The sequence below is a fragment of the Coregonus lavaretus genome, assembly GCF_964263955.1.
Source record: "Coregonus lavaretus genome assembly, chromosome: 1".
In the NCBI taxonomy this organism is placed as follows: domain Eukaryota; kingdom Metazoa; phylum Chordata; class Actinopteri; order Salmoniformes; family Salmonidae; genus Coregonus; species Coregonus lavaretus.
The window spans coordinates 8,774,429-8,913,167 of NC_139988.1; the positions used below are offsets into that span (position 1 = coordinate 8,774,429).

The window sequence follows — 138,739 nt, forward strand, 5'->3', positions numbered from 1 at the left end:
TCCTTGAAAGCGGCAGCTCTACCCTTCCACTCAGTGCAGATGTTGCCTGTAATCCATGGCTTCTGGTTGGGGTATGTACATACGGTCACTGTGGGGATGACGTCATCGATGCACTAACTGATGAAGCCAGTGAATGATTTGGTGTACTCCTCAATGTCGTCAGAAGAATCCCGGAACATATTCCTGTCTGTGCTAGCAAAACAGTCCTGTAGCTTAGCATCTGAGTCATCTGACCACTTCCTTATTAACCAAGTCACTGGTGCTTCCTGCTTTAGTTTTTGCTTATAAGCAGGAATCAGGAGGATAGAATTATGGTCAGAGTTGCCAAATGGAGGGCGAGGGAGAGCTTTGTACGTGTCTCTGTGTGTGCTGTAAAGGTGGTCTAGAGTATATTTTCCTCTGGTTGCACATTTAACATGCTGGTAGAAATGAGGTAGAACGGATTTAAGTTTCCCTGCATTAAAGTCCCTGGCCACTAGGAGCGCTGCCTCTGGATGAGCGTTTTCCTGATTGCTTATGGCCTTATACAGTCTGTTGATGTTTAGAGGAAGAACGGCAGCACATACTGTCTTTAAAGTAATGGGACTATCTGTGCAGAGCCATGGTGTAGTGGTAACACTCCCTGGGAACCAGTTGCATAAAAGACTGGACACCAGGGTTCAATCCCCGTGTCCATCCTCACTGTTTCTTCCACTTGGCTGTCTCCCTGTCTGATTTCCTTACTGTGAAAATAACAAGAAGTGATGGCATTGTGCTGTGCAAATCAAACCTGTGAAACTGTGAAAATACACTGTGTGTAATGATTGAATCCTGACCTTATTATATTGAAATGACCACAAGGAGAAACATTCTGTTTGGTCAACAGTGATTATGATTGCAGACATGGGTAGTGGTACATTGGCAATGTTAGCAGAGAAAAAAGGAATCTGCATAAGTATATTTAAGTCACAAATATACAGGAATTATCTGGTTGCTTGACTTTAGACAACAAGAGATCTGGGAAAGGAGGATTCATTGCTGTCTATATTGGTTTGAACGGTACAGGCCTTCACATTGGATTCTCCCAGCAGCACTGAGCTGTGGATGATCCCTATTCTGGCCTCGCACCCACGTCCCTCCCCAGTATGATGTCATGTGTCTGTCCAGACCGCCACAAGGTGTACGACACAGTCAGCCTCTGCAGATGCTGTACTGTGAAAGAGTCCAAGGAGGCTGGCTGGCTTCCCACAGACTTGCACTTGATCAGTGTGAGATGCCACACCTCCGAGTTGTTCAGCAGGAGGGCCACGTTGACTGGGCACGTGTACCAGACGGTCAGGAGTCTTACAGCAATAAGCTGGAGCTGTCTGCCCGGTGCAGCACAGAGAACGGGTGGTTCTTACAGGTACCCTCTCTGGGGTTGATGACGCCACAGGCCACCAGCTCATGGACACAAGCACAGTGATCAGTCACATAGGCCAGTTTGAACTCTGGCCTGAGGAGGCCGGACACCACCATCCATATCAAGCAGCACAATAGAGCCTGACTAAGGTGCCTAAGGGCAGACACCTCCAACGAGGCCCTCACACAGGAAGCGTGATTAGTACTCATCTGTGTGTGTGTGTGTGTATATATGTGGGGGGGGGGGGGGGAAACAGACCACACAGTCCATTTAGACGGAGGCACACCTCACTGAAGTCAGGCCAAGATGGTGCCTCTGATCCCTTTATGAAATGGATCCTGTTCCCCAGCCAGAGACTGAGGGAATCTTAGGACCTAACTAAGCAGCTTTTGGATTATGATGAGAGAACGTCCAATCACGGACTGTCTTTGTTCTAAGCTGAGCTGCTCCATTGGCTGTTTGAGGCTGTCCTGACCAGATGGAAGGGAGTATATTGGCTCAGGAGCCTTGTTAGCACAGGGTCACATCTGTCAACAACAGAATGAACAGTAAATACAAACAGTTCATCCTGGACCTCAAAGACGACTCCCACAGTACATCTATCAAGACATTAAACGTCTAACATTTTATTCAATGTACTTGTAGCATTTCTGTGTCTCTTCACATAGGCTTGTTTTTTTCAGGCCACCAGGTGACATATTGGCAGATATTACCCTCATACCTGCTGTAATTACCTGATTGTTTGAAGGTGTTGTTTTGAGGGATGACAGATTATTAATTTAGCAAAATAACTGAAAACCACAAGAGGGCCTTGGATTGAAAGACAGAGTAAGCCGAACATTTAAAGACAAGCTATGGCTTAGCAGTTTATTTCTAATAGTATGTTCCAGGGATTCTGAGAACATCGATTAAAGATTTCATTTGTGTGCTAGGAACTAGAGTTTGAATGTTTGTTGGTTGTGATCACTGATCAAGAACAGTATTAACTCCCTCCCTGAGAGATGGGTGTGTCCCTTTTCTTCAACTCAGGAGGGTCATTGGACACTATGTGCAGCTCTGAGCATGCAGGCAGACACACACCAGAGGCGGTCGGTGCAGCCTATTGGATGACTGTCATTCATGTTCTATTCACCCAGCTCAATGTAACATCGATATGTTTAGGCTACTACATGATACTCACATTTTCCCTATACACATCATAAGGTTGCTACAACCTAGCCTATGAATGGAAGTTTACAATGTAGGTGCACAGGTCGAGAGAATTTTGAGTAATCAAGGTGACAGACAGTGACATATTCAATAGTGCATTGCACACTCTTGCCTGCATCTAGCTGATCTAGGGTGTAATAATTAGTCCAACAGTTGCAAACAAGAGTTTCTAGTGAACAAATTCAGGTATGTTTATCCACGTTTCGTTCTGTTTGCTTCCGTTTAAGAAACATTTTTCAACAGAATTGGCAGAATGAATACACCCCTGATCACACGCAAACAGATCACTTTCATAGCAGCTACATACAAACAGCATGATCACTTTGCTCGTTGTATTTCTTCTCGCATCTATGCGCTTTCCTCCTCTCACCTTTTCCCTTCACTCGTGGACTTCACTGCACAACACATCAGCTGTCTGTGACCAGGTGACAAAACCTCTCCAAGCCAAACCTTCATACCATAAACGCTAACCGTTACACACAGCCTACATCGTTGTCACCATATTAGCTAACGTCATAATCAACATAGCTAATAGAACTAACGCGTTAGTAAACCCGCTACAATCATGCAGTACAGTGTAGTCAGTCAGCAAGCAGTTTAGCAGTTACACCGGCGGGCCCCGGTGGTAATAAATTACTCAAACGAAAAACTTACCTTGAGTTCCAGTGTTGGATAGCCATAGCCAGCTAGCTAACATAGCATCCCTCTCTGTTTGAGCCGGGTGTCTGAGTAGGATAAACTAGCTATCTGCATTCTCTAGCTAAGAAAGTGAACGTGAAAAAAAAATACTATGAAATCTCTCTCTCTCTCTTTCTCTCTCTCTTGCTTCTCTTTCATTTTTGAAGAAATCAATTTGTTCAAAACTGTTCAGCTATTGTCTTTCTCTGTCTGAGTCAACTACTCACCACATTTTATGCACTGCAGTGCTAGCTAGCTGTAGCTTATGCTTTCAGTACTAGATTAATTAATGTCAGTTCATGCTGCAAGACCTCTGATAGGCTGGAGGACGTCCTCCGGAAATTGTCATAATTACTGTGTAAGTCTATGGAAGAGGGTGAGAACCATGAGCCTCCTAGGTTATGTATTGAAGTCAATGTACCCAGAAGAGGACGGAAGCTAGCTGTCCTCCGGCTAAACCATTGTGTTACCCTACAGAGTGCTGTTGAGACTACTGTAGACCTTCTTTGCAAAATAGTGTGTTTTAATCAGTTATTTGGTGACGTGATTATATTTAGTATAGTTTTATTTTAAAAAAGGATAAAGGATGTTTTACAATTTTAATTTTTATGAAATTCACTGAGGAGGATGGTCCTCCCCTTCCTCCTCTGAGGAGCCTCCACTGGTTGAGGGCAGCACCAGCACTCTCTCTAGACCCTGTGGTGACAGACAGATCTTAGTCTAACCCTCAACACTTATGTCACACAGACACCAACCTTCTTTGGACTGTAGTAGACTTTGATTTGTAGAAGAAAGTGAAACATAAAGGCTTAGTTTCTGTCACAGCAGTGTTCGTACAGATGATCAGATCAAATCAAAGTTTATTGGGTGAACACAGTTTAGCAGATGTAATAGCGGGTGCAGTATCCATGGTTGTGACTATTGAGACTGATCAATGGCCTGTTATGTTTTGAAATTAATACTGTTTGTCTTGTCTTCCCAGTTGTAGGCCTATACGGTGCTTCTGTTGTTGAGGTGAAGGCGTTGCAAATGTATCAGTGGAATTAATGTCAACTAGAATCAACTGCAAAGACAAAATGTCAGGAGAAATTCAGAAAAGGACTGCCTACACTGGAGTGAAATGTAGTATACATCATTTAGCCTAGCCGTTTTTGTACACCTGTGAACTCTGCAGGACATTTCTATGTTTATCTTGGAGATGTACTGGTCTAGATCCTGCTTTATTCCTATGATTCAGAGGACTGGACACTGAACAAATTGGCCATTTAAATGTATAGAATCATCTAATATTCAATAAACATAGTATTCAAAACATGAAAATGGTCAGAAACAGAGAACTGATACTATATACACTCGTTGTTGGGGTGGGATTGTTGTGTGGTGTGGAGGGTCCGTGGGTGGCTTTTGCCCAATCCTTTGGGTTCTTCATGTCTAACTCATTGTTAGATAAAAGTTTGGTCCAAATCGGATGTTAGGTATTATATTTATTGAATATTATATGAATCCTATAAATGAAAATGGCAAATGTGGATGCAATCAATTAGCTTAATTTCTAAAATATAATTTTATATTTCAACAAAATAATGTTGCAGGAATCCTAATCTTATGTTTCTAACAGAAACAGTTTCAGAACAATCTGAGATGGTGGGTGGAACGACCCCGCAGTGTGTGTGAAACGCCGTCAATGGAGTATACTGGATATGCAATTATTTGGAAGAACTGAAAAATATGATATTATTACTATCACAAACTATGCAACTCATATTTGGTGCCAAGGTCCCTTCCTCATCTCAAAATGCCCAGAGCAGCTGTATTTTATGTCTTAAAATATGACAGAATAGTTATAGATGTCAGAAATGATAAAATAGTGTTGTTTGTTAGAATGCTCATGGTAGGCCTGAAGGCCAATCTAGCTTGTTATAAAAAATAAAAAAAATAAACTCACTCATATCCAAGGAATCTTTGAAAGAAGGAACTTGGCCCTTATATTGCGCAATAAGCTGTGTCCGTCAAGGGCTCAATTCAACCAAAATGCTTTCCGTTTTCAGAATAATGCATTTATGTGCAGGCAGTAGTTGTGTAAATAATGATATTGTAAATATTAACCCTACATTGCTATGGCTGGTTTAAAAAATAGTTTACTTAACTAAAGTTACTTTAAAAGTAGTTCACTACATCCAAACTACTTTGTGAAAACATATGTAAATCTGAAACGTCATAGACGACAAATTGCAAGAACAGATCACTTTGGGGTCATATTTTTTATTTTAACAGAATGTGTACTTTAGCTTATTAAACACACAAATGATTTTCAAGTGAGATTTAGGCAGGTCTGATGCCTGAAATTATTTCCTACTTCACCCATATTCTATTTCTGCCAAAGGAGTAGTGTGTAGTTCCAGTAGTTCGCTTCACCGCTACTTGGCAAATAAAAGTAATTTACTACTGAAAACACTACCTAGATTTCAATTTAGTTAAACTACCACCAAGCTACTGCAAAATGTAGTTAAATTACTAGTTGAACTACATTTAGTCCACAACACAATTTTAGCACAGTTTTAGAAACAGTCATATGGTAACTGTAGATCTTGGTCTTCACTGAGCTTTTTGAGTCGGACTGACTTTGTACTATCCTCCAGTTTCTCCTCCTGTCAACGTGAGTCTCAACTGAAACAGCTTCATAATGTAATCTATTGGAACAACAGTAAACCATCTCTGAAGCCACAGTTTAACGCGGAAATGACAAGAATGTATTATTGGTAATTGATGCTTAACCTCTCCCATTAATATGTTTAAGCAAAAAGGCTATCCAGTAGCGAATAGCTAGTGAATATGAAATGTTTGTTGCCACAACACCACTTCAGGTAATTATTGGTGTTCGGTTCTAATTTCTGGTACAATAACCCAGACGGACTCAGAGAAAAACTAAAACTAGATTTATTCGCCACTGGGTGTTGCAGCTGCGCAGCACCCCTACAGGACACACAAGCACAATATATATATTTATATCTTCTGACTAGGCGGAGTCGCCTTGTATTTCTAGGATAAACAATCAAACTCTGTTGCTGGGCAACAACTGAGTCTGTTCCTCCTGTTGGTGTTGTCATGGCCCAGCTTGAGTCCAGTACCGTTATACTCCTCCTCCTTTCACAGGACTTATCAGTCAGAAGAGGCCTTGAGTTATTGAGAGTACACATTCCTACAGTCTACTGCAGTCCACTAGATAATTACACTTTCAATCTCTAACAATGTATAAAACTGTATATTCATACTAAGAGTAGATAATGTTATAAAACAGTTGATATTAGATGGTGTTATAGAACAGTAACTATGATCTATTAGCTCTAGACACATGGCTCCCATTCAACTCTTATGGAATCATTCTGGCCCTCAGACAGGCCCCCTTTGTACTTTCCCTCTGCCCAAATACAATGCACATAGATTGTTACATCTAACCCATAACACAATTACTGCTAGACTAATTATACAATTAAAACAGATTAAAATGGGCTCAAGTCAGTCTCCAACATCGGGAAACATCATACCTCCTGCAAACACTGTCAATACAATAGCACATTAAAAACATATTTCACCCACAGACTGAATGTCTTGTCATTCTCTGGTAGGCTTCCATGCTGTCACATGGTTCAGGTGGGTCCCCCATGCACCCTGAGAGAGACATGCTGAGTGAGGTGCAAACTGATGGCTTCCACCTGATGCAGATCCCTGTGGAATCTGTGCCAGACGAGACCCTCAGTCATCACTACCCCTCAGAAAGAGGTCCTCCACCTCCACATTGGACTGAAGGACCAGGAGAGGAGCGGTGGGGAGGTCATGTCACCCAACGTGGGGTCAGGCTCTTCACTGGAGGTAACGAGAGGGTGGGAACCAGAGAGGGACTTCGCTGAGCTGTCAGACTACGACTGCCCCATAGACCTGTGACAGAGGAAATTAGTCCTGGGGACAAGATCTGAGTCTCTCAATAACCTAGTCTCAGAGCAAAACGTATTATGTTACTGTAATGATGGCATGTCATAGTATCGTGGGGAACAGAGGTAGAGTTATGAGATAAGTAGTTTGGGATCATGAAGTCTACATTCCTTATGTCAAGGTAGATTAGTGATTTTTAGGATAGCATGAGTGATGGGCAGGATAGTGACTTGGGGTAAAGAGTGATGAACATCAAAGACAGGGAGTGCCCATGGAGACTTACCAGATGTATGCCAGGAAGAGGGTAACAGAAGGTACAGTGGGGAAAAAAAGTATTTAGTCAGCCACCAATTGTGCAAGTTCTCCCACTTAAAAAGATGAGAGAGGCTTGTAATTTTCATCATAGGTACACGTCAACTATGACAGACAAATTGAGAAAAAAAAATCCAGAAAATCACATTGTAGGATTTTTAATGAATTTATTTGCAAATTATGGTGGAAAATAAGTATTTGGTCACCTACAAACAAGCAAGATTTCTGTCTCTCAAAGACCTGTAATGTCTTCTTTAAGAGGCTCCTCTGTCCTCCACTCGTTACCTGTATTAATGGCACCTGTTTTAACTTGTTATCAGTATAAAAGACACCTGTCCACAACCTCAAACAGTCACACTCCAAACTCCACTATGGCCAAGACCAAAGAGCTGTCAAAGGACACCAGAAACAAAATTGTAGACCTGCACCAGGCTGGGAAGACTGAATCTGCAATAGGTAAACATCTTGGTTTGAAGAAATCAACTGTGGGAGCAATTATTAGGAAATGGAAGACATACAAGACCACTGATAATCTCCCTCGATCTGGGGCTCCACGCAAGATCTCACCCCGTGGGGTCAAAATGATCACAAGAACAGTGAGCAAAAATCCCAGAACCACACGGGGGGACCTAGTGAATGACCTGCATAGAGCTGGGACCAAAGTAACAAAGCCTACCATCAGTAGCACACTACGCCGCCAGGGACTCAAATCCTGCAGTGCCAGACGTGTCCCCCTGCTTAAGCCAGTACATGTCCAGGCCCGTCTGAAGTTTGCTAGAGTGCATTTGGGTGATCCAGAAGAGGATTGGGAGAATGTCATATGGTCAGATGAAACCAAAATATAACTTTTTGGTAAAAACTCAACTCGTCGTGTTTGGAGGACAAAGAATGCTGAGTTGCATCCAAAGAACACCATACCTACTGTGAAGAATGGGGGTGGAAACATCATGCTTTGGGGCTGTTTTTCTGCAAAGGGACCAGGACGACTGATCCGTGTAAAGGAAAGAATGAATGGGGCCATGTATCGTGAGATTTTGAGTGAAAACCTCCTTCCATCAGCAAGGGCATTGAAGATGAAACGTGGCTGGGTCTTTCAGCATGACAATGATCCCAAACACACCACCCGGGCAACGAAGGAGTGGATTCGTAAGAAGCATTTCAAGGTCCTGGAGTTGAAAGTCCATGTTGCCCAGCGACAGCCCCAAAACATCACTGCTCTAGAGAAGATCTGCATGGAGGAATGGGCCAAAATACCAGCAACAGTGTGTGAAAACCTTGTGAAGACTTACAGAAAACTGTTGACCTGTGTCATTGCCAACAAAGGGTATATAACAAAGTATTGAGAAAGTTTTGTTATTGACCAAATACTTATTTTCCACCATAATTTGCAAATAAATTCATTAAAAATCCTACAATGTGATTTTCTGGATGATTTTTTCTCATTTTGTCTGTCATAGTTGACGTGTACCTATGATGAAAATTACAGGCCTCTCTCATCTTTTTTCCCCCACTGTATATAAGGTAGAGTGTCTTCTTTGTTCAAGTTAGTTCGTAACACCAAGGGCAAAGCTCTGGTCATTGTTGTAACGAACCCGGTACCGATCATTAAACATTTGCATTAACTGTCTACAAAGTGTCTAAGTATATCCTTGCATCCTTGATTCTTTGATACCCGAGAAACTCATCATAACAGTTACTAAAATCTGTACCATTCTATTTGGTATGATATGTTACATTACATTGGCCTACCAATGTAATAGCGGTCGTACAATATAATACAAATGTAGTACGTATAGTATGTTACAAATTACAATTAGGATATGTTACAAATTGCAATTCATACAATGTTACGAATTTGCAATACGTATGATATGTTACCAATTACAATTTGTTGTTACTAACGTTAGCTAGATGGCTAATGCTAACGTTAGCTAGGCCGTTAACGTTAGCTAGGCATTAGGGTTAGCTAATATGCTAAGTAGTTGCAAAGTTGTTAATTAGCTCAAATTGTCCATGGATGAGATTTGAACGCACAACCTTTGGGTTGCTGGATGTTCGCATTATACACCGACCCATAACACCACCCTACTTTCATTTTTGTAACCTACTCTTATTGAACGTAATAAACTCAGCAAAAAAAAAAACGTCCTCTCACTGTCAACTGCGTTTATTTTCAGCAAACTTAACATGTGTAAATATTTGTATGAACATAACAAGATTCAACAACAGACAAACTGAACAAGTTCCACAGACATGTGACTAACAGAAATTGAATAATGTGTCCCTGAACAAAGGGGTGGGAGGGGGGAGGGGGGTCAAAATCAAAAGTAACAGTCAGTATCTGGTGTGGCCACCAGCTGCATTAAGTACTGCAGTGCATCTCCTCATCATGGACTGCACCAGACTTGCCAGTTCTTGCTGTGAGAGGTTACCCCACTCTTCCACCAAGGCACCTGCAAGTTCCCGGACATTTCTGGGGGGAATGACCCTAGCCCTCACCATCCGATCCAACTGGTCCAAGACGTGCTCGTCGCTGGCCATGGCAGAACACTGGTGAGACAAAACCGCGTCTCGTCAGTGAAGAGCACTTTTTGACAGTCCTGTCTGGTCCAGCGACAGTGGGTTTGTGCCCATAGGCAACGTTGTTGCCGGTGATGCCTGGTGAGGACCTGCCTTACAACAGGCCTACAAGCCCTCAGTCCAGCCGCTCTCAGCCTATTGTGGACAGTCTGAGCACTGATGGAGGGATTGTGCATTCCTGGTGTAACTCGGGCAGTTGTTGCTGCCATCCTGTACCTGTCCCGCAGATCTGATGTTCAGATATACCGATCCTGTGCAGGTGTTGTTACACGTGTTCTGCCACTGCGAGGACAAACAGCTGTCCATCCTGTAGCGCAGTCTTAGGCGCCTCACAGTATAATGTAATGCATCTCAATAGGAAAATAGCGCTTTTACACAATGTAGAAACCTAATATTCCACAAATGACTTTGTAATTTCATTGACATCTATTCGTATCAACATTTTAGCTTTTATAATAAACAAATATATTTACAGTGTTACATATTCGTTTCTGGGGCACACCATGTGCTTCAAAAGTAGCTAGAATTAAAATCAAATCAAATTACATTTTATTGGTCACATACACATATTTAGCAGATGTTATTGTGGGTGTAGCGAAATGACCCCTGTCTGTGCCTACTTGAGTGACATGAATGTTTTTGTAAGGTAGCAAGGGAATATAATTATGTTTTTGAGAGCTCCTCCCACCAGCCTCCTCTGGTGAGATATTCATCAGTTTATTGTCTGTTTATTGTCTGTCCTCCTATATCTCCTCCCACCAGCCTCCTCTGGTGAGATATTAATTAATCTATTGTCTGTTTATTGTCTGTCCTCCTATATCTCCTTCCACCAGCCTCCTCTGGTAAGATATTCAGTTTATTGTCTGTTTATTGTCTGTCCTCCTATAGCTCCTCCCACCAGCCTCTTCTGGTGAGATATCCAGTTTATTGTCTGTCCTCCTATAGATCCTCCCACCAGCCTCCTCTGGTGAGATATTACGTTTATTGTCTGTCCTCCTATATCTCCTCCCACCAGCCTCCTCTGGTGAGATATTCATTAGTCTATTGCCTGTGTATTGTCTGTCCTCCTATATCTCCTCCCACCAGCCTCCTCTGGTGAAATATTCAGTTTATTGTCTGTCCTCCTATAGCTCCTCCCACCAGTCTCCTCTGGTGAGATATTACGTTTATTGTCTGTCCTCCTATATCTCCTCCCACCAGCCTCCTCTGGTGAGATATTCATTAGTCTATTGCCTGTGTATTGTCTGTCCTCCTATATCTCCTCCCACCAGCCTCCTCTGGTGAAATATTCAGTTTATTGTCTGTCCTCCTATAGCTCCTCCCACCAGCCTCCTCTGGTGAGATATTCATTAGTTTATTGTCTATTTAATGTCTGTCGTCCTATATCTCCTCCCACCAGCCTCCTCTGGTGAGATATTCCGTTTATTGTCTGTCCTCCTATAGCTCCTCCCACCAGCCTCCTCTGGTGAGTTATTCCGTTTATTGTCTGTCCTCCTATAGCTCCTCCCACAATCCTCCTCTGGTGAGTTATTCCGTTATTGTCAGTTGTCTTGTGCTGTGTATATTTGTTATATTTGGACTGTTTACACGACTGATAGTATTAGGAGTATGTCCTATCATATTCAGATAACAAAGTTATACCAATGTAAGGGGATTGCTGTGGTGATCATTTCTGTTGTTGCTATAATTTCTGGTACCTTGCTATTGTGAACGATCTTTATATTGTACTTTTCATGTAGCTAAAATCATATATATTTTTTATAAATGATAAGGCAAATGTTGCGTGCAAACAAATTCTGTTGTTTTTAATATCTTTTTTTAATCTGTTCCCCTATCATTTCCCTCATCTTAGCTTTTTTGTATTTTCTTCGCATAATATACAATAAAAGCAAATTAAATGTATTATTATAATTACAATGTTGTTAAATACAGGTTTGAAACTTCAAACAAATTGTTATGCTTGCAGGGAAGGCTGAATTACATTTTCATGTCAATTAATTTAATTAATTTAACTTATTAGTATCCCCATTAGCCGATGCCAATGGCAACAGCTAGTCTTACTGGGGTCCGACATATAACATCCTGATCCCTGTGCTACTGCTGTGTTTCCTCAGTCGCTGCTCAGAGGAAGTACTGTCTTAATATTCAACATGACGCATGTTGCATGAATATAAAATTATTTAAATGTGTATCTCTTCCAGTTAGGTGAAAAAGTATTGCTTTATGACACTGGTGTCCATTTCAGGCAAAGGGACTCCTCTAGACGTCTTCGCCCCACAGGAGGTGAAATTCCACTCCCTGGACTACAGAAGTGTCTTGCACTGGAAGCAACATGCCAACTCTACTAAACTTTGTCCAATGCAGAGAAGTGCCAGCCGGCTTCTCTGTGACCTGAGCCAGGAGACATCCGACCCCAGAGAATGGAACTACGCCAGGGTCAGACGCAGGCCACTCAGGAACCCAGTCTTCATGGGTCTTAACCGCCAGATTCAACCCCAAGTGGGAGATTAAGTGCTTCTCATTACTATCCATGGGATATGAGTAATCACAAGCATTTTATTGAAATGAGGAATAGATATTTCAGAACTGCTGTTATTTGACATCTTCATGTGACGGAGAAAGGCAGTGTGGTCCGGCTCAAGCCTCCACACTCTCCCCACAGGAGACCTAATGGCAGCTGGATCAGTGTGAGGAAGCTGCAGAGAATGTCATATCCAATACACCTCATGCACAATGACGTCGAGGAGGTAACTAGCTACTGTTATTTATAATTCGTTAATTATCCTAAACAATAGTATTTTCCACCTTTTACTCTAAAGCCCCGTTTACACCTTGCGCTAACATGTTTTTTGTGATCTGATCAAGATGATCTAATCACTATCTGATCAAGGTTAGTCATGTCTACACTTAGTATTAAAATGTGTCTCTTATCCGTCCACTGTGCCCGAATTGTGACCACATTTCCTAGTCCCTCCGTGTATGCAAATTATTTGACAGATATTCTTTCAAAGTAATATGAATTTATTTATGTTAAGACAATTATTTGTGCCATAAGTCAATGGTGCCATCTGTCAATTATTTTACAGGGTGGTATAATGATGATTTAAATAGTTTGACCATCCAGATCTGTTTACACTCTTAAGATATCCAGGCACAAATGACTTCCTCCGGAGGTGGTCAGGAAGATCTGATCACAATGAGTCTTTTAATCGTCTACACCTGTCAAAAAATGTGGGCACCATCAGAATGTGGACAAGATCAGGACAAAGGACACATGTTAACATCAGTTTTAATTGGATCTTAAGACTAGAGCCAAAATGGTCACAGAATAGTTATACATCAAATAATTTAAATAGTTCACAGAATACTTCAAGCTTTTTACTTGACGAGTGCTGCCAAGTGATTCAGAAGTCTTCAGAGTTCTAACAACTCAAATATTGTAAATTTTTACATTTTAGTCATTTAGCAGACGCTCTTATCCAGAGCGACTTACAGCTAGTGAGTGCATACATTTTTCATAAATATCGCACCTCTGACTAACCCTATTCTCTGACTAATCCTTGTGAAGGAAACGTTTGAAATGGAGGGCTGTGTCAAACAGCTCCTGATCTCAGGCCTGAGACCCTGGACCACCTACTGCCTGCAGGCAGAGAGCCAATTGCACCTGCTGGACCGCAGAAGCACCCGCAGCCCCAGGGCCCGCGTCACCTCACTGTGAGGGCCAGGGTCGTGTCTTCCCCCAGGTATGCCTTACGTAACCCAGCGCTTTGTGTCTCAGGAGCAGGCAAGACATGAGACAACCAGCCAAGACTAGCAACTGAGTCTGGCCTTAGTGTGTAGACCGGTTGTACAGTCAGTGTTGACCCCAGGGAGTCAGGGGAGAAAGGCTGTTAAAAAAAGGCTGTCGGCCAGGACAAAATATGATAAATTGAGGGGAGAAGTATTAACCGTCATCAGGGAGAGAGAAATCTCTCCCCAGAGAGATATTCATATGGGGTGAGTCGTGAGTTGTGCCCTGCGACTAAAATTAGCTTTGTCAAATCTTCCCTTTGAATAAAGAACTGCCTTGTTTGGTATTTTTAGATCATTTACATGTGTAAAGCCACCCAGATTTGTTTTCGGTTTTAGCTTCAAGACATTTTAAAGTTTCTCTCCTCTGTGTTATTTCCTCCTGCAGGGGAAAATGGAGCCCTGGACTTCTCTGTCAAACAGGAAACTCAACATGATACTGTGACAACCTAACCGGTCCGGAAGTATACACTGATGTATCTACTATTACCTCAGGTACTGCACAGGGATGCACTTTAGGATACTTCACATTTCTTTCACTGATTGCTTTGGTGCCAAATGTTGTACAAAAAAACATGAGTAGACACCAAACAATGACAGCACAGTATGAGACTAGGCTAGTATATATATATATATATATATATATATATATATATATATATATATATATATATATATAGATATATAGATATAGATATTCAGACTTCCCATGCACTAAGTGCTTGTGTAGTTGGAGTGGGGTTGCACTCAACAAGCTGCAAGATAGACGGGAAGGAGCTCTGCTGTTGATCTGCAGACGGTCTCTGTGTTGAGGGACAAAACAACCTACGGTCTCCCATTGAATTAAATAGAATGACGTGGTTGTTTTACCTACCTTAGTTGACTGGCATGTGGTTGTTTTATCTACCTTAGTTGACTGATATGTGGTTGTTTTACCTACCTTAGTTGACTGATTTGTGGTTGTTTTACCTACCTTAGTTGACTGGCATGTGGTTGTTTTACCTACCTTAGTTGACTGATTTGTGGTTGTTTTACCTACCATAGTTGACTGATATGTGGTTGTTTTACCTACCATAGTTGACTGATATGTGGTTGTTTTACCTACCATAGTTGACTGATATGTGGTTGTTTTACCTATCTAGGTTGAATGACGGGTGGTTGTTTTACCTACCTTAGTTGACTGACGTGGTTCTTTTACCTACCTTAGTTGACTGATATGTGGTTGTTTTACCTACCTTAGTTGACTGACGGGTGGTTGTTTTACCTACCTTAGTTGACTGACGGGTGGTTGTTTTACCTACCTTAGTTGACTGACGGGTGGTTGTTTTACCTACCTTAGTTGACTGACGGGTGGTTGTTTTACCTACCTTAGTTGACTGATATGTGGTTGTTTTACCTACCTTAGTTGACTGATATGTGGTTGTTTTACCTACCTTAGTTGACTGACGGGTGGTTGTTTTACCTACCTTAGTTGACTGACGGGTGGTTGTTTTACCTACCTTAGTTGACTGACGGGTGGTTGTTTTACCTACCTTAGTTGACTGACGTGGTTCTTTTACCTACCTTAGTTGACTGATATGCGGTTGTTTTACCTACCTTAGTTGACTGACGGGTGGTTGTTTTACCTACCTTAGTTGACTGACGGGTGGTTGTTTTACCTACCTTAGTTGACTGATATGTGGTTGTTTTACCTACCTTAGTTGACTGATATGTGGTTGTTTTACCTACCTTAGTTGACTGACGGGTGGTTGTTTTACCTACCTTAGTTGACTGACGGGTGGTTGTTTTACCTACCTTAGTTGACTGACGGGTGGTTGTTTTACCTACCTTAGTTGACTGACGGGTGGTTGTTTTACCTACCTTAGTTGACTGATATGTGGTTGTTTTACCTACCTTAGTTGACTGATATGTGGTTGTTTTACCTACCTTAGTTGACTGACGGGTGGTTGTTTTACCTACCTTAGTTGACTGACGGGTGGTTGTTTTACCTACCTTAGTTGACTGACGGGTGGTTGTTTTACCTACCTTAGTTGACTGATATGTGGTTGTTTTACCTACCTTAGTTGACTGATATGTGGTTGTTTTACCTACCTTAGTTGACTGATATGCGGTTGTTTTACCTACCTTAGTTGACTGATATGTGGTTGTTTTACCTACCTTAGTTGAATGCACTGATATGTGGTTGTTTTACCTACCTTAGTTGAACGCACTGTTGTTGTGGAACTGTTAGATATTACTTGCTAGATATTGCTGCACTGTCAGAACTAGAAGCACAAGCATTTCGCTACACTCACAATAACATCTGCTAACCATGTGTATGTGACCAATACCTTTAATTTGAGTGTCTGCTAAATGTCTTAAATGATAAAAAATACGCAAATAGAGGCTACTCATTTTGCTTTGGCAAACATATTGTTGAGGAGATCTTTATTTAGGTTGATTCACACAAGGGACGTGTCAAGAAAAACCTCAGGAAACTAATAATTCCAAACAAATATGAACAATAACTTTATCTTTTACAAGAGTCATCTCAGGCAACAATTCCAATCTACAATTCATAAATTGCAATATTAGATCTTACAATAAATAATTTTGTGTAAGATCGAGAATTTGACCCCTTTATGAATACATTCTACCTCATACTGTATCTTAAACATCACTATACCGTCTTAGAACAAAAGGTTCTGGATAGAACCAAAAAGGGTTGTATGCTTGCTTCATATATGGCACCCCTTAAGGTTCTATATAGAACCAAAATTGGTTCCCTATATGGAACCCTAGAGTTCTATATGGTACCAGTTGTGGTTCAGTGAAGAACCACTGGGGTTCTGATCAAACAACCCTACAAGAGGGTTCTTTATAGAACCTTTAGGGGTGCCATTTTTAAGCAAGCATAGAACCCTTTTTGGTTCTATCCAGAACCTTTTTTTCTAAGAGTGTAGATTTGGTTCTGTTTTCACCAACCTATATGGAGCATGACATGGGATAGACTCATACAATTATACAGTATATTTCATTATTATAGAGTTCAATGTGTCAAATCGGAGGGCCTCAATGATGTCGCTCTTGCTGCTGGTGACTCTCAGATCCACCTCTATGCAGACGACACCATTTTGTATACATCTGGCCCTTCATTGGACACTGTGTTAACAAACCTCCAAACGAGCTTCAATGCCATACAACACTCCTTCAGTAGCCTCCAACTGCTCTTAAACACTAGTAAAACTAAATGCATGCTCTTCAATCGAACGCTGCTGGCACCCGTCCGCCCGACTAGAATCACTACTCTCGACGGGTCTGACCTAGAGTATGTGGACAACTACAAATACCTAGGTGTCTGGTTAGACTGTAAACTCTCCTTCCAGACTCACATTAAGAATCTCCAATCCAAAGTAAAATCTAGAATCGGTTTCCTATTTCGCAAAAAAGCCTCCTTCACTCATGCTGCCAAACATGCCCTCGTAAAACTGACTATCCTACCGATCCTTGACTTTGGCGATGTCATTTACAAAATAGCCTCCAACACTCTACTCAGCAAATTGGATGTAGTCTATCACAGTGCCATCCGTTTTGTCTCCAAAGCCCCATATACTACCCACCACTGTGACCTGTACGCTCTTGTTGGCTGGTCCTCACTATACTCGTCGCCAAACCCACTGGCTCCAGGCCATCTATAAATCACTGCTAGGCAAATCCCCGCCTTATCTTAGCTCATTGGTCACCATAGCAACACCCACCCGTAGTATGCGCTCCAGCAGGTATATCTCTGTCACGATCGTCTAGGAGTGAAGGAGACCAAAGCGCAGCGCGTTGAACGAACATGACTTTAATTGAAAAAGCACCGAAATACAAAACAAAAGACGACTCGTGAAGTCCACAGTACAACGACTGAAACACGGAACAATAACCCACAATGCCCACAGGAAAACATGCAGTATAAATATGGCTCCCAATCAGAGATAACGAGCCGACAGCTGACACTCGTTACCTCCGATTGGGAGTCAATGACCAAACCTAGAAACACACACAACAGAACTACCAACATAGAAAATACCCAAAACCCAACAAAACACAATACACCCTGGCTCAAATACAAAAGTCCCGGAGCCAGAGTGTTACAGTACCCCCCCCTAAAGGTGCGCACTCCGGGCGCACCAGCATACAGTCTCGGGGAGGGTCTGGGTGGGCGTCTGTCCACGGTGGCGGTTCTGGCCCTGGTCGTGGTCCCCACCCCACCTTAGTCACCACCCGCTTCCCTAGCCTCCTCCACATGACCACCCTCCAACTTACTCCACCTGGATTTAGGGGCAGCACCGGGCTAAGGGACAGCACCTGGCTAAGGGGCGGATCCTGGCTGGCTGGCTCTGGCGGATCCTGGCTGGACGGCTCATGGCAGGCTGAAGGATCTGGCTGCTCATGGCTGGCTGACGGATCTGGCTGCTCATGGCTGGCTGACGGATCTGGCTGCTCATGGCTGGCCGACGGATCTGGCTGCTCATGGCTGGCCGACGGATCTGGCTGCTCATGGCTGGCCGACGGATCTGGCTGCTCATGGCTGGTGGAAGGCTCTGGCTGATCCTGTCTGGCGGAAGGCTCTGGCTGATCCTGTCTGGCAGAAGGCTCTGGCTGATCCTGTCTGGCAGAAGGCTCTGGCTGATCCTGTCTGGCAGAAGGCTCTGGCTGATCCTGTCTGGCAGAAGGCTCTGGCTGATCCTGTCTGGCAGAAGGCTCTGGCTGATCCTGTCTGGCAGAAGGCTCTGGCTGATCCTGTCTGGCGGAAGGCTCTAGCGGCTCTGGTCTGGCGGACGGCTCTGATGGCTCATGGCAGACGGGCGGCTTTGCAGGCTTTAGGCAGACGGGCAGTTCAGGCGGCGTTGGGCAGACGGACAGTTCAGGCCCCGTTGGGCAGACGGCAGACTCTGGCCGTCTGAGGCGCACCGTAGGCCTGGGGCGTGGTGCCGGAACTGGAGGTACCGGGCTGAGGACACGCATCTCAGGGCTAGTGCGGGGAGAAGCAACAGGGCATGCTTGGCCCTGGGGACGCACCGTAGGCCTGATGCGTGGTGCCGGAACTGGAGGTACCGGGCTGAGGACACGCATCTCAGGGCTAGTGCGGGGAGAAGCAACAGGGCATGCTTGGCCCTGGGGACGCACATAAGGCCTAGTGCGGAGAGCAGCAACAGGGCATGCTGGACCCTGGGGACGCACATAAGGCCTAGTGCGGAGAGCAGGAACAGGCCGGGCTGGGCTGGCGACGCGCACCGTATCTCTGGTGCGAGAGGCCGGAACAGGCCGGGCCGGGCTGGCGAAGCGCACCGTATCCCTGGTGCGTGGAGTAGGAACAGGCCGGGCTGGGCTGGCGACGCGCACCGTATCCCTGGTGCGAGTGGCCGGAACAGGCCGGGCCGGGCTGGCGAAGCGCACCGTATCCCTGGTGCGTGGAGTAGGAACAGGCCGGGCTGGGCTGGCGACGCGCACCGTATCCCTGGTGCGAGTGGCCGGAACAGGCCGGGCTGGGCTGGCGACGCGCACCGTAGGCTTCGTATGAGGCTCAGGAACAGGCCGGGCTGGGCTGGCGACGCGCACCGTACACTTAGTGCGAGGGGCCGGAACAGGCCATACCGTACTGGGGACACACACTACTGGCTGTACCTCGGGATTAGGAACGGGCCGGACCGGACTGGTTACACACCCCAGTACCTCTCGCCGTGCCTCTACACCTTCCTTCCCTGCCTTTCCCAGTCGCCCCCTTAACCTGGTAGCCTCCTGAATCCGTCCCTTCTCTGCCTCCGTCAGCCCCCTTAACCTGGTAGCCTTCTGAATCTGCCTTGTGGCAGCCTCCTGCTGCTCAGTCGCCCAAGCCATGTGCCCCCCCCCAAAAACTTTTTGGGGTTGCCTCTCGTCCTTCCGACGATGGCCCTGCCGATGCCGTTGCTCCTCTCGCCGTCGCCTCTCCACCGTCTCGTTCCATGGTCGGCGATCCATACCATCCAGGATCTCCTCCCAAGTCCAGGACCCTTTACCGTCCAACAGTTCCATCCATGTCCAGACCCTTTGCTCCTGGACGCGCTGCTTGGTCCTTTTATGGTGGGTTATTCTGTCTCGATCGTCTAGGAGTGAAGGAGACCAAAGCGCAGCGCGTTGAACGAACATGACTTTAATTGAAAAAGCACCGAAATACAAAACAAAAGACGACTCGTGAAGTCCACAGTACAACGACTGAAACACGGAACAATAACCCACAATGCCCACAGGAAAACATGCAGTATAAATATGGCTCCCAATCAGAGATAACGAGCCGACAGCTGACACTCGTTACCTCCGATTGGGAGTCAATGACCAAACCTAGAAACACACACAACAGAACTACCAACATAGAAAATACCCAAAACCCAACAAAACACAATACACCCTGGCTCAAATACAAAAGTCCCGGAGCCAGAGTGTTACAATCTCACTGGTCTTCCCCAAAGCCAACACCTCCTTTGGCTGCCATTCCATCCAGTTCTCTGCTGCCAATGACTGGAACAAATTGCAAAAATCTCTGAAGCTGGAGACTCTTATCTCCCTCACTAACTTTAAGCATCAGTTGTCAGAGCACCTTACCGATCACTGCACCTGTACACAGCCCATCTGAAATTAGCCCACCCAACTACCTCATCCCTATATTGTTATTTATTTTGCTCATTTGCACCCCAGTATCTCTATTTGCACATCATCTCTTGCACATCTATCATTCCAGTGTTAATACTAATTGTAATTGTTTTGCACTATAGCCTATTTATTGCCTTACCTCCATAACTTTCTACATTTGCACACACTGTATATATATTTTCTGTTGTATTTTTGACTTTATGTTTTGTTCTACCCCATATGTAACTCTGTGTTGTTGTTTTTATCACACTGCTTTGCTTTATCTTGGCCAGGTCGCAGTTGTAAATGAGAACTTGTTCTCAACTGGCTTACCTGGTTAAATAAAGGTGAAATAAATTGTAAAAAAATAAAAATAATAATATTTAGTGTCACGCACTACGTCAGTAGTTTTAACCCGCACAATTTAGGGAAATTAAACGTTATATTATGCTCAGACTTAGATTGTTTTGAATTGATTTGTAACAGAATGTTCTCAGAACATCAAATATGTGTTTAATACATGTATAATAGGATGTTTTGGTTGAAAAATCATACATTTACATGTTCTTTACTGATTTAACCTCGTCTAAGTAGTAGGAGAAAAATATATTTAGAATGTATTTAACTTCATGGGGTAAACTTTGTTCCTTAAAACACCATACAGGTGATTTATTCTGAGACAAAAAAAACTGGAATACACACACTAGGTCACAAATACAAGTATGTACATGGGTACTATGTAATAAATCAACTTTCTTAAAAAAACAAAAAAACATTTATGTCATTTTGACTTAAATATTTTCACAAACCAAACGGCTGGTTAAAAATACAGTATAAAAAATCTGTCTCATGGACTTTGAGCTTTGGCAAAAGTTTTGGGAACAGAAGACGTTAGGTTGTTTTTTCCCTCAACACAGAGACTGTCTGCAGATCAACAGCAGAGCTCCTTCCCGTCTATCTTGCAGCTTGTTGAGTGCAACACCACTCCAACTACACAAGCACTTAGTGCACGGGAAGTCTGAATATCTCACACGAGAGGAAAGATTGTGCTTTATTAATCGCCCTACAAGCCTAGTCTCATACTATATGTGCTGTAGCAAACTCTTCTATCATAACCATGAGCCATACTGTACGAGACTAAACTATCGGCTTACATGGTCCTCGATAGAGGCTGAATATCGTCATCACCTAGTCATCCTACTACAGGTTATTACACTCAGAGAGGAGTCAGACAAGTGGTCACAATAACCAGCATTTCTTTGATCTTGTCCTGATAACATCTACACAGCACTATTGCAGCTGTTGGTCCACGCAGGTTATTGAGAAGACTTGACATACTGCATGTCTGCAAAATAATATTTGCTTCCTTCAGTGAGACTACTTGCAGCATAATTAATTAATTGATTTGAGACCCAACATGAAACATTTCAGAGAATACTATTTCAATATATTTTCATTCCAAGATCCTAAGACAACAAAAATAGGCATTTTGGTCTTGATTTCCAGGCATTGACACTACACAAGGTAATGAGGGAATGGATTCACATTTGTTTGGTATGGTCATCTTGAGTTGATTTACATCTCCAGAAAGAACACGGAGGGTTTCTGAGGATTCACACTGGTTCAAAGACCTATCATCCTAATCAGACAGCCATTCTTGAAGTGGTTTAAGAACGCTTGATAAGTTCCTTTCCTGAAGATGGCTCACCCCTCACAGTTCTGGGTGACTTTAACCTCCCTACGTCTACCTTTGACTCATTTCTCTCTGCCTCCTTCTTTCCACTCCTCTCCTCTTTTGACCTCACCCTCTCACCATCCCCCTCTACTCACAAGGCAGGCAATACGCTTGACCTCATCTTTACTAGATGCTGTTCTTCTACTAATCTCACTGCAACTCCCCTCCAAGTCTCCGACCACTACTTTGTATCCTTTTCTCTCTCGCTCTCCTCCAACACTACTCACTCTGCCCCTACTCAGATGGTAATGCGCCGTCGCAACCTTCGCTCTCTCTCTCCCGCTACTCTCTCCTCTTCCATCCTATCATCTCTTCCCTCTGCTCAATCCTCTGCTCTCGTCCTTCTAGACCTATCTGCTGCCTTTATTACTGTGAACCATCAGATCCTCCTCTCCACCCTCTCCGAGTTGGGCATCTCCGGCACAGCTCACTCTTGGATTGCGTCCTACCTGACAGGTCGCTCCTACCAGGTGGCGTGGCGAGAATCTGTCTTCGCACCACGTGCTCTCACCACTGGTGTCCCCCAGGGCTCAGTTCTAGGCCCTCTCCTATTCTCGCTATACACCAAGTCACTTGGCTCTGTCATATCCTCACATGGCCTCTCCTATCATTGCTACGCAGACAACACACAATTAATCTTCTCCTTTCCCCCTTCTGATAACCAGGTGGCGAATCGAATCTCTGCATGTCTGGCAGACAAATCAGTGTGGATGACGGATCACCACCTCAAGCTGACCCTCGGCAAGACGGAGCTGCTCTTCCTCCCGGGGAAGGACTGCCCGTTCCATGATATTGCCATCACGGTTGACAACTCCGTTGTGTCCTCCTCCCAGAGTGCAAAGAGCCTTGGCGTGACCCTGGACAACACCCTGTCGTTCTCAGCTAACATCAAGGCGGTGACCCGATCCTGTAGGTTCATGCTCTACAACATTCGCAGAGTACGACCCTGCCTTACACAGGAAGCGGCACAGGTCCTAATCCAGGCACTTGTCATCTCCCATCTGGATTACTGCAACTCGCTGTTGGCTGGGCCCCCTGCCTGTGCCATTAAACCCCTACAACTCATCCAGAATGCCGCAGCCCGTCTGGTGTTCAACCTTCCCAAGTTCTCTCACGTCACCCTGCTCCTGCTTGCCTACGGAGCTGTGAGGGGAACGGCACCTCCGTACCTTCAGGCTCTGATCAGTCCCTACACCCAAACGAGGGCATTGCGTTCATCCACCTCTGGCCTGCTGGCCCCCCTACCTCTGCGGAAGCACAGTTCCCGCTCAGCCCAGGCAAAACTGTTCGCTGCTCTGGCACCCCAATGGTGGAACAAGCTCCCTCGCGATGCCAGGACAGCGGAGTCACTGACCACCTTCCGGAGACACTTGAAACCCCACCTCTTTAAGGAATACCTGGGATAGGATAAAGTAATCCTTCTACCCCCCCTTACCCCACCCCAAAAACAAAAACAAAATTGTAAAGTGGTTGTCCCACTGGCTATCATAAGGTGAATGCACCAATTTGTAAGTCACTCTGGATAAGAGAGTCTGCTAAATGACGAAAATGTAAACGTAAAAGTAAGAAGGTTGAGGTGAATACTGATGTATTACACTGAAAGCCTGTTAACATGGGTATACATGAAGATAAAACAATGCTGGGATTCTGTGGTGTGAACAAAAACACTGATAAAAAAAAAGGTTTGATCTGTATGTATGTTGTCGTCGTCTCAATCTCTTGAACCATTTTATCTCCCACACACAGCAAACACAATGCTAATAAAAAGGAATATTAGGCCAAAACAAAACTTACCTAAGTTGTTGTTCAATTAATGGAAGAAATAACATGTCAGGATATAGCAAGGACTCCACCTTTGACAGTGATGAGATTTGATATCAAAGGCAGTGTTAAAAAAATTAACATTTAATGTTCATTAAACCCCTACAACTTATCCAGAACGCTGTAGCCCGTCTGGTGTTCAACCTTCCCAAGTTCTTTCATGTAACCCCGCTCCTCCGCACACTCCACTGGCTTCCAGTTGAGGCTCGCATCTACTACAAGACCATGGTGCTTGCCTACGGAGCTGTGAGGGGAACGGCACCTCCTTACCTTCAGGCTCTGATCAGACCCTACACCCAAACGAGGGCACTACATTCCTCCACCTCTGGCCTGCTAGCCCCCTGCCTCAACGGAAGCACAGTTCCAGTTCAGCCCAGTCAAAGCTATTCGCTGCTCTGGCACCCCAATGGTGGAACAAGCTCCCCCACGACACCAGGACAGCGGAGTCACTGACCACCTTCCAGAGACACTTGAAACCCAACCTCTTTAAGGAATACCTGGAATAGTATAAAGGTAATCCTTCAATATGGAATGTCAAATAAGATTTGTTGATCCAACTCATAAACGTTACTTAAAGATTGTACCCTGGTAATAAGGCAGCTTATTTATTCTATGACAATAACTTATTCTCTAGTTGGAAGACGGCGGGCGACTGGGGCCACTCTGACGGCGGGGCGACTGGGGCCGCTCTGCATTCGGCAGAGGGGCACGGTGCAGTCACGTTTCTGCCCCTCCGTGTCCATGTCCAGCAGAGAGCAGTCAATCTTGACCTCGGCGGAGGAGAGGACGATGTTGAGGCTCCTGGCGCTCTTCTCTCCAGAGAATAGGCCCAGTGAGTAGCTTTTGTTGCGGCCCCTCAGGAGACCCCAGGAGTGAGGTTTGCCCCGGAGGGACAGAGGCCGGGGCCTGGAGGTCACAGTCTCCCCACTGGCTGCTCTCTTAGGGGTGTCCACCCTGTCAGACTTCTTCTTCTGAGAGGTAGTGGTGGAAGACTGTCCCGATGAGGTCGTGAGAGAGCCAGATGTACCGTTAGCTGGGGACAGAAAGGAGAAACAGAGGCTGTTTCATCGTTCAGTGGTGTCAACTCACAATTAAACACTACTGCATCAAATATATACAGCCTCTATGTGTCACCCACGGTCCTGATGTCACGTTCACTCACTGTCCTGAACGACGGCCGACTTCTTCCTCCAGAGGCGAAAGCCCATACTCTGACGGCAGTCTGCTCTGGGGCAGCAGGCTGGGGAGGGGGAGGCTGGAGTCCTGCAGCCAGGCACCTCTGGACCCTGGGGCTGGGAGCCGCTGCTGGGCTGTGGCCTGGGGTCTGACAGGCTGACAGGGGCCACTTCCTTCACAGGGCTGGGCTCTGGCCCCTCCAAGTCAGACTGCAGGAGGCGCTTGGTGGAGTTGCACTCTGAGATGGAAGACATGGAGATGAGGTTGACGGGGCCTTGGGAGGCTGCCGACGAGGACAAGTCTGCCTCCTCCTTATGGCAGGAACGTCCGACAGGGGGGCTGGTGCTGCGGCGGAAGCATGTGGCATGCTGGAACAGACCCTCTTTCTTCTCCTTCTCCACACTGGGTTGGGGCTCAGGGTCGACAGCTGGTGGGGCCTTGAGCACGTCACGCAAATCAAAGCCCAATGCCACCATAGAGGCACAGCCGTAGAGTACGGTGTCTGTCCAGCGGCGAGCGGAGGCCCTCTTCAGGCTGTTGGTGGGGGTGTGCTGGGGGGTGGTGCTGGGGTCCTCCAGGCTTTCTCCAGGGCAGCCTCCTGCCGTCCCCTCGCCCCCTTGCAGATGTTCATCTTTCCACAGAGGTAGATCGATGTACACCTGATTGGAGAACTTCAGAGCACATCTCCTCTTTACTGGTCCCTGAACATGAAGGACGAGGACAGAGACAAATGGTCATTAATAGGTTTTTGACAGGGACTAAGACATGGTCTTGTTGTGTTCTATCTGATTATATTAGAAGACACATTTCACCTCACCTTGCTGCTCTGCAAACAACGCAGCCAACGGAACGGACTTCTGTGACTTCCCCAGACTGGTGGACCAGGGGCTGTTTCCATCAGACAGTGGCCTCACTCTGCCAGGACAAGTCAGTTTCATCAAACAACCCACACAGACACCATGAAGATGACAGAAGAAATACTGAATGGAGAGATGGAAAGAAACACTAATGTCCTGTACCTTTCAGCATAGTTTCCCCACTCCTTGGTCTGAACGGAGCTCGGTCCCCACGTCCTCCCCTTCTTCTTAATCCCCTTCTTGACGTCATCAAACTCCTCCGGCTTGTAGATGGTGCTTCGTCTCCATGTTCTGTTGCTCTCGTCCAGAGTCACTGTGATGAAGGACAGAACATCAACAACTGGCAGAGTACTCCAATACCCCAGTGACAAATCTCTGTGAGAGTCCAGGCCAACAGCAGATACAGTTGCAGCCAAATATATTGGCACCCTTGCACTTTTCTTAAATAATTCCCTATTTCTTCTAGAATAAATTGAAATGTTGAAAATCCAATAAGGTGTGGTGACCAATCTTTTAAAAAATTTAACTTATTTTAGAAGAAATAGGGAATTATTTAAGAAAAGTGCAAGGGTGCCAATGTATTTGGCAGAAACTGTAAATTAGTCTTCAACCACTTGAGTAGCATTTAGAGAACTGGATGATTTGGGCAGCAGGTAGCTTAGTGGTTAAGAGCATTGTGCCAGTAACCGAAAGGTCGCTGGTTCTAATCGCCGCACCGACTAGGTGAAAAATCTGTTGATGTGCCCTTGAGCAAGGCACTTAACCCTAATTGCTCATGTAAGTAGCTCTGGATAAGAGCGTCTGCTAAATGACTAAAATGTAAAAAAAAAAAAATTGAGAAGACAACCTCAACCGCAATGGGAAATATTCATTTAATCACTGCAGCTGAACACTGGATAGGAAATGTAAAATACTCTGTATATTGATCTGTGAACATTTCAAGAACACGTTGGGTTGCAAATGAATAGAAAACACCTGTGATCAGGTGATAAACATTACAGGTTACAAATGACCTTGGATGCATCCCAACGTGTTTTTCATTTCAAAGCAAACCTATATTATTATTAGTAGTAGTAGTAGGAAACATCCTGAAACACCCAGGGCTTTTCAGAGGATAAACCCAAGTACATTTTCTGAAATCAGGGATGATGATAATCCATCAAATTGTTTTAGAAGCCAGAAGCACAGGCAACAGCTGGTAGTCTGTTGTTAGAATCCTAGCCATTGAGAAACATGTTAGCCGGTGAGGTACACGTTAGCCGGTGAGAAACACGTTAGCCGGTGAGAAACACGTTAGCCGGTGAGAAACACATTAGCCGGTGAGAAACACGTTAGCCAGTGAGAAACCCATTAGCCGTTGAGAAACACGTTAGCCGGTGAGGTACACGTTAGCCGGTGAGACACACGTTAGCCGGTGAGAAACACGTTAGCCAGTGAGAAACCCATTAGCCGTTGAGAAACACGTTAGCCGGTGAGAAACACGTTAGCCAGTGAGAAACCCATTAGCCGTTGAGAAACACGTTAGCCGGTGCATCCACAGCAGACAGAATGGCTACATCCCAACAATGTCACAGTTGCTTGCCTTTTGTTAGAAATTGCGTAATTCAAATCTGGTATTGGAATAAGAGAAAACATAATCAAGAGATATTCAATCCAAGCTAAATTTATTATATGCAAAATGTATGTATGATAAGTATGAAGGTTCGTATACGGGCTCACTGAAAAACCACGCAGGGCCGACAGAGAACTAGAATTATTGTTTACAGATTCTTTCTCAAATACTCTGACAGAAAGCCTCCACCTCTTCTGTTGGCCAACCAGAGCAAAGGACTGAGTGTGGTCCAGACTCCATTCAGCCAATCCGTTGGCGCAGGGGTTGCACTCCATTTGTTGCCAGGCATAGTTGCTATGATAATAACCTGCGGAGTCAGCACCCAAAAGACACCGTTACACTGTACCCATGTTCAAGGACAGTTTCACAGACAAAAGAGAGAGTGTTCTTATCTGTAAGAAATACAAGTCTTATCTGTCCCACCCCCAACGTTCCCCACATGAATAACAGCCCGCCATGTGAAACAATCCATATCAGCACAGTGCTCCTCATTAATGCATTCCTTCCAAGCTATTCATCACATACAGATCCAATTAAAAAATAAAACCCAACAATTCCCCCTTTTGACGCCCTCTAGGGTGTCACTCATTAAAATACAATACAAACAAAAATAAACACTTTTATTAATAGACAATTTGATAATAAAAGTCCTTCAGTCCTTCCATCGACACCCAACTTGCAAACTGTTACCAGTCATCAAAGAAGTTCAAACCATCACATAAGGAAAGACAAACATTCTCAATGGTTAACTTGATTAATAAAGCATAAAACACAGGATTAATAGAACACAAAACATAAGATTATTAAAACATAAAACACCAACAGGGAAGTAAATGTTGGCCCCCTTTAGACACCCTCTAGAGTGTCACTCCACCAAGCCTGGTAGGTCATATCCTTCATTCCTTAGGTCGGAGTCCGGGATTGGGCCGTATCTCACCATCTGTTTGTAAACCACCTTCTCCATCTCCTTTTCTCACCAACCCTCAGACACAGGAAATAAGACAACATCCACAAAGAACAAGTATACCCATAGAAGCTATAACTTCACCCAGAATAGTCACAACAATAGTTTTCCATTTACCAAATATGTTATCAAACCAACCGTTTATGGAGCTATCAATACCAGAGTTCTCAGCCAGTTCGTTCGCCAGCGTGGTGATGGTCACTCAAGCGCTTTGGTCACGGACCCGTCCGGTGCTATATTGTTGGAGATGAAAGTACAGCACATATATCCAAACAGAACACAAACCCCGTCCCGCTCAGCCAAAAGCATATCTAAAGCTGTTCTATTCTGCCATGTCATTAAGCTAGTTGCCGCTGTCTGCTCAGCTAATTCCTTTATTGCATCACGAGTGTGGTTTATAAATCTTTTGCTGGTTATATTAAATATAATTTATCCAATCTACATTTTTATTAATTGTTGACCACCAGAAAATACTTGATTCAAACCCAGCTGCGATCTGATTGTGGATCCCATCAATATATATCCTTTCATCAAAGGATCCCGGGAGGAGGTCCTACTTTCTATGTGACAACTCACCAGTCTCTGACACGTTTGATTGTTTGCGTATGTAGGTGAGTTCACAATCAGTTATCACCACACATCCATCAGATGTCAGCACGGGTCTGGTTTTGGTTCCTAAAATCCTCTGGCTGCAACAAAGAGGAGAGATTAGTCATGGTCTCTTTAGTTGTGACATTCTCTGTGTGGGAGCAGGAGCTAAGAGGCCCTACCCTGTATCCTGTCTTACTAGTCCTAGAAAAACAATTAGAATCCCCTGTGATTTCAAACTGAGGCAACACAGGTCGGGATGACTTTGTTATCGGGGGATACAGATAGTGCAAGTTACCATAAGACTCTTTCACCACATCCCCAGGTGGCTTGCATGGAGGATAAACCTGACAGAGAGTCAAAGCCTGTCAAGGGGAACGGAGTAGTTGTTAACCTTGGTTTGGCTGTCCTACAGGCATAACAGTCCTCTTTAGACCGTATACTGAACCCATTCCAACCACAGGTTAAAATCTATTTACTCCGTCACCATCTGTACTACTTCCTTCAGGTCTATAGTTTGCACTATCTCACTACCTCCCTCAGAGAGGTTTACTCTATAGGGTGCCCCAGTTGAAGAATATATCTCACTTGTCAGGTCTGTAATCTGTTTTAGCATAATTCAGACTTTCAGACAGTACCTACCCTCATATGGGTCGCACTGCCATTTCTGATAATTCCCTACTTTCACAATACTCCACCTGTCCCTAAACTGTGTATGGAGATTGACATATCCCCCCCCGCTCGCTCAGTATGAGCAACTACATAGTCCCAGGATGTACATGGTGACATACATATGGTGATGTCCTCCCCTAAAGTCCCTAGTATTTCCCCTTTCCCTACGTCTAGCTGTCTCCTATGCCTTTTCAACTTGTGTTAGGTTAACTACCACTTCTGGCTGAAACAGGAGGGTCCGTGTGTGTTAGGAATATGGCCCCCACAATCAGACAGCTACCTACCGTCGGGAGACCTGTGAATCCCCACCCTCGCCCTGAGAACATGTCAGACGCCAGAGGCCAACCCATTGCTTCACCTTCTATCGAACTCACACAGGGATGATCAGACAGGGTAAGGGAATCTTCGTTAAGGAGCCAACCCCCGAGCCCTAGTGGTGATCGGATCTTTCTCCTAACTCTGTGTTTGTTCGTCAGGTGTAGCTGGGTTTACCTTTTTGCAGTGAGTGACATGCACCCAGATGGATCTCTCAGCTATTCTGCTGGCAAAGGCAGTACTTGGTAGGGCCCTTCCCGCCAGGCCTGCTTCAGTCTCCTGGTTAGATAGAGTGGGTCACCTTCTCCTTTAGTTCACCTATGGGGCACAAAACCTCTGACATACAGGTGTGGTTAATAAACTATCATACATGTTTGTTTGTTTTTTTAAAGTATTTTGTCCTCTCCTTCGTATATATTTAATCCAACCATCCCCCTTTTTGACACATGATTTGGCCATGTGTCAATATTACCACCTACCTAAACAATCACTTTAGTTAATATTGGTAATTCATTATCCAATTGCCATTCCTCCACTCTGTCTTCTGTTATTTTATGGTTCAAATCAAATATATTATTACCAAATTATAATCTTCTTCACAATTTTCACAGTACTATAAATTACCCTAAACTTAGTAAAATAAACTATCTTAAAATCCTCCTCTCATGCCTTTAGAATTTACTAGTGTGGATGATTAATTAAAACCAGAAGGTTAAAACAGAGTTCAGAGGCAATTGAAATCATTTAACGAACTGTTTAATCCCATAGTATACTAAACATTACCATTATTCTAAATATTTCATAAATGTTAGTTATCCCAAGTGTTCATTAAATCCTCATGACATTCATTCTCATAAGAAATCATATATACCCCAAACTCAGCCAAAAGCTAAAAAACTCCATAAAATTCACTGTGTGCTCCTCTAAGACCTATCACCCTTGACCTGCTGAAACCCCCCCAAAATTGAAACAACAAGGCTTTATAAACATCATACTAGGTGTGTTGTTTTTTGTTTGAAAAACCCAATTTGAAAAACAACCACAAATAGCCAGGCCTTAATTTGGTAGCTCACTTTTATGACCTAAATACTGCCTAACTTCACTACTGCTCCCCTAGCCCTTGGCAACATTCCAACGAGATGAGCTAATCTCTTTCTCCTGGTTATCCCCAGTCTTAACCCATCAATAATTGTTTGCATCAATCTAATTCCTCATAATTAATCTATAAAACCACTCAAAATTCCTCGAGTATACAATGATTATTTAATTGATTACCCTAACTCTGCTACATGTGATCTCATCTCAAATGATCCATTATCAATTATCTGTTCAACCCCCTAGGAAAATCTTTCTCCCCTTCTATTGTTCCTGTCCCCCCTGTAAATGTCATATTTGAGTTTTTAGCCAATACAATCACGGTTACATCAAATGTTCCCTCATTTAATGGTATTTTCTTCCTAATATAACTTCCCTAAATGAGATTAAATCCCCTGCCTTCCTCTACTATCCTTATATCATTACTGGATCAATGATAATAACTGTAATAACTATCAATAATAATTGTAATAACTATTTCACATTAAATTGTGTCTTTTTTTCTGATAATGTTATAACTTTAGTTTTAAAATATAAGTTTATGTAACAAATCCATAACCCACCACAGGCTGGCGCTATTCCCCCACCACAACAGCCAATGTCACTTGCATCCACTTAACCAGAATACATTATCGTTCTTAATTGTACCAAAAAAAATATTTTCCCGCTAAACCATTTCAGTTCGCTATTCAATATATTTAACTGTTCTCTCTGATTATGCCCTAATTAATAAAACAAATACTTGCTATCGTTGATTAGCATACATTTAATGATGTTCCTACCATCTGAACTGTACTGTCTCTCACCCTCCCCTTGCTCCTTCGGGGAGAGCGCATGGTAACCTTATAACATATTTTCATAGACTTTTCTAGAATACTTCTATTTAAGCTATCTAATTCAACCTTTCACATTTCTCAATCCACATAGTCTAGGTATATAGCCCCACTGCGAAAGCTTTGTCTACTGTCCCTACCTGTGTTCGAACCAGGGACATCGCCAGTCACTCCACACCATCTACGATTCTCTCAAAGTAAATACTTTCACGTCGCACATCCAGCCACGTCATCACCCCCGTCTAGCCAGCCCTTCCGTCTCAAACACCCTATTAGCAAAATAAAACACACTCTCTAACAGCGTTCTGCATTTTCCTCTATCATCGGGTTTAAGAACTAACGTAACAACATTAACTATTCTCTATTGCTGTAGTAACGTCTTGTTTGGTTCAGTTTATTTATTACGGAGTGTCCATAATACTATAATAATACATAATCGAATTCCCTTCATGCATACAGATTTCACCTTATGCCATTGAAATGCCAAATAAACCATAATAGTTCAATGGAGCCCCCTATTGGCTCTCCCCTACCTATACATCACTTCCATAACCACATTAGTTATGTTCCGATTAGCAATTAAACCTTATCACATGATCAAACAACGCCACAACCTTAAACTCATATGGGGCGGCAGGCAGCTTAGTGATCAGTAGCACCGCGCCAACAACCGAGAGGTCGCCGGTTCCAATCCCCGAGCCGACCAGGCGAAAAATCTGCCGATGTGCCCTCGAGCAAGGCACTCAACCCCAATCGTTCCTGCAAGTCGCTCTGGACAAGAGCATCTGCCAAATCACCAAAAATGCAAATGTAAATATTCTCTACTTTCTCACCCATCTCATCCCTCGTCAGAAACCCACATGCACCTCTCAAATAATCACCCCGTGGTGTTCCCAGCCAACTCCAGTCTTTCCTCGCTCCAAAAGCCACACTTTCGCTCTCTCCAGCCCCTCCCCTCGCAACTCTCTCTTCAGCTTTTGAGGAGCTGTGTTTCCAATATTCTGTCGTTATTTAAGGTACTTTAATCTAGTTATTTAAATCAAATTATTCCCACCTAATTAGTTAAAGTTGGTGCATGTTTATATTTAAACGATAAACCGAATTATTTCAGTCTAATTGTTTAACCAGTATTTTGCAGGGTCAAACATCAAACGTTAAATCAAATAATAAACCGAATTGCTTCAACACAACTATTCAAAACCAGTATTATGCTATGTCAAACATCAATGACAGGTTATACGGTTTTAAGCAACCACAAACCCAACAGTTATCCCCAAATTTATACAGTTTGGACAGGCACAGACGTCTTTGATTCCCAATTAGTTTTATATCAAGGTATACAGGTTTATCATTCACACTCTCATGCATACGACAACACTCACACTGTCTAACCTTTTATCATGCTTCCTATGATTTTTAAGTCATAAACCGTACTGTCACACCACTTGTAGAATATCTTCTATGGGAGTCAGACCCCTCTAACCATAGTTCACTACTTATTTAAAACACCTCCTATGGGAGTCACACCCTCTAACCATAGGTCACACCATTTATTTAAAATACATCCTATGGGAGTCACACCCTCTAACCATAGGTCACACTGTTAATTTAAAATACATCCTATGGGAGTCACACCCTCTAACCATAGGTCACACTGTTAATTTAAAATACATCCTATGGGAGTCACACCCTCTAACCATAGGTCACACTGTTAATTTAAAATACATCCTATGGGAGTCACACTTTCTAACCATAGGTCACACTGTTAATTTAAAATACATCCTATGGGAGTCACACCCTCTAACCATAGGTCACACTGTTTATTTAAAATGCATCCTATGGGAGTCACACCCTCTAACCATAGGTCACACTGTTTATTTAAAATACATCCTATGGGAGTCACACCCTCTAACCATAGGTCACACTGTTTATTTAAAATACATCCTATGGGAGTCACACCCTCTAACCATAGGTCACACTGTTTATTTAAAATACATCCTATGGGAGTCACACCCTCTAACCATAGGTCACACTGTTTATTTGCTTTAAAGTGCCACCTATGAACCTCTAGTCATAGTTTGCACTCCCATGGGTTTAACCATCACAATTATCAAACATTTGCATAGTATATTATGAAATCGAAATAGTATACTGTAATTGTTATTTATAGTACAATAGGGTTCACTTACATCAAACAGGTGCTTCACAAAATTAATTTGGATAAAGCCAATGTGCAAAACTTCAGTTATATTACAATAGGTGTTTTGCTTACCTTTATAGAAGCCCGGGCAATTTGTGAAACACAGTTCGATGACAGTGATGTCCAATAGGCTGGGTGAATTCCAGCGAAGTGAAGTTACGCTACCAGATCACAGTCGGAGGTCACCAATTGTTAGAAATTGCGTAATTCAAATCTGGTATTGGAATAAGAGAAAACATAATCAAGAGATCTTCAATCCAAGCTAAATTTATTATATGCAAAATGTATGTATGATAAGTATGAAGGTTCGTATACGGGCTCACTGAAAAACCACGCAGGGCCGACAGAGAACTAGAATTATTGTTTACAGATTCTTTCTCAAATACTCTGACAGAAAGCCTCCACCTCTTCTGTTGGCCAACCAGAGCAAAGGACTGAGTGTGGTCCAGACTCCATTCAGCCAATCCGTTGGCGCAGGGGTTGCACTCCATTTGTTGCCAGGCATAGTTGCTATGATAATAACCTGCGGAGTCAGCACCCAAAAGACACCGTTACACTGTACCCATGTTCAAGGACAGTTTCACAGACAAAAGAGAGAGTGTTCTTATCTGTAAGAAATACAAGTCTTATCTGTCCCACCCCCAACGTTCCCCACATGAATAACAGCCCGCCATGTGAAACAATCCATATCAGCACAGTACTCCTCATTAATGTATTCCTTCCAAGCTATTCATCACATACAGATCCAATTAAAAAATAAAACCCAACACTTTCTTCCTAACCCCAGTAGAGGGCTGGCACTCGCTGGTGATATCCACATCCTGGTGATACACATACAGTGGGGAAAAAAAGTATTTAGTCAGCCACCAATTGTGCAAGTTCTCCCACTTAAAAAGATGAGAGAGGCCTGTAATTTTCATCATAGGTACACGTCAACTATGACAGACAAAATGAGGGAAAAAAATCCAGAAAATCACATTGTAGGATTTTTAATGAATTTATTAGCAAATTATGGTGGAAAATAAGTATTTGGTCAATAACAAAAGTTTCTCAATACTTTGTTATATACCCTTTGTTGGCAATGACACAGGTCAAATGTTTTCTGTAAGTCTTCACAAGGTTTTCACACACTGTTGCTGGTATTTTGGCCCATTCCTCCATGCAGATCTCCTCTTGAGCAGTGATGTTTTGGGGCTGTTGCTGGGCAACACGGACTTTCAATCCCTCCAAAGATTTTCTATGGGGTTGAGATCTGGAGACTGGCTAGGCCACTCCAGGACCTTGAAATGCTTCTTACGAAGCCACTCCTTCGTTGCCCGGGCGGTGTGTTTGGGATCATTGTCATGCTGAAAGACCCAGCCACGTTTCATCTTCAATGCCCTTGCTGATGGAAGGAGGTTTTCACTCAAAATCTCACGATACATGGCCCCATTCATTCTTTCCTTTACACAGATCAGTCGCCCTGGTCGCTTTGCAGAAAAACAGCCCCAAAGCATGATGTTTCCACCCCCATGCTTCACAGTAGGTATGGTGTTCTTTGGATGCAACTCAGCATTCTTTGTCCTCCAAACACGACGAGTTGAGTGTTTACCAAAAAGTTATATTTTGGTTTCATCTGACCATATGACATTCTCCCAATCCTCTTCTGGATCATCCAAATGCACTCTAGCAAACTTCAGACGGGCCTGGACATGTACTGGCTTAAGCAGGGGGATATTTGAGTCCCTGGCGGCGTAGTGTGTTACTGATGGTAGGCTTTGTTACTTTGGTCCCAGCTCTCTGCAGGTCATTCACTAGGTCCCCCGTGTGGTTCTGGGATTTTTGCTCACCGTTCTTGTGATCATTTTGACCCCACGGGGTGAGATCTTGCGTGGAGCCCCAGATCGAGGGAGATTATCAGTGGTCTTGTATGTCTTCCATTTCCTAATAATTGCTCCCACAGTTGATTTCTTCAAACCAAGCTGCTTACCTATTGCAGATTCAGTCTTCCCAGCCTGGTGCAGGTCTACAATTTTGTTTCTGGTGTCCTTTGACAGCTCTTTGGTCTTGGCCATAGTGGAGTTTGGAGAGTGACTGTTTGAGGTTGTGGACAGGTGTCTTTTATACTGATAACAAGTTCAAACAGGTGCCATTAATACAGGTAACGAGTGGAGGACAGAGGAGCCTCTTAAAGAAGAAGTTACAGGTCTGTGAGAGCCAGAAATCTTACTTGTTTGTAGGTGACCAAATACTTATTTTCCACTATAATTTGCAAATAAATTCATAAAAAATCCTACAATGTGATTTTTTTTCTCAATTTGTCTGTCATAGTTGACGTGTACCTATGATGAAAATTACAGGCCTCTCTCATCTTTTTAAGTGGGAGAACTTGCACAATTGGTGGCTGACTAAATACTTTTTTCCCCACTGTATGTGTATCACCAGGATGTGGATATCACCAGCGAGTGCCAGCCCTCTACTGGGGTTAGGAAGAAAGGCAAGCAACTGTGACATTGTTGGGATGTGGCCATTCTGTCTGCTGTGGATGCACCGGCTAACGTGTTTCTCAACGGCTAATGGGTTTCTCACTGGCTAACGTGTTTCTCACCGGCTAACGTGTTTCTCACCGGCTAACGTGTACCTCACCGGCTAACATGTTTCTCAATGGCTAGGATTCTAACAACAGACTACCAGCTGTTGCCTGTGCTTCTGGCTTCTAAGACAATTTGATGGATTATCATCATCCCTGATTTCAGAAAATGTACTTGGGTTTATCCTCTGAATAGCCCTGGGTGTTTCAGGATGTTTCCTACTACTACTACTAATAATAATATAGGTTTGCTTTGAAATGAAAAACACGTTGGGATGCATCCGAGGTCATTTGTAACCTGTAATGTTTATCACCTGATCACAGGTGTTTTCTATTCATTTGCAACCCAATCTCATCTTTTTAAGTGGGAGAACTTGCACAATTGGTGGCTGACTAAATACTTTTTTTCCCCACTGTACATACTGTCCTTTCAGATACTGTCAATTCGGGCGAACACTAGAGCAAGAAAACATTCATGCAGAACCAGAACAGAGGTCAGAGAGGGAAGCTTACCCAGTCATAACAGCTACAGTGTCTTCAGAAAGTATTCACACCCCTTGAATTTTTCCACAACGTTGTTACAGCCTGAATTAAAAATTGATTACATTTAGATTTGGTGTCACTGGCCTACACACAACACCCCATAATGTCAAAGTGGAATTATGTTTTTAGAAATGTTTACAAACTAATTACAAATGAAAAGCTGAAATGTCTTGAGTCAATAAGTATTCAACCCCTTTGTTATGGCAAGCCTAAATAAGTTCAGGAGTAAACATGTGCTTAACAAGTCACATAATAAGTTGCATGGACTCACTCTGGGTGCAATAATAGTGTTTAACATGATTTTTGAATGACTACCTCATCTCTGTACACCACACATACAATTATCTCTAAAGTCCCTCCGTCGAGCAGTGAATTTCAAACACAGATTCAACCAGAAAGACCAGGGAGGTTTTCCAATGTCTGGCAAAGAAGGGCACCTATGGGTAGATGGACAAAAAAAAAAAAAGAAGCAGCCATTGAATATCCCTTTGAGCATGTTGAAGTTATTAATTACACTTTGGATGGTGTATCAATACACCCAGTCACTACAAAGATACAGGCGTCCTTCCTAACTCAGTTGCCGGAGAGGAAGGAAACCGCTCAGGGATTTCAACATGAGGCCAATGGTGACTTTAAAACAGTTACAGGCTGTGATAGGAGAAAACTGAGGATGGATCAACAACATTGTAGTTACTCCACAATACTAACTTAAATGACAGAGTGAAAAGAAGGAAGCCTGTAAATAATACAAATAATAATAATAAAGTTGGAAGCACAGAGTTGGAAGCACAGAATCGTCTAGATTGTCATTGCATGCTGTGGCATTAAGATTTCCCTTCAGTGAAACTAAGGGGCCTAGCCCGAAACATGAAAAACATCCCTACACCATTATTCCTCCTCCACCAAACTTTACAGTTGGCACTATGCATTGGGGCAGGTAGCGTTCTCCTGGCAGGTAGCGTTCTCCTGGCATCCTCCAAACCCAGATTCATCACTCCAGACTACGCGTTTCAAATGCTCCAGAGTCCAATGACGAGCTTTACACCACTCCAGCCGAGGCTTGGCATTGCGCAAGGTGATCTTAGGCTTGTGTGCGGCTGCACAGCCATGGAAACCCATTTCATGAAGCTCCCAACGAACAATTATTGTGCTGACGTTGCTTCCAGAGGCAGTTTGGAACTCGGTAGTGAGTGTTGCAACCGAGGACAGACAATTATTTACACGCTGCGCGCTTCAGCGGTCCCATTCTGTGAGCTTGTGTGGCCTGAAAATAGCCACACAAGCTATTACTCCTAGACCTTTCCACTTCACAATAACAGCACTTACAGTTAACCGGGGCAGCTCTAGCGGGGCAGAAACTTGACAAACTGAAAGGCATCCTATGACAGTGCCACGTTGAAAGTCACTGAGCTCTTCAGTAAGGCCATTCTACTGCCAATGTTTGTCTATGGAGAGTGCATGGCTGTGTGATCGACTTTATACACCTGTCAGCAACGGGTGTGGCTGAAATATACTTTTGTATATATATATATATATATAAGGTATCACTTTTCTCAAAGCGTTTCAAAGCACAAAAAAGACAAGCAATTTAGAAAAACAACATCACAACATGACACTCATTAGAGTGTTTATGGCTTGTGTGGTCATCGGAGGGAGGTAGGCAGGAAGCGCTCCCATCAAGATGTCTCTGCCTTTTCTGTAGTAGAACAGAGATTACGTTTGGACTCCGTAGTAGATAGCTAGCTACTCATTCACTACTACCAAAATGAAGCACCCACTTGGATGCTGCTCGGCAGTTACATGGCCCCAGAAAGCACACCACATTGAAATAATAAATCAATATCATATACAATATATAAAATACAGGGTATGCTTTATTTAGGATAGAAAGAAACGTAATAGAGTTAAGCACACGCAAAATCCTAGAGGTAACCTGGTTCAGTCTGCTTTCCAACTAGGGCTGAACCCAATTCGTCGAATGGTCGATTGTTTGGTCGTTAGGCTGTTGGTCGACCGAGATCGTTTTAGTCGAGCTATAACAAATATATATATATATACACACACAGTACCAGTCAAAAGTTTGGACACACCTTCTCATTCAAGGGTTTCTTTATTTTTCCTATTTTGTACATTGCAGAATAATAGTGAAGACATCAAAACTATGAAATTACACATATGGAGTCATGTAGTAACCAAAAACGTGTTAAACAAATCAAAATATATTTTATATTCTTCAAGGTAGCCACAACTTTGCACATTCTTGGCATTCTCTCAACCAAATTAATGAGGAATGCTTTTCCAACAGTCTTGAAGGAGTTCCCACATATGCTGAGCACTTATTGGCTGCTTTTCTTTCACTCTGTGGTCCAACTCATCCCAACCCATCTCAAGTGGGTTGAGGTTGGGTGATTGTAGAGGCCAGGTCATCTGATGCAGCACTCCATCACTCTCCTTCTTGGTCAAATAGCCCTTACACAGCCTGGAGGTGTGTTTTGGGTCATTGTCCTGTTGAAAAACAAATGATAGTCCCACTAAGCGCAAACCAGATGGGATGGCGTATCGCTGCAGAATGCTGTGGTAGCCACGCTAGTTAAGTGTGCCTTGAATTCTAAATAAATCACAGAGTGTCAGCAGCAAAGCACCCCCACAGCATCACACCTCCTCCTCCATCCTTCACGGGAACCATACGTGGAGAGATCATCCGTTCACCTACTCTGCGTCTTACAAAGACACAGCGGTTGGAACCAAAAATCTCAAATTTGGACTCATCAGACCAAAGGACAGATTTCCACCAGTATAACGTCCATTTCTCGTGTTTCTTGGCCCAAGCAAGTCTCTTCTTATTATTGGTTTCCTTTAGTAGTGGTTTCTTTGTAGCAATTCAACCATGAAGGCCTGATTCACGCTGTCTCCTCTGAACAGTTGATGTTGAGATGTGTCTGTTACTTGAACTCTGTGAAGCATATATTTGGGCTGCAATCTGAGGTGCAGTTAACTCTAATGAACTTATCCTCTGCAGCAGAGGTAACTCTGGGTCTTCCTTTCCTGTGGCAGTCCTCATGAGAGCCAGTTTCATCATAGCACTTTATGGTTTTTGCGACTGCACTTGAAGAAACTTTCAAAGTTCTTGACATTTTCCGGATTGACTGACCTTCATGTCTTAAAGTAATGATGGACTGTCATTTCTCTTTGCTTATTTGAGATGTTCTTGCAATAATATGGACTTGGTCTTTTACCAAATAGGGCTATCTTCTGTATACCCCCCTACCTTGTCACAACACAGCTGATTGGCTCAAACGCATTAAGGAAAGAAATTCCACAAATTAACTTTTAAGAAGGCACACCTGTTAATTTAAATGCATGAAGCTGGTTGAGAGGATGCCAAGAGTGTGCAATCCCCACAGCATGATGCTGCCACCTCCGTGCGTCACCGTAGGGATGGTGCCAGGTTTCCTCCAGACATGACGCTTGGCGTTCAGGCCAAAGAGTTCAATCTTGGTTTCATCAGACCAGATAATCTTGTTTCTCATGGTCTGAGTCCTTTAGGTGCTTTTGGCAAACTCCAAGCGGGCTGTCATGTGCCTTTTACTGAGGAGTGGCCTCCGTCTGGCCACTAACATAAAGGCCTGATTGGTGGAGTGCTGCAGAGATGGTTGTCCTTCTGGAAGCTTCTCCCATCTCCACAGAGGAACTCTGGAGCTCTGTCAGAGTGACCATCGGGTTCTTGGTCACCTCCCTGACCAAGGCCCTTCTCCCCCGATTGCTCAGTTTAGCCGGGCGGCCAGCTCTAGGAAGAGTCTTGGTGGTTCCAAACTTCTTGCATTTAAGAATGATGGAGGCCACTGTGTTCTTGAGGACCTTCAATGCTGCAGAAATTGTTTGGTAGCCTTCCCCAGATCTGTGCCTCGACACAATCCTGTCTCTGAGCTCTACGGCTTTTCCAAATCATGTCCAATCAATTGAATTTAACACAGGTGGACTCCAATCAAGTTGTAGAAACATCTCAAGGATGATCAATGGAAACAGGATGCACTTGAGTGGGTTTAGTCACTGACGTGATCTTCCTGTCTGGTTTGTCGCCCCCTCGGGCTCGTGCAGTGGAGGAGATCTTTGTGGGCTATACTCAGCCTTGTCTCAGGGTAGTAGGTCGGTTGTCTGTTGATATTCCTCTGGTGGTGTGTGGGCTGTGCTTTGGCAAAGTGGGTGGGGTTATATCCTGCCTGGTTGGCCCTGTCCGGGGGTATCGTTGGACAGGGCCACAGTGTCTCCCGACTCCCCCTGTCTCAGCCTCCAGTATCTATGCTGCAATAGTCTATGTGCCTGGGGGCTAGGGTCAGTATGTTATATCTGGTGTTATTCTCCTGTCTTATCTGGTGTCCTGTGTGAAATTAAGTATGATCCCTCTAATTCTCTCTCTCTCTCCCTCCCCTCCCGGAGGACCTGAGCCCTACATTTACATTTACATTTACGTCATTTAGCAGACGCTCTTATCCAGAGCGACCCACAGTTAGTGCATACATTATTCTTTTTTTTTTTTTTTCATACTGGCCCCCCGTGGGAATCGAACCCACAACCCTGGCGTTGCAAACGCCATGCTCTACCAACTGAGCTACCTCCCTGCCGGCCATTCCCTCCCCTACCCTGGACGACGCTGGGCCAATTGTGCGCCGCCCCATTGGTCTCCCGGTTGCGGCCGGCTACAGCAGAGCCTGGATTCGAACCAGGATCTCTAGTGGCACAGCTAGCACTGCGATGCAGTGCCTTAGACCACTGCGCCACTCGGGAGATAGCCCTAGGACCATGCCTCAGGACTACCTGGCCTGATGACTCCTTGCTGTCCCCAGTCCACCTGGTCGTGCTGCTGCTCCAGTTTCCACTCTTCTGCCTGTGGCTATGGAACCCTGACCTGTTCACCGGACGTGCTACCTTGTCCCAGACCTGCTCTTTTCAACTATCTCTCTCTCTACCACACCTGCTATTTCAACCTCTAAATGCCCGGCTATGAAAAGCCAAGTGACATTTACTCCTGATGTACTGACCTGTTGCAACAACTACAACCACTGTGACTATTATTTGACCATCTATGAAGGTTTGAACATCTTGGAGAAAAATCTGGCCTTAATGGCCATGTACTGTTATAATCTCCACTCGGCACAGCCAGAAGGGGCCTGGCCACCACTCAGAGCCTGGTTCCTCTCTAGGCTTCTTGTAGGTTTCTGCCTTTCTAGGGAGTTTTTCCTAACCACCGTGCTTCTACATCTGCATTGCTTGATGTTTGGGGTTTTAGGCTGGGTTTCTGGAGAGCACTTTGTGACATCTGCTGATGTAAAAAGAGCTTTATAAATCCATTTGATTGATTGATTGACCTGAGCTCAATTTTGAGTCTCATAGCAAAGGGTCTGAATACTTATGTAAATAAGGTATTTTTTATTTATTATTTGTTTATACATTTGCAAAAATGTCTAAAAACCTGTTTTCATTTTGTCATTATGGGGTATTGTGTGTAAATTGATGAGGATTTTTTAAAATTAAATCCATTTTAGAAAAAGGCTGTAACGTAACAAAATGTGGAAAAGGTCAAGAGGTCTGAATACCTTCCAACTGCACTGTATTTAGGTGCAGGAGCTCCACAATACTTTTTGAACTAATATTTTATAAGAGAAACAGGAGCTCAAGCAGTAGAACATTTGAGGTGCTGGTACTCAGCTCCGGCGAGCTCCTGCCCAAGTCAAGCACTGCTTCTTATCCCTTGCACAAATATCCTGCAGCTGTGACTGTCCCGAGCCCACTGGCCCAGGGAAACTCTGAGGGCCCAGAATATTTTATACAATGTTGCTAGCGCAAGCTTCGGGGCTGGACCCAATTGAATAGTTGATACAATGTTTCAAGTTCATTGCAGACAGGCCATGTGTAGGCAATGTGATTTATAGGATATTTATTTTTATCAGGATATTTTCTACCTGCAGGCTGCAATGTTTTTATTTGTTGGCTATATGTAGGCTACTTTTACATAGTTTGCAATGGCAATAGAAGTTACTTTTTAGGTTTGTATCATTTTCATTGAGATTTGGATAGAATTTTGATTAACCACATGACAATGACTTTGAGATTTGAAGACGTTATTATATATTAAATGAAATAGTTTCACGAAAATGTGCATATGAAAGCCATAACTGGCATGCATATCGGTAGAAATTGTAAGATAAATTGGCATTCCACATGAGAAAGGTTGCCGACTCCTCGTGTAGCCTATTACCGGCAACTTCAGGAGAGTAATGGCAGAATCTGCGAAAGCCAGCAGGAGCAGGAGGAGAATAGTTGGGTCAAGTTTTTCTTCTTCTGGTTTTATACATATGTATATATATATATATATATATATATATATATACACTGCTCAAAAAAATAAAGGGAACACTTAAACAACACAATGTAACTCCAAGTCAATCACACTTCTGTGAATGTCACGCCCTGGCTCTGGGGACACTGTTATGTTGAGCCAGGGTGTGTAGATCTATGTATTCTATTTCTAGGTTGGGAGTTCTAGTTTGTTTATTTCTATGTTGGCCTGAGTGACTCCCAATCAGAGGCAACGAGTGTCAGCTGTGAATGGTTGTCTTTGATTGGGAGCCATATTTAAACTGTGTTTTTCCCTTTGTGTTTGTGGGTTCTTGTTTCTAGTCTGTTTGTGTTAGACCGTGAACTGTCACGTTATCGTTTTGTTGTTTTTGATCGTGTCTCTAAATAAAGAGTATGTTTGCCTGCAACGCTGCGCCTTGGTCCTCCTCTGTTCCCGACGAGCGTGATAGAAGAACCCACCAAAACTGGACCAAGCAGCGTGTCCAGGAGCCATCGCCAGGGGAATCGCTAGCAGATCTCCGTGGCAACCTCGACTGGGTCAAGCCTAGTGAGGAGCAGAAGGGGTGGACTTGGGAACAGTGGAGGAAGAGCTTCGACTGGGTCAAGCCAAATGAGGAGCTGAATGGCGGGAGTTGGAAGCAGAAGAGCGAGAGTTGGGCGAGAACTATAGAGGCCTGGCCCACGGGGAAGAGAGACCCCCAGAAATTTTTTAGGGGGGGGGCTCACGACGTCGGGGCAGCAGGAGGCCGCGATAGAGCGGTCCAGCGGGTTGGCAGAGGAGGCCGCCAGGTTACGGGGGCCACTGGTCGAAGAGGGGATGGAAGGTGTAGAGGCACGGCGAGAGGTACTGGGGTGTGTTACCAGTCCGGTCCGGCCCATTCCAGATCCCGGTGTAGGGCCAGTGGTGTGTCCCCAGTACGGTCCGGTCTGTTCCTGCTCCTCGCACCAAGCCTACAGTGCGCGTCGCCAGCCCGGCCCGGCCTGCTCCTGCCCCTCGCACCAAGCCTACGGTGCGCTTCGTCAGCCCGGCTCGGCCCGTTCCTGCTCCCCGCACCAAGTCAGTGGTGCGCTTCGTCAGCCCGGCTCGGCCCGTTCCTGCTCCCCGCACAAAGTCAGTGGTGCGCTTCTTCAGCCCGGCTCGGCCCGTTCCTGCTCCCCGCACCAAGTCAGTGGTGCGCTTCGCCAGCCCGGCCCGGCCTGCTCCTGCCCCTCGCACCAAGCCTACGGTGCGCTTCGCCAGCCCGGCTCGGCCCGTTCCTGCTCCCCGCACCAAGTCAGTGGTGCGCTTCGTCAGCCCGGCTCAGCCCGTTCCTGCTCCCCGCACCAAGTCAGTGGTGCGCTTCGTCAGCCCGGCTCGGCCCGTTCCTGCTCCCCGCACCAAGTCAGTGGTGCGTTTCGTCAGCCCGGCTCGGCCCGTTCCTGCTCCCCGCACCAAGTCAGTGGTGCGCTTCGTCAGCCCGGCTCGGCCCGTTCCTGCTCCCCGCACCAAGTCAGTGGTGCGCTTCGTCAGCCCGGCTCGGCCCGTTCCTGCTCCCCGCACCAAGTCAGTGGTGCGTTTCGTCAGCCCGGTTCGGCCCGCTCCTGCTCCCCGCACCAAGTCAGGGGTGCGTTTCGTCAGCCCGGCTCGGGCCGTTCCTGCTCCCCACACCAAGCCAGTGATGTGCGTCGTCAGTCCGGCACAGCCCGTGCCTGTTCCACTGGTGCCTGGTTCAGCACGGGTCAGCTGCTTCACGCCGGAGCTAGAGCAATCCGCTCCACCAGTGTGCAGTCCAGCTCCGGTCAGCAGGGCCAGACCGGACCAGGGGTACTTTGGGGGGTTAGAGAGGGAGTGGGGATCATGCCCGGAGCCGGATCTGCCGCCAAGGCGGAGTGCCCACCCGGTCCCTCCCCTGTGGTATTTAGTTGGCGCGGTCGGAGTCCGTGCCTTTAGGGGGGGATACTGTCACGCCCTGGCTCTGGGGACACTGTTATGTTGAGCCAGGGTGTGTAGATCTATGTATTCTATTTCTAGGTTGGGAGTTCTAGTTTGTTTATTTCTATGTTGGCCTGAGTGACTCCCAATCAGAGGCAACGAGTGTCAGCTGTGAATGGTTGTCTTTGATTGGGAGCCATATTTAAACTGTCTGTTTTTCCCTTTGTGTTTGTGGGTTCTTGTTTCTAGTCTGTTTGTGTTAGACCGTGAACTGTCACGTTATCGTTTTGTTTGTTTTTGATCGTGTCTCTAAATAAAGAGTATGTTTGCCTGCAACGCTGCGCCTTGGTCCTCCTCTGTTCCCGACGAGCGTGATAGTGAAATCAAACTGTCCACTTAGGAAGCAACACTGATTGACAATAAATTTCACATGCTGTTGTGCAAATGGAATAGACAACAGGTGGAAATTATAGGCAATTAGCAAGACACCCCCAATAAAGGACTGGTTTTGCAGGTCGTGACCACAGACCACTTCTCAGTTCCTATGCTTCCTGGCTGATGTTTTGGTCACTTTTGAATGCTGGCGGTGCATCCACTCTAGTGGTAGCATGAGACGGAGTCTACAACCCACACAAGTGGCTCAGGTAGTGCAGCTCATCCAGGATGGCACATCAATGCGAGCTGTGGCAAGAAGGTTTGCTGTGTCTGTCAGCGTAGTGTCCAGAGCATGGAGGCGCTACCAGGAGACAGGCCAGTACATCAGGAGACGTGGAGGAGGCCGTAGGAGGGCAACAACCCAGCAGCAGGACTGCTACCTCCGCCTTTGTGCAAGGAGGAGCACTGCCAGAGCCCTGCAAAATGACCTCCAGCAGGCCACAAATGTGCATGTGTCTGCTCAAACGGTCAGAAACAGACTCCATGAGGGTGGTATGAGGGCCCGACGTCCACAGGTGGGGGTTGTGCTTACAGCCCAACACCGTGCAGGACGTTTGGCATTTGCCAGAGAACACCAAGATTGGCAAATTCGCCACTGGCGCCCTGTGCTCTTCACAGATGAAAGCAGGTTCACACTGAGCACATGTGACAGAGTCTGGAGACGCCGTGGAGAACGTTCTGCTGCCTGCAACATCCTCCAGCATGACCGGTTTGGCGGTGGGTCAGTCATGGTGTGGGGTGGCATTTCTTTGGGGGGCCGCACAGCCCTCCATGTGCTCGCCAGAGGTAGCCTGACTGCCATTAGGTACCGAGATGAGATCCTCAGACCCCTTGTGAGACCATATGCTGGTGCGGTTGGCCCTGGGTTCCTCCTACTGCAAGAAAATGCTAGACCTCATGTGGCTGGAGTGTGTCAGCAGTTCCTGCAAGAGGAAGGCATTGATGCTATGGACTGGCCCGCCCGTTCCCCAGACCTGAATCCAATTGAGCACATCTGGGACATCATGTCTCGCTCCATCCACCAACGCCACGTTGCACCACAGACTGTCCAGGAGTTGGCAGATGCTTTAGTCCAGGTCTGGGAGGAGATCCCTCAGGAGACCATCCACCACCTCATCAGGAGCATGCCCAGGCGTTGTAGGGAGGTCATACAGGCACGTGGAGGCCACACACACTACTGAGCCTCATTTTGACTTGTTTTAAGGACATTAACATCAAAGTTGGATCAGCCTGTAGTGTGGTTTTCCACTTAAATTTTGAGGGTGACTCCAAATCCAGACCTCCATGGGTTGATATATTTGATTTCCATTGATAATTTTTGTGTGATTTTGTTGTCAGCACATTCAACAATGTAAAGAAAATAGTATTTAATAAGATTATTTCATTCATTCAGATCTAGGATGTGTTATTTTAGTGTTCCCTTTATTTTTTTGAGCAGTGTATATCTGGCACCCTCTTGAGGCACCAAACCGTAAGCTTAAAGCATCAGACAAGCTCAATGCTTATAGTTGATTTTATTAAAACACATAGGGTGTGTCTATATATGGACAAATACATAACTTTCTGTCGACCAAGATTTTTTTTGGTCGGGGACAGCCTTATTTCCAACAGAGACAAATTCACCTTTCAGCAGGACAATAACCTAAAACACAAGGTGAAATCTACACTGGAGTTGCTTACCAAGATGACATTGTATGTTCCTGAGTGGCCTAGATAGAGTTTTGACTTATATCGGCTTGAAAATCTATGGCAAGACATGAAAATGGCTGTCTTGCAATGATCAACAACCAACTTGACAGAGCTTGAAGAATTTAAAAAATAATAATGTGCAAATATTGTACAATCCAGGTGTGCAAAACTCTTAGAGACTTACCCAGAAAGATTCACAGCTGTAATCGCTGCCAAAAGTGATTCTAACATGTATTGACTCGGGTGTGAATACTTATGTAAATGAGATATTTCTGTATTTCATTTTCAATACATTTGCAAACATTTCTAAAAACATCTTTTCACTTTGTCATAATGGTATATCGTGTGTAGAAGGGTGAGAAAAATAATATATTTAATCTATTTTGAATTCAGGCTGTAACAAAACAAAATGTGGAATAAGTCAAGGGGTATGAATACTTTCTGAAGGCACTGGATGCCATGATAAAGCACACGTAAAAAGCTTTGTTTCACAGCACACTTAAACACATATACTTTTGATACTGTTATGTATCTGACCCAGGTCTGTCTTGTTGCAGTATGTTGGATTGTCTGAGGTGCACTTACACTGGATAGCCCGGAGGCGGGGTATGAGTGTGGGGCTGCTGGGGGGGCTGGTGTTGTTCAGACTCCTCCTGTCCATGGAGGGTGACGCCTGCACCGTGATCTTGTGCTGGAAATCTAGAAAACAGAGACACAGGCCAGGGTGGTTGGTCAGTTTGACCATTGGTGTAATCTCTCGTGGACAGACTACATAACATAAATGGTATTGTAACATCTGTGAAAAGACTGGTATGCGACGACCAACGAGTAACAATAGTTCCGTTTAGGGGGGTGGAGAGTCTTGTTAGTATATTGTCTTGTTAGTATGCTGTCCTACATGATGTCTTGTTAGTATGCTGTCCTACATGATGTCTTGTTAGTATGCTGTCCTACATGATGTCTTGTTAGTATGCTGTCCTACATGTTGTCTTGTTAGTATGTTGTCCTACATGATGTCTTGTTAGTATGCTGTCCTACATGATGTCGTGTTAGTATGCTGTCCTACATGTGGTCTTGTTAGTATGCTGTCCTACATGTTGTCTTGTTAGTATGTTGTCTTGTTAGTATGCTGTCCTACATGTTATCTTGTTAGTATATTGTCTTGTTAGTATGCTGTCCTACATTTTGTCTTGTTAGTATGCTGTCCTACATGATGTTTTCTTAGTATGCTGTCCTACATGATGTCTTGTTAGTATGCTGTCATGCATGTTGTCTTGTTAGTATGTTGTCTTGTTAGTATGGTGTCCTACATGTTGTCTTGTTAGTATGTTGTCCTACTTGATGTCTTGTTAGTATTCTGTCCTACATGATGTCTTGTTAGCATGTTGTCCTAAATGATGTCTTGTTAGTATTCTGTCCTACATGTTGTATTGTTAGTATGTTGTCCTACATGATGTCTTGTTAGTATGTTGTCCTACATGATGTCTTGTTAGTATGCTGTCCTACATGTTGTCTTGTTAGTATGCTGTTCTACATGTTGTCTTGTTAGTATGCTGTTCTACATGTTGTCTTGTTAGTATGTTGTCTTGATAGTATGGTGTCCTACATGTTGTCTTGTTGGTATGTTGTCCTACATGATGTCTTGTTAGTATGTTGTCCTACATGGTGTATTGTTAGTATGTTGTCTTACATGATGTCTTGTTAGTATTCTGTCCTACATGATGTCTTGTTAGTATTCTGTCCTACATGATGTATTGTTAGTATGTTGTCTTGTTAGTATGTTGTCCTACATGTTGTCTTGTTAGTATGTTGTCTTGTTACTATGGTATCCTACATGATGTCTTGTTGGTATGTTGTCCTACATGATGTCTTGTTAGTATGCTGTCCTTCATGTTGTCTTGTTAGTATGCTGTCCTAAATGTTGTCTTGTTAGTATGTTGTCTTGTTAGTATTGTGTCCTACATGATGTATTGTTAGTAGGTTGTCTTGTTAGTATGCTGTCCTACATTTTGTCTTGTTAGTATGTTGTCAAGTTAGTATGCTATCCTACATGATGTCTTGTTAGTATGCTGTCCTACATGATGTTTTCTTAGTATGTTGTCTTGTTAGTATGGTGTCCTACATGTTGTCTTGTTAGTATGTTGTCCTACATGATGTCTTGTTAGTATTCTGTCCTACATGATGTCTTGGTAGTATGTTGTCCTACATGATGTCTTGTTAGTATGTGTCCTACATGTTGTCTTGTTAGTATGCTGTCCTACATGTTGTCTTGTTAGTATGTTGTCTTGTTAGTATGCTGTCCGACATTTTGTCTTGTTAGTATGTTGTCAAGTTAGTATGCTGTCCTACATGTTGTCTTGTTAGTATTCTGTCCTACATTATGTATTGTTAGCATGTTGTCCTACATGATGTCTTGTTAGTATGTTGTCCTACATGATGTCTTGTTAGTATGCTGTCCTACATGTTGTCTTGTTAGTATGCTGTCCTACATGTTGTCTTGTTAGTATGTTGTCTTGATAGTATGGTGTCCTACATGTTGTCTTGTTGTTATGTTGTCCTACAAGTGTCTTGTTAGTATGTTGTCCTACATGATGTCTTGTTAGTATGTTGTCTTAAATGATGTCTTGTTAGTATGCTGTCCTACATGTTGTCTTGTTAGTATGTTGTCTTGTTAGTATGGTGTCCTACATGTTGTCTTGTTAGTATGTTGTCCTACATGATGTCTTGTTAGTATTCTGTCCTACATGATGTCTTGTTAGTATGTTGTCCTAAATGATGTCTTGTTAGTATTCTGTCCTACAGTATGTATTGTTAGAATGGTGTCCTACATGTTGTCTTGTTAGTATGTTGTCCTACATGAAGTCTTGTTAGTATTCTGTCCTACATGATGTCTTGATAGTATGTTGTCCTAAATGATGTCTTGTTAGTATTCTGTCCTACATTATGTATTGTTAGTATGTTGTCCTACATGATGTCTTGTTAGTATGTTGTCCTACATGATGTCTTGTTAGTATGCTGTCCTACATGTTGTCTTGTTAGTATGCTGTCCTACATGTTGTCTTGTTAGTATGTTGTCTTGATAGTATGGTGTCCTACATGTTGTCTTGTTGGTATGTTGTCCTACATGATGTCTTGTTAGTATGTTGTCCTACATGATGTCTTGTTAGTATGTTGTCTTACATGATGTCTTGTTAGTATTCTGTCCTACATGATGTCTTGTTAGTATGGTGTCTTGTTAGTATGCTGTCCTACATGTTGTCTTGTTAGTATGTTGTCTTGTTAGTATGGTGTCCTACATGTTGTCTTGTTGGTATATTGTCCTATATGAGGTCTTGTTAGTATGCTGTCCTACATGTTGTATTGTTAGTATGCTGTCCTACATGTTGTCTTGTTAGTATGTTGTCTTGTTAGTATTGTGTCCTACATGATGTATTGTTAGTATGTTGTCTTGTTAGTATGCTGTCCTACATTTTGTCTTGTTAGTATGTTGTCTTGTTAGTATGCTGTCCTACATGATGTTTTCTTAGTATGCTGTCCTACATGATGTCTTGTTAGTATTCTGTCCTACATGATGTATTGTTAGTATGTTGTCTTGTTAGTATGTTGTCCTACATGATGTCTTGTTAGTATGCTGTCCTACATGATGTCTTGTTAGTATGCTGTCCTACATGTGGTCTTGTTAGTATGCTGTCCTACATGTTGTCTTGTTAGTATGTTGTCTTGTTAGTATGCTGTCCTACATGTTATCTTGTTAGTATATTGTCTTGTTAGTATGCTGTCCTACATTTTGTCTTGTTAGTATGCTGTCCTACATGATGTTTTCTTAGTATGCTGTCCTACATGATGTCTTGTTAGTATGCTGTCATGCATGTTGTCTTGTTAGTATGTTGTCTTGTTAGTATGGTGTCCTACATGTTGTCTTGTTAGTATGTTGTCCTACTTGATGTCTTGTTAGTATTCTGTCCTACATGATGTCTTGTTAGCATGTTGTCCTAAATGATGTCTTGTTAGTATTCTGTCCTACATGTTGAATTGTTAGTATGTTGTCCTACATGATGTCTTGTTAGTATGTTGTCCTACATGATGTCTTGTTAGTATGCTGTCCTACATGTTGTCTTGTTAGTATGCTGTTCTACATGTTGTCTTGTTAGTATGTTGTCTTGATAGTATGGTGTCCTACATGTTGTCTTGTTGGTATGTTGTCCTACATGATGTCTTGTTAGTATGTTGTCCTACATGGTGTATTGTTAGTATGTTGTCTTACATGATGTCTTGTTAGTATTCTGTCCTACATGATGTCTTGTTAGTATTCTGTCCTACATGATGTATTGTTAGTATGTTGTCTTGTTAGTATGTTGTCCTACATGATGTCTTGTTAGTATGCTGTCCTACATGTTGTCTTGTTAGTATGCTGTCCTAAATGTTGTCTTGTTAGTATGTTGTCTTGTTAGTATTGTGTCCTACATGATGTATTGTTAGTAGGTTGTCTTGTTAGTATGCTGTCCTACATTTTGTCTTGTTAGTATGTTGTCAAGTTAGTATGCTATCCTACATGATGTCTTGTTAGTATGCTGTCCTACATGATGTTTTCTTAGTTTGTTGTCTTGTTAGTATGGTGTCCTACATGTTGTCTTGTTAGTATGTTGTCCTACATGATGTCTTGTTAGTATTCTGTCCTACATGATGTCTTGGTAGTATGTTGTCCTACATGATGTCTTGTTAGTATGTGTCCTACATGTTGTCTTGTTAGTATGCTGTCCTACATGTTGTCTTGTTAGTATGTTGTCTTGTTAGTATGCTGTCCGACATTTTGTCTTGTTAGTATGTTGTCAAGTTAGTATGCTTGTCTACATGTTGTCTTGTTAGTATTCTGTCCTACATTATGTATTGTTAGCATGTTGTCCTACATGATGTCTTGTTAGTATGTTGTCCTATATGATGTCTTGTTAGTATGCTGTCCTACATGTTGTCTTGTTAGTATGCTGTCCTACATGTTGTCTTGTTAGTATGTTGTCTTGATAGTATGGTGTCCTAAATGATGTCTTGTTGGTATGTTGTCCTACAAATGTCTTGTTAGTATGTTGTCCTACATGATGTCTTGTTAGTATGTTGTCTTAAATGATGTCTTGTTAGTATGCTGTCCTACATGTTGTCTTGTTAGTATGTTGTCTTGTTAATATGGTGTCCTACATGTTGTCTTGTTAGTATGTTGTCCTACATGATGTCTTGTTAGTATTCTGTCCTACATGATGTCTTGTTAGTATGTTGTCCTAAATGATGTCTTGTTAGTATTCTGTCCTACAGTATGTATTGTTAGAATGGTGTCCTACATGTTGTCTTGTTAGTATGTTGTCCTACATGAAGTCTTGTTAGTATTCTGTCCTACATGATGTCTTGATAGTATGTTGTCCTAAATGATGTCTTGTTAGTATTCTGTCCTACATTATGTATTGTTAGTATGTTGTCCTACATGATGTCTTGTTAGTATGTTGTCCTACATGATGTCTTGTTAGTATGCTGTCCTACATGTTATCTTGTTAGTATGCTGTCCTACATGTTGTCTTGTTAGTATGTTGTCTTGATAGTATGGTGTCCTACATGTTGTCTTGTTGGTATGTTGTCCTACATGATGTCTTGTTAGTATGTTGTCCTACATGATGTCTTGTTAGTATGTTGTCTTACATGATGTCTTGTTAGTATTCTGTCCTACATGATGTCTTGTTAGTATGGTGTCTTGTTAGTATGCTGTCCTACATGTTGTCTTGTTAGTATGTTGTCTTGTTAGTATGGTGTCCTACATGTTGTCTTGTTGGTATATTGTCCTATATGAGGTCTTGTTAGTATGCTGTCCTACATGATGTCTTGATAGTATGTTGTCCTAAATGATGTCTTGTTAGTATTCTGTCCTACATTATGTATTGTTAGTATGTTGTCCTACATGATGTCTTGTTAGTATGTTGTCCTACATGATGTCTTGTTAGTATGCTGTCCTACATGTTGTCTTGTTAGTATGCTGTCCTACATGTTGTCTTGTTAGTATGTTGTCTTGATAGTATGGTGTCCTACATGTTGTCTTGTTGGTATGTTGTCCTACATGATGTCTTGTTAGTATGTTGTCCTACATGATGTCTTGTTAGTATGTTGTCTTACATGATGTCTTGTTAGTATTCTGTCCTACATGATGTCTTGTTAGTATGGTGTCTTGTTAGTATGCTGTCCTACATGTTGTCTTGTTAGTATGTTGTCTTGTTAGTATGGTGTCCTACATGTTGTCTTGTTGGTATATTGTCCTATATGAGGTCTTGTTAGTATGCTGTCCTACATGTTGTATTGTTAGTATGCTGTCCTACATGTTGTCTTGTTAGTATGTTGTCTTGTTAGTATTGTGTCCTACATGATGTATTGTTAGTATGTTGTCTTGTTAGTATGCTGTCCTACATTTTGTCTTGTTAGTATGTTGTCTTGTTAGTATGCTGTCCTACATGATGTTTTCTTAGTATGCTGTCCTACATGATGTCTTGTTAGTATTCTGTCCTACATGATGTATTGTTAGTATGTTGTCTTGTTAGTATGTTGTCCTACATGATGTCTTGTTAGTATGCTGTCCTACATGATGTCTTGTTAGTATGCTGTCCTACATGTGGTCTTGTTAGTATGCTGTCCTACATGTTGTCTTGTTAGTATGTTGTCTTGTTAGTATGCTGTCCTACATGTTATCTTGTTAGTATATTGTCTTGTTAGTATGCTGTCCTACATTTTGTCTTGTTAGTATGCTGTCCTACATGATGTTTTCTTAGTATGCTGTCCTACATGATGTCTTGTTAGTATGCTGTCATGCATGTTGTCTTGTTAGTATGTTGTCTTGTTAGTATGGTGTCCTACATGTTGTCTTGTTAGTATGTTGTCCTACTTGATGTCTTGTTAGTATTCTGTCCTACATGATGTCTTGTTAGCATGTTGTCCTAAATGATGTCTTGTTAGTATTCTGTCCTACATGTTGAATTGTTAGTATGTTGTCCTACATGATGTCTTGTTAGTATGTTGTCCTACATGATGTCTTGTTAGTATGCTGTCCTACATGTTGTCTTGTTAGTATGCTGTTCTACATGTTGTCTTGTTAGTATGTTGTCTTGATAGTATGGTGTCCTACATGTTGTCTTGTTGGTATGTTGTCCTACATGATGTCTTGTTAGTATGTTGTCCTACATGGTGTATTGTTAGTATGTTGTCTTACATGATGTCTTGTTAGTATTCTGTCCTACATGATGTCTTGTTAGTATTCTGTCCTACATGATGTATTGTTAGTATGTTGTCTTGTTAGTATGTTGTCCTACATGATGTCTTGTTAGTATGCTGTCCTACATGTTGTCTTGTTAGTATGCTGTCCTAAATGTTGTCTTGTTAGTATGTTGTCTTGTTAGTATTGTGTCCTACATGATGTATTGTTAGTAGGTTGTCTTGTTAGTATGCTGTCCTACATTTTGTCTTGTTAGTATGTTGTCAAGTTAGTATGCTATCCTACATGATGTCTTGTTAGTATGCTGTCCTACATGATGTTTTCTTAGTTTGTTGTCTTGTTAGTATGGTGTCCTACATGTTGTCTTGTTAGTATGTTGTCCTACATGATGTCTTGTTAGTATTCTGTCCTACATGATGTCTTGGTAGTATGTTGTCCTACATGATGTCTTGTTAGTATGTGTCCTACATGTTGTCTTGTTAGTATGCTGTCCTACATGTTGTCTTGTTAGTATGTTGTCTTGTTAGTATGCTGTCCGACATTTTGTCTTGTTAGTATGTTGTCAAGTTAGTATGCTTGTCTACATGTTGTCTTGTTAGTATTCTGTCCTACATTATGTATTGTTAGCATGTTGTCCTACATGATGTCTTGTTAGTATGTTGTCCTATATGATGTCTTGTTAGTATGCTGTCCTACATGTTGTCTTGTTAGTATGCTGTCCTACATGTTGTCTTGTTAGTATGTTGTCTTGATAGTATGGTGTCCTAAATGATGTCTTGTTGGTATGTTGTCCTACAAATGTCTTGTTAGTATGTTGTCCTACATGATGTCTTGTTAGTATGTTGTCTTAAATGATGTCTTGTTAGTATGCTGTCCTACATGTTGTCTTGTTAGTATGTTGTCTTGTTAATATGGTGTCCTACATGTTGTCTTGTTAGTATGTTGTCCTACATGATGTCTTGTTAGTATTCTGTCCTACATGATGTCTTGTTAGTATGTTGTCCTAAATGATGTCTTGTTAGTATTCTGTCCTACAGTATGTATTGTTAGAATGGTGTCCTACATGTTGTCTTGTTAGTATGTTGTCCTACATGAAGTCTTGTTAGTATTCTGTCCTACATGATGTCTTGATAGTATGTTGTCCTAAATGATGTCTTGTTAGTATTCTGTCCTACATTATGTATTGTTAGTATGTTGTCCTACATGATGTCTTGTTAGTATGTTGTCCTACATGATGTCTTGTTAGTATGCTGTCCTACATGTTATCTTGTTAGTATGCTGTCCTACATGTTGTCTTGTTAGTATGTTGTCTTGATAGTATGGTGTCCTACATGTTGTCTTGTTGGTATGTTGTCCTACATGATGTCTTGTTAGTATGTTGTCCTACATTATGTCTTGTTAGTATGTTGTCTTACATGATGTCTTGTTAGTATTCTGTCCTACATGATGTCTTGTTAGTATGGTGTCTTGTTAGTATGCTGTCCTACATGTTGTCTTGTTAGTATGTTGTCTTGTTAGTATGGTGTCCTACATGTTGTCTTGTTGGTATATTGTCCTATATGAGGTCTTGTTAGTATGCTGTCCTACATGTTGTATTGTTAGTATGCTGTCCTACATGTTGTCTTGTTAGTATGTTGTCTTGTTAGTATTGTGTCCTACATGATGTATTGTTAGTATGTTGTCTTGTTAGTATGCTGTCCTACATTTTGTCTTGTTAGTATGTTGTCAAGTTAGTATGCTGTCCTACATGTTGTCTTGTTAGTATGCTGTCCTACATGATGTTTTCTTAGTATGCTGTCCTACATGATGTCTTGTTAGTATTCTGTCCTACATGATGTATTGTTAGTATTTTGTCTTGTTAGTATGTTGTCCTACATGCTGTCTTGTTAGTATGTTGTCTTGTTAGTATGGTATCCTACATGATGTCTTGTTGGTGTGTTGTCCTACATGATGTCTTGTTAGTATGCTGTCCTACATGTTGTCTTGTTAGTATGCTGTCCTAAATGTTGTCTTGTTAGTATGTTGTCTTGTTAGTATTGTGTCCTACATGATGTATTGTTAGTAGGTTGTCTTGTTAGTATGCTGTCCTACATTTTGTCTTGTTAGTATGTTGTCAAGTTAGTATGCTATCCTACATGATGTCTTGTTAGTATGCTGTCCTACATGATGTTTTCTTAGTATGTTGTCTTGTTAGTATGGTGTCCTACATGTTGTCTTGTTAGTATGTTGTCCTACATGATGTCTTGTTAGTATTCTGTCCTACATGATGTCTTGGTAGTATGTTGTCCTGCATGATGTCTTGTTAGTATGTGTCCTACATGTTGTCTTGTTAGTATGCTGTCCTACATGTTGTCTTGTTAGTATGTTGTCTTGTTAGTATGCTGTCCGACATTTTGTCTTGTTAGTATGTTGTCAAGTTAGTATGCTGTCCTACATGTTGTCTTGTTAGTATGCTGTCCTAAATGTTGTCTTGTTAGTATGTTGTCTTGTTAGTATTGTGTCCTACATGATGTATTGTTAGTAGGTTGTCTTGTTAGTATGCTGTCCTACATTTTGTCTTGTTAGTATGTTGTCAAGTTAGTATGCTATCCTACATGATGTCTTGTTAGTATGCTGTCCTACATGATGTTTTCTTAGTATGTTGTCTTGTTAGTATGGTGTCCTACATGTTGTCTTGTTAGTATGTTGTCCTACATGATGTCTTGTTAGTATTCTGTCCTACATGATGTCTTGGTAGTATGTTGTCCTGCATGATGTCTTGTTAGTATGTGTCCTACATGTTGTCTTGTTAGTATGCTGTCCTACATGTTGTCTTGTTAGTATGTTGTCTTGTTAGTATGCTGTCCGACATTTTGTCTTGTTAGTATGTTGTCAAGTTAGTATGCTGTCCTACATGTTGTCTTGTTAGTATGCTTTCCTACATGATGTTTTCTTAGTATGCTGTCCTACATGATGTCTTGTAAGTATGCTGTCATGCATGTTATCTTGTTAGTATGTTGTCTTGTTAGTATGGTGTCCTACATGTTGTCTTGTTAGTATGTTGTCCTACATGATGTCTTGTTAGTATGTTGTCCTACATGATGTCTTGTTAGTATGTTGTCCTAAATGATGTCTTGTTAGTATTCTGTCCTACATTATGTATTGTTAGCATGTTGTCCTACATGATGTCTTGTTAGTATGTTGTCCTACATGATGTCTTGTTAGTATGCTGTCCTACATGTTGTCTTGTTAGTATGCTGTCCTACATGTTGTCTTGTTAGTATGCTGTCCTATATGTTGTCTTGTTAGTATGTTGTCTTGATAGTATGGTGTCCTACATGTTGTCTTGTTGGTATGTTGTCCTACAAGTGTCTTGTTAGTATGTTGTCCTACATGATGTCTTGTTAGTATGTTGTCTTAAATGATGTCTTGTTAGTATGCTCTCCTACATGTTGTCTTGTTAGTATGTTGTCTTGTTAGTATGGTGTCCTACATGTTGTCTTGTTAGTATGTTGTCCTACATGATGTCTTGTTAGTATTCTGTCCTACATGATGTCTTGTTAGTATGTTGTCCTAAATGATGTCTTGTTAGTATTCTGACCTACATTATGTATTGTTAGAATGGTGTCCTACATGTTGTCTTGTTAGTATGTTGTCCGACATGATGTCTTGTTAGTATTCTGTCCTACATTATGTATTGTTAGTATGTTGTCCTACATGATGTCTTGTTAGTATGTTGTCCGACATGATGTCTTGTTAGTATTCTGTCCTACATTATGTATTGTTAGTATGTTGTCCTACATGATGTCTTGTTAGTATGTTGTCCTACATGATGTCTTGTTAGTATGCTGTCCTACATGTTGTCTTGTTAGTATGCTGTCCTACATGTTGTCTTGTTAGTATGTTGTCTTGATAGTATGGTGTCCTACATGTTGTCTTGTTGGTATGTTGTCCTACATGATGTCTTGTTAGTATGTTGTCCTACATGATGTCTTGTTAGTATGTTGTCTTACATGATGTCTTGTTAGTATTCTGTCCTACATGATGTCTTGTTAGTATTCTGTCCTACATGATGTCTTGTTAGTATGGTGTCTTGTTAGTATGCTGTCCTACATGTTGTCTTGTTAGTATGTTGTGTAGTGGCTTCCTTTCCTCTTTACCATAGCCACTGCCCTAGCCTGAAGCGGGGTTGTTTCGGACGCATACAGTCCACACTCAACGTTTCCAAACGGCCAAACATTCAATGAGATCCAGGGATATAGTGCAACAGAAAATGTTTATTCTTCTTATCTAACAAAAAGGTATTCTCCAATCAACTTAAAGCAGAGATTACTTGAAATGCAAATACATAATATAATATGACCTGTCTGTCTGTATTTCTGTATGTCTATATGGTCAAAAAACTATACCGCTCCCGCATCTAGCAAGGACTCCTCCCCCCGAAGGCCCAACTTCCTGCCTTTATACTAACACAATTAACACAGTACAATGAATGGGCAAGAGGGGGGGCCAAAAACTGAGTTACACTAATAACAAATGAATATATCTCAATCCGGTAAATAAATCATAAAGGTACGTACCTAATATTTCATCATATACATTAATATTTAATATATTTACACAAATGTACATGGAGCTCAGTATGTTCAGTCTTTTATACAAAATATGCCCAAATCGGCTCTAACATACCGGCCCCTAATTGTTGACTGCACTGAATGCACAACAATTACTTAATATTCAAACGTAGAGCCAATACAAAAACATTCTATACCAGAGCACCATTACAGTTCATAGCTATATACAAATATACAAGGTGCCATATAGGAAAATAGTCCATAGATCTCAGTCTGAGTTGAAGTGTAAAGGTGTTCAACTTCCAAAAAATGTCAAGAGTTTGACGTCCACAAAATGTATGACATCAAAGAATGTAAGAGTACGACATCAACGAATCAGAGGTGCACGTGATTCAAAGATGGAGCACTGTGTGTGTGTGTGTGTGTGTCTCACTTCGTCGCCTCAAGGAGCAGACAGAGTTTATTGATAGGTCTCTGTAGGATATTGGTCTTAGTCTTAACCATGACGCTCCGGACAAGACCTTTGGCCCCTGGCAAAGCCTTCACCACACGCCCCATTAGCCAAGAGTTCCTTGGGGCGGTGTCATCGACGATGACCACAAGGTCACCAGGACTGAAGTTTCTCTTAGTTTTGTTCCACTTGTTCCGCTCCTGCATAAGTGGAAGATACTCCCTGATCCATCTCTTCCAGAAGAGGTCAGTGATATATTGTACTTGCTTCCATCTCCTTCGTGAGTATAGGTCACTTCTCTGGAATAGTCCTGGTGGCAGGACTGGCTTTGCTTTCAGATGAAGCAGATGGTTCGGAGTCAGGGGTTCTAGATCGTTAGGGTCATTTGTTACAGTAGTGATTGGTCTGTCGTTCATAATCGCCTCAACTTCACACAAGGCTGTCTGCAAAGCCTCATCATCCAGTACTTGCTCTTTAAGGACTGAATAGAGGATCTTTTTCACCAGTCGGATCAACCTCTCCCATACCCCCCCATGGTGGGCTCCAGAGGGAGGGTTGAATGACCATGTCACTCCTTCCTTCAGTAATTTATTTTGAATCTTGTTGTGATCCAGCTCTTTCAGAGCTTCTCCTAGCTCTCTGTGTGTTCCAACAAAGTTGGTGCCATTGTCTGTTCTGATACTTGTTACTGGGCCCCTTCGACAGATGAACCTGCGCAGGGCATTGATGCAGGAATCAGTATCCAGATAACTAGCAACTTCTAGATGGACAGCTCGACTCACAAGGCAAGTAAAGATCACACCATACCGCTTCACATGAACGCGGCCTCGCTTCACCTCTATGGGGCCAAAGTAATCTATGCCCACATGGGTGAAAGGCGGCAAATCAGGTGCTACCTGATCTTGTGGAAGGTCAGCCATCTTCTGTTCCCCAGCTCTAGCTTGCATCCGCCTGCAGAAGACACAGCTCTTAAGGATCTTCCTTGCTAAGGAGTTGGCACAGGGTATCCAATATCGCTGGCGAAGTCTAGAAAGCATGTGACCTCTCCCAGAGTGGCCAACCTGCTCATGGATGTGGAGTAAGATCAGTCTGGAGATGTAGGAGTCTTTGGGCAGGATCATAGGATTCTTTAGTTCCGTAGGCATAGCAGCTTTGCTTAACCTTCCTCCTACTCTCAGAATGCCATTGTCAACTATTGGATCAAGCTTACAGATTGAGCCGCTTCTCTTGGCACATTGTTTTCCTTTTACAACTAGTGCAATTTCTTGTTTAAAGTGCTGTCGTTGCTCAAATCGAATGATGACCTTTTCTGCTTCATCTAGGTCATCTACAGACAGACTTTCTTTTCCAAACGTCAGTTTGAACTTGTCAATTTGTTCCTTCAGTGAGTTTGTCAGACTCTGATCTGATCCTGGATCAGTTTGGGTGAGAACTTTCCTTTTCTGGCTTAACTGTAGTAGAAGTCTCTTCAGTTTCAGCATCCAGGCAACTGCTTTCTTCAAGCTGTTCCATGTTGAATAGTACTCAATCAGTTTGCTGGTCGGACTCTTTTCTTCCACACATGTACTGTTTACGATGACGTCTTTTCTCACCTCTGGATCATCTGGAGGGATGGAGCCAAGCTCCTCGGGGACTTTCGGCCATTGTGTTTCTGTTTTCTCCAGGAATTCTGGTCCTTTGCGCCATCTCTTTGAGTTCAGGAAAGTTTCAACATGTAATCCTCTTGAGGCATCATCGGCTGGGTTGTGTTTGGAGTTCAAATACCTCCACTGTTTTGCTTTCGATAGGTCACGGATCATAGCAACCCTATTCGCCACAAAAGTATGGAATCTCTTGGTATCGTTGCGGATGTATTTTAGCACCGACTGGCTGTCTGTCCAGAAAGTTGACTCCTCAAGTTCAATCTGGAGCTCCAACCTTAACATCCTGTCCACTCGCACTGCCAATGTTGCTGCAGCAAGTTCCAGTCTGGGGATCGTCATCTGCTTGAGTGGAGTCACCCTTGATTTCCCCAGTATGAATGCGATGTGGACCTTTTCCATAACGTTTGTGAACCTAAGGTAGCTTGCCGTGCCATAACCTTGTTCACTTGCATCACCGAAGTGATGCAGCTGTGCGGTCTTGATTTGACCAAAGTTCTCCGGCATCATACACCTGTTGATCTGGAATCTGGAGAGCTGGTCCAGCTCTGAGAGCCATCTCTTCCATGAAATAGAGTGTTCTTCAGGGATGACTTCGTCCCATCCACACTTTAGCTTGCAGAGCACTTGAAGAATTTGCTTTGCCTTTAATACGAATGGGGCGAGGAAACCTAATGGATCATAAATAGAGCTGACAGTTGAGAGAATACCTCTTCTTGTAAGGGGTCTGTTCTTGACAGTGACCTGGAAGGTAAACACATCCCTTTCAATGTTCCATCGGATTCCAAGTGCTCTTTCAACAGGCAGCTTTTCTCTGTCCAGGTCCAGTTCTTTTATCTGCTTGGCTTTGTGTTCATCAGGGATAGAAGCTAGTACAGTGCGGCTGTTGCTGACCCACTTGGTCAATTTGAACCCACCTTGAGAGCACACATCCCTGAGGTTTCTTGTGAGAGCTATGGCTTGTTCTTCTGTGGCCACTGACTTGAGGCAGTCATCAACATAGAAGTTGGACTTGACTGTTTGAATCACCTCTTCATCGTACCCCTCACAGTTGTCTTCTGCAGTCTTTCGCAGTGCAAAGTTTGCACAACTTGGAGAGGATATAGCACCGAAAAGATGTACTGTCATTCTGTACTCCTCCAATCTTTTGTTAGTATCACCATCCGGCCACCATAGGAATCGCAGGAAGTCTAAGTCATCTTCATGGACACGTACTTGATGGAACATTCCTTCGATGTCTGCCATCATGGCAATGTGCTCTTGCCGAAATCTTAGCAAGACTCCTATAAGCGTGTTTGCCAGGTCAGGGCCTTGAAGGAGTTCACTGTTAAGAGATGTACCTTTATAGGATGATGAACAGTCAAACACCACTCGTATCGTTCCTTTGCGCTTATGGTGAACGCCATGGTGTGGTATGTACCATACCTTGCCTTTCTCTCTGAGGAGCTGTTCTTGTGGTACCTTCTCGGCGTAACCTTTTGTTATCATCTCTTCCATGAAGCCTTTGTACTCTGCAGCGTAACCTTTGTCCTTCTTGAACTTCCTGATAATATTTAGAGCCCGCTGCTTTGCCATGTCGCGGTTGTTTGGCAGGACTACATCTTTGTTGCGAAAGGGCAACGGTAAGTAGTAGTGATGGTCTTTGAGGGTTATGGAGCTTGATACTATCTCCATAAACCTACGATCCTCAGCTGACATCTCACTTTTCTCTTCATACTCTCTCTCAGGGAAGTCATGGTTGTACTGATTTACAAGAAGAACCCCCAGGTCGGCCATTGAGATACGATTGGCCATCACCGTAGGACGCCCGGATTCTTCTGCCATGGTACAACTGTTGAGAGGACCATTCATCACCCATCCAAAGAGGGTTTTCACTGCATACGGTCCGTTGCCTTGGCTATTTATGATTTGCCAGGGTTCCATTGCCTTTGGAGCATTTACGCCAATCAGAAGTTCGACGTCAGCATCAATCTCCTTCAACTGAACCTCTTTCAGGTATGGCCACCTTTTGAGCTCTTTCTGAGTGGGAATGTTCTCTCTTGTCACTGGGATCTTATGTTGGGTGTAGACCTTTGGTAATGCAAGAAATGTGTCGCCTTCCACATTGCCAATCTCTAATCCAGATATCTCAAAGCTCTTGGTAGGACTCTCCTGCCCCATTGTGCGTAGCAGAATTTCAGTCGCACTGCCTTTAGCTTGCAACTGCCTCATGAGTCTCTCCGTACAAAATGTTGCTGAGCTACCAGAATCGAGAAACGCATAGGTTAACACAGACTTGCTTCCATTTGCCACCTTTACTTGAACTGGCACAATTGCAAGTGCACAATCTGTACCGGCCCCGGTATCTTCACCAGCTTCCAGTGAAACAAGAGCACTGCTGACAGTCTCCTCCCGCTTTACTGCTACACCACTCATATCTGCCTTTTGAGATCTAAATCTCTCTCTTCCTTCAATGTGCAGGATAGTGGGGTGCTTTCTTTGACAGCTCTGACAGGTCATCCTTCTTTTACATTCTCTGCTTAAGTGTCCTCTCATCAAACAGCCAAAACAAAGGCCTTTTGATCTCAGAAACTCAACCTTGAATTCATGTGGCTGTGCCTTCACCTGTTGGCAGTCGACCAATAAATGCGCACCAGCACAAAATATACATGAGATACTGGGAGCATCAGAAGGGTAGGTGCCTGGTCTCTTTACTTTGAATGTTTGTTCTTTTAAAGGTTTTTCAGAGTCACAATCTGCCACTACAGCTACTGTAGTGGCAAAGCTGCTTCCCCTACTCTTGGACTTGAACTGCTGTTTAAAGTCAGCTTCTGTTTTGGGTTTTAAAAACCTTTTGTTGTACAGGGGATCTTGAATATCTCCATACAACGGATCCTGCAGTATTTTGGCCTGTTTTTCCATGAACGTTACCAGGTCACTGAACTGGGCCCTCAGGTGACTTCTCTCTAAAATATCACATGCCATAGACCTCCATTTTTCCCTTAGTTTGTAGGGAAGTTTTGACATGATCAGCTTTATGTTGGAGGGAAGATTAAGCTCTTCCATGTTCTGTAGGTCTTGCATAGCGTTACAGCAACCTCTTAGATAGAGTGCATAACCACCCAGTCCCTTTCCATCATCGGGTTTGATGTTTGTCCAGTTCCAAGCCTTTTCCATGTAAGCAGTGGTGACTTTGATTTCATTGCCAAAGTGTTCCTTTAACAACCTCTTAGCTACTGCATAGCCTCTTCTGGCTTCCATATGCAGACAACTACGGACCAGATCCTTGGGCTGACCAGAGGTGTATTGTTCCAGGTAATAGAGCCTATCCTGGTGACTGCTTGTCTTATCTTCTATACCATGCTCAAATGCACGCATGAATGGCCTAAAGTTTAGAGGATCACCGTCAAACATAGGTATCTCCCTAACAGGGAGTGTGGCTTGTTTGTGCTGTAGTACAAGGAGGTCAGCAATTTCATTCTGCCTTTGCATGACAGTAGAGAGGTTATCATGGCTGGTATTATGGCTGATACCCGCAGTGTTGATTCTGTGTCGATTGCTAGACCTTGCTGTTGGCTGCTGAAGAGTGTGGTTTACGACTGTTTTCGGAATAGGGTTTGATGGCTTTGTGGTCGGTTGTTGTAAAACTCTTTGTAGTGGGGTCTTTGGAACTGCACCTAATGCAGCAAACTCAACAGGTGATGGTTCAGGTTCCACATAGACCTCTGGTTCCTGTTTCTCAAAATAAGAGTTCATTCCATCTTCTTGGCTTAGTAAATGGGCTGCCACAGAATGGGATTGAGAAGTTGACTCGGTACTCTCCAGGACCTTCAGTTTGGCATTATATGCTGCTATGTCCGTTTCCAGTGCCATTTTTTCCATCCTAACATTCAGTTGAGCTTTCTCCAGTTCCAATGCATGCTTGTCTTGTAATGATGCTTGACGAGCTAGTAGAGCTGCTCGTTCTGCCTCGGCTTTAAGGCGTTCAGAGGACACTGAGGAAGCAGTCTTAGAATACTTAGTTTTACTTGATATTTTTGACACATTGGAAATGCTGTCATGTGGTTCAATGAGCGTTTGTGGCTCAACTTCAGCCTTTTTCCATATTTCCACCTCTTTCAGGAAATGTTCATAAGTTCTCATTCTTGGTTGATAGTAGTTAATGCTCTCCTGTTCCTGTTCCTCCTCTGTGACCAGCTCTAGCACAGATTCATGAGCCTTCTTAAAGTCATTGAGCACAGCATCAAATGCTTCAAGACTCTCATTCGCAGTTGCAATGTTTCCTCCATCAACAAGAAGGACTTTTATTTCATTCATTTTGCGTGTACACACTCCAAGTTTGCCTCTCCGGGCTGCATAGAGTGAATTTAGATGCTCCTCTGCCCTCTCCAGTGGAGTCTTATTTGGGATTTCCTCCTCCATCATTCACTTTTACAATGACACGGTTGTTGGTTTGATTGTTAAACGTAATGCCCCTTTAGACCTCCTTTAATCTTTAAAAACACAGTCATCCATTTCAGCATATTGACCCATTTTGAATTGCACATGTGCAAGTTTGGCATTTTAGATGCGTTTTAAACATTTCATCCCGTTGAGGTTTTGTCCCTTTAATGAAGTTTTAACACGCAGTATCTTTAGATCCTTAAGTTGCATTCGTTGCGTTGATGGATTGCATTTCCACGTTAGGCCAAATATTAGATATATGATTAGGCTACATTGTGCATAGGATCTGTGTTTCCCAAACTTAAACTTCTTAATTGTTTTCACAGCGCTGTATTTTGAATTCCATTCCCAAGTTTATCAAACATTCCAATTATAAGCACATTTGCGCTTCCATAATATGCATGATCAAACGATCGCCTTGAACAGGGCAGCTCATTCATTCGCAGTGGTTACTCACGGCTGGCGAAATCTAGGAGTTCAAATCCTTCCAAGCGAGCTGTCCTTATGGTCCGAATGCAATTACAAATAGAACAAAGTCCAGCGTGTGTCCGAACCGGAGATTTCCTTCCGATAGTAATCCTTCACGGAGTTTTTTGACTTGAATGTAGTGGCTTCCTTTCCTCTTTACCATAGCCACTGCCCTAGCCTGAAGCGGGGTTGTTTCGGACGCATACAGTCCACACTCAACGTTTCCAAACGGCCAAACATTCAATGAGATCCAGGGATATAGTGCAACAGAAAATGTTTATTCTTCTTATCTAACAAAAAGGTATTCTCCAATCAACTTAAAGCAGAGATTACTTGAAATGCAAATACATAATATAATATGACCTGTCTGTCTGTATTTCTGTATGTCTATATGGTCAAAAAACTATACCGCTCCCGCATCTAGCAAGGACTCCTCCCCCCGAAGGCCCAACTTCCTGCCTTTATACTAACACAATTAACACAGTACAATGAATGGGCAAGAGGGGGGGCCAAAAACTGAGTTACACTAATAACAAATGAATATATCTCAATCCGGTAAATAAATCATAAAGGTACGTACCTAATATTTCATCATATACATTAATATTTAATATATTTACACAAATGTACATGGAGCTCAGTATGTTCAGTCTTTTATACAAAATATGCCCAAATCGGCTCTAACATGTTGTCTTGTTAGTATGGTGTCCTACATGTTGTCTTGTTGGTATATTGTCCTATATGATGTCTTGTTAGTATGCTGTCCTACATGTTGTATTGTTAGTATGCTGTCCTACATGTTGTCTTGTTAGTATGTTGTCTTGTTAGTATTGTGTCCTACATGATGTCTTGTTAGTATGTTGTCTTGTTAGTATGCTGTCCTACATTTTGTCTTGTTAGTATGTTGTCAAGTTAGTATGCTGTCCTACATGTTGTCTTGTTAGTATGCTGTCCTACATGATGTTTTCTTAGTATGCTGTCCTACATGATGTCTTGTTAGTATGCTGTCATGCATGTTTTCTTGTTAGTATGTTGTCTTGTTAGTATGGTGTCCTACATGGTGTCATGTTAGTATGTTGTCCTACATGATGTCTTGTTAGTATTCTGTCCTACATGATGTCTTGTTAGTATGTTGTCCTACATGTTGTCTTGTTAGTATGTTGTCCTACATGTTGTCTTGTTAGTATGCTGTCCTACATGTTGTCTTGTTAGTATGTTGTCTTGTTAGTATGCTGTCCTACATTTTGTCTTGTTAGTATGTTGTCAAGTTAGTATGCTGTCCTACATGTTGTCTTGTTAGTATGCTGTCCTACATTATGTTTTCTTAGTATGCTGTTCTACATGATGTCTTGTTAGTATGCTGGCCTACATGTTGTCTTGTTAGTATGTTGTCTTGTTAGTATGGTGTCCTACATGTTGTCTTGTTAGTATGTTGTCCTACATGATGTCTTGTTAGTATTCTGTCCTACATGATGTCTTGTTAGTATGTTGTCCTAAATGATGTCTTGTTAGTATGTTGTCCTACATGATGTCTTGTTAGTATGCTGTCCTACATGTTGTCTTGTTAGTATGCTGTCCTACATGTTGTCTTGTTAGTATGTTGTCTTGACAGTATGGTGTCCTACATGTTGTCTTGTTGGTATGTTGTCCTACATGATGTCTTGTTAGTATGTTGTCCTACATGATGTCTTGTTAGTATGTTGTCTTACATGATGTCTTGTTAGTATTCTGTCCTACATGATGTCTTGTTAGTATTCTGTCCTACATGATGTCTTGTTAGTATGTTGTCTTGTTAGTATGCTGTCCTACATGTTGTCTTGTTAGTATGTTGTCTTGTTAGTATGGTGTCCTACATTTTGTCTTGTTGGTATGTTGTCCTACATGATATCTTGTTAGTATGCTGTCCTACATGTTGTCTTGTTAGTATGCTGTCCTACATGATGTTTTCTTAGTATGCTGTCCTACATGATGTCTTGTTAGTATGCTGTCATGCATGTTGTCTTGTTAGTATGTTGTCCTACATGTTGTCTTGTTAGTATGTTGTCCTGCATGATGTCTTGTTAGTATTCTGTCCTACATGATGTCTTGTTAGTATGTTGTCCTAAATGATGTCTTGTTAGTATGTTGTCCTAAATGATGTCTTGTTAGTATTCTGTCCTACATTATGTCTTGTTAGTATGTTGTCCTACATGATGTCTTGTTAGTATGTTGTCCTACATGATGTCTTGTTAGTATGCTGTCCTACATGTTGTCTTGTTAGTATGCTGTCCTACATGTTGTCTTGTTAGTATGTTGTCTTGATAGTATGGTGTCCTACATGTTGTCTTGTTGGTATGTTGTCCTACATGATGTCTTGTTAGTATGTTGTCCTACATGATGTCTTGTTGGTATGTTGTCAAGTTAGTATGCTGTCCTACATGTTGTCTTGTTAGTATGCTGTCCTACATGATGTTTTCTTAGTATGCTGTCCTACATGATGTCTTGTTAGTATGCTGTCATGCATGTTTTCTTGTTAGTATGTTGTCTTGTTAGTATGGTGTCCTACATGTTGTCTTGTTAGTATGCTGTCCTACATGTTGTCTTGTTAGTATGCTGTCCTACATGTTGTCTTGTTAGTATGCTGTCCTATATGTTGTCTTGTTAGTATGTTGTCTTGATAGTATGGTGTCCTACATGTTGTCTTGTTGGTATGTTGTCCTACAAGTGTCTTGTTAGTATGTTGTCCTACATGATGTCTGGTTAGTATGTTGTCTTAAATGATGTCTTGTTAGTATGCTGTCCTACATGTTGTCTTGTTAGTATGTTGTCTTGTTAGTATGGTGTCCTACATGTTGTCTTGTTAGTATGTTGTCCTACATGATGTCTTGTTAGTATTCTGTCCTACATGATGTCTTGTTAGTATGTTGTCCTAAATGATGTCTTATTAGTATTCTGTCCTACATTATGTATTGTTAGAATGGTGTCCTACATGTTGTCTTGTTAGTATGTTGTCCTACATGAAGTCTTGTTAGTATTCTGTCCTACAAGATGTCTTGATAGTATGTTGTCCTAAATGATGTCTTGTTAGTATTCTGTCCTACATTATGTATTGTTAGTGTGTTGTCCTACATGATGTCTTGTTAGTATGTTGTCCTACATGATGTCTTGTTAGTATGCTGTCCTACATGTTGTCTTGTTAGTATGCTGTCCTACATGTTGTCTTGTTAGTATGTTGTCTTGTTGGTATGTTGTCCTACATGATGTCTTGTTAGTATTTTGTCCTACATGATGTCTTGTTAGTATGTTGTCTTACATGATGTCTTGTTAGTATTCTGTCCTACATGATGTCTTGTTAGTATTCTGTCCTACATGATGTCTTGTTAGTATGGTGTCTTGTTAGTATGCTGTCCTACATGTTGTCTTGTTAGTATGTTGTCTTGTTAGTATGGTGTCCTACATGTTGTCTTGTTGGTATATTGTCCTATATGATGTCTTGTTAGTATGCTGTCCTACATGTTGTATTGTTAGTATGCTGTCCTACATGTTGTCTTGTTAGTATGTTGTCTTGTTAGTATTGTGTCCTACATGATGTCTTGTTAGTATGTTGTCTTGTTAGTATGCTGTCCTACATTTTGTCTTGTTAGTATGTTGTCTTGTTAGTATGGTGTCCTACATGGTGTCTTGTTAGTATGTTGTCCTACATGATGTCTTGTTAGTATTCTGTCCTACATGATGTCTTGTTAGTATGTTGTCCTACATGTTGTCTTGTTAGTATGTTGTCCTACATGTTGTCTTGTTAGTATGCTGTCCTACATGTTGTCTTGTTAGTATGTTGTCTTGTTTGTATTCTGTCCTACATTTTGTCTTGTTAGTATGTTGTCAAGTTAGTATGCTGTCCTACATGTTGTCTTGTTAGTATGCTGTCCTACATTATGTTTTCTTAGTATGCTGTCCTACATGATGTCTTGTTAGTATGCTGTCCTACATGTTGTCTTGTTAGTATGTTGTCTTGTTAGTATGGTGTCCTACATGTTGTCTTGTTAGTATGTTGTCCTACATGATGTCTTGTTAGTATTCTGTCCTACATGATGTCTTGTTAGTATGTTGTCCTAAATGATGTCTTGTTAGTATGTTGTCCTACATGATGTCTTGTTAGTATGCTGTCCTACATGTTGTCTTGTTAGTATGATGTCCTATATGTTGTCTTGTTAGTATGTTGTCTTGTTGGTATGTTGTCCTACATGATGTCTTGTTAGTATGTTGTCCTACATGATGTCTTGTTAGTATGTTGTCCTACATGATGTCTTGTTAGTATGTTGTCTTACATGATGTCTTGTTAGTATTCTGTCCTACATGATGTCTTGTTAGTATTCTGTCCTACATGATGTCTTGTTAGTATGTTGTCTTGTTAGTATGCTGTCCTACATGTTGTCTTGTTAGTATGTTGTCTTGTTAGTATGGTGTCCTACATTTTGTCTTGTTGGTATGTTGTCCTACATGATATCTTGTTAGTATGCTGTCCTACATGTTGTCTTGTTAGTATGCTGTCCTACATGATGTTTTCTTAGTATGCTGTCCTACATGATGTCTTGTTAGTATGCTGTCATGCATGTTGTCTTGTTAGTATGTTGTCCTACATGTTGTCTTGTTAGTATGTTGTCCTGCATGATGTCTTGTTAGTATTCTGTCCTACATGATGTCTTGTTAGTATGTTGTCCTAAATGATGTCTTGTTAGTATTCTGTCCTACATGATGTCTTGTTAGTATGTTGTCCTACATGATGTCTTGTTAGTATGTTGTCCTACATGATGTCTTGTTAGTGTGCTGTCCTACATGTTGTCTTGTTAGTATGCTGTCCTACATGTTGTCTTGTTAGTATGTTGTCTTGATAGTATGGTGTCCTACATGTTGTCTTGTTGGTATGTTGTCCTACATGATGTCTTGTTAGTATGTTGTCCTACATGATGTCTTGTTAGTATGTTGTCTTACATGATGTCTTGTTAGTATGTTGTCAAGTTAGTATGCTGTCCTACATGTTGTCTTGTTAGTATGCTGTCCTACATGATGTTTTCTTAGTATGCTGTCCTACATGATGTCTTGTTAGTATGCTGTCATGCATGTTTTCTTTTTAGTATGTTGTCTTGTTAGTATGGTGTCCTACATGTTGTCTTGTTAGTATGTTGTCCTACATGATGTCTTGTTAGTATTCTGTCCTACATGATGTCTTGTTAGTATGTTGTCCTACATGTTGTCTTGTTAGTATGTTGTCCTACATGTTGTCTTGTTAGTATGCTGTCCTACATGTTGTCTTGTTAGTATGTTGTCTTTTAGTATGCTGTCCTACATTTTGTCTTGTTAGTATGTTGTCCTACATGATGTCTTGTTAGTATGTTGTCCTACATGATGTCTTGTTAGTTTGGTGTCCTATATGTTGTCTTGTTAGTATGCTGTCCTACATGTTGTCTTGTTAGTATGTTGTCTTGATAGTATGGTGTCCTACATGTTGTCTTGTTGGTATGTTGTCCTACATGATGTCTTGTTAGTATGTTGTCCTACATGATGTCTTGTTAGTATGTTGTCTTACATGATGTCTTGTTAGTATTCTGTCCTACATGATGTCTTGTTAGTATTCTGTCCTACATGATGTCTTGTTAGTATCGTGTCTTGTTAGTATGCTGTCCTACATGTTGTCTTGTTAGTATGTTGTCTTGTTAGTATGGTGTCCTACATGTTGTCTTGTTGGTATATTGTCCTATATGATGTCTTGTTAGTATGCTGTCCTACATGTTGTATTGTTAGTATGCTGTCCTACATGTTGTCTTGTTAGTATGTTGTCTTGTTAGTATTGTGTCCTACATGATGTCTTGTTAGTATGTTGTCTTGTTAGTATGCTGTCCTACATTTTGTCTTGTTAGTATGTTGTCAAGTTAGTATGCTGTCCTACATGTTGTCTTGTTAGTATGCTGTCCTACATGATGTTTTCTTAGTATGCTGTCCTACATGATGTCTTGTTAGTATGCTGTCATGCATGTTTTCTTGTTAGTATGTTGTCTTGTTAGTATGGTGTCCTACATGGTGTCATGTTAGTATGTTGTCCTACATGATGTCTTGTTAGTATTCTGTCCTACATGATGTCTTGTTAGTATGTTGTCCTACATGTTGTCTTGTTAGTATGTTGTCCTACATGTTGTCTTGTTAGTATGCTGTCCTACATGTTGTCTTGTTAGTATGTTGTCTTGTTAGTATGCTGTCCTACATTTTGTCTTGTTAGTATGTTGTCAAGTTAGTATGCTGTCCTACATGTTGTCTTGTTAGTATGCTGTCCTACATTATGTTTTCTTAGTATGCTGTTCTACATGATGTCTTGTTAGTATGCTGGCCTACATGTTGTCTTGTTAGTATGTTGTCTTGTTAGTATGGTGTCCTACATGTTGTCTTGTTAGTATGTTGTCCTACATGATGTCTTGTTAGTATTCTGTCCTACATGATGTCTTGTTAGTATGTTGTCCTAAATGATGTCTTGTTAGTATGTTGTCCTACATGATGTCTTGTTAGTATGCTGTCCTACATGTTGTCTTGTTAGTATGCTGTCCTACATGTTGTCTTGTTAGTATGTTGTCTTGACAGTATGGTGTCCTACATGTTGTCTTGTTGGTATGTTGTCCTACATGATGTCTTGTTAGTATGTTGTCCTACATGATGTCTTGTTAGTATGTTGTCTTACATGATGTCTTGTTAGTATTCTGTCCTACATGATGTCTTGTTAGTATTCTGTCCTACATGATGTCTTGTTAGTATGTTGTCTTGTTAGTATGCTGTCCTACATGTTGTCTTGTTAGTATGTTGTCTTGTTAGTATGGTGTCCTACATTTTGTCTTGTTGGTATGTTGTCCTACATGATATCTTGTTAGTATGCTGTCCTACATGTTGTCTTGTTAGTATGCTGTCCTACATGATGTTTTCTTAGTATGCTGTCCTACATGATGTCTTGTTAGTATGCTGTCATGCATGTTGTCTTGTTAGTATGTTGTCCTACATGTTGTCTTGTTAGTATGTTGTCCTGCATGATGTCTTGTTAGTATTCTGTCCTACATGATGTCTTGTTAGTATGTTGTCCTAAATGATGTCTTGTTAGTATGTTGTCCTAAATGATGTCTTGTTAGTATTCTGTCCTACATTATGTCTTGTTAGTATGTTGTCCTACATGATGTCTTGTTAGTATGTTGTCCTACATGATGTCTTGTTAGTATGCTGTCCTACATGTTGTCTTGTTAGTATGCTGTCCTACATGTTGTCTTGTTAGTATGTTGTCTTGATAGTATGGTGTCCTACATGTTGTCTTGTTGGTATGTTGTCCTACATGATGTCTTGTTAGTATGTTGTCCTACATGATGTCTTGTTGGTATGTTGTCAAGTTAGTATGCTGTCCTACATGTTGTCTTGTTAGTATGCTGTCCTACATGATGTTTTCTTAGTATGCTGTCCTACATGATGTCTTGTTAGTATGCTGTCATGCATGTTTTCTTGTTAGTATGTTGTCTTGTTAGTATGGTGTCCTACATGTTGTCTTGTTAGTATGCTGTCCTACATGTTGTCTTGTTAGTATGCTGTCCTACATGTTGTCTTGTTAGTATGCTGTCCTATATGTTGTCTTGTTAGTATGTTGTCTTGATAGTATGGTGTCCTACATGTTGTCTTGTTGGTATGTTGTCCTACAAGTGTCTTGTTAGTATGTTGTCCTACATGATGTCTGGTTAGTATGTTGTCTTAAATGATGTCTTGTTAGTATGCTGTCCTACATGTTGTCTTGTTAGTATGTTGTCTTGTTAGTATGGTGTCCTACATGTTGTCTTGTTAGTATGTTGTCCTACATGATGTCTTGTTAGTATTCTGTCCTACATGATGTCTTGTTAGTATGTTGTCCTAAATGATGTCTTATTAGTATTCTGTCCTACATTATGTATTGTTAGAATGGTGTCCTACATGTTGTCTTGTTAGTATGTTGTCCTACATGAAGTCTTGTTAGTATTCTGTCCTACAAGATGTCTTGATAGTATGTTGTCCTAAATGATGTCTTGTTAGTATTCTGTCCTACATTATGTATTGTTAGTGTGTTGTCCTACATGATGTCTTGTTAGTATGTTGTCCTACATGATGTCTTGTTAGTATGCTGTCCTACATGTTGTCTTGTTAGTATGCTGTCCTACATGTTGTCTTGTTAGTATGTTGTCTTGTTGGTATGTTGTCCTACATGATGTCTTGTTAGTATTTTGTCCTACATGATGTCTTGTTAGTATGTTGTCTTACATGATGTCTTGTTAGTATTCTGTCCTACATGATGTCTTGTTAGTATTCTGTCCTACATGATGTCTTGTTAGTATGGTGTCTTGTTAGTATGCTGTCCTACATGTTGTCTTGTTAGTATGTTGTCTTGTTAGTATGGTGTCCTACATGTTGTCTTGTTGGTATATTGTCCTATATGATGTCTTGTTAGTATGCTGTCCTACATGTTGTATTGTTAGTATGCTGTCCTACATGTTGTCTTGTTAGTATGTTGTCTTGTTAGTATTGTGTCCTACATGATGTCTTGTTAGTATGTTGTCTTGTTAGTATGCTGTCCTACATTTTGTCTTGTTAGTATGTTGTCTTGTTAGTATGGTGTCCTACATGGTGTCTTGTTAGTATGTTGTCCTACATGATGTCTTGTTAGTATTCTGTCCTACATGATGTCTTGTTAGTATGTTGTCCTACATGTTGTCTTGTTAGTATGTTGTCCTACATGTTGTCTTGTTAGTATGCTGTCCTACATGTTGTCTTGTTAGTATGTTGTCTTGTTTGTATTCTGTCCTACATTTTGTCTTGTTAGTATGTTGTCAAGTTAGTATGCTGTCCTACATGTTGTCTTGTTAGTATGCTGTCCTACATTATGTTTTCTTAGTATGCTGTCCTACATGATGTCTTGTTAGTATGCTGTCCTACATGTTGTCTTGTTAGTATGTTGTCTTGTTAGTATGGTGTCCTACATGTTGTCTTGTTAGTATGTTGTCCTACATGATGTCTTGTTAGTATTCTGTCCTACATGATGTCTTGTTAGTATGTTGTCCTAAATGATGTCTTGTTAGTATGTTGTCCTACATGATGTCTTGTTAGTATGCTGTCCTACATGTTGTCTTGTTAGTATGATGTCCTATATGTTGTCTTGTTAGTATGTTGTCTTGTTGGTATGTTGTCCTACATGATGTCTTGTTAGTATGTTGTCCTACATGATGTCTTGTTAGTATGTTGTCCTACATGATGTCTTGTTAGTATGTTGTCTTACATGATGTCTTGTTAGTATTCTGTCCTACATGATGTCTTGTTAGTATTCTGTCCTACATGATGTCTTGTTAGTATGTTGTCTTGTTAGTATGCTGTCCTACATGTTGTCTTGTTAGTATGTTGTCTTGTTAGTATGGTGTCCTACATTTTGTCTTGTTGGTATGTTGTCCTACATGATATCTTGTTAGTATGCTGTCCTACATGTTGTCTTGTTAGTATGCTGTCCTACATGATGTTTTCTTAGTATGCTGTCCTACATGATGTCTTGTTAGTATGCTGTCATGCATGTTGTCTTGTTAGTATGTTGTCCTACATGTTGTCTTGTTAGTATGTTGTCCTGCATGATGTCTTGTTAGTATTCTGTCCTACATGATGTCTTGTTAGTATGTTGTCCTAAATGATGTCTTGTTAGTATTCTGTCCTACATGATGTCTTGTTAGTATGTTGTCCTACATGATGTCTTGTTAGTATGTTGTCCTACATGATGTCTTGTTAGTGTGCTGTCCTACATGTTGTCTTGTTAGTATGCTGTCCTACATGTTGTCTTGTTAGTATGTTGTCTTGATAGTATGGTGTCCTACATGTTGTCTTGTTGGTATGTTGTCCTACATGATGTCTTGTTAGTATGTTGTCCTACATGATGTCTTGTTAGTATGTTGTCTTACATGATGTCTTGTTAGTATGTTGTCAAGTTAGTATGCTGTCCTACATGTTGTCTTGTTAGTATGCTGTCCTACATGATGTTTTCTTAGTATGCTGTCCTACATGATGTCTTGTTAGTATGCTGTCATGCATGTTTTCTTTTTAGTATGTTGTCTTGTTAGTATGGTGTCCTACATGTTGTCTTGTTAGTATGTTGTCCTACATGATGTCTTGTTAGTATTCTGTCCTACATGATGTCTTGTTAGTATGTTGTCCTACATGTTGTCTTGTTAGTATGTTGTCCTACATGTTGTCTTGTTAGTATGCTGTCCTACATGTTGTCTTGTTAGTATGTTGTCTTTTAGTATGCTGTCCTACATTTTGTCTTGTTAGTATGTTGTCCTACATGATGTCTTGTTAGTATGTTGTCCTACATGATGTCTTGTTAGTTTGGTGTCCTATATGTTGTCTTGTTAGTATGCTGTCCTACATGTTGTCTTGTTAGTATGTTGTCTTGATAGTATGGTGTCCTACATGTTGTCTTGTTGGTATGTTGTCCTACATGATGTCTTGTTAGTATGTTGTCCTACATGATGTCTTGTTAGTATGTTGTCTTACATGATGTCTTGTTAGTATTCTGTCCTACATGATGTCTTGTTAGTATTCTGTCCTACATGATGTCTTGTTAGTATCGTGTCTTGTTAGTATGCTGTCCTACATGTTGTCTTGTTAGTATGTTGTCTTGTTAGTATGGTGTCCTACATGTTGTCTTGTTGGTATATTGTCCTATATGATGTCTTGTTAGTATGCTGTCCTACATGTTGTATTGTTAGTATGCTGTCCTACATGTTGTCTTGTTAGTATGTTGTCTTGTTAGTATTGTGTCCTACATGATGTCTTGTTAGTATGTTGTCTTGTTAGTATGCTGTCCTACATTTTGTCTTGTTAGTATGTTGTCAAGTTAGTATGCTGTCCTACATGTTGTCTTGTTAGTATGCTGTCCTACATGATGTTTTCTTAGTATGCTGTCCTACATGATGTCTTGTTAGTATGCTGTCATGCATGTTTTCTTGTTAGTATGTTGTCTTGTTAGTATGGTGTCCTACATGATGTCTTGTTAGTATGTTGTCCTACATGATGTCTTGTTAGTATTCTGTCCTACATGATGTCTTGTTAGTATGTTGTCCTACATGTTGTCTTGTTAGTATGTTGTCCTACATGTTGTCTTGTTAGTATGCTGTCCTACATGTTGTCTTGTTAGTATGTTGTCTTGTTAGTATGCTGTCCTACATGTTGTCTTGTTAGTATGTTGTCTTGTTAGTATGGTGTCCTACATGTTGTCTTGTTAGTATGTTGTCCTACATGATGTCTTGTTATTATTCTGTCCTACATGATATTCTTGTTAGTATGTTGTCCTAAATGATGTCTTGTTAGTATGTTGTCCTACATGATGTCTTGTTAGTATGCTGTCCTACATGTTGTCTTGTTAGTATGCTGTCCTACATGTTGTCTTGTTAGTATGTTGTCTTGTTAGTATGGTGTCCTACATTTTGTCTTGTTGGTATGTTGTCCTACATTATATCTTGTTAGTATGCTGTCCTACATGTTGTCTTGTTAGTATGCTGTCCTACATGATGTTTTCTTAGTATGCTGTCCTACATGATGTCTTGTTAGTATGCTGTCATGCATGTTGTCTTGTTAGTATGTTGTCCTACATGTTGTCTTGTTAGTATGTTGTCCTACATGATGTCTTGTTAGTATTCTGTCCTACATGATGTCTTGTTAGTATGTTGTCCTAAATGATGTCTTGTTAGTATTCTGTCCTACATTTTGTCTTGTTAGTATGTTGTCCTACATGATGTCTTGTTAGTATGTTGTCCTACATGATGTATTGTTAGTATGCTGTCCTACATGATGTCTTGTTAGTATGTTGTCTTACATGTTGTATTGTTAGTATGCTGTCCTACATGTTGTCTTCTTAGTATGTTGTCTTGTTAGTATTGTGTCCTACATGATGTCTTGTTAGTATGTTGTCTTGTTAGTATGCTGTCCTACATTTTGTCTTGTTAGTATGTGGTCAAGTTAGTATGCTGTCCTACATGTTGTCTTGTTAGTATGTTGTCCTACATGATGTTTTCTTAGTATGCTGTCCTACATGATGTCTTGTTAGTATGCTGTCATGCATGTTTTCTTGTTAGTATGTTGTCTTGTTAGTATGGTGTCCTACAAGTTGTCTTTTTAGCATGTTGTTCTACATGATGTCTTGTTAGTATTCTGTCCTACATGATGTCTTGTTAGTATGTTGTCCTACATGTTGTCTTGTTAGTATGTTGTCCTACATGTTGTCTTGTTAGTATGCTGTCCTACATGTTGTCTTGTTAGTATGCTGTCCTACATTTTGTCTTGTTAGTATGTTGTCAAGTTAGTATGCTGTCCTACATGTTGTCTTGTTAGTATGCTGTCCTACATGATGTGTTCTTAGAATGCTGTCCTACATGATGTCTTGTTAGTATGCTGTCCTACATGTTGTCTTGTTAGTATGTTGTCTTGTTAGTATGGTGTCCTACATGTTGTCTTGTTAGTATGTTGTCCTACATGATGTCTTGTTAGTATTCTGTCCTACATGATGTCTTGTTAGTATGTTGTCCTAAATGATGTCTTGTTAGTATGTTGTCCTACATGATGTCTTGTTAGTATGCTGTCCTACATGTTGTCTTGTTAGTATGCTGTCCTACATGTTGTCTTGTTAGTATGTTGTCTTGATAGTATGGTGTCCTACATGTTGTCTTGTTGGTATGTTGTCCTACATTATGTCTTGTTAGTATGTTGTCCTACATGATGTCTTGTTAGTATGTTGTCCTACATGATGTCTTGTTATTATGTTGTCTTACATGATGTCTTGTTAGTATTCTGTCCTACATGATGTCTTGTTAGTATTCTGTACTACATGATGTCTTGTTAGTATGTTGTCTTGTTAGTATGCTGTCCTACATGTTGTCTTGTTAGTATGTTGTCTTGTTAGTATGGTGTCCTACATTTTGTCTTGTTGGTATGTTGTCCTACATGATGTCTTGTTAGTATGCTGTCCTACATGTTGTCTTGTTAGTATGCTGTCCTACATAATGTTTTCTTAGTATGCTGTCATGCATGTTGTCTTGTTAGTATGTTGTCTTGTTAGTATGTTGTCCTACATGTTGTCTTGTTAGTATGTGTCCTACATGATGTCTTGTTAGTATTCTGTCCTGCATGATGTCTTGTTAGTATGTTGTCCTACATGATGTCTTGTTAGTATGTTGTCCTACATGATGTCTTGTTAGTATGCTGTCCTACATGTTGTCTTGTTAGTATGCTGTCCTACATGTTGTCTTGTTAGTATGTTGCCTTGATAGTATGGTGTCCTACATGTTGTCTTGTTGGTATGTTGTCCTACATGATGTCTTGTTAGTATGTTGTCCTACATGATGTCTTGTTAGTATTCTGTCCTACATTATGTCTTGTTAGTATGTTGTCTTACATGATGTCTTGTTAGTATTCTGTCCTACATGATGTCTTGTTAGTATTCTGTCCTACATGATATATTGTTAGTATGTTGTCTTGTTAGTATACTGTCCTACATGTTGTCTTGTTAGTATGTTGTCTTGTTAGTATGGTGTCCTACATGTTGTCTTGTTAGTATGCTGTCCTACATGATGTCTTGTTATTGTGTTGTCTTGTTAGTATGCTGTCCTATATGATGTCTTGTTAGTATGTTGTCCTACATGATGTCTTGTTAGTATGTTGTCCTACATGATGTCTTGTTAGTTTTCTGTCCTGCATGATGTCTTGTTAGTATGTTGTCTTACATGATGTCTTGTTAGTATTCTGTCCTACATGTTGTCTTGTTAGTATGTTGTCTTGTTAGTTTGGTGTCCTACATGTTGTCTTGTTGGTATGTTGTCCTACATGATGTCTTGTTAGTATGTTGTCCTAAATGATGTCTTGTTAGTATTCTGTCCTACATGATGTCTTGTTAGTATGTTGTCTTACATGATGTCTTGTTAGTATTCTGTCCTACATGATGTCTTGTTAGTATGTTGTCTTGTTAGTATGCTTTCCTACATGATGTCTTGTTAGTATTTTGTCCTACATGATGTCTTCTTAGTATGCTGTCCTACATATTGTCTTGTTAGTATGCTCTCCTACACGATGTCTTCTTAGTATGCTGTCCTACATGTTTTCTTGTTAGTAGGCTGTCATGCATGTTGTCTTGTTAGTATGGTGTCCTACATGTTGTCTTGTTAGTATGTTGTCCTACATGATGTCTTGTTAGTTTTCTGTCCTACATGATGTCTTGTTAGTATGTTGTCCTACATGATGTCTTGTTAGTATGTTGTCCTACATGATGTCTTGTTAGTATGTTGTCCTACATGATGTCTTGTTAGTATGCTGTCCTACATGTCTTGTTAGTATGCTGTCCTACATGTTGTCTTGTTAGTATGTTGTCTTGTTAGTATGGTGTCCTACATGTTGTCTTGTTGGTATGTTGTCCTATATGATGTATTGTTAGTATGTTGTCCTACATGATGTCTTGTTAGTATGCTGTCCTACATATTGTCTTGTTAGTATGTTGTCTTGTTAGTATGGTGTCCTACATGTTGTCTTGTTGGTATGTTGTCCTACATGATGTCTTGTTAGTATGTTGTCCTACATGATGTCTTGTTAGTATTCTGTCCTACATGATGTCTTGATAGTGTGTTGTCTTACATGATATCTTGTTAGTAATCTGTCCTACATGATGTCTTGTTAGTATGTTGTCTTGTTAGTATGCTGTCCTACATGTTGTCTTGTTAGTATGTTGTCTTGTTAGTATGGTGTCCTACATTTTGTCTTGTTGGTATGTTGTCCTACATGATGTCTTGTTAGTATGCTGTCCTACATGTTGTCTTGTTAGTATGCTGTCCTACATAATGTTTTCTTAGTATGCTGTCCTACATGATGTCTTGTTAGTATGCTGTCCTACATGTTGTCTTGTTAGTATGTTGTCTTGTTAGTATGTTGTCCTACATGTTGTCTTGTTAGTATGTGTCCTACATGATGTCTTGTTAGTATTCTGTCCTAAATGATGTCTTGTTAGTATGTTGTCCTAAATGATGTCTTGTTAGTATTCTGTCCTACATTATGTCTTGTTAGTATGTTGTCCTACATGATGTCTTGTTAGTATGTTGTCCTACATGATGTCTTGTTAGTATGCTGTCCTACATGTTGTCTTGTTAGTATGCTGTCCTACATGTTGTCTTGTTAGTATGTTGTCTTGATAGTATGGTGTCCTACATGTTGTCTTGTTGGTATGTTGTCCTACATGATGTCTTGTTAGTATGTTGTCCTACATGATGTCTTGTTAGTATTCTGTCCTACATTATGTCTTGTTAGTATGTTGTCTTACATGATGCCTTGTTAGTATTCTGTCCTACATGATGTCTTGTTAGTATTCTGTCCTACATGATGTCTTGTTAGTATGTTGTCTTGTTAGTATGCTGTCCTACATGTTGTCTTGTTAGTATGTTGTCTTGTTAGTATGTTGTCCTACATGATGTCTTGTTAGTATTCTGTCCTGCATGATGTCTTGTTAGTATGTTGTCTTACATGATGTCTTGTTAGTATTCTGTCCTACATGTTGTCTTGTTAGTATGTTGTCTTGTTAGTTTGGTGTCCTACATGTTGTCTTGTTGGTATGTTGTCTTACATGATGTCTTGTTAGTATTCTGTCCTACATGATGTCTTGTTAGTATGTTGTCTTGTTAGTATGCTGTCCTACATGTTGTCTTGTTAGTGTGTTGTCTTGTTAGTATGCTGTCCTACATGATGTCTTGTTAGTATTTTGTCCTACATGATGTCTTCTTAGTATGCTGTCCTACATGTTGTCTTGTTAGTATGCTCTCCTACACGATGTCTTCTTAGTATGCTGTCCTACATGTTTTCTTGTTAGTAGGCTGTCATGCATGTTGTCTTGTTCGTATGTTGTCTTGTTAGTATGGTGTCCTACATGTTGTCTTGTTAGTATGTTGTCCTACATGATGTCTTGTTAGTTTTCTGTCCTACATGATGTCTTGTTAGTATGTTGTCCTACATGATGTCTTGTTAGTATGTTGTCCTACATGATGTCTTGTTAGTATGTTGTCCTACATGATGTCTTGTTAGTATGCTGTCCTACATGTTGTCTTGTTAGTATGCTGTCCTACATGTTGTCTTGTTAGTATGTTGTCTTGTTAGTATGGTGTCATACTTGTTGTCTTGTTGGTATGTTGTCCTATATGATGTATTGTTAGTATGTTGTCCTACATGATGTCTTGTTAGTATTCTGCCCTACATGATGTCTTGTTAGTATGTTGTCTTGTTAGTATGCTGTCCTACATATTGTCTTGTTAGTATGTTGTCTTGTTGGTATGTTGTCCTACATGTTGTCTTGTTGGTATGTTGTCCCACATGTTGTCTTGTTGGTATGTTGTCCTACATTATGTCTTGTTAGTATGTTGTCCTACATGATGTCTTGTTAGTATGTTGTCCTACATGATGTCTTGTTAGTATGCTGTCCTACATGTTGTCTTGTTAGTATGCTGTCCTACATGTTGTCTTGTTAGTATGTTGTCTTGATAGTATGGTGTCCTACATGTTGTCTTGTTGGTATGTTGTCCTACATGATGTCTTGTTAGTATGTTGTCCTACATGATGTCTTGTTAGTATTCTGTCCTACATTATGGCTCGTTAGTATGTTGTCTTACATGATGCCTTGTTAGTATTCTGTCCTACATGATGTCTTGTTAGTATTCTGTCCTACATGATGTCTTGTTAGTATGTTGTCTTGTTAGTATGCTGTCCTACATGTTGTCTTGTTAGTATGTTGTCTTGTTAGTATGGTGTCCTACATGTTGTCTTGTTATTATGCTCTCCTACATGATGTCTTGTTATTGTGTTGTCTTGTTAGTATGCTGTCCTACATGATGTCTTGTTAGTATGTTGTCCTACATGATGTCTTGTTAGTATGTTGTCCTACATGATGTCTTGTTAGTATTCTGTCCTGCATGATGTCTTGTTAGTATGTTGTCTTACATGATGTCTTGTTAGTATTCTGTCCTACATGTTGTCTTGTTAGTATGTTGTCTTGTTAGTTTGGTGTCCTACATGTTGTCTTGTTGGTATGTTGTCTTACATGATGTCTTGTTAGTATTCTGTCCTACATGATATCTTGTTAGTATGTTGTCTTGTTAGTATGCTGTCCTACATGTTGTCTTGTTAGTGTGTTGTCTTGTTAGTATGCTGTCCTACATGATGTCTTGTTAGTATTTTGTCCTACATGATGTCTTCTTAGTATGCTGTCCTACATGTTGTCTTGTTAGTATGCTCTCCTACACGATGTCTTCTTAGTATGCTGTCCTACATGTTTTCTTGTTAGTATGCTCTCCTACACGATGTCTTCTTAGTATGCTGTCCTACATGTTTTCTTGTTAGTAGGCTGTCATGCATGTTGTCTTGTTAGTATGTTGTCTTGTTAGTATGGTGTCCTACATGTTGTCTTGTTAGTATGTTGTCCTACATGATGTCTTGTTAGTTTTCTGTCCTACATGATGTCTTGTTAGTATGTTGTCCTACATGATGTATTGTTAGTATGTTGTCCTACATGATGTCTTGTTAGTATGTTGTCCTACATGATGTCTTGTTAGTATGCTGTCCTACATGTTGTCTTGTTAGTATGCTGTCCTACATGTTGTCTTGTTAGTATGTTGTCTTGTTAGTATGGTGTCCTACTTGTTGTCTTGTTGGTATGTTGTCCTATATGATGTATTGTTAGTATGTTGTCCTACATGATGTCTTGTTAGTATTCTGCCCTACATGATGTCTTGTTAGTATGTTGTCTTGTTAGTATGCTGTCCTACATATTGTCTTGTTAGTATGTTGTCTTGTTGGTATGTTGTCCTACATGTTGTCTTGTTGGTATGTTGTCCTACATGATGTCTTGTTAGTATGTTGTCCTACATGATGTCTTCTTAGTATGCTGTCCTACATGTTGTCTTGTTAGTATGCTCTCCTACACGATGTCTTCTTAGTATGCTGTCCTACATGTTTTCTTGTTAGTAGGCTGTCATGCATGTTGTCTTGTTAGTATGTTGTCTTGTTAGTATGGTGTCCTACATGTTGTCTTGTTAGTATGTTGTCCTACATGATGTCTTGTTAGTTTTCTGTCCTACATGATGTCTTGTTAGTATGTTGTCCTACATGATGTCTTGTTAGTATGTTGTCCTACATGATGTCTTGTTAGTATGTTGTCCTACATGATGTCTTGTTAGTATGCTGTCCTACATGTTGTCTTGTTAGTATGCTGTCCTACATGTTGTCTTGTTAGTATGTTGTCTTGTTAGTATGGTGTCCTACTTGTTGTCTTGTTGGTATGTTGTCCTATATGATGTATTGTTAGTATGTTGTCCTACATGATGTCTTGTTAGTATTCTGCCCTACATGATGTCTTGTTAGTATGTTGTCTTGTTAGTATGCTGTCCTACATATTGTCTTGTTAGTATGTTGTCTTGTTAGTATGGTGTCCTACATGTTGTCTTGTTGGTATGTTGTCCTACATGATGTCTTGTTAGTATGTTGTCCTACATGATGTCTTGTTAGTATTCTGTCCTACATGATGTCTTGTTAGTGTGTTGTCTTACATGATGTCTTATTAGTATTCTGTCCTACATGATGTCTTGTTAGTATGTTGTCTTGTTAGTATGCTGTCCTACATGATGTCTTGTTATTGTGTTGTCTTGTTAGTATGCTGTCCTACATGATGTCTTGTTAGTATGTTGTCCTACATGATGTCTTGTTAGTATGTTGTCCTACATGATGTCTTGTTGCTATTTTGTCCTATATGATGTCTTGTTTGTATTCTGTCCTACATGATGTCTCGTTAGTATGCTGTCCTACATGTTGTCTTGTTAGTATGCTGTTCTACATGTTGTCTTGTTAGTATGTTGTCTTGATAGTATGGTGTCCTACATGTTGTCTTGTTAGTATGTTGTCTTGTTAGTATGCTGTCCTACATATTGTCTTGTTAGTATGTTGTCTTGTTAGTATGGTGTCCTACATGTTGTCTTGTTGGTATGTTGTCCTACATGATGTCTTGTTAGTATGTTGTCCTACATGATGTCTTGTTAGTATTCTGTCCTACATGATGTCTTGTTAGTGTGTTGTCTTACATGATGTCTTGTTAGTATTCTGTCCTACATGATGTCTTGTTAGTATGTTGTCTTGTTAGTATGCTGTCCTACATGATGTCTTGTTAGTGTGTTGTCTTGTTAGTATGCTGTCCTACATGATGTCTTGTTAGTATGTTGTCCTACATGATGTCTTGTTAGTATGTTGTCTTGTTAGTATGCTGTCCTACATGATGTCTTGTTAGTGTGTTGTCTTGTTAGTATGCTGTCCTACATGATGTCTTGTTAGTATGCTGTCCTACATGATGTCTTGTTAGTGTGTTGTCTTGTTAGTATGCTGTCCTACATGATGTCTTGTTAGTATGCTGTCCTACATGATGTCTTGTTAGTGTGTTGTCTTGTTAGTATGCTGTCCTACATGATGTCTTGTTAGTATGTTGTCCTACATGATGTCTTGTTAGTATGTTGTCCTACATGATGTCTTGTTAGTATTTTGTCCTATATGATGTCTTGTTTGTATTCTGTCCTACATGATGTATTGTTAGTACATTGTCCTACATGATGTCTTGTTAGTATTCTTTCCTACATGATGTCTCGTTAGTATGATTTCCTACATCTATGATAGAATCTAATGGAGCATCTGAATAAATAAATATTGATGTACATCTATTGAGGAACTTTTTCTCAACTCAAAGTTAACATTTGACTTTGACAAACACGATAATATTGGCTTTGACAAACAGAAAGACAGACTATCAGCCAACCCGACAAGACAGAAAGAGAGTCAGAAACACCCACCTGAGGGCAGGCTGATGCGGTTGCCGTCGTTTAGGTTGAGGCGGCTGTGTTTGAACTTGCCCTTCCTCCTCTTGACGTTGGGCTTTTCGTTGTTGAGCTGGAAGATGAGGATGATGAGTTCCCTCTCCAGCACGTTGATCTCCCGCTCTGCCAGCTGCTGCTCTCTCCTCTTTAGCAGCTCCTCGTGGGACTTCTGCTGCAGTGCCGCACGCGTCAGCTCCTCCTCACGCCAACGCAGCTCCTACAGGAAGGCAGGAACACATGGAGGGTCAGCCGAATAGATGGACAACTCAGTTTGATAAGGGCCGCGTTCCTCTGCCCAGGCATTTCTGACGCATGCCAGACCTGGATAGGTATTTTACTTATCAGCTAACTACATCATATGTTATAGCGGAGATAGACAGGGGTGCCCACCCCTGCTATACAATAGTAGGGGAAACACTACCATAATGATCCACACACAGGTTCTAGGCAGTGCATTATTTCCTTAGCCCTTCTGTCTGTAATTTCTACTCAAAATAACTTGCATACCTTCCTTGTTCACGTATTTTTATCAAGATTTTTTCTTAGCATTTACAACGAGTTCAACGTTTTCTCCAAACACAGCAGTGATCAGCACCCTTCCCCAAACCTTTACAATCAGTGAACTTACTCTGGGTGGTAGAAAAACAAAGCATTAGCTTTAGGCTAGAGTGGCCTGTGACCCCCAGTCACTCAGTCCACAGAGCTGTCCCAGGCCCTCTGTCTGCAGTAACTGCAAGGCAGGCCCACTGTGGTACTACGGCGCCCTGGAACAGAGCCCTGACTGAAGGAGAGCTCCTTTAAGAGAGGCTGGCCAACACTCACAGGTTGTAAATCTCAACTGGCTTTATGGAGCTTTGCAGAAACTTTGTGGTGCTTGGGGAGAGGATGACTAAGCCAAAGATCACAAGCTAAAGGGGGCCCTCAGTTGCTGAGGTACATCCACAGCGATGTACAGGGGCCTTTGACTGCCTGGGTAAGAGCATGATCATCAACTAGGTTGCGAATGAGTAGGGTTAACAAAATCAGTTGATCTATTACGCAGGACAGCATTTGGATTTTGTTTTGGTTCCTCTCAGAAAATGGAATAATCCTTCATGAATGACTTCTGCAAAGCAGCTTTACAAACCCACTGGAGTAAAAATTAGATTTATGTTGTGTAACAACAATGTTGCAACTTGTGAGGTAGAAAAACGCTACAATCATTTCATTGTTAAAAAGAAAAGAAAATCAAAAGCCCTATATAGTGCTAATATCTGGACTCAAACCTTCACTTTGTAGTTATAGAAGAAAGAAGCTGAACCTACAGGCCTGGGTTTAGACTGACCGCCCCTCAGAAATATAGATGGATAAGTGTTTTAGATCATATGAAACCTTTAACAATGGAATGTAGAAACACACACTCAGTAGGAAAAGTGTGTGACTGTCTGTGCTTCCGTTACAACGTTATCCTTTTAGAGGTAATTAAATGAACCAGTGTCATATGGGGAGACAACATGAAGAATTGACATGCTAGACAATCCCTGGGAGAGATTTAGTATATTGCACCATTTGCCAATTTTGCTGCTTAACGATTCAGCTGAATTTGCAGGAAAGTGCATTCTCGATACAGCAATTACAAATCCCATTTGATTTAACGAGGAGGGACTAAGGAAAGCAGCTTATCACATTACCAAGGGGAAATACCATCAACACTAATAGCTTGTTTTGTTAAAGATACGATTAGCTCGCCTACAGAAAGTAACCAATTAAAATCTAAGCCGATCAAAGCACTCCCTTAACTACAGGTTTATTGCACCGCTGCCTTCCACGTGCTTCTAATCTTGTACTTTACACGGTGGGAAGGTCTTGTTCCCACATTGGAGGTTTACCTATACAACTTATCTACTTTATGAGACCACAAAGGATGAGTCTAAGTTATGAACAGGACAAATGTACTTAGGGAAAATTCTAAATACATTGCACAATTTCTCTCAATGTGTCCTGAGTACTGGAAATGCCATGTGAATGGTGAGAGGCACTGTTTGGGAATACATCCCCCCTACACTGATCAACTGAACAAAGACATACAGGGAGAGAGGTGACATTTGCAGCAACAGGATTTGAACGTTTAGTCCATAATGTTGTTTGATCAGCGGTAAGGCTATTAGCTGGACGAAAGTAGGCTACATGAAAAGTGGGTTTTCAGTGAATTTATGTAAATCCCAAAGCTCATCTGCATTTCCTGCGGTGCAGGAACATTTCCAGCAACAAAATAGTGATCAAATTAAGATCCTACATCTGTACCTTCTCTTTTGTCCTGAGCTCGTCAAACATCTCCTGGATCTCCACCCTCCAGTTCTCCTGCATGGAGTGGAAGGTGTCCTGGGGCATGGTGGCCATCACTGCCTCTTCGATGGCTGTCAGCTGCTCTAGGATGGAGGCAAACGACGGCCGGATGTGGGGGTCCTGCTCCCAGCACTCTGGAACTTTGACAAGTAAATTAACACCATTATCTAGTTGTGGGACATTGACACACACACACACACACACACATTCTGGAACAACAATATATCATCCAATGAATGTAGCTACTTCAGGCAACATGAATTGTTCTTGAAAAGTGGGTTGAGGAATGGCAACAGCAGATGGATGGTCTGACTTGGTGACTGCACCTTCCATGAGCTTGGCGAAGGGTTCTGGGCAGGTGGATGGAACAGGGAGGGTTAACTTGTTGACAGCCACACCATAGGCCACAGCCAGCCCATCAATCCCACAGTAAGGCACCTCTCCTGTCAGCAGCTCCCATAACAGTGAGCACAATGTCTTAATACCACTGTGTTATTATAACACTATTATTGTGATGGGGGAACATCTATAGTTACATAGAGATATTATTTTGACGAAATATTGGATCATTTTGACAATATCACAATATTATTTTTGTACTAGTTGGCTGTACCTGAACTAAAACTCCAGTATTTTTCCTTTATAGCTTGTTCTCCATCTTCGTTTTCATCACTTTTATTTCCATGAATGATCAAAACTCATTTTCTCATGGCTCTCTCATCTCTCTGCAGCAATCATATAGTGAGCAATATGTTTGCAACATCAAATTACAATAAAATCACAGTATCGAATCGCAATACATATAGAATTGTGAGAATCACGATACATATCGTATCGGCACCTAAGTATGGTGATAGTGCAGTATGGGGAGGTCCCTGGAAATTCTCAATATTATAACACATCATAACTCTCCAATTAACATTGCCTAAACCTTTGTTGTGCCTAGGGCTGCCATTTAGAAGACCTTGGTCTTGAATAATGGAGCTGTTGAATGCTAAATAATGGCAGTAAAATGATGTTTACCAGTACAGTGCAAACAATGATCCCGTTTAGATTAAGCACCAAGCCTACAGTCATCATTTATCATGTAATGAATGTAAGCTCTGGATGCAGCAGATTGTAGTTACCAGTGGAGGGTGTTTAGGGGTACTGTAGCCTATACAGCACATCTTATTAACACATAATGCACAGAAAGTGGTGATCTGATAAAAACTATTTTGGTTTTAACAAAATAACAATGAAAGCACTTATTATCAGAAATAGGTCAGGACAAATGTTTCTAAATGTCTGAAAATAAAAGGAGTATCATGGTGCCACCTTTCAAATCCTCCTCTCCTAAAAGCCTATTGATTCCAGTCTGACACGGGGCCTGTTTGGAACAGGGAGTGGAGGGAGGACAATTCATGGTGACAGAATTACGCTGAATTTCACTGTATAATGTATGCCAAACAAAAACCATTGATTTCAAAGTTTAACAAACCATACAACTCTATGCACAATGAATACTTTGAACAATTTACACAGTAAAACAAAAAAAGCATTTATTGGAATTGTCATGGGCCTCTCACTCCACCGGGTTACCACCTTAATTTTCTTCCACTCTGCTCACCACTCTCTCTACTCAGCCTAACTAGCTCCACCTGTCCCTGCTCTGCTCTGCTCTAATTACTCTGCCAGCTGCGCTGCATTACCCACTACCTCTCCCAGTATTTAAGGCCCTGTCTTTCAGCTCTCCGGTGTCAGATCGTCTGCAAAGCTCACACCCGGAACCTGTTTGCTCGCGCTTCTGGCTCACCCTGGTTTTGTGACCCCGGACCTGCCTGTTTTTTGGATACTCTTCTGCCTCAGGAGATCCAGACCTGCTTCTGCCATTACGACTCCTGACTACTCTTCAATCCCGGTAACTCTGACCAGCCTTCTGCCTTGCTACTACGTATTTTGGATTTCCCTTGAACTGTACTGCTGCCTGGTTTCATTCCGCCCTGTTGTGTCTGTGTCTCCCCCCCCCAGGACTTCTGGACCACCCACCACCGGCTTCATAGGACGCATCGCTGCCACTGGGGGGGGCACAGACCCAGCGCATTGGACGGGATCCCTGTTACCCCTGGAGCCTTCATTCACTCCCTACTTCCCTTTTCCCTTAAGTTTAATAAACTTTCTGGTGTGACGCAATTGTGGTCCTCTGGTCGTCTGTCTGAACCGTGACAGTACGATCTGACCATTATGGACTCAGCGCACACTTTCCCCGACATGGAAACCGATGAGCATGAGCAGCAGTTCCAGCAGCAGCAACAACAACTCGCCATGATCATTCAACTCCTCACCAACCTTACCCCAGCCAGTCTGCCCACCAGCCCAGCCCCCGAGTTACCTGCCCCGGTCATTGCAGCCGCTGCTCCGGAACCCAAGATTGGAAACCCCGAGCGGTTCAACGGTGATTCAACCCAGGTCCGGCCATTCCTGACTAGCTGCCGACTTCAGTTCTCCTTGCAGCCAAGGACCTTCGCCACGGAGGGGGCTAAAGTTGGGTATGCCATCACTCACCTGACGGGCCGAGCTCGACTCTGGGGAACAGCAGAGTTCGAACGTCAAACCCCCGCATGTGCAACCTTCGACCTGTTTGCTGAGGAGATGCTGAAGGTGTTTGACCTGGATTCACCCACCGCAGAGGCGTCTCGTGAACTGTTCAGTATTCGACAAGGCAGACGTACAGTCGCCGACCATTCCATCGACTTCCGAACCCTGGCTAGACGAAGTTCTTGGAACACACCATCGTTGGTGGACGCGTTCTTCCATAGTTTGGCTGACTATATCAAGGACGAGCTGGTCTCCCATGAACTGCCTTCCACTCTTGATGAAGCCATCGCACTGACTGTCAGGATCGACAGAAGGATACAGACCCGTCGTCGTGAGAGGGGGCGCCAAGGTCCACCTACTACCGGCATTCGGAGAGATCCGACTGGGCTCCTGTCATCTACTGCCACTCACCCAGGTCAGCTTGATCAGTCTGAGCCTATGGAGATTGGGCGAGCCTCCCTCACTCCTGCAGAGCGCCAGCGCCGCTTCACCTCAAACCTCTGCCTCTATTGTGGAGGTGATGGACATCGTGTGGTAACCTGCCCTTTAAAGGGCCGAAGCTCACCGGGCATAGGGGGAGTCCGGTTGAGTTCAATGACCATCCAGTCCTCCGACCGCAAACCCCTGCTGCAAGTTCACCTCCGCCTCTCTGACTCAACTCACACCCTGGCTGCTCTGGTGGATTCTGGCGCCGAAGCCAACATAATGGACATCAAGCTGGCACGCCAACTGGGACTGGAGAGCCTCCGTTTGACACCTCCTATTCCTGCCCGGGCACTGGACGGACACTTACTCGGATCGGTCACTCATGTCACGGCCCCGGTCTCGATGGGTCTGTCCGGAAACCATCAAGAAACTATCCAGTTTCACCTGCTCCCCTCTCCAGGCCAACCCCTCATCCTGGGTTACCCATGGCTCCGCCGGCACAACCCTCAGCTCGACTGGGTGACCGGGGTGATCAGGGAGTGGGGAGAGGACTGCCACCGAACCTGCCTGCTTGCTGCCGCACTACCCCCTCGGCCAGTACCTACTAACTCCGCTCCTGACCTCTCCAATGTCCCAGAATGCTACCATGGTCTCAGAGAGGTGTTTAACAAAGCAAGAGCCACATCTCTGCCCCCTCACCGACCGTACGACTGTGCCATCGACCTCCTCCCTGGAACAGCTCCTCCAAAGGGTCGTCTTTATTCGTTGTCTGCTCCTGAAAGAAGGTCCATGGAGGACTACATCAATGGCTCTCTGTCCGCAGGATTAATCCGTTCATCTTCATCTCCTGCTGGTGCTGGCTTCTTCTTTGTGGGGAAGAAGGACGGATCTCTTCGCCCCTGCATCGACTACAGGGGACTCAACGACATCACAGTGAAAAACCGTTACCCTCTGCCTCTGCTCACCTCTGCTTTTGAGTTGCTCCAGGGAGCCACTGTTTTTACCAAGTTGGATCTCAGAAACGCTTACCACCTAGTGCGGATCCGGGAGGGAGATGAATGGAAAACCGCATTCAATACACCAACAGGCCACTACGAGTATCTGGTTATGCCTTTTGGCCTCACCAATGCTCCTGCTGTGTTCCAGGCTCTAGTGAATGATGTACTGCGGGACATGTTAAACAAGTTTGTCTTCGTTTACCTGGATGACATCTTAATCTACTCCAGAAACCTGTCGGAACACACCCGCCATGTCCAGCAAGTCCTTCATCGTCTTCTGGAGAATTCCCTCTACGCCAAGGCAGAGAAATGTGAGTTTCACGTCAAGACAGTGGCCTTCCTGGGGTACATAGTGGCAGAGGGAAGTATCCAAATGGATCCTGCCAAAGTATCAGCAGTCACTTCATGGCCAGTTCCGGAGAACAGAAAGAAGCTGCAACAGTTTCTGGGGTTTGCTAACTTCTATAGGAAGTTTATCCGGAACTACAGTACCGTTGCTGCCCCTCTCACTGCTCTAACCAGCACCAAGCAACCCTTCACCTGGACCCCAGCAGCCGACAAAGCCTTCAGTACCCTCAAGGTGAGGTTCACCTCCGCTCCCATCCTCCAGATGCCTGATGTGGACCGGCAATTCATTGTGGAGGTGGACGCCTCGGATGTGGGAGTTGGTGCTGTGATTTCTCAGTGGGCTGCGGAGGATAGGAAGCTCCATCCCTGTGCCTTTTTCTCACGTCGGTTGTCCCCCTCTGAGTGCAATTACGACATAGGGAACCGTGAGCTGCTGGCTGTGAAGCTTGCCTTGGAGGAGTGGCGTCACTGGCTGGAGGGGTCCACCATTCCATTTCTCGTTTGGACCGATCATAAGAACTTGGAGTACATCCGCACGGCCAAACGGTTGAACTCCAGGCAGTCCCGCTGGGCCCTGTTCTTCACCAGGTTTAATTTCACTCTGTCATACCGGCCTGGATCACGCAACACCAAGCCAGACGCCCTCTCCCGTCAATTCCAGAAGGATGACACCCCCTCCAAGGACTCTGTGTCGATTCTGCCAAGTCCCTGCATCGTTGCAGCTCTGACCTGGGCTGTTGAGGAACAGGTGCTGGAGGCTCTCCGTAACCAGCCAGGTCCCAGCACTTGCCCAGCTGACCGCCTTTTTGTCCCCGAAGACCTGAGGTCCCAGGTCGTTCAGTGGGGACATGACTCCCGCCTAGCTTGTCACCCTGGCTCCACCCGCACTTACAACCTGCTCGCCCAGAGGTTCTGGTGGCCCTCTCTGAGGAAGGATGTACGGGAATTCGTCCAAGCCTGCCCCATCTGCAACCAACACAAGTCGTCCTGCCAGCCCCCAGCCGGATTGCTGCAGCCCCTGCCTGTGCCCAGACGTCCCTGGTCTCACATCGCCCTTGACTTTGTCACGGGGCTGCCCCCTTCAAGTGGCATGACCGTCATTCTCACCATCGTTGACCGTTTCAGCAAGATGGCACACTTCATTCCCCTCCCCAAGCTCCCAACCGCCAAGGAGACCGCCCAGGTGGTCCTGGAACACGTCTTCCGGATCCACGGGCTGCCAAAGGATGTAGTTTCTGACCGTGGTCCACAATTCTCCTCCGCTTTTTGGAAGGAGTTCTGTCACCTGCTGGGAGCCACAATCAGTCTGACTTCCGGATTCCATCCCCAATCCAATGGGCAGTCAGAGCGGGCTAATCAGGAGCTCGAGAAGGCACTGCGATGCATGACTTCACGCAACCCCCACTCCTGGTCGCAGCAATTGACATGGGTGGAGTACGCACACAATTCTCTGACCTGCTCTGCCATCGGTATGTCCCCTTTCCAATGTGTTTATGGATACCAGCCTCCTCTATTTGCCAGCCAGGAAGAGGAGGTTACTTGCCCATCTGCACTTGCTTTTGCCCGTCGATGTCGCCGCACCTGGTCACAAGCCCGAGCCACACTCCTCAGATCCGTTGCCAGCTACACTACCGGGGCCAACCGTCGGAGAATTCCTGCTCCCACCTACCATGTTGGTCAAAGGGTGTGGTTGTCATCGAAGAACCTGCCACTCAGGGTGGAGTCGCAGAAGCTGGCACCTCGGTTCATTGGCCCATTCCCTATCATAAGAGTGATTAGCCCAACTGCTGTCCGGCTCCAACTGCCTAATTCCCTGAGGGTGCACCCCACTTTCCATGTGTCTAAGATTAAGCCCATCCATGAGAGTCCGCTGGTCCCTGCTGCGCCTGGTCCTCCTCCTCCACGGCTCGTCGATGGTGGTCTGGTTTACACCGTCCGCCGCCTGCTTCGGTCCAGACGGAGGGGTAGGGGTCTCCAGTACCTCATTGACTGGGAGGGCTATGGACCTGAGGAAAGGACCTGGGTGCCAGCTAGTCGGATTGTGGATAGGACTCTCATCACCGCTTTCCACCAACGGCATCCTGATCAACCTGCAATCCGTAGGGGCCGCCCCAGAGGGGTCCCTAACCGTCCGGCCCGCTCGGCTTCCTGTCCTGTGCCTGATCCTGTCTCGGGACCTGTCCCATCTCCCGACCACGGCCCTCCGGCTTCCTCCGAGGATGAGGACGTTCACTCGGACCGTTCGGAGGAGTTCTAGCCCTCCTCCGGCTCCCCTCCTCCCGCCCGGCGTGGTGTTGCTCTTGGGACTTCTGGGGCCGTCCCTTGGGGGGGGGGTTCTGTCATGGGCCTCTCACTCCACCGGGTTACCACCTTAATTTTCTTCCACTCTGCTCACCACTCTCTCTACTCAGCCTAACTAGCTCCACCTGTCCCTGCTCTGCTCTGCTCTAATTACTCTGCCAGCTGCGCTGCATTACCCACTACCTCTCCCAGTATTTAAGGCCCTGTCTTTCAGCTCTCCGGTGTCAGATCGTCTGCAAAGCTCACACCCGGAACCTGTTTGCTCGCGCTTCTGGCTCACCCTGGTTTTGTGACCCCGGACCTGCCTGTTTTTTGGATACTCTTCTGCCTCAGGAGATCCAGACCTGCTTCTGCCATTACGACTCCTGACTACTCTTCAATCCCGGTAACTCTGACCAGCCTTCTGCCTTGCTACTACGTATTTTGGATTTCCCTTGAACTGTACTGCTGCCTGGTTTCATTCCGCCCTGTTGTGTCTGTGTCTCCCCCCCCCAGGACTTCTGGACCACCCACCACCGGCTTCATAGGACGCATCGCTGCCACTGGGGGGGGCACAGACCCAGCGCATTGGACGGGATCCCTGTTACCCCTGGAGCCTTCATTCACTCCCTACTTCCCTTTTCCCTTAAGTTTAATAAACTTTCTGGTGTGACGCAATTGTGGTCCTCTGGTCGTCTGTCTGAACCGTGACAGGAATAAATGTGCAGATGCAAAGTTTGGTAACAGAATCACAGTAAAATCTCCCTCAGTTGTATTCTGTAACCAAACTTTGTATCTGCACAGTTTTCCTGTAAATGTATTTTTGTAAAGTTTTCATTGGAAATTGTTAAAAGTAGAATTATATGGTTTATTAAACTTTGAAATCAATGGTTTTTGTTTGGCATACACTTTAAAGTGAATAATCTGAGTCTCAGCGTAATTCCGTTACATGGAATTGCCCAGGAGCGTGCTGTTAGTTTTACCTCCAGACATCGCTGCCTTTGGACTTGATGACTTCGGGGGCCATCCATGAGTACGTGACAGCAGAACTCATCTTGGTGGTGCTGTGCCATTCTCTGGCCAAAGTCTGTGATCTTCAAGGTCCTTCCAATGTCATCGTTCTCTATTCTTTCAAGTAATAAAACTAGAAGGACAGAGGAGAGGGTTGTTTAGTTATTTGGTGAACCACAATGGGATATCTTCAAGGTATAAAACAAAATAAAAATGCATATATTTCATTATGATCAATGGGGAAGATGACAGCATTACAACAGATCTGTCCCCAGGTCTTAAACATGCTGTATACCTACAGTGCCTTCAGAAAGTATTCACACCCCTTGACTTGTTCCACATGTTGTTGTTTTACAGCCTGAATTTAAAATGGATTAAATTGAGATTTTGTGTCACTGGCCTACACACAACACCCCATAATGTCAAAGTGGACTTATGTTTTTAGACATTTTTACAAATTTATAAAAAATGAACATCTGAAATGGCTTGAGTCAATAAGTATTAATACAATGCATTCGGAAAGTATTCAGACCCCTTGACTTTTTCCACATTTTGTTACGTTACAGCCTTATTCTAAAATGTATTCAATTATTTTTCTCCCTCATCAACCTAAACATAATACCCCATAATGACAAAGCAAAAACAGGTTTTTAGAAATGTTTGCACATTTATAATAATAAAAAACAAAAAACAAAATATCACATTTACATGAGCATTCAGACCCTTTACTCAGTACTTTGTTGAAGCACCTTTGGCAGCGAATACAGCCTTGAGTCTTCTTGGGTATGACGCTAAAAGCTTGGTACACCTGTATTTGGGGAGTTTCTCCCATTGTTCTCTGCAGATCCTCTCAAGCTTTGTCAGGATGGATGGCGAGCGTCGCTGCACAGCTATTTTCAGGTCTCTCCAGAGATGTTCGATCAGGTTCAAGTCCGGCCTCTGGCTTGCCACTCAAGGACATTGAGATTTATCCTGAAGTCACTCCTGCTCTGCCTTGGCTCTGTGCTTAGGGTCATTGTCCTTTTGGAAGGTGAACCTTCGCCCCATTCTGAGGCCCTGAGCGCTCTGGAGCAGCTTTTCATCAAGGATCTCTCTGTAGTTTGCTCTGTTCATCTTTCCCTCCATCCTGACTAGTCCCCAGTCCCTGCCACTGAAAAACATCCCGATGCTGCTACCACCATGATTCACCGTAGGGATGGTGCCAGGTTTCCTCCAGACGTGACGCTTGGCATTCAGGCCAAAGAGTTCAATCTTGGTTTTATCAGAGCAGAGAATCTTGTTTCTCATGGTCTGAGAGTCCTTTAGGTGCCTTTTGGCAAACTCCAAGCGGGCTGTCATGTGCCTTTTACTGAGGAGTGGCTTCCGTCTGGCCACTCTACCACAAAGGCCTGATTTTTTGGTACCCTTCCCCAGATCTGTGCCTCGACACAATCCTGTCTCGGAGCTCTACGGACAATTCCTTCGACCTCATGGCTTGGATTTTGCTCTGACATGCACTGTCAACTGTGGGACCTTATATAGACAGGTGTGTGCTCTTCCAAATCATGTCCAATCAATTGAATTTACCACAGGTGGACTCCAATCAAGTTGTAGAAACATCTCAAGGATGATCAATGGAAACAGGATGCACCTGAGCTCAGTTTTGAGTCTCATAGCAAAGGGTCTGAATACTTATGTAAATAAAGTCTCTGTTTTTTGTTTTTTATATATTTGCAAACAATTCTAAAAATCTGTCTGTCATTATGGGGTATTGTGTATAGACTGATAAGGGGGAAAAAACAATGTAATCCATTTTAGAATAAGGCTGTAATGTAACAAAATGTGGAAAAAGTCAAGGGGTCTGAATACTTTATGCACTGTATATACACACACTATATATACAAAAGTATGTGGACACCCCTCCCTTCAAATTAGTGGATTCGGCTATTTCAGCGACACCCATTGCTGACAGGTGTATAAAATCGAGCACACCGCCATGCAATCTCCATAGACAAACATTGGCCTTACTGAAGGATGCCACCTTTCCAACAAGTCAGTTCATCAAATTTCTGCCCTGCTAGCGCTTCCCCGGTCAACTGTAAGTGCTGTTTTTGTGAAGTGGAAATGTCTAGGACAGGGGTGTCAAACGTCCGGCCCGCGGGCTGGATCAGGCCCGCAAACGGGTTTAATCCGGCCCGCAAGATGATTTTGTAAAGTATAAAAATGCGCTGCAATTTTTCAATAAAATAAACTGCTGTTCCAAATGCGTCCAATGGATGGCGCAATAGCAATTGTGTTAAGCAAGCAAACTGTTTATACCGGGGCAGAGCAAGTAGGTCAAGTCTGTGTTTACTCACAGCCGAGACATCAGTGACGCTGCAGTGAAAGCTAGCTACCTCATTGCTAATGAAATCGCAGTGGCTTCAAAACCATTTAGTGAGGGTGAATTTGTAAAAACATGCATGATGAAGGCAGCGGAGATTGTGTGCCCTGAAAAGCGTCAGGCTTTTGTAAATATCAGCCTGACAAGAAACACAGTTGCAGACAGGATTTCCGATCTTTCAGTGGATTTGGACAGCCAGTTGAAGCAAAAAGTAAAGTCATTTATTGCGTTTTCGGTTGCAATTGATGAAAGCACGGACATTACAGATGTTGCACAACTGGCCATTTTCATCCGCGGAGTTGATGACACATTGACCGTCACCGAGGAGTTCGTGGAGTTGGTGCCGATGACAGATACAACGACAGCAGCTGATATTTTTACCGCACTCGTCGGCGCGCTGGACAGGGTCGGAGTGGACTGGTCCCACGCTGTCAGCCTGGCTACAGATGGTGCGCCCTCAATGATCGGGAAAAAAGCAGGCGTTGTGACAAAGTTCAGAGAGAAAGTGCAATCTGCAAATGGAGGACGTGATTTTTTGACTTTTCACTGTATTTTGCACCAGGAGGCTTTGTGTTGCAAGTCATTAAAGATGGATAACGTCATGAAGGTGGTCATCATGGCTTCCGATCCAGAAGCCTGAATCACCGTCAGTTTGACAGCCTTCTCAGAGAGAAAGACCACATCTATGGCCTGCCATACCACACTGAGGTAAGATGGTTAAGCCGAGGTGCTGAGGCGTTTCTTTGATTTACGAGAAGAAATTGAACAGTTCATGGAAGAAAAGGGCAAACCAGTGTTAGAATTCCATTCCGCAGAATGGATGCAGGACCTTGCATTTATGGTGGATGTTACAGAGCACCTGAATAACTTGAACAAACAGCTGCAAGGGCGCAACAAAGTTGTCACGCAGTATTATGACAGCATACGTTCTTTCAAGTTGAAGCTGTCATTGTGGGAGACGCAACTTGCCGGTGGTGATGCAGCTCACTTCCCCTGTCTGAAAAATGTGTGCGCGACCCAACATGTGACAGACATGAAGAGGTTCAAAGATAAAATAACGGGACTGTTACGGGAGTTTGAGCAACGCTTTCAGATTTTTGGTGAACTGGAGAAAGACTTCAACGTTTTTTGCTCGCCATTCACCGTGAATCCCTTTGATCTGCCCGTCAGCATCCAACTTGAAATAGACTTGCAGTGTGACTCGGATTTGAAGGGCAAATTTGCCGCAGCTGGCTTGGACACATTTAATCAGAATCTCTTGCCAGGTTACCCCAACTTGACAGCCCTCGCTGCAAAACTGTTGTGCATGTTTGGAACCACATATCTTTGTGAGCAAGTTTTCTCTGTAATGAGCATAAATAAAACAAAGCTGCGCTCAAGGCTCACGCACAAGCACTTGAATCACATCCTGAAGTTGGCTGCCACTCAGGATGTGACGGCTGATATTGATGCGCTGGTGAAAGCTAAAAGATGCCAGGTATCAGGAGTCAAATAAACTATGCAACCCCACTTAAAGTGCTACATGAGACACCCTGATATAGTTCTGTGATCTGTGATATACTTCTGTGAATCACTGAGGCATTGTGTGTTTGTGTGTTCTTTGTCCTCAGAACTTTCAAATAACTTGAGGTGTTTTATGATTAATAGTGATGTTGTGCTTTTGGACACACTGTCCTCAGGCTCCAGCTTTATGTTTATATGTTTTTATGTTGATGTGCTATTGTTTTTAATTGATTTTATTTTATTTGTATATTTAACCTATTCTTGACTCTGTGGTTCTTGCACTTGTTTGGGGAACAGGATTTCATTCTTTTTATCTACATTTCTGCCTGAGAAATGACCCCCTGATATAGTTCTGTGATCTGTGAAACAGTTCTGTTAATCACTGAGGCATTGTGTGTTTGTGTTCTTTTTCTTTAGAATTTTCAAATAAACTTGACGTGTTTTATGATTAATAGTGATGTTGTGCTTGTACTATTTTGGACACACTGTCCTCAGGCTCCAGCTTTATGTTGTATGTTGATCGTATTAAAACAAAGAAAACAATCTGAAGTTGTTGTTTTTAAGTTATATATACCATGATTTTTCCGGTCCGGCCCACTTGGGAATAGATTTTCCTCCATGTGGCCCCTGAGCTAAAATGAGTTTGACACCCCTGGTCTAGGAGCATCAACGGCTCAGCCGCGAAGTGGTAGGCCACACAAGCTCACAGAAACGGGACTGCCAAGTGCTGAAGCGTGTAGTGCGTAAAAATCTTCTGTCCTCGGTTGCAACACTCACTACCGAGTTCCAAACTGCCACTGGAAGCAACGTCAGCACAATAACTGTTCGTCAGGAGCTTCATGAAATGGGTTTCTATGGCCGAGCAGCCGCACACAAGCCTAAGATCGTCATGCACAATACCAAGCGTTGGCTGGAGTGGTGTAAAGCTCGCCGCCATTGGACTCTGGAGCAGTGGAAACAAGTTTTATGGAGTGATGAATCAGGCTTCACCATCTGGCAGTCTGACGGAGGAATCAGAGTTTGGCGGATGCCAGGAGAACGCTACCTGCCCCAATGCATAGTGCCAACTGTAAAGTTTGGTGGAGGAGGAATAATGGTCTGGGGCTGTTTTTCATGGTTCGGACTAGGCCCCTTAGTTCCAGTGAAGGGAAATCTTAACGCTACAGCATACAATGACATTCTAGACGATTCTGTGCTTCCAACTTTATGGCAACAGTTTGGGGAAGGCCCTTTCCTGTTTCAGCATGACAATGCCCGCATGCACAAAGCGAGGTCCATACACAAATGGTTTGTCGAGATCGGTGTGGAAGAACTTGACTGGCATGCACAGAGCCCTGACCTCAACCTCATCGAACACCTTTGGGATGAATTGGAACACCGACTGCGAGCCAGGCCTTATCGCCCTTTCATCAGTGCCCAACCTCACTAATGCTCTTGCGGCTGAATGGAAGCAAGTCCCCGCAACAATGTTCCAACATCTAGTGAAAAGCCTTCTGAGAAGAGTGGAGGCCGTTATAGCAACAAAGGGGGGACCAACTCTATATTAATGCCCATGATTTTGTAGTGAGATGTCAACATACTTTTGCTAATGTAGTGACACTGGTTCACGCCCATCTCAGTGAACTAATTCATTGCGGAGGCTGAGACTAATCCATTGCAGAGGCCGCGGGAATGGCACAGTCCAAGAAGAAGGGGAATGTGGCTAAGATGCCCAATGGATTCGGCTCTCGCTCCCGAGGGCTTATGATGGCACAGCTGCCGGGTGTCAGGGTTTCCTGCTCCAGGTCGAACTCTACCTGGCAACCATCCACCCGGTCCCCTCGGGATACGAGAGCGTGTCCGCCCTCATCTCCTGTCTGTCCAGCAAGGCGCTGGAGTGGGCCAACGCCGAGTGGGGGGGAATAGACGCTGCTACTGTCAACTCTGCGGAGTTCACCCGCCGCTTTAGGGCGGTATTCGATCATCCACCAGAAGGAAAAGCGGCGGGTGAGCGTCTATTCCACCTCAGACAGGGGAGGAGGAGCGCGCAGGAATTCGCACTGGACTTTAGGACTCTGGCTGCCAACGCGGGATGGAATGAGAGGGCCCTCATCGACCACTACCGATGTAGCTTGAGGGAGGACGTGCGTCGGGAATTGGCCTGCAGGGACACCAACCAAAGCCTGGACCAACTGGTGGATGTGTCGATTCGCCTGGATACCCTGTTGGCTACCCGCGGACGTCCGGATCCGGGGCCGTCCATTCCATCCCCCAGCACTTCCGAGCCGACCCCTATGGAGCTCGGAGGTGCTGGTATGAGGGAGACCAGGAGAGGGGCCGTCCCCTGCACCAACTGTGGCCGCAGAGGACACACTGCTGGTCGGTGCTGGGGAGGGTCTCCGAGGAGTCGAGGCCGTAGGCAGCGCACTGATGAGCCATTCCAGGTGAGTAGGCACCCAACTCACCCAGAGCTCCCTGTTGCGCATATGTGTATTAATGTTGTGTTTCCCGAGGTTTCTCCTCATTCCCAGCATAAGGCGCTAGTCGACTCAGGCACAGCTGGGAATTTTATCGATCATCAGTTTACCTATAAGTTAGGGATTCCTATTGTTCCAGTTGATGTGCCCTTCCCTATCCATGCCCTAGATAGCCGCCCCTTGGGGTCAGGGTTGATTAGGGAGGTCACAGCGCCTCTCAGGATGAAAACGCAGGAGGGCCATGAGGAGATCATTAGATTGTATCTGATTGATTCTCCTGCGTTTCCTGTGGTGTTGGGGCTTCCCTGGTTAACTTCTCATGACCCCAACATTTCATGGCAACAGAGAGCTCTCAAGGGATGGTCTGATCAGTGCTTGGGGAGGTGTGTAGGTGTTTCTGTAGGGGCAACGTCGGTGGAAAGTCCGAACCAAGTTCCCTCCATGCACATTCCGCCTGAATATGCCGATTTGGCTCTCGCCTTCTGTAAAAAGAAGGCGACTCAATTACCACCCCATCGACAGGGGGATTGTGCGATAAACCTCCAAGTAGGCGCTGCGCTTCCCCGAAGTCATGTGTATCCTCTATCTCAGGAGGAGACGGCGGCTATGGAGACATATGTCACTGAATCTCTGAGACAGGGATACATACGGCCGTCCACTTCCCCTGCGTCATCGAGTTTTTTTTTGTGAAGAAGAAGGATGGTGGTTTACGCCCGTGCATTGACTACCGTGGTCTCAATCAGATCACAATCCAATACAGCTATCCACTCCCTCTGATTGCTAGTATGACAGAGTCATTACATGGGGTGCGCTTCTTCACAAAATTGGATCTCAGGAGCGCGTACAACCTGGTGCATATTAGGGAGTGGGATGAGTGGAAGAGAGCATTTAGTACCACCTCGGGCCACTATGAGTACCTTGTCATGCCATAAGGTTTGATGAATGCTCCTTCAGTCTTCCAATCGTTTGTGGATGAGATTTTCCGGGACTTGCATGGACAGGGTGTAGTGGTATATATCGATGACATTCTAATATACTCCGCTACACGAGCCGAGCATGTGTCCCTGGTTCGGCAGGTGCTTGGTAGACTGTTGGAGCATGACCTGTATGTGAAGGCGGAGAAATGTCTGTTCTTCCAAGAGTCCATCTCCTTCCTGGGACACCGTTTGTCCGCGTCAGGTGTGGAGATGGAGATTGACCGCGTTTCGGCCATGCGCAATTGGCAGACTCCCACCACGGTGAAGGATGTGCAGCGGTTCTTGGGTTTTGCCAATTACTACCGGAGATTTATCCGGGGCTTTGGGCAGGTAGCAGCTCCCCTTACCTCCCTGCTAAAGGGAGGGCCGGTGCGTCTGCAGTGGTCGGCTGAGGCGGACAGGGCTTTTAGGCATCTGAAAGACCTGTTTACCTCGGCTCCGGTGCTGGCACATCCGGATCCCTCTTTGGCATTCCAGGTTGAGGTGGACGCGTCCGAGGCTGGGATCGGTGCTGTACTGTCTCAGCGCTCGGGTACGCCATCAAAACTCCGTCCCTGTGCTTTCTTTTCTAAGAAGCTCAGTCCGGCGGAGCGCAATTATGATGTGGGGGACAGGGAGCTGTTAGCTGTGGTTCAAGCCCTGAAGGTGTGGAGGCATTGGCTTGAGGGGGCTAAACACCCTTTTCTCATTTTGACTGACCATCGTAACCTGGAGTACATCCGGGCGGCGAAGAGGTTGAACCCACGTCAGGCAAGGTGGGCTATGTTTTTCACTTGATTTGTGTTTACGCTCACCTACAGACCAGGTTCCCAGAACGCTAAGGCAGACGCCCTGTCCCGACTATATTACACCGAGGAGAGGTCCATTGAGCCCACTTCCATACTTCCGGAGTCTTGTCTGGTGGCACCGGTGGTGTGGGAGGTTGATGCGGACATTGAGCGGGCATTACGCACCGATCCTACTCCCCCCTAGTGTCCAGAGGGTCGGATGTACGTGCCGCTCGAGGTTCGTGATCGATTGATATATTGGGCTCACACGTCCCCCTCCTCTGGTCATCCTGGTATCGGTCGGACAGTGCACTGCCTTAGTGGGAAGTACTGGTGGCCCACTTTAGCTAAGGACGTGAGGGTTCATGTTTCCTCCTGCTCGGTGTGCGCCCAGTGTAAGGCGCCTAGACACCTGCCCAGAGGGAAATTACAACCCCTACCCGTTCCACAACGGCCGTGGTCTCATCTATCGGTGGACTTTGTCACGGACCTTCCCCCCTCACAGGGGAACACTACGATCTTGGTCGTTGTGGATCGGTTTTCGAAGGCCTGCCGTCTCATTCCTATGCCAGGTCTCCCTACAGCCCTACAAACTGCTGACGCCCTGTTTACACACGTCTTCCGGCACTACGGGGTACCTGAGGATATAGTGTCTGATCGGGTTCCCCAGTTCACCTCTAGAGTCTGGAGGGCGTTTATGGAACGTCTGGGGGTCTCGATTAGCCTTACCTCAGGTTTTCACCCCGAGAGTAATGGGCAGGTGGAGAGAGTGAACCAGGATGTGGGTATGTTTCTGAGGTCCTATTACTAGGACCAGCAGGGGGAGTGGTCGGGATATATCCCCTGGGCAGAGATAGCCCAAAACTCACTTTGCCACTCCTCAACTAACCTTACGCCTTTTCAGTGAGTGTTAGGTTATCAGCCGGTCCTGGCACCTTGGCATCAGAGCCAGATCGAAGCTCCTGCGGTGGACGAGTGGTTTCGGCGCTCAGAAGAGACCTGGAACGCTGCGCATGTCCACCTGCAGCGGGCTATCAGGCGACAAAAGGCGAGTGCCGATCGCCACCGCAGTGAGGCTCTGGTGTATGCACCGGGAGATCGGGTCTGGCTCTCGACCCGAAACCTGCCCCTTCGCCTGCCCTGCTGGAAGCTGGGTCGGCAGTTTGTGGGGCCATTTAAAGTCCTGAGGAGATTGAACAAGGTTTGTTATAGGTTACAACTTCCCATGAATTACCGTATTAACCCCTCGTTCCATGTGTCTCTCCTCAGGCCGGTAGTAGCTGGTCCACTCCAGGACTCTGAGGTACGAGAGGTTCCTCCGCCCCCACTGGACATCGAGGGGGCTCCGGCGTACTCAGTCCGTTCCATCTTGGATTCGAGGCGTCGGGTGGGGGGCCTGCAGTATCTCATGGAGTGGGAGGGGTACGGTCCGGAGGAACGGTGCTGGGTCCCTAGGAGGGACATCCTAGATCCCTCCATGTTGAGGGATTTCCATCAGAATCATCCGACTCGCCCTGCTCCGCGTCCTCCTGGCCGTCCCCGAGGCTGGAGCCGCGCGTCAAGGGGGGGTACTGTCACGGATTCAGCCGAGGCTGCCCCTCCTCCTTGCTCGGGCAGGCTTCGGCGTTCGTCGTCCCCGGAGTACTAGCTGCTACCGATCTATGTTTCTGTGTTTGACTTGTTTGGTCTTTATTGTGTACACCTGTTTCCCTTTATGTTGTATTGTCTTCCCTATATAACCCTCTGTCTTTCATTGTGTGTTGTGTGTGATTGTATTCGTCATCGGCAGTAGTTAGTGTGCGGGTTATTTTCCTCCCTGTGTGGAGGTTGTTTATACTCTGGTTACTTCCGAGTAAAGTACGTTTCCAGTAAGCTCTGTGTCCTGCGTTTGACTTCGCCTACCGCATTCACTGACGCTCTGACACTGTTCCAGGAAAATGTGCATACGAAAACCATAACTGGCACGCATATCAGTAGAAATGGTAAGATAAATTGGCCTTCCACATGATAAAGGTTTCATAGCAGACTCCTCATGTAGCATCTTCCTGGCAACTTCAGGAGAGTAATGGCAGAATCTGCAGAAGCCAGTAGGAGCGGGAGGAGGATGGTCGGGTCCAGTTAAGTTTTTTTTCTTCTGGTTATCTAGAGCTCTGGCTCCCTTGAGTCATTTGTGTCTTATTTCATCTAACAGTGAGCTTAAAACATCAGACAAGCTCAATGCATATAGTTGATTTTATTAAAACACATAGGGTTTTAAAATTAAAGAACAGACGACTTTAGGTAGTTCAAGATTTTTGGTGTCGGGGACAGCACTAGATGAACAACATTGTAGTTAATCCACAATTAACCTAAATGACAGAGTGAAAAGGAGGAGGCCTGAACAGAATAAAAATATTCCAAAACATGCATCCTGCTTGCAAAAAGTCACTAAAGTAAAACTGCAAAAAATGTGGCAAAGAAATGAACTTTATGTCATGAATACAAAGTGTTATGTTTGGGGCAAATACAACACATCACTGAGTACCACTCTTCATATTTTCAAGTATGTTTTCAAGCCGGTTATGGGTATGCTTGTCATCGGCAAGGGAGATTTTTTGGATAAAAATAAACGGAATAGAGCTAAGCACAGGCAAAATCCTACAGGAAAATCTGGTTCAGACTGCTTTCCAACAGACACTGGGAGAAATGTCACCTTTCAGCAGGACAATAACCTAAAACACAAGGCCAAATATATATATACACTAGAGTTGCTTACCATGACGACATTGAATGTTCTTGAGTGGCCTAGTTACAGTTTTGACTTAAATGGCTAGACTTGAAAATGGCTGTTTAGCAATGATCAACAACCATTTTGACAGAGCTTGAAGAATTATTTAAAGAATAATGTGCAAATATTGTACAATCCAGGTGTGCAAAGCTCTTAGAGACGTACCCAGAAAGACTCACAGTTGTAGTCACTGCCAAAGGTGATTCTAACATGTATTGACTCAGGGGTGTGAATACTTATGTAAATGAGATATTTCTGTATTTCATTTTGAAAAAATCTAAATTCGGGGTGTAGCCATGGGCTCCCCCTTTCCCTCAACTATGCGAACCTGTATGTGGGACAATTTGAGGAAACACTCATTTACAAAACAGAGACACACCCCCTACTTTATAAAATCCTCCTATGGAAGAGATACATAGATGAGGTCTTTGTGCTCTGGGAAGGAAGTCAGCAGGAACTAAATTAATTCCAAACTCTGCTAAACGAGAGCTCTGAATATCTCAAATTCATCATGCAGATGGATGAGAGAAAACGTATCTACCTGGATTAATGGATCATCAAAGAGAATGATGCATTACATACAGACTTATACACAAAGCCCACAGACCGCAAAACCCTACTAGGTGTGGATAGTATGCATCCCCTTCCCCTCAAGAATGGTCTACCATATAGCCAGTTATGCAGGGTTAAACCAATATGTGGCCACCAGTCAGATTTTGACAGCAATGCTAAGAAAATGACAGATAACTTCAAAATGAGAAGCTACAAGGACAAAACTCTTTATGCTGCAATGATGAAAATATCTCAAAAACCAAAAGAGGAATCGCTCAAAACTAAACCAAAGAAGGAAAACAACGAAACAGTCTTTTGCACTAAGTACACCAAGTGTTCGGAGAAAATGAAAGCAATCCTGAAAAAGCACTGGCATATTCTGCAATCAGGCAAAAAAATGGCACACCTCTTCAAGAAACCCCCACTGGTGGTCTATAAGCATGGTGACAATATTGGGGATAGCTTAGTGAGATCTGACCTGCCCCCTGAGCCCACACAGACACTCTTGACACACATTCCAAATGGGAACTACAAATGTGGCTCATGTGCACAGTGCAATAGCACTACGAAAACCTCTTTCTTCAGGCACCCACATACAGGTCAAAAAATCCCTGTTACGGGTATCATCTCATGTGAGACAAAGGGAGTGATCTATCTCATCACCTGTACATGTGGGAAAGCCTATGTAGGACAAACGAAAATACAGTCAAAACAACGCATATCTGAACACCGCAGCTCAATCAGGTGTAAGAACACTGACTATCCAGTAGCAGCCCACTTTGTTGAAGCTAACCATCCCATCTCCTCCCTCAAGTACACAGGCATTGAGCATGTTGCTCTACCAAGGAGAGGAAGTAACATGGAGATCCTACTACTACAGAGGGAGGCCTACTGGATATCCTGTCTAAAAACACTGACCCCTAGTGGTCTGAATATTGACCCCTAGTGGTCTGAATATTGACCCCTAGTGGTCTGAATTTTTAACCCTAGTGGTCTGAATATTGACCCCTAGTGGTCTGAATATTGACCCCTAATGGTCTGAACATTGACTTTGATCTCAGGCCCTTCTTATGAACAATTATATTTTCTATGAACAACTCTTATAAATGAATATATTCTTTCTACAGCTTATCAGCGTACACCCAATATGTTCCCCCTGTTGATGATGCTTATTATGTATTATGGTTGAACCAAAATATTACACGTAACAAAAAATTTATGAAATTGGAAACAATTAAATATATGTGTGAAATTTAATTAAACAATCATGTATGTTGATGCTAATCTTATGCTAATTATAACAATTGCCTAATATATTCAATATGCTGTAAACTATAGTCTTAACAGTTTCACTCAATTCATTCTAGTCAACCTAATAATTATGACACACCCCTCACTATTGTCATTGGTTGCACTAATTGTACTGTTTGTCTACATAACCTGGTTCAAGCATTCATGACATTACCCTGAAGAAGGCACAGTGATGCCGAAACGTTGGTGGTTTCTTACTCAATAAATTACTGGGAGTTTATACATATGGAGTGTGCGACTCTCTTTGTTTTTTATAGCTTACAGTTTATTCACCGTTAGTCAGCACCTTTACACTCAATAACGTTCTCTGGATGATTCTTTAAAAAATGTAATCCATTTTGAATTCAGGATGTAACAAAACAAAATGTGGAAGACGTCAAGTGATATGAATACTTTCTGAAGGCACTGTAAGTCAAGAGGTACTTACAGAACCTGTCTGTAAGGCAACACCAAACATACCACCTTTTAATTGCATTACAAAGGCACAAAACAGTATAAAGTGTTCTCCGAGCATTGTAGCTTTTGCCTTATTTAAAATGTATCTACATTTGAACCACTTACGTTGTGCGATTCCTTCAAAGAATAACAATATAAAATATGCAGTGAAACCTGATTACTCCTCCTTTAATTTAGAAGACACTCTTCCTCATGGACATATACACAACATGGATATTACCTACTGTACCCAAACTATAGGCCTAGCTAAAGAAGGCAGGCCATTATTTAGTTCGACAGGTGTGCCACCCTCTACTTATTAACATTGGCATTCAGGCCAGGTTTGGACACCTGTCGATTAAAGACAATGTTTCACAGACTCCAAGACTGGGGGTGGTTGTCTGAAAGTCAGATATCAGCTCATTCTGTCCTTGACTCCTCCATATCAACTCCACAGCCAACTTGGCCAAGCTAACAAAAAGCCATTGTCCAAAGACTAAACACATATTTCATTTTTACAGGGGAGCCCTTAACTTTCCATGTCCTTAGTGTTGATATTTAATAATAATCTACTCCAGAATAGAGCCTACAGTAGACAAGCCCACCCACAAGACCTTGACTCTACTGCCAGCTCACAGTCACTGACTTGCCAAATGGGAGGGTGACAACAAAGCACAACATAGGCTACATCTGGGGGAGGGTAAAGTAACAAATAGTCTACATCTGGGGAGGATAATGTAACAAATAGGCTACATCTGGAGGAGGGTAATGTAACAAATAGTCTACATCTGGGGAGGATAATGTAACAAATAGTCTACACCTGGGGAGGGTAATGTAACAAATAGTCTACATCTGGAGGAGGGTCTACATCTACATCTGGTGGAGGGTAATGTAACAAATAGTCTACATCTGGGGGAGGGTAATGTAACAAATAGGCTACATCTGGAGGAGGGTAATGTAACAAATAGTCTACATCTGGGGAGGATAATGTAACAAATAGTCTACACCTGGGGAGGGTAATGTAACAAATAGTCTACATCTGGAGGAGGGTCTACATCTACATCTGGTGGAGGGTAATGTAACAAATAGTCTACATCTGGGGGAGGGTAATGTAACAAATAGTCTACATCTGGTGGAGGGTAATGTAACAGAATCACTGGAGCAGAACAGCAACAATATGGTGGAGAGCTACGTCAGTGTAGGAGGACTATTTGTGTCTTCTGTTCTGTTATTTGTAGTAGATAAACATTATATTGTAACTGACATAGTGTCTACCTTCACCTAGATTTAAACAAATACGCCCCAGTGGCACAATATTCAAAACAGGCTTCTAGAAAGAAACTAGGCCTATTCCATTTCAAACATGTTTCACTGGTGTCAGCGTCGGGATGAAGTGGTGAAACGGAATCAGTCGCAGGACACAGAACTGAGAAAATTAATGGATTTACTGAACAAAAGTAAACCATAACAAACCCTCCATGCAGGGAAGAGCAGAACAACAGCTCACCAAACGACGTAAGACGTAAGACAATCACGCACAAACTCAGGAGGGAAAACAGAGGTAATTATAGGGACACAAATAAGCATAATGGGTAACAGGTGTGATTAATAAAGACAAGACTAGTGTAACACAGAAACATCGATAGGTGGCAGCTAGTACTCCGGTGACGACGAATGCCGAAGCCTGCCCGAGCAAGGAGGAGGGTGTATTTGTGACAGTACCCCCCCAACCCCCCCCCCACCCCCCCGATGCGCGGCTCCAGCCGTGCGTCCACACCGGCCTCGGGGACGGCCAGGAGAACGCGGAGCAGGGCGAGTCGGATGACAACAATGGAAATCCCTTAACAAGGAGGGGTCGAGGATGTCTCTCCTGGGAACCCAGCTCCGTTCCTCCAGACCGTACCCCTCCCACTCCACGAGACACTGCAGGCCTCCTACCCGACTCCTCGAATCCAGAATGGAATGGACCGAGTACGCCGGTGCCCCCTCAATGTCCAATGGGGGCGGAGGAACCTCCCGCACCTCAGACTCCTGGAGCGGACCAGCTACCACCGGCCTGAGGAGAGACACATGGAACGAGGGGTTGATACGGTAATCAGGGGGGGAGTTGTAACCTATAACAAACCTCGTTCAACCTCCTCAGGACTTTAAAGGGCCCCACAAACCGCTGACCCAGCTTCCGGCAGGGCAGGCGAAGGGGCAGGTTTTAGGTCGGGAGCCAGACCTGGTCCCCCGGTGCATACACCAGAGCCTCACTGCGGTGGCAATCGGCACTCGCCTTCTGTCTCCTAATAGCCCTTTGCAGGCGTACATGGGCAGCATTCCATGTCTCCTCCGAGCGCCGAAACCATTCATCCACTGCAGGTGCCTCGATCTGGCTCTGATGCCATGGTGCCAGGACCGGCTGGTAACCTAGTACACACTGAAAGGGAGACAGGTCAGTGGAGGAGTGGCGGAGGGAATTTTGTGCCATCTCTGCCCAGGGAATGTAAACGGACCAATCCTCTTGCCGGTCCTGGCAATATGACCTCAGAAACCTACCCACATCCTGGTTTACTCTCTCCACCTGCCCATTACTCTCGGGGTGAAACCCTGAGGTCAGGCTGACCGAGACCCCCAGATGGTCCATGAACGCCTTCCAGACCCTAGATGTAAACTGGGGACCCCGATCAGACACTATATCCTCAGGTACCCCGTAGTGCCGGAAGACGTGTGTAAACAGGGCCTCCGCAGTCTGTAGGGCAGTAGGGAGGCCGGACAAAGGAATGAGACGACAGGACTTAGAAAACCGATCCACAATGACCAGGATCGTGGTGTTACCTTGTGACGGAGGAAGATCCGTAACAAAGTCCACCGATAGGTGTGACCACGGCCGTTGCGGAACAGGGAGAGGTTGTAATTTCCCTCTGGGCAGGTGTCTAGGTGCCTTGCACTGGGCGCACACCGAACAGGAAGAAACATAAACCCTCACGTCCTGAGCTAAGGTAGGCCACCAGTACTTCCCACTAAGACAGCTCACTGTCCGACCGATGCCAGGATGGCCAGAAGAGGGTGACGTGTGAGCCCAATAGATCAAACGATCGCAAACCTCAAACAGAACGTACACACGACCCACTGGACACTGGGGGGGAGTGGGCTCCGTGCGTAACGCCCGCTCGATGTCCGCGTCAACCTCCATTCCTACCGGTGCCACCAGACAAGAAGCCGGAAGTATGGGAGTGGGCTCCCTGGTCCGCTCCTCTGAGTCATACAGCCGGGAAAGAGCGTCTGCCTTAGCATTCTGGGAACCTGGTCTGTATGATAGGGTGAACACAAAACGCGTGAAAAACATGGCCCACCTTGACTGACGAGGGTTCAGTCTCCTCGCTGCCCGTATGTACTCCAGATTGTGGTGGTCAGTCAAAATGAGAAAAGGGTGTTTTGCCCCCTCAAGCCAATGTCTCCACACCTTAAGAGCTTTCACAACAGCTAACAGCTCACGGTCCCCCACATCATAGTTTTGCTCCGCCGGGCTGAGCTTCTTCGAAAAGAAAGCACAGGGGTGGAGTTTGGGAGGCGTACCCGAGCGCTGAGACAGTACAGCTCCTATCCCAGCCTCGGACGCATCCACCTCGACTGTGAATTACAAGGAAGTATCCGAATGAGCCAGCATGGGAGCCGAGGTGAACAGCGCCTTCAGCTGACCAAAAGCCCTGTCCGCCTCAGCTGACGACATCAGGTGCACCGGTCCGCCCTTCAGCAAAGAGGTTATGGGAGCTGCTACCTGACCAAAGCCCCGGATAAATCTCTGGTAGTAGTTGGCAAACCCCAAAAATCGCTGAACCTCCTTTACCGTGGTGGGAGTCAGCCAATTACGCACGGATGAAATGCGGTCACACTCCATCTCGACCCCTGACTCTGACAGGCAGTATCCTAAGAAAGAGACGGACTGTTTGAAGAACATACATTTCTCAGCCTTAATGTACAGGTCATGCTCCAACAGTCTACCAAGCACCTTGCGCACCAGGGACACATGCTCGATGCGTGTAGCGGAGTAGATTAAAATATCATCTATATACACCACTACACCCTGTCCATGCAGATCCCTGAAAATCTCATCGACAAAGGATTGAAAGACTGAGGGAGCATTCATCAACCCGTACGGCATGACGAGGTACTCATAGCGACCAGAGGTGGTACTAAATGCGTGGTCTTCCACTCGTCCCCTTCCCGGATACGAACCAGATTGTACGCGCTCCTGAGGTCCAATTTTGTGAAGAAGCGCGCCCCGTGCAATGACTCCGTCATACTAGCTATGAGAGGTAGAGGATAGCTGTATTTTATGGTTATCTGATTTAGACCTTGATAGTCAATGCATGGGCGTAAACATCCATCCTTCTTCTTCACAAAAAAGAAACTCGAGGAGGCAGGGGAAGTGGAGGGCCGAATGTATCCCTGTCCCAGAGATTCAGTGACATATGTCTCCATAACCACCGTCTCCTCCTATGACAGAGGATACACGTGACTTCTGGGAAGTGCAGCACCCTCCCGGAGATCTATTGCACAATCCCCTCGTCGATGGGGTGGTAATTGAGTCGCCTTCTTTTTACTGAAGGCGAGAGCCAAATCGGCATATTCTGAGGGAATGTGCATTGTGGAGACATGGTTTGGACTCTCCACCGTAGTTGCCCCTACGGAAACACCTACACACCTTCCCGAGCACTGAGTTGACCATCCCTTAAGAGCCCTCTGTTGCCACGAAATCCTGGGGTCATGGTTGGCTAGCCAGGGAAGCCCCAGCTCCACGGGAAACGCAGGAGAATCGATAAGGAAGAGACTAATTCTCTCCTCATGACCCCCCTGCGTCTCCATCCGGAGTGGAACTGTGACCTCCTTAACCATACCCGACCCTAAAGGGCGACAATCTAGGGCACGTATGGGGAAGGGCACATCTACAGGCAATATAGGAATCCCTAATTTATGCGCAACCAGCCTATCCATAAAATTCCCAGCTGTGCCGGAATCTACGAGCGCCTTATGCTGGGAATGTGGGGAAAACCCAGGGAAATGTACATTGACCGTCATGTGAGCAACAGGGAGCTCTGGGTGAGGTGGGTGCCTACTCACCTGGGATGGTCCACCAGGGCCCTGCATGCTGCCTCGATTACATTAGGGTCCTCTCCTGCACCGGCCCGCCGTGTGTCCTCTGCGGCCACAGTTGGTGCAGGAGACCACCCCCTTGCCGGGTCTCTCCACATTAGCACCTACAACCTCCATAGGAGTGGAGTCGGAAGTACTGGGAGATGGACTGGACGGACCCTGATCCGGACGTCCGCGGGTGGCCAACAGGTTATCCAGCCGGATTGATAAATCTACTAGCTGGTCCAGGTTTAGATTCGTGTCCCTGTAGGCCAGCTCCCTACGAACGTCCTCCCGTAGACTGCATCGGTAGTGGTCAATCAGGGCCCTCTCATTCCATCCCGCGCTGGCTGCCAGTGTCCTGTAATCCAGGGCGAAGTCCTGTGCACACCTCCTCCCCTGTCTGAGGTGAAACAGACGCTCCCCCGCTGCTCTCCCCTCCGGCGGATGATTGAATACTGCCCGGAAACGGCGGGTGAAGTCCTCGTAACGTACGGACTCAGCATCTATTCCACCCCACTCCGCGTTGGCCCATTCCAGCGCTCTGCCCGACAGACAGGAGATGAGGGCGGACACGCTCTCGTATCCCGAGGGAGCCGGGTGGATGGTTGCCAGGCAGAGCTCCACCTGGAGCAGGAAACCCTTACACCCAGCAGCTGTCCCATCATATTCCCTCGGGAGCGAGAGCCGAACCCACTGGATCCAGGGTTTGATGGTCTTGATGGGGGAGAAATCAGAGGAGGAGGAAGTGTAGGAAACCCACTTCTCTCCCATCGATCCATGGTGTTCACCACTCGATCCATAGCCGACCCTAAAGCCTTCAGCTGGATGCGTTCCTCCACCGAGGCGCTGGGATCGGACGTGCCTGCTGACTCCATAGGTGGTGCGTGATTCTGTCAGCGTCTGGGTGAAACGGAATCAGTCGCAGGACACAGAACTGAGAAAATGAATGGATTTACTAAACAAAAGTAAACCATAACAAACCCTCCACGCAGGGAAGAGCAGAACAACAGCTCACCAAACGACGTAAGACAACGGACAATCACGCACAAACTCAGGAGGGAAAACAGAGGTAATTATAGGGACACAAATAAGCATAATGGGTAACAGGTGTGATTAATAAAGACAAGACTAGTGTAACACAGAAACATCGATCGGTGGCAGCTAGTACTCCGGTGACGACGAACGCCGAAGCCTGCCCGAGCAAGGAGGAGGGGCAGCCTCGGCTGTATTCGTGACAACTGGCTTAATGAGAGCCTAGAAAATACAGCAGTTTCATCTCTTGTTGTCTCCATTTCCCATTGCTTAGTCTTGTGTGTTTCTACCACACTATATACAAAAAGTTAGCCTTAAAAGTACCAGCTCAAGGTGATAATAATGCCTAATTTGTAGACAGAATACTGGGTTGAGTCAGTCAGGTTTTCACCAGCTGTTGGGCTATTCAAGGTGCCTGACAATAATCGGTTCCTAAGTGGCCATAATAATAAAAATATTCAAAGCTTGTCCAGTTGTCCTTTCAGAAAAAGCCTGCGGTAGGCTAACTACACATTAATTAAAGTTAATTTCAGGGAAGGGACAAAAAAAAAGTTGCCTTGCAATCTTTAGTCATGCTCAGCTTACTTAAGCCCTCCTCTGAAAGGGCCTATATATTTACAGTACCCATTTTATAAACCTGAGAGCCAGACACAACAATAACCATGACTTGGATACATGGGATAACACTAACTTCCAACAGGACACTATTGTTCCCCGGTTTCATTTCAAGCAGTGGCGGCTCCTGAAAAAATTCTCAGGGGGGGCAATTTTTCTGATGATTTAGGTGACCTACACACATTTTAAAAAAGATATGTCCAGCAACAACATGAAGACAGGGGCAGCATATAAGTCAATACCAGAAGCATTTATTGACTGATCTCAAAAGTGTTGGCTTACCAGGGTTGGTGGAGCCCTCAGTTTCATCTTTGCCTCGCAAAGCTAACTCAAACACTCCGCAAAACTTCACACACTGGATTAGCCGGCTGAGGATGTGGCGGTTCTTGCTAATGTCGTAGTAAATATATTTGTTATAGTGAATATGGAATATGATATGTTGAGTAAAATGTTGTGCTAAGATCTATTTAGGTCAGGAGCTGGTTATAAGTTCTGTTCCTATCCAATAACAATGGACAAAAGGGTCCTATCTTGTCAGCCTTGTCAGCAGGTGGCCAAGGACAACACCCACGCCATAGGCCTCTCAGTTCTTCCAACTCACGAGTTCTTGCTCTGAGGACACACACACACACACACACAAACACACACACACACACATCATCACTGTTAAACACACACACACACACACACACACACACACACACACACACACACACACACACACATCATCACTGTTAAACACACACACACACACACACACACAAAAATCCCCTCTCTTAGGCTGAACATTTGAAGACAGAGAACCCGACTCAGAGCCAATGCAACAGTGACACTAGCCTGGAGGGGACCTCGCCCAACTCATCAGGACCAATCAGAAGATCAGAACTACTAGATTCAACCTACTTCATTTATTGCATAAAATGTCTGCACACAATGTTTCGGGGCTCTCTTCAGATAATAATAATAATAATAATAATAATATGCCATTTAGCAGACGCTTTTATCCAAAGCGACTTACAGTCATGCGTGCATACATTTTTGTGTATGGGTGGTCCCGGGGATCGAACCCACTACCTTGGCGTTACAAGCGCAGTGCTCTACCAGCTGAGCTACAGAAAGTGGATACTCATGGATGCGCATCGCAATTGTAAAATGTCAACACAATTGGAGACACCACGTCATTTTTGGAGACATGTTATTGACAGTAAACTATTGTAGATGCGACTGCTAACTAAATAAAACATTTTAGCTGGCTAGCTAATCATCTTAGCTAAATGTGGGGCAAACAATTCAGTTATTTACCGTTAATTTGAGGGATTGGGGTGAAAGAAATCGAGTTACATAGTGATACTTTACGATATACTGTATTGACAATATCGCAATATTTTAGCGCTAGTTGGCTGTACCTGCACCAAAACACCATTATTGTTCCTTCATAGCTTGTTCTCAATCTTTTCACATTGGGAGCCAATTTGTTTTCAGCACTTTTATTTCCATGACTGATCAAAACTCGTTCTCATGGCTTTCTGATCCCTCTGCAACAGACATATGGTGCGCAATAAAATCACAGTATCGAATCGCAATACGTATAGAATCATGAGACTCGCAATGCATATATCTTATCGTGAGGTTCCTGGCAATTCCCAGCCCAAGTTCATTTGCCACAACAAATCTCTTCGCTAGCAAACGCGATGTCTTCTCCAAAACGGCAATGTGTCTCCAGCAATGTTTACTTTTTTGACATTCTATGGCATCTCCACTTTCCAAGCATATATGACCACATGTAATATTTTGGTAAGTGATGCAAATAGTGAACTATGTAGGGCCAGGATGTAAAATATATGTAGCTGCAGCAATTTCTCTTATCTGATATGGTAAGTAATGGGGCTTAATGTATAGCTCCCTAAGAGTTTGACGAACGGGTCCGTGCACGCGATTCCAGATATCTTTACCTCTGAATAAACTGCCTTTATTATACCATATCCACCCTGTCCAAAGTCTCTACTTGGTCTCAGTTCTCCAGTAAACTTGTGATTATCAACACTAACCTCATCGTTGTGGCGGCGGACAGCTAGCCTGTATCCCTCATCCAGTTGAGTGGCAATGTCTTTTTTCGTTCGTACCAATTTTTGGAAAATCCTCGGGTGTAGGACTTTCCGCCTTTAGTAGAAACCTGTTGAATTATTAAATTTGGTCTGGGAGGTCCTAATTGTTTCGTTGCCAATTTATCTTCATTTGTTCGCCGACAAAAAGGAACTTCTTTCAAAGACACAATCGAGTTGCACTGAACGCTATAGCCATCTTGATAGTAGTACGTGAATTGATTGATGAGGCTACCCGCTCTTTTCTTAGTTACGTTCATGGTTACGTTACGTATGACGAAAGCGCGTAAGTGCAAGCCCTCAGACACCCATAGAGATTGTATTGAAAGCTCTGAAATTTGAAAAAAATAGATTTTACATGGGAGTCTATGACAGACTTCTGGGCGATTTTCAACCTGACTGAAATCGCCCCAAAAGGGGGGGGAGCCATTTGAAGCACGACTTTAGCCTGATTTGACATTTAGTGGCAGTGTGGCACTGTGGCAGATCAGACGTCTAGATTACAACACTGATAACTACTGTTGCCGTGATATAATTGATTAGAAAAAAAATCCCTTCCTTTTCCCGTTTGGCAGTGCGTCGCCCATATCGCCCTATTGAACACACCGCCCCTGATTTCAAGTGCATGCATTCTGGAGCGAGAATCTTGAAATTCTTTAACCTTCACATCTCTGTGCCCGAAACGACAAAATGAAAGTGTTAGGAGGGCTGGCAAGAGGCCATGTTTCAATGTGCTGTGCACTGTCTACCAATGAATAGTGCTTCCACCTACAGTACCCCTCTACCCTACAGCCCCAAGCAGCAGGAAGGAGTAACCTCTTGTAAAAAAATAAAATTATAATACACAAATAAAATAAAAGAGTTGCAGCTGTTGTGGAGATTAAATATAATGAAAATAAGCCTTTCAGACCCGGGAGTCTGGGCTTTCTTGTGGCTGCTGTCACCTAGCAACTAGTGCTTGACCACTCCATTGTGCACACTTCTGTTACCCTCATTAGCGGCATTCCTCCTTTGACCGAGAGGTATTAAAAGATTAGGGAACACAAACACACAATTTCACTGACTTTTTGATATTCCCTTAAGATAATCATTGATCAAATCAGTGTGTGTAGTACTACACTAAGTCAATTGTGGGTTGATCATTTCTGAAGGTATAAAGGTTGTTGGGTTGTGGAAGTTTGTGCACTGCATTTGCCCTCCTCTCACAATGCATGCTCAAGAGACACCTTCACAATGATATCCCACAGATGAATTGCCCTTTAGGCTGCCTTATTTGTGGCTGGTGTCCTGAGTAACTGGTTTAAGACTATGAAACAAGAGAAAGTGTATAGTTCCCGGTGGGGGTCGGTGGGTGAATTCAGTGCGCCCCCTAAACAAACATGTTATATTTTCCAATTAAAGTCAGCAAGCTACAATTGTTGTTTGACACAATAATGTGGAAAGATAAACACACTACCTTGTGTTAGCAGTGCAGTTACCGTAATTCCGTTACCGGATGTAAATCCACTTCACCTACCGTAGTTCAATAACCAAAAAACATAATTTCTAACTCAAGGTGTCATGTCATAGCTGACACCCCATTCTTTCTGCAGACATCTTTGAATCTTAATATTTAACCGTTTTTGGAATGAGTGGTCGCATAAAAAACAGAGGGAGATTTTACCATTATTCTGTTACCAAACATTGCACCTGCACAGTTCTTCCAGTAAATGTGTTTTTTTAAGAAATGTTCTGTGTAAATTGTTCAAAGTAGTCCTTGTACATAAAGTTGTATGGTTTGTTAAACTTCGAAATGAATGGTTTTTGTTTGGCATACATTATCAAGTGAAAAAAACGGAGTCAAAATTTAATTCTGTTATAATGGAATTGCATTGTTCAATAAAAGGAGGTTGGGTTTGTTTGGTTAGCCTACACCCACATCTGACAGTCATTGTGTAGACATGTATATGATTCCATGGTGAAAAATAAAATGCAGCCAAATGAATTACCGAACAAGGTTCACCTTCGGTGAAAGCATAGCCTGATGAGACACACCAGAGAACAGACAGTGTGCCAAAAGCATGTTTCACACAACACAGAGGTCTCACTTTGAAGTACGTAGCCACATCAACTCTGAAACCTTCTCATGCATTATTCAGAGGGACGACTCAGAGGAAGTATCAAAAGGTAAACAAAGCCCCATCAAAATTTGAGTCTGGAAATCTTCTCACCTACTGGAAATCAGGCCTAAAAGTTAACTGTAGCATGTGTCAGTTCTAGAATCTTCAGGATTTGTTCAGGTGGCTCAGTCGGTTGGTTCTTGCAACACCGGGATTATGGGTTTGATTTCCACATGGGCCATATTTACCTAATATAAGATGCTTTGGGAAATTTAGGAGCACATAGTCTAGACTGATGACATGGTTTGAAGTTGAGTGTTTAGTAAATCAGGGGCTTTATTTGAGCCAACATTTCAGGGTGGTGGGGGTTAGGGAACCCAGCTGAGCAAATGTAGACCTTATTTCACATCCTCTCGAGGGTCCCCCCTGCATACACAGATCCTTCTCTAGGGTCCTGCCTGGTTTTCACATGCCCTGAAGAGGATCTGTGTTTGTGGTAGGGCTGTCCCCGACCCAAAAAATGATCTCTGTCAACCGAAAGTTGTCTGTTCTTTCGACCAATCGATTGCTCAACATTTTTTGTTTGAATAAAATCAACTATATGAATTGAGCTTGTCTGATGCTTTAAGCTTACAGTTTGGTGCCTCAAGAGGGTACCAGAGACATTTATAACCAGAAAAAAAAAACTTAACCTGACCCAACTATTCTCCTCCTGCTCCTGCTGGCTTTCGCAGATTCTGCCATTACTCTCCTGAAGTTGCCGGTAATAGGCTACATGAGGAGTAGGCAACCTTTCTCATGTGGAATGCCAATTTATCTTACAATTTGTACCGATATGCATGCCAGTTATGGCTTTCATATGCACATTTTCGTGAAACAGTTTCATTTAATTTATAATAACGTCTTCATATCTCAAAATCATTGTCATGTGGTTAATCAAAATTCTATCCAAATCTAAATGAAAATGATACAAACCTAAAAAGTAACTTCTATTGCCATTGCAAACTATGTTAAAGTAGCCTACATAGAGCCAACAAATAAAAACATTGCAGCCTGCAGGTAGAAAATATCCTGATAAAAATAAATATTGGCTACACATGGCCTGTCTGCAACGAACTTGAAACATTGTATCAACTATTAACTTGGGTCGGTCCCGAATCTTGCGCTAGCGAACTTGCAACATTGTATAAAATATTCTGGGCCCTCAGAGCTTCCCTGGGCCAGACACAGCTGTAGGCTATTTGCCCAATGGATAAGAATAGGCCTAATTCTATGCGTGCGCGTCCTAACTCAACATTGACAGGAGTGCTCCAAACAAAAGACAATGACTATATTGACAAAACTCAAAAATTGAATGAAATAAACCAAAACTTGTTTCTCACAAGTGTAGCATAGGTTGTGCACTCTGCAAACAATGTGTCCACTCAGACCATGTGTCACGCCCTGACTCAGGGGACTCTTATATGTTGAGTCAGGGTGGGAATATTCTATGTTGTGTTTTCTATGTTGATGTCTAGGTGTTGTATATCTATGTTTGGCCGGGTGTGATTCCCAATCAGAGACAGGTGTCGCTCGTTGTCTCTGATAGGGGATCATACTTAGGCAGCCTATTGGCACTAGTTAGTTGTGGGATCTTGTTCCGTGTCTAGGCTTGTTTTTGGTGTTCAGCCTTAGGACTTCACGTTTCGTTTGTTTGTTGTTTTGTCGTGTGTTTATCAGTATAATAAACATGTACATGTAGTATCTGAGGAATTTATGACTTTGCTAATGGTTTCAAATGGTTTTAGAGGATGTTGATTTGGCCCAGGGAGACATCTGGAGAGCAGTTCTATAGGAGTACCCTAAAGCAGAGGAAGTCTGTTAGGTGACCTCCTGGGATTGGTCTGTAGGGGAAACACCCATATCAGATTACATAGGATAAATACTTGTTGAAGACAAAGGAGGTCAGAATAGCATATTTAGAATTTGGGTCGGCTGTTCTCCGGATGCCTGCAGGTATCTGTAAATTGAAGCTGTAACCCTTTGATATAAATAAACCTTTATGATTGAAGTACAGCGTCAGCGGATTTCCTTGTTCTCACAGCATAATTAGCAACGTTTTCTCGACACAACAAAATGACAACGAGGTATTTGGGACGGATTGCGTTTTTTCTCAGCGTTCCATTCATGGGCGCCGAGCTGACTCTGGCTCCAGAGTCCGGCAGATAAGGGTGAGTTTTCTCACCACTTTGGCCTCTGGTTAGTTCGTGTGTCTGTGTGTCTGTGTGTTGAATGAATGCACCGTTAAGAACTTGCGTGTGTGCTTTGCTGATTTGCTGTGGGATAGGAGTCCGTTCTAAATTTGTTTGCGCTGGTAAACAACGCAAAAAGGGGGGAGTGTCTATAGGGATATTTTGCTTGAATAAAATTCAAGAAGAATAGAATGAAGATAAGGCCAGGAACTAAGGTAAATGTATACAAATTAGAACCATTGCGAATCTATGTTAGCCCTCTCAGGAGGCGATCATTAGGATGGGCCGAAAATCCTAAAAGCACGTTAGGTGTATTTAGGTGAGTCCAGGGGACTTGAGGCTGTGGTATATATATTCGGTTGCAAGTTACCTCTCAACATGTGGTTGACGAATTATATGATTGATGTGACCGCTCATTGGATGTCCGCGGAACTCGTGGTAGCAGAAATGTAGAGACAAAGGAATTATACGGCGCAATGGAGGTAACATGCTACATGCTACATGCTGCACGATACATGCTGAATGCTACCTTAGGGGTCCATAGGAATGGAATTAAGCCTCTTAAACTGTGTGTAGAATAGAGTAGGATTTGTGTCCTATGGTTTGTGAGCTCTGTTAAGTGTTATTGTTTGTCTATGAGGGGTAAAAGAGAGGAAGTACAGCGGGACTGTTAACTTTCTGTTGTCTAGCTTGGAGAGAGCTGGGAGAGAGCTCCATCCACTCTGAAATTGTATTGGTGTATGAACTACGCCTGCGCGTGATTTTATGACTTTAGAGTTACGTAGGGAAAATATGCCACTGCCTGCACTGAGCTGCTGGGAGACGCAGACAAAGAGAGAGAAGATTTAGACACTAATAGTGTATTCTGGTTGTTAAATCGGCTGTTGTTTGAAGATGAAACTGTTTTCTTGAGACCTATCGAATTGATAAACTAGAGATATGTTGACGGATTAAAAATAAATAAAATAAAATGTTATTGAGCTATTTATACTATTCTTGAGTTAAGTTGTTTGCTTATTTCTTAGAGCGAGTATGACTGGAGGAATATTGAATGGTTGAAATAACTCGGTGAGTGCATAAACTACTAAATTCTTGTCTGTTTCTTTGTTCTTTTGTCATATGAGAGACGATAAGAATGAGGAGGAGAGAGAGAGAGAGAGGAAGTGCTGACGTGTACATCATGCGACAGAGTCTGCTGCAACAGGATCAAGTCAAACTAAGGCCAGTACTGTTCTATTTACAAAACGTACCTTCCCATAGAGGATATTTTGTGTGCCTAGCATATTTGATGGTATGACAATTTGACAAGGACTTGGCAACAGACTGATCAATTGATGAAAATAAGAATTGCATTTTGGAGTTTTTGTGCATGAGTGGGTTTGATTAGAGTTGAGGGGGAATCGAGTACTGACATTATTCTGTAAAATTAAGGTAATTGAGTGCTTATTAAGCAAGGGGTTTGTGAGTACTGTAGTGTTGCAGGATTAGAGGTATTTATTTTTTGGGATTGCTCTGAAGTTGACTACTTTCATTTACTTTCCTGATTGGATGTGGTAAGATTGCCACTAATCAATAATTTTGTAAAATAAAATGAATAAATAAGTAAATTGATGAATAAATGAATAAATTAATTGATTAATTAATTAATTTGGGGAAGAGAAAAAAAGAGGGAACTATAAGCTATATAGTCTAAACTAATGAAATAATTCACAATAAAGGAATATAAAAGAGTTGTTACAAGGGGGAAAAAGGACATAAAAACGATGAAAGTGATTGCCTGTTGATGTAGTAGAAAATAGTAATCCTTTAGTTAATGGTATTGCAAGGTTATCTGGAAAAGGGAATAAAAGTTGGCCTGACATTGAACAACCATGGCTAGTGGAAGGGACTTTTAACCCTGACGTCATCAACATGATGAAAGTGATTGAATAATAGAGAGAGGAAAAGCAGAAACGACCATAAAAATGAATCAAAACTCCAAAAGTAGGAAGAAAATGAGATGTCTGAAAACTAAGGGTGGAGTGAGGTTCAGGAGGATGGAACTTGAAGAAGATGATGATGATGATGATGATCAGAGTGATTGAGAAGAGATCATGGGTGGATATGACTCTGTGATTAGAAGGAAGTTGGCAAGAGAGGAAAGAAGAAGGATACTAGAGATTTGATCTCTGATGGAAGTTGAAGGAAGAAGGATACTAGAGATTCCAGTTCTGAGGAAAGTGAAGATGGAGACAGCAATGAAGATTTGGAGATTTAAGGTGCTTTATGTTCAGGAGGATTTTATCCTACAATGATTAGCACAGAAGAAATAGAAAGAGATATAGACTGATGTGTATTATGCCTGGATAAGGGGAATAATTTAGAAGAAGTAAGAGAACTGGAACAACAACTCAAGAAGCTGAAGATACAGAAGAGGAGAAAAAACTGCTGAGAAAAGGATCCCAAGAATTGGAGAAGTATACATTGAGGCCAAGGAAAGAGAGCACAAGTAAGAAGATGATGGAAGATGATATTTCGAGGACAGAACTTAGAATATAAGCCTTTGAAGAATACCGATGTGTCAACAACAAGAAAGAACAGGACCAAGAAACTCTCAGAAAACTTGATAAAATACAACTGGGGGGAGAATAAGAAGGATAAGAAAAGCTTTGGTTATGAAGAATCAGTGTGCACCAAATAACAATCACTGCTACAGCTTCAACTGAACAAGGTCAAATGCAATTGTACCAGCCACAACTAGTGGTACAAGTTGTTTCATATCCATAGATAGTTTCTGGACTGAAAGAATTGGAGAGGAAGAGGACGAGAAGGCTTAGAAAGAGGAAGAGGAGGAAGATTTAAGCCATACTTCCAGCAATCTTGAGAAGTGTGTTATGGTTGTGGACAGGTTGGTGAATTTGCTGTGAGTGTAATGGGCCAGAAGGAAACACAAGAGGGAATTTCAGAGGAAGATACAGGAGCAAGTGAAGATCATCTGGAGGACAGGTGAACCCTTATAGGGGCAAGGAGCAAGGATTCTAGGGGTGCCTAGAAGATCCGTAAGGGGGGTGTCAGCTGGTAGCATCAGGACCGGAAAAATATCCAACAATTGAGGTGAAAATAAACAACCGACCATGGGAAGTGATGGCGGATAGTGAAGCTGCTTTTATCTGTGTTCAGCCTGAAGAGGTTACACATCTCACTATGTAAAATTAACTAATTAGGACAGGGATTTGAGGGAGTAAAACAGTTGATTACTCTTAAGGAACCAATTGAGCTCTGCTATGAAAATAAAAAAATTACAATACCCATACTGGTATCAGAACATACACCTATTGCATTGTTGGGAAGAGATGCATTGTGTAAGTTGAACTGTACAATAAGATGTACACCAGACGGCTGTCTGGTAGAAGTACCAAAGGAGAAGGTTTACCAATTGTTGATGATGACAGAGATGGATTTGTCTACAGTATTCTGGATTGGAAATCTCAGTGAAGATTCTTTAAAGAAGGCTAAGGTTAGGAGAAAGATTACAAAGGAGTAGGGTTTTTGGGAACCATATTTGCTTGAAAAGATTGATTATATCATAGGAAGGAGGACAATCTGTCTGAAAAGTAATGTTTACAGGGGGTGACTGTTATTCTTGGTTACATTCCTACACCAAGAGGTGCATAAGATGTCAAACTAAGCTAAAAGATGCTCAATCGTTTGCCAAGTTTTTGTGTAAAGAAGTCATAAGCATGTGGGGATTTCCGATCAAATATCCTAAAATTAGAGGGAAAGGATTTTGTGGATAAATCAGTGAAATGGTTTTTGGAAAAATTAGAGGGAAAGGAATTTGTGGATAAATCAGTGAAATGGTTTTTGAAAAGTTAGGAGAAAAGTCAGACTAAAAAGTTATGAAAACTAGGGTTGAAGGAACTCTAGGACAGTCAGCTAAGCTTCAATGTTAGTAGGAAGAGAGAGAGAACAGTGGTGAAGGGAAATTTAGAGTTTAGTGGGAAGATAGATATGGTAGGAGTTTAGATCTGTTAGGAGCAGTTGCATTGAGAAAGTATGCGTTGCTGAATGATAAGAGAAGAGAGAAGATTGAGGGTGATTGCAGTATCTATATTTACAATTCCCAGCAGGAAGATCAAGGTGATTATAAATGTATTTTTTATAATCAACAGTTTGAAAGTGAGGGATTAGAGTTGGGACTGAGAGTTAATGTAGTGACACTAGTGGTGATGGATGGAAATACAAGTAAAGAGTTCAAAGCTTTAGGGAGAATGGATGAATCAACAACAATGACATCAACACTTCAGCCTATTATAACAACAGTGAGAAGCAATTCAACTCTTTCAACATTGACAGTTATTAAAGCTATAAATATATCACATTTGATTACAAGGGAGCCAATCGCTCCAGCACCAATTTTAGAGGAAAAGACTGTCATTAGGGTTAGGATGGGTGGTACAGCTCATCTTCCTTGTAGATGTGAGAGAAGGAATGTGTAGAGGTGAGATTCCTCTCATGTGGAGAGATAATTATGGAGAAGAAGTGTTGTTATGAAGACTAGAAGTAGAAGCTGTTTCACCTAGTCAAAGGAAGTATATTTTGTAAAACGATATGAAGTGGAAGAGGGTTATGAGTGATTGCTCACTTATTTTGCGTAATGTTACATGGAAAGATCAGGGAGAATATATGTGTACTTATTTAGTGCAAGCATTAAAGTTTGTTCCGGCTAAGAATTATTGGTTAAAAGGCTATGTAACTCGTAAGGTGACGCTTATGATGGAAGATTTGAAGTCTGTTGAAGCTTCCACAGTCACCAAAGGAGTTCAGGAGAAGTATATTACAGTAGCCACTCCAACAGTAAATAATACACAGAGGATATCTGTAACTTTTCCACTGGAAATAGTTAAGGGTGTTAATACATCAACTAAAGCAACTATTTTAATAGTAACTTTGAAAGAGATTAATGGTACGACGGCAATAACAAATTTAGGAAATATGACACAGACACCAACAACAACTTTTCTGAAACTAAAGGATGTAGCAAGAGTGACTCAGGAGTTTATGATACGGATGGAGAGTGCTGTCAATGGTAGTAAGGCTAGTGTTGAGATAGGAGAGCAGATGGTAGTAGAGAATGATGCAGATTCATCTGAAATAGTGCAGGATACTATCATGGAGGTAGAGGATGAGTTATTTGATTTTAATGGAAGACAAGAAGATATATCTGATCAATACTGTTCGTTAGGGAAGAGAGAAACTAAATGGAAGGCATTTGGATTTGATTTTTCTGTTTGGAAATTAAAGATGGATGGGCAGGTAGGAATCTTTAGTTCAAGGAGTTAACTCATACTGTAAGATCAGTGAGGAATCTTGAGGGTAAATGTCTGTTGAGAATTTTAGCATAAGGAAAATGGGGTTGAATCTTAGAAGGTAGCTAAACTTCTATCAAGTATGTGTCAATCTAATGTTTTATAAGGGATGTTGAATCAGCAACAATCATTAAGAGAGAAAATAATGTAGTTGTGGAAACATTTGTTTAGGTATAGGTTTAAGTGTTCTTGGTTAAGTGAATTAACCTATGTGAATTTGTTAGATAGGAAGGAAAATCAGTTGATAGCGCTTTATGAAGCATTGGAGGTGAAACCAGTGAGGGCTAAAAGCTGTTTTTGTTCTAATAAAACATATGATGGAAAGAGGATGTTTAGGGGAATATCAGATGGTGATGATTATATGATGACTTTGGGGTAAGCAGGAACATAAGGTTAGTAATGAGAAATATAATGTAACTTTTGAGGTTTAATTTAGTAAGGAGAGAAGTTTTGCATGGTAATGTGACTATTGGGGATTTTAGAGAAACATCTGGGGTTTGTGGTGAGAGAATATATTCTTACCCTATGGATGGAAAGGATGTTGTTACATGATGATGTTGAAGCTTCCATATGAGGTTTTAAAATTAAAAGAGGGGAAGCAAGGGGAAAGAGAAATCTGATTCTGAAAGAGAGAATTTCATAGTCTGGGAAGCCTATCATTGGAGGATAAGTCTAAGAGAGAAGTGGGGATTTTTCCATGGTATGGTGTAAAATTTTGAGAAGATAACATAGATAATATTACTTATAATTTGAAGGGTTTTGCAAATGAAACGATAAGAGGGTTTAACCTTCTGTCAAGACCCAATGGAGTATTGATAGACAGATATCAATTTTGAATATCTGATTATTTTTCAAATGTTTTAAATATTAGTGTGATTTTAGTATTTTGTTATGAATCAAAGGGGGGAAATGGTATGTGATTCATTTTATATATCATTTCTTTTATTTTTAGTTGATATTGATGTTTTAATTTGAATGTGTTGTTTTGCAAAAGATACTGTTTGGTCTTTTCTTTTCTTCCAGAAGCATATGGGGGAATATGTAGAGGGGATTCAAATACTCAGACATGGACAATATGAAGGGACAATATGAATGGACAACATGAATGGACTGGAGGAAGTGGAACAAGGAAGGTGTGGAAAGGTTCAGATTCCATCATCAACGATGCATTGGAAGACGACACTGGTGAGGAGATGAAGTGTAGTGGACTACATTCCAGTGTCTGCAATGATATATACACATATTTGCATGTGTAATACATAATTTGTGTCATATTCTTTCTGTATACATTTTTGTAGAATGATATTTGCTGTTATTGGGTACATGTGGGGATCTCAGATGTTTTTGTTTATTTCGTGGATGCTTAGGGATATTGGGTCTAGGCAGGGATAGAGAGAATCCACAGGAGGGTCCGATGGGTTGACCAGCCTGAATGTGGACATTTTTGATTGTATTTTATTTGCTGAGGCTTTCATGTGTATTCAAATTGCATCATAGTTTCAAATGCATTGATAAAGATTTATGAATTGATCTGGAGTACTTAAGTGGTTGCCCGGGGCAGAGGGGCCGTGAGAGAATTTTACTGTTTTGATTGATGGATGGATATTTGGAAAGAAAGCTGCCAGACAGGTTTTTCGCTCTCACACTCCATAAAGATTTGTTCATATGTCATAGAAGTTTATGACTGTAAGTCGCTTTGGATAAAAGCGTCTGCTAAATGGCATATTATTATTATTATTTACACTCCATAGAAAAATGTGTTTTTGGTTTATTGTTAAAAGATACTCAATAAGAGAAATTGTTATTTGTCATAATCCTATTCTTTTTGTTTTCGAGACTTAATTTGTCTCGAAGGGGGGAATATGTAGTATCTGAGGAATTTATGACTTTGCTAATGGTTTCAAATGGTTTTAGAGGATGTTGATTTGGCCCAGGGAGACATCTGGAGAGCAGTTCTATAGGAGTACCCTAAAGCAGAGGAAGTCTGTTAGGTGACCTCCTGGGATTGGTCTGTAGGGGAAACACCCATATCAGATTACATAGGATAAATACTTGTTGAAGACAAAGGAGGTCAGAATAGCATATTTAGAATTTGGGTCGGCTGTTCTCCGGATGCCTGCAGGTATCTGTAAATTGAAGCTGTAACCCTTTGATATAAATAAACCTTTATGATCGAAGTACAGCGTCAGCGGATTTCCTTGTTCTCACAGCATAATTAGCAACGTTTTCTCGACACAACATACGCATTTCACGCTGCGCCTTGGTCTGACCCATCCTTAAACGAACGTGACAGAAGATCCCACCAAACACGGACCAAGCCACGTGCCCAGGAGGACCGAACACCCTGGACACAGGTGGGGAAGATGTGGTCGTGGGAGGAGATATTTGCGGGGAAAGGACCATGGGCGAAGGTAGATGCCCAGGCAGGAGAGGAGCAACGGCAACACGGAGGGCGCCGGTCGAGGAGGAAGCCCGAGAAGCATGGTTGGCGGAGCCTAGTTTCAGAGCAGAGCCAACTCCCCGTACTCACGCGAGGAAGCGTGTGACTGGGCAGGCTCCATGTTATGCGGAGCTACGTACTGTGTCGCCAGTGCGCCGGCACAGTCCTGTACGTCCTGTGCTAGCACCACGCACGTGCCGTGCGAAGATGGGCATCCAGCCAGGACGGGGTGTGCCAGCTCAATGCTCCTGGTCTCCAGTACGCCTCCTCGGTCCCGCATATCCTGCGCCGGTTCTACGTACAGTATCGCCAGTGCGCGTGCACAGCCAATGCGTCCTGTGCTAATGCCTCACACATACTGTGCGGAAGTAGGCATCCAGCCAGGACGGGTTGTACCAGCTCTCCGCTTCAGACCTCCAGTCCGCCTCGCCAGCCCGGTACGCCCCGTGCCTGCTCCTCGCAACAAGCCAGTGGTGCGTGTCGCCAGTCCGGCCCGGCCCGTTCCTGCTCCTCGCACCAAGCCAGTGGTGCGTGTTCCCAGTCCGGCCCGGCCTGTTCCTGCTCCTCGCACCAGACCAGTGGTGCGTGTCGCCAGTCCGACCCGGCCCGTTCCTGCTCCTCGCACCAAGCCAGTGGTGCGTGTTCCCAGTCCGGCCCGGCCTGTTCCTGCTCCTCGCACCAAGCCAGTGGTGCGTGTCGCCAGTCCGGCCCGGCCCGTTCCTGCTCCTCGCACCAAGCCAATGGTGCGTGTTCCCAGTCCGGCCCGGCCTGTTCCTGCTCCTCGCACCAGACCAGTGGTGCGTTTGTCCAGTCTGGCACGGCCCGTGCCCATTCCAGCTGCTCCACTCCGGAGCCAGAGCAGTCCGCTCCACCGGTGCCTGATCCAGCTCCGGTCAGCGGCTCCACTCCGGAGCCAGAGCAGTCCGCTCCACCGGTGCCTGATCCAGCTCCGGTCAGCTGCTCCACTCCGGAGCCAGAGCAGTCCGCTCCACCGGGGTCTAGTCCAGCTCCGGTCAGCGGCTCCAGTCCGGAGCATGAGCAGTCCGCTCCACCGGTGCCCGGTCCAGCTCCGGTCAGCGGCTCCACTCCGGAGCCAGAGCAGTCCGCTCCACCGGTGCCCAGTCCAGCTCCGGTCAGCGGCTCCAGTCCAGACCCAGACGTCAGCCCCTCTCCAGGTTCGGGGTCTCCCACACCAGGGTCCAGACAGGGCTGGGAGTATCGTGGGAGGAAGGAGAGGGGAAGCAGCGCGCTGAGGTCCAGACCAGACCAGGGGCGCAATAGGGAGGCGGAGAGTATGTGGTCGTCACGCCCGGAGCCGGATCCGCCTCCGAGGTGGAATGCCCACCCGGCCCCTACCCTGTTGTGTAAAGGTTGTGTGGTCGGAGTCCGCACCTTTGGGGGGGGGGGGGGGGTACTGTCACGCCCTGACTCAGGGGACTCTTATATGTTGAGTCAGGATAGAGGATCTAGATACATTTTCTAACCTCTCTGGATTACAACCAAATTATGACAAATGTACTATATTACGTATTGGATCACTAAAAAATCAAAATTTTACATTACAATGTAGTTTACCTTTAAAATGGTCTGATGGTGATGTGGATATACTCGGAATACATATCCCAAAGGAAATAAATGATCTCACTTCAATAAATTATAGTAGAAAGTTAGCAAAAATAGATAAGATCTTGCTACCATGGAAAGGTAAATACCTGTCAATTTGTGGAAAAATCACCCTGATTAACTCTTTAGTATTATCCCAGTTTACCTATTTGCTTATGGTCTTGCCTATGCCTAGCGAACAGTTTTTTAAATTATAAGAGAAAAAAAACATGGGGGATTGGAAGTGATGCAGACAATTACATTGATGGAAGTTCTATCTGCAATATTAAGCTGATCTACCCCCCCCAAAAAAAATAAAAAATAAAATCTAATGCAAACAATTCACACAATTAAGTTAAACAATGAATGTGCACAAATTGGCGGGAGAGAGCGCATTCTTGAGAGAGAAGTGCATTGTTGTGCTTCGCGGAGCAGTGCAGAGCTGTTGTCAAGGAAGTGAGTTGGTGTTTATACAGGATGTACCGCCCCCACCTACCATCAACCAATCATGTCAGTACGGAGCTATACAGAGAAATATGGGAGGCGCATAGCGATGCGGTGCATGGCGATGCAGTACAGAGCTCGATTTGGCCTCTGCATGCCTCTGGAGGCTCCACAATTGCGTCACACCCTCCATATGGAGCCTACGACCACATTTTTGGCTCAAGCATAAATTTGCTTTTAGTCTAAGCCTCCGCAATGGATTAGTTCACTGAGATGGGCGCATATATATATATATATATATATATATATATATATATATACAGTGGGGAGAACAAGTATTTGATACACTGCCGATTTTGCAGGTTTTCCTACTTACAAAGCATGTAGAGGTCTGTAATTTTTATCATAGGTACACTTCAACTGTCAGAGACGGAACCTAAAACAAAAATCCAGAAAATCACATTGTATGATTTTTAAGTCATTAATTTGCATTTTATTGCATGACATAAGTATTTGATACATCAGAAAAGCAGAACTTAATATTTGGTACAGAAACCTTTGTTAGCAATTACAGAGATCATACGTTTCCTGTAGGTCTTGACCAGGTTTGCACACACTGCAGCAGGGATTTTGGCCCACTCCTCCATACAGACCTTCTCCAGATCCTTCAGGTTTCGGGGCTGTCGCTGGACAATACAGACTTTCAGCTCCCTCCAAAGATTTTCTATTGGGTTCAGGTCTGGAGACTGGCTAGGCCACTCCAGGACCTTGAGATTCTCCTTAGCTGCCCTGGCTGTGTGTTTCGTTGTCATGCTGGAAGACCCAGCCACGACCCATCTTCAATGCTCTTACTGAGGGAAGGAGGTTGTTGGCCAAGATCTCGCGATACATGGCCCCATCCATCCTCCCCTCAATACGGTGCAGTCGTCCTGTCCCCTTTGCAGAAAAGCATCCCCAAAGAATGATGTTTCCACATCCATGCTTCACGGTTGGGATGGTGTTCTTGGGGTTGTACTCATCCTTCTTCTTCCTCCAAACACGGCGAGTGGAGTTTAGACCAAAAAGCTCTATTTTTGTCTCATCAGACCACATGACCTTCTCCCATTCCTCCTCTGGATCATCCAGATGGTCATTGGCAAACTTCAGACGGGCCTGGACATGCGCTGGCTTGAGCAGGGGGACCTTGCGTGCGCTGCAGGATTTTGATCCATGACGGCGTAGTGTGTTACTAATGGTTTTCTTTGAGACTGTGGTCCCAGCTCTCTTCAGGTCATTGACCAGGTCCTGCCGTGTAGTTCTGGGCTGATCCCTCACCTTCCTCATGATCATTGATGCCCCACGAGGTGAGATCTTGCATGGAGCCCCAGACCGAGGGTGATTGACCGTCATCTTGAACTTCTTCCATTTTTGAATAATTGCGCCAACAGTTGTTGCCTTCTCACCAAGCTGCTTGCCTATTGTCCTGTAGCCCATCCCAGCCTTGTGCAGGTCTACAATTGTATCCCTGATGTCCTTACACAGCTCTCTGGTCTTGGCCATTGTGGAGAGGTTGGAGTCTGTTTGATTGAGTGTGTGGACAGGTGTCTTTTATACAGGTAACGAGTTCAAACAGGTGCAGTTAATACAGGTAATGAGTGGAGAACAGGAGGGCTTCTTAAAGAAAAACTAACAGGTCTGTGAGAGCCGGAATTCTTACTGGTTGGTAGCTGATCAAATACTTATGTCATGCAATAAAATGCAAATTAATTACTTACATACAATGTGATTTTCTGGATTTTTGTTTCAGATTCCGTCTCTCACAGTTGAAGTGTACCTATGATAAAAATTACAGACCTCTACATGCTTTGTAAGTAGGAAAACCTGCAAAATTGGCAGTGTATCAAATACTTGTTCTCCCCACTGTATATATATATGTTACTACTCGACAAACAATCTCGGTCGACCAACAGCCTAACGACCAAACAGTCGACCAGTCGACTAATTGGGGTCAGCCCTAGTTTGTGGGGATCAGCCACATGTCAAACAGACCGACAAGCAGATGTTTTCACATGCCCTGAAGAGGATCTGTGTTTGTGGGGATCAGCCACACGCCAACCATACCGACAAGCAGATGTTTTCACATGCCCTGAAGAGGATCTGTGTTTGTGGGGATCAGCCACACGCCAACCATACCGACAAGCAGATGTTTTCACATGCCCTGAAGAGGATCTGTGTTTGTGGGGATCAGCCACATGCCAACCATACCGACAAGCAGATGTTTTCACATGCCCTGAAGAGGATCTGTGTTTGTGGGGATCAGCCACATGCCAACCATACCGACAACCAGATGTTTTCACATGCCCTGAAGAGGATCTGTGTTTGTGGGGATCAGCCACATGTCAAACAGACCAACAAGCAGATGTTTTCACATGCCCTGAAGAGGATCTGTGTTTGTGGGGATCAGCCACATGCCAAACAGACCGACAAGCAGATGGAGGATAGAGATCAGTCTCAGCTGCTTGTACAGGCCTCTGGAGTCTATATGGGTGTTGAGAGAGGGAATGTTGTCTGTGCTGAATGACTGTGGAAATTAATGGAAAGCAGAGATGGTGCAATTTCATAGCAGTCGCAATGAATCTGCACTTCCCAAAATGTAAAACATTACTGCTTTGCCAAACTTCAATTAACTTAATGTATTGTCATGCAATCAGGCAAGATGGGGCAGATAAGTCAACAATACCTAGGCCTATACAATGTATAGATATAGGAAGTAATATGATAGCAGTTCTCTTTCAACATGCCACTGGGCCAGGTGACTGATTCTAGGTGAATTAATATTAATGTGAGGCTAGCCCAAGACGGTTTCAGTGAGTTTGAGTGATAGTTTGAACAGGGTAAGTCATGGCAGAGAAGACCTCGCTATGGATTCCATAAATCATTCCTTCAAATGCCAACCACAACTCTCAGTTGCTAGTGGTAGGCCAGTTGCTAGTGGTAGGCCAGATACTAGTGGTAGGCCAGTTGATAGTGGTAGGCCAGATGATAGTGGTAGGCCAGATGATAGTGGTAGGCCAGTTGATAGTGGTAGGCCAGTTGATAGTGGTAGGCCAGTTGATAGTGGTAGGCCAGTTGCTAGTGGTAGGCCAGATGATAGTGGTAGTCCTATCTACAACATGCATGCAATGTTATAATAGATGCCATATACATTACCAGTCAAAAGTTAGGATACACCTACTCATTCAAAGGTTTTTCTTTATTTGTAATATTTTTTTACATTGTAGAATAATACTGAAGACATCAAAACTATGAAATAACACATAGTAACCAAAAAAGTGTTGAACAAATCAAAATATATTTGCCTTGATGACAGCTTTGCACGCTCTTGGCATTCTCTCAAACAGCTTCATGATGTAGTCACCTGGAATGCATTTCAATTAACAGGTGTGCCTTCTTAAAAGTTAACTTGTGGAATTTATTTCCTTCTTAATGCGTTTGAGCCAATCAGTTGTGTTGTGACAAGGTAGGGGAGGTATATTATTACTTTAAGACATTAAGGAAAATTTCAAGAACTTTTAAAGTTACTTCAAGTGCAGTCGCAAAAACCATCAAGCGCTATGATGAAACTGGCTCTCATGAGGACCACCACAGGAATGGAAGACCCAGAGTTACCTCTGCTGCAGAGGATAAGTTCATTAGAGTTACCAGCCTCAGAAATTGCAGCCCAAATAAATGCTTCACAGAGTTCATGTCACAGACACATCTCAACATCAACTGTTCAGAGGGGACTGTGTCAAATTGGTCAAATTGCTGCAAAGAAACCACTAAAGGACACCAATAAGAAGAAGAGACCTGCTTGGGCCAAGAAACACAAGCAATGGACATTAGACCAGTGGAAATGTGTCCTTTGGTCTGAAGTCCAAATTTGAGATTTTTGGTTCCAACCGCCATGCCTTTGTGAGACGTGGTGTGGGTGAACGGATGATCTCTGCATGTTTAGTTCCCACCATAAAGCATGGAGGAGGAGGTGTGATGGTGTGGGGGTGCTTTGCTGGTGACACAGTCTGTGATTTATTTAGAATTCAAGGCACACTTAACCAGCATGGATACCACAGCATTCTGCAGCGATACGCCATCCCATCTGGTTTGGGCTTAGTGGGACTATCATTTGTTTTTCAACAGGACAATGACCCAACACACCTCCAGGCTGTGTAAGGGCTATTTTACCAAGAAGGATAGTGATGGAGTGCTGCATCAGATGACCTGGCCTCTACAATCCCCCGACCTCAACCCAATTGAGATGGTTTTGGATGAGTTGGACCGCAGAGTGAAGGAAAAGCATCCAACAAGTGCTAAGCATATGTGGGAACTCCTTCAGGACTGTTGGAAAAGCATTCCAGGTGAAGCTGGTTTAGAGTATGCCAAGAGTGTGTAAAGCTGTCATCAAGGCAAACGGTGGCTATTTGTTTAACACTTTTTTGGTTACTACATAATTCCATATCATTTTACATTTTAGTCATTTAGCAGATGCTCTTATTACTATTATACTATTCCAGGTATTCCTTAAAGAGGTAGGGTTTCAAGTGTCTCCGGAAGGTGGTCAGTGACTCCGCTGTCCTGGCGTCGTGGGGGAGCTTGTTCCACCATTGGGGTGCCAGAGCAGCGAATAGCTTTGACTGGGCTGAGCGGGAATTGTGCTTCCATAGAGGTAGGGGGGCTAGCAGGCCAGAGGTGGATGAACGTAGTGCCCTCGTTTGGGTGTAGGGTCTGATCAGAGCCTGAAGGTAAGGATGTGCCGTTCCCCTCACAGCTCCGTAGGCAAGCACCATGGTTTTGTAGTAGATGCAAGCTTCAACTGGAAGCCAGTGGAGTGTGCGGAGGAGCGGGGTGATGTGACAGAACTTGGGAAGTTTGAACACCAGACGGGTTGCAGTGTTCTGGATAAGTTGCAGGGGTTTAAAGGCACAGGCAGGGAGCCCAGCCAACAGTGAGTTGCAGAAATCCAGACGGGAGATGACAAGTGCCTGGATTAGGACCTGTGCTGCTTTCTGTGTAAGGTAGGGTCGTACTCTGCGAATGTTGTAGAGCATGAACCTGCAGGATCGGGTCACCGCTTTGATGTTAGCAGAGAACGACAGGGTCACGCCAAGGTTCTTTGCACTCTGGGAGGAGGACACAATGGAGGAAGGAAGGAAAGAAATTCCACAAATTAACTTTTAACAAGGCACACCTGTTAATTGAAATGCATTCCTCATGAAGCTGGTTGAGAGAATGCCAAGAGTGTGCAAAGCTGTCATCAAGGCAAAGGGTGGCTACTTTGAGGAATCTAAAATCTAAAAGATATTTTGATTTGTTTAACACTTTTTTGGTTACTACATGATTCCTTATGTGTTATTTCGTAGTTTTGATGTCTTCACTAGTATTCTACAATGTAGAAAATAGTAAAAATTAAGAAAAACCCTTGATTTAAGTGTTTTGAAAGGCTGGTCATGGCTCACATCAATACCATTATCCCAGAAACCCTAGACCCACTTCAATTTGCATACCGCCCCAACAGATACACAGATGATGCAATCTCTATTGCACTCCACACTGCCTTTTCCCACCTGGACAAAAGGAACACCTATGTGAGAATACTATTCATTGACTACAGCTCAGCGTTCAACACCATAGTGCCCTCAAAGATCATCACTAAGCTAAGGACCCTGGGATTAAACACCTCCCTCTGCAACTGGATCCTGGACTTCCTGATGGGCCGCCCCCAGGTGGTAAGGGTAGTTAACAACACATCTGCCACGCTGATCCTCAACACTGGGGCCCCTCAAGGGTACGTGCTCAGTCCCCTGCTGTACTCCCTGTTCACTCATGACTGCATGGCCAAGCACGACTCCAACACCATCATTAAGTTTGCAGACGACACAACAGTGGTAGGCCTGATCACCGACAATGATGAGACAGCCTATAGGGAGGAGGTCAGAGACCTGGCCATGTGGTGCCAGGATAACAACCTCTCCCTCGACGTGATCAAGACAAAGGATGAT

General features: G+C 43.3%; 2 pseudogenes across 2 annotated transcripts; one reads left to right on the plus strand and one right to left on the minus strand.

The window, feature by feature from the left end:
- The first annotated feature begins 9,992 nt into the window (after positions 1-9,992).
- Positions 9,993-13,808, plus strand: LOC311120233 (interleukin-22 receptor subunit alpha-2-like; annotated as a pseudogene). Its single transcript has 9 exons — positions 9,993-10,063; positions 10,853-10,861; positions 10,979-11,000; positions 11,177-11,242; positions 11,362-11,427; positions 12,146-12,220; positions 12,336-12,601; positions 12,675-12,837; positions 13,659-13,808. The product of its transcript is annotated as an interleukin-22 receptor subunit alpha-2-like (transcript).
- Positions 13,809-24,691: 10,883 nt separating this feature from the next.
- On the minus strand, positions 24,692-115,684 carry LOC311120327 (mitogen-activated protein kinase kinase kinase 21-like; annotated as a pseudogene). Its single transcript has 11 exons — positions 115,570-115,684; positions 96,531-96,691; positions 89,245-89,405; positions 88,877-89,052; positions 86,570-86,810; positions 48,408-48,584; positions 35,144-35,218; positions 26,264-26,414; positions 26,048-26,159; positions 25,231-25,945; positions 24,692-25,101 (listed from the first exon to the last, which is right to left on the minus strand). The product of its transcript is annotated as a mitogen-activated protein kinase kinase kinase 21-like (transcript).
- Between the last annotated feature and the right edge of the window lie 23,055 nt (positions 115,685-138,739).